This window comes from Candoia aspera, chromosome 7, assembly GCF_035149785.1.
Source record: "Candoia aspera isolate rCanAsp1 chromosome 7, rCanAsp1.hap2, whole genome shotgun sequence".
NCBI lineage: Eukaryota > Metazoa > Chordata > Lepidosauria > Squamata > Boidae > Candoia > Candoia aspera.
The window spans coordinates 38,509,211-38,653,389 of record NC_086159.1 but is presented as its reverse complement, the minus strand read 5'-3'; the positions used below and the strand labels follow the sequence as shown (position 1 = coordinate 38,653,389).

Here is a 144,179-nt window from a genome sequence, read left to right as displayed (position 1 = left end):
CAACTCTGGTGAATCCCAGTGTACCTAGATCACAATAGGAATTAATGATTTGGGCTGTTCGTTGCTGCCTGTATCACCCGTCACAACTGAAGAGTAACTTGCCCCCCCTGTAGGGTAAAGCACTGCATGGTAGTCCAGAGATCTAATTTTGGATTCCAGAACTGCACCACCAATTTTCACTATGATATTATTAGGAACCCAATTTTAGTTGCATAAATCTATACGCTCCAATTAATATATATATGTATTGTTTATGGTACTTTAAGCAGAAGAAACTTATAACTTTATGTGCAGTGTGATTGTCAGGTTTCTCTTTGGCTCTGACAGCATGAAAAACATTGTTTCTGCATGTAAAATTGTTTTTGTTAATTGTTTCTGAAGCTGTCTTATGAATGGCTTTAGATTAGTGTGCCAGAGTTCAGCTAATCAAGATAATGAATTTCCTGCATCCTGTGTTTCTTCAAAAAGTGACCAGTACTTGCAAACTTGCTACAAAGTGGCAAAGATCCTTCTCCAAAGTGAAGAAGTTCATCTGACTTCCAGGGACATCTTTTTTTTTTTTTTTACCATTTTATAGTTGCTGAATAATTCTTCCTTTCACAGACATGCTTCCTCTGCCCCTTTAGTTCCACTGCAAAATGCCCTTGGTTCTCAGAAGCTACCACACTTCCGTGGCATAGGCATGTTTAGCATGTCTGCCATTAATAATGTGAGCAAGAACTCAGTCAACAAAGCTAGTCAAAGGTATCCCCAAATATATGGGGACTGTTTTGGTTTTTCTCCCCTAGCAGTCGATGCTTTTTTGCTCTCTGTTTCTTCTCAACTGGGAGAAGTATTCATCCTCATTCCACTGAAGTTTATTTACACTATGAATTCTGTGTAAGTAAGGCTGAATTTAAAAATGACCTGGTGTGCTGTTTCACCTTCTTTGGAGTATCCAAAGTATTGCAAACCATGTGCCTATCTAAACAACAGCTAAAGAATTCAAATGACTCCACCATTTTTGAAGCAGCTCCCACTCACTCCTTCCACTCCATTCTGGTGCACAGTATGCAGTATCTTACTCTCATTAACACTTCCAATTACAAAACTGTAATTGTTTAAGCTGCAATAACTTTAATAAGGCCAGATAAATCCCTTAACCTAGTGAGATTACAGAACCACACTTAACTTCTTTACTGGAAGATGCCAATAAAATAAAATGAACAACCTTGCTATCTGTGGTAATCTCAGGTAGATTTAAAGACCACTGATCTAAATTTATGCATATTTATCCATTTTGTAATCTCACCGCATTATTGACTAATTTTCTTGGAAGATAGGGGTGAGCAGAAATACCAATATTCCTGTCCTATATTGGATCATTGTTAGGAATTTAATCATGTGATAGTTGTAATGGGAAGGTATTATAATTTATGTATAAATCAAAGAACATCTCTGCTTACCTACATAAATTCATTATTAATCATGGAATATATAAATCTGGAATAAATTAAATCTGGAATACATGTATAAATCCATCCATCCATCCACATTCAAATAGTTGAGCTACTGTATTATAATTGACCTGCAATATTCTGGATGACCACTAGATGGTAGCAAAGTGATACAGAAAACCCTTTGCTATCCTTTTGTAGTTATCTAGATTCTTGTGTCCAGATGTGGTAGCTGTCAAATAATTACATAACATTATCATGATCTGATGGAAAGTTAATCTGAGCAGAAACAGACCACAGGTGGGGCAGGGAATGAAGCTACTGTCTCAGCTTACAAGAGTATTTGAATGTTTACCCAAATTTAGAAATATGGAGCAGCAAAAGAACTTTTCTTGATAATGTACTGGCAATCTGAAACATACTGGCAATATGGGGAATATGAGTGTTTTAAAAATATGGAAGAATGACTTTGGAGGAAATAAATATAGAAAATTGAAGTAATATACCATGAAAAGTCCTTTACTAATTTATATCAATGCATATTAAAAAGCTTTTTCTAGAGATATTCCATATGTAGCATAGTATTCCTGTCCAGATCTCAGACATTAGGAAAACAATTTCCTAAATATGATGAAGAGGATGCAGAGTTAGGGGGATCAATAACCACATGTGATAAGAGTTAAATTTTCAGTCTCTTTAAAGAAGCAGAATAAATTATGCATCCACAAATAGTTAGATCCTTTAATTATTGAATCTGTATTTATTTATTCTTCAAATTTATATCACCGCCCATCTCTTCCAAAAAGGGGACTCTGGGTGGTTATCGCTAAATGAATGTGTAAAGTACAAGCCCTTGGTAGAATATTTTATGATTGTAGCTTGCAAAGGAATTGCTAGATTTTGGAAAACCCAATTGGATCAGATACTGATGATTGGTATTTGAGGGCATGGAACACTCTGTTAATGGAAAAAACTGATCTATAGAATTAGAATGAATAACATGTATAATTGCATCACTGACATATGTTTATGGCATTTCTTTTAAAAAGATTAATAATCAGTGTCCCAAGGGAATATGAAAATATAATGCATCTTTTTGTTTTATTCAATTATCGTAAATAGTTATAGGATGTATTTGAAGAGGGTTTTGAAATAATAAGGGTAATTGAATTAAATGATTAAATAGAATGGAGACATTTCTCACCTTACATTCTTGTTTTGGTTTATTATTCTCAGTGTTTGTTATTACTATATACTTTAAAGCTAAAACATTTTTTAAAACATTTTTTAAAAATAAAAGTGGTATCTCACTAAAATGAAAGAATATCTCATAAAATGTATGTGTTAGAAGAGACATTAGAGATCATCTACTTCAATCCCTTGCCCAATGCAACATCATTCAAAACAGTCTGCTCCATAAAGTTCTTGCCATTAGGACATTTTTCCGGATGTTCAACCAAATTAACTTCCTTGTCATTTAAACCTATTCTTTTCTGTCCTATCTTCTGGGAGAATTTTGAACAAGTTTGCTCCATTTGTCTATATGACAGCTCTTCAGGCACTTGGACAGCTGCCATGCCTCCTCACGGTTTCCTCTTTGCCATGCCAAATGTACTCAACATCCCAACCATTCTTCCTAAGTTTTTTCCTCCCAGGCCATTTATCATCATGGTTGCTCTCCTCTAGATATGTTCCTTTTTATCAATGTCCTTCTTAAAATGTGGTACCCAGAACTGGCTGCCATATTCTAAGTGTGGTTGACCAACACAGAAGAGCAGTTTCATCTCTTGATCTTGGTATTATCCTTTAGTTGATGTAGCCTAGCATTGCATTTGCTGTTTTTGCACTATTGTTTCATGTTCACGTTATGATACAGCAATGCACTCAGAACTACTGCCTGTAGTTCTTCCCAAGATGATCTCCTTCAACCCACACTTATGCCTTTGATTTGTTTTTGTTTTTGTTTTTGTTTTGTGTCCACATGTAGGACTTTGCACTGTTGAAATTCATCTGGCTGGTTTCTGCTCCCTCTTTCAACTTGTCAACCTTCTGAATCTTGATGCTGACCTCTAAGGTTGGCTATTAAACCATAAGACTGAAAAACTGTCTGCAAAGTTGATATACATTCCAAGAGGAATACAGAGAGAAAGAGAGAGGATGAGAACAATGTATTATCTATCAATCACTGGCTAACCTTTTTACTGCTAGTTCTCTAAATATGAGTCACTGGAGAGCAGAAGTATGCAAATGTATTGCTCTGATATTCTGTTGGCTTCCTGAAATATTAAGTTGGCTCCTGTGGGAATTAAGGTAACTTTGGTAGACCTTTAGTCCCAGCAATGGAGGTTTTATTGCTGTGGATGCTTCACCAAATGTACTTTACAGGAAATGAGGTAGTTTCAGAAACATGAAAGTATGTTTGCGATAGCTGAGGATGTGCAGATTCACAGGCTACCTCTTTACCTCCCATACACCCTTAGACCAAGCTAGAAATGATAACAGTTTATCAGTTGCTGTAATTAATTGGATAGTATAATAATTATTTTTATTTCACTGGAGATAACATGAAAGGTAGGAAGTTGACCTGGATTGGAAACTAGTACCTCCATTGTAGATTTGTACCAACAGACATACAGTACATACAAGAAGGTTTCTTTGTCTCTGGACTTTAAAGGAGTCTTTTAAAATGGCAAAAAGTTCATTAACAGAAGACTGTTGTAAAGTTAATATGTCTTCCCTGGTAGGTCAGATACATTTTATGTTTTCTTCCTTCATTGAGACTCTAATAGTGATCTTACACTTTAAGTTACCATATTCTGTGGTGTGGCTTGTAAAATTAGGGCACATATGGTTCAGACTACATAGTTAATTACAGAGAAAATATGTGATCTTTACAATGCAGGAGTTATACGAATATTACATTTGTATCCAATCAATTTGTCATTATTCAGACTTTGTTTACTTACGCTGGTGATGGACCACAATAAGTGACTGAACTAAAATTAGTACATCCTCTGTTCATTAGTTAAGCAGTAATCTATGGAGAATTAGTCTGGGCACAGGAAAGAACATGAAACTCTTACCCTGAGAAACAGTAGCTTTAAAAAAAAACTTTGGCAACCTGCTCATATCTTGGATGAGTAGTAGAAACAACTAGCGTTATTGTGGCTTTAGAAGACTACAGAACCTGGAGTGCCTCTGGGATGTAGCAAGTCCTCCTGCTTTTGTGCAGCCTGTTTCATGGACTGTATACATTAGTGCCAGTGAGCTGATGGATGGCTTGCATAGCTATATAAATATTTCTTAACTTTTTGTGCATTAGATTAAACATGATTGGTGGAGAGAGGGCTTTTTGCATTGAGCTGTAATACTTCATAAGAGGGGGAAAAACACCTTCTTGAAGACTAAGTTTAAAATTTCACATAATTGAATCTACTCTATTAGCTCTTGAGAACCATGTTTTTATATCATCACTAGCAATAATGAAATATAAGTTGATTTCTTTGAGCTAGCATCCTAAAATTATCAGTAACAAAGGGAAATTACACTAAATTAAAAAAAAATGCTGGAGGGAGTCCAGTCTAATAGTTTTAAGTGGAAAAAATGCAAAGATACTATTTCTGTAGAATCATGAGAGCACATATTTATTAGCAATGTACTCCCAGGGATTGGTCTGTGGGAAAGGTTGTAACAAATCATCTCCCACCATTGTACTGCCAGGCAGCCAAAAAAGCAAATAAACAAAAGTCTTCCTCTCCTTTTATAGAAAATTTCAGCTCAATCTAAGGGTACTGTTCCTTCAGTCTTCCAAGCACTATGAGGTCTTTATCAGCATGAAAAAGCATTACCTATATATTTCATAGCCTATTGAATATAAAACTTCTGTAATCAAAAATTCTGGTTTTTTAACAGTTGTTTTTCTCTGAGGTTGATGTCTGCATAGGAAAAATATTGTGTCTATTTTAAAGAGACATTAATGTTCTAATAATAATATCAGCTTTAAAATGTACTTATTAGAAATTTAAAACATGCATATATAAATAAATGTAAATCTCATGTAAAATAAATGTAATACATTAATGTTTTAATGTCTATGTACCTGAAATGGTGTTTAAACCATTTTAAATTTATGCAATGCTTTTTCAGAGTGGTCTACTCAGAAGTGAATCATGTTATCAAAAAGCTTTCTTCTGATTTGTAGGAAGGGATGATCTGGATGGAATTGCTGAGAAGGAGAAAGTTATTTATCAGGATTAGCAGTTGTTCCATCAAGAGAGATTCTGGTGGCTTCAGATTGTCTGACACTGGACAAAACTTTCACTTGGAATGCTGGTGGAGGAATATAAGCTTCTATTGAACAATATCTGCTTGTGGGACTGCCCAATATTCCAAGGAATTCACTAATAAATGAGGGGGAGTAACCATGGTTTGAGCACTATCCTGGATGACAGGTAGATCGTTGTCTCTTTGCCCAGTCAGTGACTTCAAAACCCTGGCTCACAAGATCATCTCTCCTTAGCTGCACTCAGGGCAAAATCTGTCTAGATTGGTGGACCTACTCCTTGGATTTCTGGAAAGCACCAAATCTCTGTATTTCCTGTTGTATCAGGCTCTGCCTTATGGCCTGGGCTTCTTTCACTACATGAATAGCAACTTACTTTAACTTATGAAAGGAAATGTGCATGAAAAATATCTTATTCATTTATTTGTTTGGCTTCACTAAAATATACAGTAATAGCTCATCTAACAGCTAACATTCCCTTAAGTTAGTGGTTTCTAACTTGTGAGTCATAGACTAGCAAAGTCTCTTCCAAGTGATTTGTGTGGCAAGGAGGAAATGATGGTGACAATGATGATAACAATATCTCATGCCCTTCATATGTATCATATTTAATGTTACAATATTATTTGCAATGTGATTTTCTTTACTAAAACAACAACAACAACAACAACTCTACAATATAATGGTTTTAAAATAGTGGTAGTTTTGCATGATATCTATATGAATTTATGTGTTTTATACATTTCAGACGATAGGAATCCAAAAATCAATAAAGGCTTTTATCAAACCTAATCAAGAGGGAGTGTAGTTAAAATGGTTGCTTACTTGGGGATCCACAAAAGCTTTCAATAATGATATAGTGGTCTGCATAAAAAGAATGGTTGGAAAGTGCTGCTGTAAACTTAGAGAACAAATAAAATCAAACACAATGGAAATGTCAATAAAACAATCTAAAGGAGATTATAAATGGATAACAGCAACCAATTAAAACAAATGTACACCTGTCAGGAACTGCCCAAACAGGTTCGATATGGATATCCAGCTGGATTCTATGACTGGCCTATGTTTTGAAGTTCTAATGTTAAAAAATGTAATCAAGAGCAGAAGGTATGTAAATGCAACCAGATCCTCTGTCAATAGAATTGGTTTGTTTCTTATTTTATAGTTGGTCTTAGCACTTTTGTTAAATTAATTATTATAGTTTTCCTTATTGATTGTACAAGATAGAATTTCTGTTAGGTTTAATTGTATCTCTTTATTATCTCTGAGATGCCAAGAAGAACCGTATCAGTATTACAGGCATATCAAACAATGCCCTCTTTATTTCTAGAGATAAATAACAAAGCTATGAAAATTATTTAATTTAACAAATTGCTCCTGGTGCCAGTACTTGTTCTGCTTTTTTTTTTTTTTAACTAAGACAAATACATGTTCTAATTGATGGTGATGATTGTACATAAACTTATAATTAATATCTTAGATTACTGCAGTAAATAATTTCAGAATTTCATTATCTCTTTGGTGATAAATTAGATAATTGATTTGTGAATCATTTAAAATTCTTTTAAATTTCATTTATTTGTTATAAAAGTATGTCACGGAAATTTAGATGCAATGTTCAGGGATGCTCAACAACTGATTTTAGCCCACAAAGACAGTTGACCAAAGTTGAATTTTGACTTGATTATCATTTAAATAATTTATAAATAATTTGGTTATATATTTAAAACTTTTGGATTTCTACCTTCTAAGATAAAGGAGAAAATTGTTCACATTTTATTGCATGCAGATGATGTGATCATTCTCAGAACTCCTGAGGACTTTTACATAGTTTTACATACAGAAATTGGCTATCAGTTATCAAAAACTAAAATTATGAATTTTGGCATAAGACCGGAGACATATATTTGGTGAATAGATATATGATATACAGAACAATTAACATGCTTTAATTATTGGGGGGGAGGGTATTCTTCCAGTAACAGAAAGGAATGTGCAATATATTCTGTCCAAAATGTCTGGGGAGCTACAATTGCCATCCTTAAATATTTAAGGAGTAAAAGTGGTAGTTATATCACAGACAACCTAAAGCTATTTCATGTAAAGTGTTCAGACTATGAGATGGCCAGGCAGAATTACTATTAAGATCTTTATTTATAATAACTATTTACAACAGCAAATAGTCCTTGTAATAGATTAGGCAATGCAATTCAATCAAGTCCACTCAGGTAGTAAAGGACAACCGGGCAATGCTGCAGGTTCAGATTGTGACAAAACAGCGAGGCAGAACTCAGATAGTTCTCTTATCAAAGCTGCAAGACTCAATGGAGCTAGAGTGTATGGCAAAGAGGAAGCTTTTGGCACGGGTCTGTGAATGGGCATGCAGGTTGGACTCGCTGGAACACAGAGGCTAGACGAGGCTGGACTGGAGCATCTAGGCAAGGCTTGGATCTGGAGACAAGGCTGGACTGGAATGGAGCGTCTAGGCAAGACTCGGAGCTAGAGACAAGGCTGGACTGGGCTGGAGCATCTAGGCAAGGCACAGATCTGGAGACAAGGCTGGACTTGGTAGGAATGTCATGACAAAACTTAAGACTGGAGGCAGGACCAAATTGCGCTGGAGCGAAGAGGCAAGGCGTGGAACTGGACGAGAGGCTATACTTGGCAGGAACATCAAGGAGAGACTCAACTGGAACGTTGTGTGCAGGAAGCAGGTCCACAACAATGGAAAACACTGGTTCTGGTTCCACGCTGGCTACAGGCAAGGCTTCTGACTGGTGCAAGGACTCTTCTGCAGATGCTGTGAGCTCGAAGGATTGGTTGTCTCCGGCAGCTTGCTTTTGGTGTGTCTGCCTTTTAACATAATCCTTCCTCCACGTTTTCTCCCCTGCAGTCAATCAGGCTGCCCTTTGATTCGCGTGCTTCTCTGCTCATCTTTCTCAAGTGCTGATTGGAGGATTTAAATCTCCCTCCAAAGTTTGTCCAATTGTCTCTGGTTTCTCCCGCTCTGCTGAGTCACTTCTGGTTTTTATTTTTTCAAAACCTTCCTGATAAGGTTCATTTTCCCCTTCTGACTCAAGGTAAGTTTTGTTTTCAGAGTCAGAATCAGGCTCAAACCTCACATAAAGATCCTGGTGCAGATGCTATATGTTATAAGACACAGGTATCTTCAAACCACTACAGTGCATCCACCCTAAATGTTTACAGTTAATGCTCCAAGACCATGATATGTCCCAAATGCAGTCTTCCATGATGAGGCAGACATGGTGAAAATAGAAACTAGAGTATGGATAGCTATGTTTAAATACTGTTGTGGAATGTGCCTATAAAATTGGGAATCCAAGAACATCTCATTGTCCTTATGCAAAACCTGTACACAGATTAGGATGCCAGATCCTGGACGGAACATGGTGAAATGGACTGGCTCCAGGCTCAAGGAGTGATATAAAGTTGTACAGTCTCCCCTTATTCAGGCAACCCATCAGCACTGGGGTTTCAAGCATTCACACAATGACAGCCAGGAAACCAGGATCCTTTAACTGTTTAATGAAGCGAAATGACCAGGACAGAAGTAAAGCTGTGAATGGAGAATTCCCACTAAAACATACATTTAAAACTACATTCCCTTAATTGCTTTCCTTTCCCACACAAGTATGTCACCCCCCCCCCTTCCCATCCAGGTGGTGTTGCTGGTGTATCTCTACTGACTGGCCTTGATGTGAACCACCATAAACCTGTAGCCATAATAATGCAATTCACACTCCATCCCAACACCCCCTCCCATCTGGCGACAGAGAGTCTGACCCATTGATAAGGAAGTGATGGAAGATGCTCTGATAAGGGATTCTGTGAACCTTTTGATTGGAGGAATCTGACACAACCTATATGCAGAATATACAAGATGGATTAGAAGAATATGACTATGGTTTTAAAATTGGAAGAAGAAATATCAATAATATGCACTAGGCTGAAGACACTACTTCGATAGCTTAAAATGCAAATGATCAGTAAGCCCCAATAATGAAAGTCAAGGAGGAAAGTGGGGAAAAAAAAGGATCTAAGATTAAATCTAAAGAAGACCAAACTAATGGCAACAGGTACAGCAACCAGACTTAATTGAAAATGAAGATATTGAAGTGCTAGACAGCGTCTACTTTCAGATCAACTGCAACACCAAAGCAACCAGTAGCCAATAAATACCCCACAGGGTAGTATTTGGTACAATAGCATTGAAGGCCTTGGAAGATACTGGGATGTGTCATGTCTATAAAGATAAGAATTGTTCATTAATGGTTATCCCTGTGGCACCGTATAGAAGCAAAAACAGGATAGAAACAGTATTGATGCTTTTGAATTTTGGTGTTGAAGAAGACTCCTGAATATACCATGGATAGCCAAGAAAAGAAACAAATGGATCATCAAATGAATTCTCACTTGAGATACAAATGGCTAGGCTCAAATTATCATACTTTGGACACACTATGTGAAGACCTCACTCTATGGACAGATCTGAAATGCTGGGAAAAGAAGAAGGAAAGAGAAGAGGATGAAGACCTGAAGGACAAGATTGGGGACATGAAATAAAATCTAGTTGTGTAGTCACTTAGAGTTCACACTGACTTGATGGCACATAATCTATTTATCAATGTTTAAATACTGGTTAAAGCTGTTCTACTCTGTGGGGATAGTGGCCTCCACTCTTCATGACAGTTTTCAGTCAATATGGAATAAGTCATAATTGCTGAAACTAGTAGTCAACTATGGATTGTTCAGCTACTTTATTTGTAAATCTAATGAAATTTATGGAATATATCACTTTGCTGGACTTGGTTTTTGACAGAAGAATCCAAATAACAACTTTATGATCCTGTATAATTTCATTTCCAGCAATTAGCTTTCCATCTCCAGAAATAACCAGTAAAGTCTTTCCCCCTTTATTGTTGTGTCCTTTTTAATTGCTTGGTCACTGGTTCCTCATGACAAAAAGGGTATTTCAGATCTTCTGCCCTTTATTATTTCTTTTGTAACAAGTTGCCATATTTACCCTTGAGAAATCATTTATTATGATACACAACTTTGTTTTTGCAGACTATATTTCAATTCCTCTTTTTTTTTTTTTTTGCACTAGCCTTTACTATCCCACCAAGCATGGATTATTTAAAATATAGAATTCTGAGTGTGAAAGAAATTCTGACAGATACACATAGTTTGCATATTCCCCTATGCTCTAAAGAGCTGACTTGCAGAAGTGGAAAACACTGAATCTACTTAAATGATAAATGAATAAGGGTTTTGTGCAATTTCAGCAGCAAAGGCTATGCAGCTGACATACTTAACTGAATCTCTGTTTTCTTGTGTTGTGTTTCTTTTTTATTTATACTGCTGTCATTTCGTGGTAACTTTAGATAATGATGTGCTAGTTTAGACACATTCTGACATTCACCTATTCTTTAAAGGTCTTTTATCCTAGTGGAAACTATGCGACAGCTTTATTTTTCTTTTTGTGATTCTGGGAATGGTAAATCCTGTCCCCAGAGGAATATATATATATATATATATATATATATATATATATATATATATATATTCTATCTATCTATCTATCTATCTATCTATCTATCTATCTATCTATCTATCTATCTATCTATCTATCTATCTATCTACAGTATCTATCATCCATCTATCATCATCTATCAATCTCCTGCTTGCTGCCTCTGATATTTCTCCCATTGCTGGCTATGATGGTAAGATACTAGCTTGAGGGTTAGTTATGGTGGGAGAGGAAGATACTATAAATTAGTTTGTGCCTGCTTCAGAAATGATTCATTCCTTTAAGAGTCACTCTTAATGAGTCAGCATCTTAAAGAAATGACTTTAAAGCAGTGACTTAAGAAACGAACAGTTCTCTGTATGCTGGACAACTCTGTAAATAAATAAATGAAGTCTACAGATCTATCGAAGAACATAAAGTTGAGTGGATCTTCCTTTCTATTCCTAAGTAAGGGAGATTACTGGCAGAAGAGGAGGTCTGTCCCCTCAAGCCTCCCTTTTATTAGTGTGGAAACATAGGCCTTCACCTTTGCCTTTTTGTCATTGCGGTTTATTTTGGATATTCCCTTTCCTGACATCCTCACAGAAGAGGCAGAAATTGGAGAAGAAAAAGAACAACAATAACAATAACAGAGAGATGAAAAAATGAAAAATGCCCCTCACCAATCTGTCCAGCTAATGCAGGTTTGGGAAACCTCTGATTTGGCTGTTCTGTTTCCTTGGATTTTCTTTTTTCAGTGCCAGTACGATTGTCTTGTAAATTATTAATCCAACTGAAGTAATTGAAGTAATGACATAAAATGTACTTAATTAAGTTGCAAAACTCAAAAAAGAACAAAATAGTGAATTTACAATAAATGGTTTGGAAGTATTGTTTGCAGAATAGCAGTGTGCAAAGACACAACCAACCTAATTTATGCACCTGATCTAGAGCTCTAAAAATGGTCCAACCTAATCTGGTTTCCTGCAGAAATAATTCACTGCAACTTGATAGAGGTTTCTTCCTCTGTAATCTAAAATTGGAGAGAAAATAATAAAAAAAAAAGTTTGTTTTTTCATCAAATTGGAATGAATTTACACACAATCTTTCTGAGGAAATAAAGTATGCCAAATTCTATAGCAACCAATATAGATGATGGGGGTTAAACTACACTTCTTTACTGTGGGATTTCTTTAATTTTTATACATTTGTTACTTTGTGATAACATACAATTAAATTTGCAAAATGGAATTACAGGGCTGTGTGGCTTGAAGAAAGGAAAGAGGTGGGGAAGAGTAGTTTCCTGCAATTGGAGCAGAAGAAGGTGAGATGCGGTTAGAGTCAGAACAGAGGTAAAAATGTGTGTGTGTGTGTGTGCATGTGTGTGTGTGTGTGTGTGTGTGTTGAGCTGAGGAGCTGAGCAAAGTTGAAGCTAGCACTGAAAGATGAGAAGTGAAAAATAATAAATCAGCTGGGTTCCCTGACACCAGACCACTAATGCCCAGGGTGCCTCAACAGGCTCTGAAGACGCTCAGCATCAAGACTTGGCAAGACGTTCAGCAGGAGAGGCAATCAAAGAGGCCGATGTCTGTCAGTAGTGAAGTGGCCCAGGCCCGCTGAAGAGGCTCAGCAACAGACCAACCTGGGGCAACTGTCCTAACAGTCAGGAACCTTGCTGAGACAAGGAATAGGTCTCTAGTGTTTTATTACTGCTACATTAGTCAGAAAATCCTAACAAACTGAAGAAGCGTGGGAAAAACCCAGACAGATAAACCCCAAAAGTTAAGGCGGGTCTGATCTGTGTCTCTTTGAATGGCTGCTTAACTCCTCAGAACTATGCATGCATTTTCCCCCCTGGATAGGAGCCCCCTCCTGCTCGCCATAAGTACTCATGACAACAACCTAGCAAAAAGGCTCTCCAGCAGCAGAGAGTGAGGGTCAGCTACAGGAAGGCTAAGCCTGGTTGGGACTGCTTTCTGGGAGAGGAATCCCTAGAGTAAAACTTGCACCAGGCCCTGTAAACCCTGCCAGCCTCTATATATGGTTGAAAAATTACTATAGGTATTTCCATTTTAGTGAGCCAATTTGGTGTAGTGGTTAAGGCAGAATGGTTGTCTTAATATTTACATGGTACATGTGCAATTTTCTAAATGCTGCTACACATAATAGAATTCTGATGCTTGCATATTTAACTTCAGGTGCAAAAATTTCATCATAATCCTTGCCATATTTTTGCATATAGCCCTTTGCTACTAACCTAACAGGCTTTGTTTTGAAATCCACTCACAGCTAATGGCTTTTTTTGCCCTTTGATAGTTATGTTAGAATGTATGTTTTGATTTTATGCAAAATTAATCCCTCCATTTATGGGTCTCAGCTTCTGGCAATCCCTCTACTTCTTCCCCTGAATTGGGATCAGGCATCTCCCTAGCTGTGGGGATGGAGAATCCCATTCTCTCAGATGGGATTCCTTTATTAGATCTTTGAAATCTTATTAATTCTAATTTGGATCTGGGTCTGACCATGTATCAGCAGTCCCTTCTGAATGTGATGCTGTTTCAGATTCCTCACACTCGTTTTCAATAATCCCTTTTATGAATGAGCCTTGCATCCAGATACCTTTAGGTATGATAGACTAGGTTTACTCCCATTCCTTAAATCTTGGAGTTGTATCTAAACTTTTTGTTGGTAAATGGTTTTACAAATAAGTAGCTCTTTTGGGCTTCCTCCAGAATTCAACCAGTAATCTTGCATCAAAAGATTACTTTCAAGAAGATACCATATCATGCTTAGCAGGCTTTGATTCTTTCTTTCTGCAGCATTATTTTTCTCAGGGCTATAACTTAATTATTTTCACGTTTTCTGTATTTATTGTTCAAAATATTTTTGAACAATAATGGGCTGCATGAGTTCCAGCAAATTAACTTCACTGTGCTTTCCTTTTGACATTAATTTATGGTCCATTATAAAAGTGCAAAGTCCTTCCTTAAGCACAATTTCACAGCCACATTGCGTAACTTTGTATGTGTGTGCATGCGTGCACCTTCAAGTCAGACTTGATGCCTAGGTGATTCCATGGACAAGCCCATGCAGTTTTCTGGCAACTTTTTCAGAAGTGGTTTGCCATTGTCTTCCTTCTTTGTAAGACTGAGAGAAAATGACTGACCTAAAAGTCACCCATTTGACTTCTCTGCTGAAGGCAAGATTAGAATACAGGTTTCCTTGTTTCTAGTCCAATGCCTTAACCACTGGACCAATTTGCATCCAGTTCAGGCACATCATATGTTTCTTAAAATATTATGTGCCTGCTTTCATTATGATTTATCAGACATTTCATTTGAATACTGCCTTTTCCATTTACATCTATCAACCTTCCATTTGCTAAATTAATTTTTCCTTGGCAAGATTTGATATTTTTGTTGCAGACATATTGATGTGATGTATCACTATCCAGCAAAAATCCTTTTTTTCCCTTTCAAAATCAAATACGCATTTTTTTTTGTAATATAAATGTGTTTCTTTGTAGTTCATTGTTTTTGTACTTTCTGTGCAAGTTTGACTTTTATATTAGGACATTGGATCTCATTATCTTCTCTACTGTATTTATTTATTTATTATTCAAATTTAATTACCGCCCATCTCCCCCAAAAGAGGGACTCTGGGCTGTATGCATCTTAGCTTTATAAAGTCTGCATTCCCTTCAATATATCCTCTTTTATTACAATAATGACAGACTACATCTCTCCCTTTTATCTGTTTTAGAGAATTCCCTTCAGTTACATGTTCAAATCATGCCAGAAGACTTCCAGTTTGGAAATCATATTTTCAAGGAAAATTTCATCATGAACTTTGATTCACTCTAATATATATTTATTTTCCAGTAATGATCTTAATAAGAGTTCTTTGATTAAATCATCAGAAAGGTTCACACTATTTTTGGTATCTTCTGAATACAATGGTACTCACTCAGATTTCAGATTTAGTTTTCTGAACATTTACATATTATTGCTCATTCCTGAGCATGCATAAGTCTGTCTTCATTTTCCCAGACCTCCTTTCCTGAAGCACAATTTTGAATCATTTTACAGTTTTTCAAGTTCAACTTCAGAATTATTTTCAAATAGTGCCTCCATTTTCAGGCTTCAGATGCTGCATTCTTTCCTATCTTCAAGCATACAATTTTCACCACCATCTTCAAGAAATCAAATGAAATCAACCTTTATGTAGCTATGAAGGCATGAAAAAGTGCTCTATAATCAGGATGTTTTCAGTCCTAGGCTAAGAGTGATGTCTCAGCTGCATGCTTTACCAAGCACATGGAAATAAATTGGGATGTTTTTCTGACTGGGATGTTTTGGGGTGCTCTGGGGTGATCAATGTTTAGTTCTAGCTCCCTGCTGGGGTCATGGTACATGTGGTAATATATCCAATACATAGTTATGTAAAAACAAATAGAATAGCAACAAACAAGTATTTAAAACAAAAAATTATGACATTGCTAATATGTATAGCCTTTCTTAGTTTGGCAGTCCAAACTATTTGTAGATTATTGTCTAGCCATAGAAGATCAGCAGTCCACCAGTAGAAAACTGGCACAGAATCAAATGTGGTGTTGGGAATATAATGTTAAACCAGAAATTTGGGATTGAATCCCTAGTCAAAGTCATCTTGGGCTAGTCATTTTTAGGGCATTTTAAGATGAGCCACCTTTTATTGTCCCAGATCTTCTGATAGTACCTTAAAATGTAGCTAGGAATCATCCAAAGTGTTTTGACATTTGCAGATCTCAAGATGCTATGTTTAGATATTTGTGTCATGCTCACACAGAACTGACAGCCAGTCAGTAGCTGTACTTTCAATATCTAAGGACTGAGAACTTTCAGCCAATCAGTGCTCAGTTATTGGCCAGACATCCCTGCAGACCACCTGTTGGCACGAAAATGTGAGATTTATGCATTGCAGTATTAACTACTGAGAATTGATTTTCTTATCAGCATATTGCTTGTGAGTATACAAGGATATTCCAGGAAATCTTACCCCGGTAACTGTTCAGTCACAACATCATTTGATCAGCCAGAGGTTTATCATTCTCTGTCATAAGAACTGCCTCTCTGCCTGGAAGAACACTTAACCTAACTTATTTTGAAGAGTTGTTCTGAAATAAAATATTGGCAAGAATTATATATCGTGTCCTGATCCCTGAAGAAGTAAAAGTTAAAAAATGGAATAAACTTCCCTTTCTATACAGAGACATAAACACACAACATTAAAATGTGTGCCTTAAAATAATTATAATCTAATAGTTAAAATTTCTGCAGCATAGTCAAATGAGAAATAAGATTTTAAAAGCTAGCAATAAACATAGACCTTAAACATGAATAAAACAAGAGTATAAAGAAATCAAATTTGAAGTATTAGTAATTTCTATAATAAATATATTTATTAGGAAATTATCTTAATAAATAATTTCTAACATGAAAACTGTTTGGCCAGTTTGGTAACTTAAAATGGTTACAAAGCAAATATTCTGTCTTTCAGTTTCTTTAAATGGGCCAACTTTACAATTACAGTATGTGCAACATGGCACATTTGATTGCAAAGAAAGAGATATTTGTAATAGTGAGGATCTTATTTCATGAGGTCAAGAAAATGCCTCCCTTTGCCAAAAAAGACAGAAAGTTGGCTCTGTGTTTGGGCCTGGCCAGAAGCCCAACCTCTCACATATGTCTGGAAAAAATGTAATATATATTTTGAGATTCAATTTATTTTCTGTGGAATTCATCAGAAAGGTCTTGAAGTCAATAGAGCAATACTTGTTTAGAGAGTCGGGTGTTTACCATGTCCAAGCTGTTGAAGCTGAATTAAAGACGCTAGCCACAAAAAAAGTAAAAAGCAGAGGCAATTTAGAAAGTAGGAAGCAAATGCTCTGCTTCTTCTCAATTCCACTAAATGTTTTGTTGTTGCTCAGTAGGGTAGTCAACTGACCAATATGCTCTTTGCTCTACACTTGAGGCCATTGCCTACAAAGCAAAGGCAAAGCCATTTTTCTTCCAATCTCATCTGTTTATACTCTCAAGGGAGGAGCCCAGTATTATGGAAATAATACCAGGCTTCTCCCCTTGGCTCCAGCTTTAGTCCAACTCTGTTTTCTGTAGATGGATCCAGAAGCTCTTCATCTCCCTCTACATGAAATACACAGCTGTTGGAAAAAGGCAAACTCCATTGTGGCAATTATTAGGAAAGGATTTAAAATAAACATGCTAATATATTTACACCTTCCTAGAAAATCTAGATTGTGATCACATGATTGGAACGTGCGGTGAACAATCAGATACACACCCTAAGTTTTCCTTGAACAAGCACACTGTGAGAGACTATGGAGGGCTGAGAAAGGAATGGAGGGGAGAGAAGACCTAAACAACCAAAAGACAGAAGATGGGTCATAAACAACAACTTAGCCCAAATATCAAGAAACCTGGGAAGCATTTCAAATAATTCAGAGAGATGCAACCTTCATTAACTCACTATAATAAGGGTGCAAAATCCCTCTTATGGTTTCCAAGGTTCTGTATTTACTCCAGACAGCATTTAAAGGTACGTTACTACAAACTGTATAATTGTTGGTTCCTTAATCTTGCTCAGCTCTGTGGGGCTTGACACATCCTGCTCTTTTCACAAGGAAAGATGGCATGAGGAGTCCAAGCGAGATGTTCCTTACTTTTACTTTTTTACTTACTTTTACTTTCTCCAGCAGAACTTCTGTAATGCTTGTCTTTGAATAATATACTATAAAGGAAAAAAAAATGCACATCCCCAAGGGCTTTCTATCTGGAAGCAATCTAGGTCATTTCTTCTCAAAATGGATATTATAGAGCTAGAAAAAGTATAGAATGGAAACTGTGAAATATTCCCCTATATGGAAGAGATATAAGTTCAAGGCTTTTAATTTTAACAAGTGAAAACTTGATGGAGCTATATAAAATTATGCATGGTGTGAAGAAAGGAAACAGAGTTCCCTCCCCCCACCTCCCTATCTCATGATGTTATAATCCAGGGTATCAAATGAATCTAAATAAAGGGAGATTTTGAACAGATGATATGAAGTATTTGGGCTTATAAAGTTGTAGTTACATTCTACAACTTGGATGGCTTTAAAAGAGATTCATGCGAATTCATGGTAGATAAAGTTATTAAACAGTAGTCATAGCTATATGTATTGTCTACAGTGTCAGAAATTAAAATCAGAGGCAGATATTGGGAATATGAGTGGAACTGTATTGCCAAGCTTATATGCTACTTTTGAACAAATGCTGGGTGAACAGAACCTTGGACTGAATAATCCTGATTGAACCAGGCTGTTTTTATGTTCTTACGCATTAATTTACACTAGAGAGTTATTATGTAAATACAAATGAGAGGGCACCTAATCTTAAACACCTTAGAAAAAAAAGCTAGAAATGATAAAATGTAAATTCTCCCAGATTGGTAAAGTCAATAATGACTTTTGTAGATAATACCCATTTTCAATAAATCTTTGTTTCTATATTTTTCCCAATGGACAAAAAATTAATGTCTACAATCAGTTGAAAATAAAAATCTTGAATTAGTAGTTTAATTTTCTGCCAGAAGAACCTAAGGAACTATAAAGTTGCTTCTGTTCATGTATCAGATTTCTCCACTCTGTAAGATCATTTGTGAAATTTATGGGACCTCAGGGACAGTCAACAAGTGACACATTCAACACTGCATTACAGTCTGCATTATGCTGTTGTTACTATTAGCATAAATTCTTTATCATATTAATTATGTGTCAGTGTGTATTACACATAAGTTTCAGTTGCTATACTGTATAATTTAACTTTTCAGGTAAATTTCATCTATCAATGTGTAGATATTTGATGGGTGAACAGGTAGTTTGAAATTTTAAAATTGTCATATATGCTGAGCTGTTGAACCAGTTTTGCCACAATGAAATAAGATTAAAACCTCAAGTTTAAGTTCCTGCAAAAACAGCTCCTGATAACCCGTATGGAAACATTCCATGTTAATGTGTCAACTAGAATTATATACAGTTAACTGAACTAATGTAAACTGAAGTAGCAATATAAAAAATATAGTTAGGAAGGTTTACATCATCTAAAGCCTGGGGCTACAGATAAAAGTGCCTATTTTAATTGAGCTGAAGATTTGCTTGATGGAGAGGGCATGGAAAATTAGATTTCTTTATTTCTGTTATATTTACAGAATGTTATTCACTATTGAATTGGAGCTGCAGGCTTGCAATTTGGATGTAAATTATTATAAGATGCTGCAAAATATTTGGTGTGCTTGCTTCTTTTTCCATCCTGGAAGAGTTGATTCAATTTATACACATTCCAAAGGCCCATATTATGCAAAGCCTGAATCCCCACTGAGCAAAATAAGTAGCCCCACCACACCACAAGGCCTTCTTGCACCATTGGATTCAACCACAATTTGTTCCACTTGTATTCTGCTCTTTACAGGCAACTATTGAATTATCTAACAATGAAAGTCCTTGTGAATTAACAAGTAGATCTAGAGTTTAAAATCCAAAGAGATATATTGTTTCCTTGTATAACAATGTATTTTAAAAAGCATAAAATACATCAATTCCTAATAATCCATGTATTATAAATGTAGTCGTCACAACAGATGATGAGATTATATGAACTCCTTTCAGAATATAACATAGCTATGATAAGATGACAAGATTCAATAATATGCTTTCAGAACATATTATTCCAAGAAAAAGGACAATGAATTTTAAAGACAGATGATCATTCTCGTGTGATGAGTAAAAGTAGATCTTTAATTAAACCTCAACACATAATTTATTTCTTTAGAACAATCATATATATGTAAATAATGTAATTCCAGATTCAAATAACATAAAAAATGGCACTATACATTTAAAGAGGACACATAAAATACAACTACATTTATAAACTTGGTCAATTAAACTTAAAATTACAGTTACATGATTTTATGTTGATATTTACATCAAAATATGTATAATCTCATATCATGACCAAGCCTGCAAATGGTTATTTTTGCCTGACAGGGAGAAGCCTAAATTCTCTGAATTCCAAGGACTTAAATATAATTATTTATGCATATCATTGCTTCTTTCAGAAATACAATTTAATAAAGTTACAAAGAATGTGGGGAAATTAATACATAATTGTAAAACTTCTAATTTCAAATAGGTAAAACAATGAAAAGTGTTTTTTTTAATTTAATGATTATATAGTGTATTATCTGAAGATTTTCATCATACTGAGAAAATAATAGACAAGTTTGGTATATTTGTATTAAATATGGGTCTAAAACAAACTTGGATTGAAATAAGTATCATTAAACTATTCATCATTACAGTACCTGCTTTCCATTCCACATAAGGTATTAGCATCATTATATGAACTTTTATGAACTCCATATAAAATTCATAAAAAGGAGTTGATCTGAAGTACAGATTTTTTTAAAAAAAACAGTATCCTTTGTTTGGAGGAATATATTATCTCCATATTGCAAAATTTGAAAAAAAAATTGCCATAAGCTACCTGAAGAGAAAGGGTTATTCCTAGTAATACAGCAATGAAAGAACTTCTGCAGATGGCACTGTTTTGCTCAATGATACCAAGCAGCTAATGGAAGGCTTCACCTAACCAAGCACCAGTCTTGACACATTATGCAAAGCACGGCAGAGACACTTCTCCATTTATTTATTTATTATCCATATTTCTATACCACCTAGCTTCCAAGATTTTTTTCTGTGCAAGAATATTATGTTAATTGGCTTGTAGAAAAATGTATCTGGATCTTTAAACATTTTGATTTGACTATGATACAGTATTATTTATATGCAGAATCATATCTTTATATTCAATATTAAACTATCCAGAAGATATCCAGAGGAATCCCTGTACATAGAAAAATATACCATGATTGTTTACAGAATTATTGATCAGTATCTCCACTCCACTGTTAAGTATGCACTAAGGGAAGAAACAAACCCAGTTGCTACCCAGTTTCAGAATATCACTGAATACTTAAAATATATAACAAGAGAATTGCATTATGTGTTCTTCACTGTGTGCTTTTATACATTAGAATTCTCTTCTTTTGGAAGATTTTTTTCTCTCTCTCTCTGTGCTGGTGTGAATGCCTCCTTAAAAAGTATTAGCATCAAGCCTAGCAATTTTCATTGCTGAAGATTTAACGGGAGAATTCCATGTTTCCAGTAGCTACAACATTCTGCCCATCATGAACTAAAAACAGTTTCTTGATCTAAAACATTACAATTTTCACTCTCTACGTATTAAAGTACTCTCTAGATATTTCATCTTTCTGACATTTAACTGAGAAGAACCAAAACACCTTTCAGGCAGAACTTGCCCATGACATTTTAACTCAAAATGATTATTCAGATTCAGTTCTGTAAATGGAGTTTATTTATATTCAGAATGAAGCACTGATGGTTATGCATGCACGATAATGTCAGTAGGATTACACTTGGAATTTTTTGTTGGTTCTGTAGTCCCTCTTGCCTATACATTTGTCTTACTCTGTTTTAAGAGTAAAGGGAATGTTGTATTGTTATAAACTTTTCAGTACAAATCAAGTTTTGCTTAAAATGTATTATAAATTCCAACTCTCAATATAACCTATAAAGCCATGTTGATAAAATAAGGGTGTGTTCTTTGCTTTTTCCAGAAAAGTTTTAAACACAGTCTTTAGATATTGCACCTATCTTTCAGAACAATTACTGGAATGTGAAATGTTCATATTTATCATAGGTTTAGTGATTTACTAGGGTATCCAAATAGTTTTCCCTTGTCAGGACCTGTTCAGGAACATTGTTCAAGAAAATATTTCTATACCTTTATGTAACAGAGAGATTTCAAATTCTGATGGTAAAAATATCATGGGTGACCACAATCTTAAGGCGTAGTCTCACTGAACTTGTCATTTCATGTAAGGCTTGGTGACCCTGAATGCTATCTAGTCAAATGCAGAGATCTCTGTATGCACTTCCAGCATTATCTCCTTCAATAACAGCATTAACTCTGCTAGCAGCAGACTGTCAGTGTAAATAAAAAAACAGATTTGTTAACTTCGTTCTTTTTTTTGCAGAAAATAGGAAGAAATAAATTTAGAATAACCTTCAAATGTGTCAAAATTTTATCAGCACTAATTTCTTACAAAAGATACTCCAGGTAGCAAGATATATTTCTAATACAGCTGGAGGCTGAGCTTGAAATGAGGGAATGGCAAAATATATTCAAATACTGGCTAAAAATTAATTTCCAGCCCCAGGATTTGCCCCATCTTATTTTGTTTGACAAATTTCAATCTACCTGGAAGCAACAAATTGGAGATAGAATTCTGAAATTGCGCTTTGCACCAGTGACCTACTGCTGTCACTGGGACAAGAACATACCATGGTACTCATAGACAAAGTACTACTGACATAGAATTGCAAACCGAATACAATAAAATATAATCTGGTATAAAATTGTTTCAGAGAAAGATCTGTGGTAAATTAATTAGGGGCTGATTCTTTTGGCTGTACTGTATAGAGTAGAGCACTTCATAAAACACTCAGGTATTTCATTGTTTTTACCCTATTTTATTATATAGTAGTTTTCTCTTTTTTATTCACTCTTTTATCTCTATATATTATTTTCTTGTATTTAATCTAATTGTTCCGATATGTATGTTGGGTCTGTGACCTGTAATCAAATAATTGAAGGTATCAACACATAAGGGTAAGGATCCAGTGGATCTCCAATTCCTCACGTTCTGTTTTAGGCCTTTCAAGTTTGGGGACTCTGATGTAGGCGCCAATGGAGGGAAGGAGTGGGTGTCTTATATTAGGTTTCTCACTCCTATCCTTAGAGCGAAAAGTCCAACATTTCTGTGGCTTTTGGGACATTCTGCCTGATATTATGAGAATGCTGTTTAATAGACCAGCTTTGTGACTTGGTTTACAAATCTTTTGTTCTATCTTCCTAATAGAGCATATTGGTATAGGTCATATGGATTTGTTTCAACATTAGCCAAAATTAGGAATCCTGGTTTGTGTTATTTTAGTCAATCCTAAATATGTTATATAGCTTTCTAAGAGACTGTGACAGATATGAAAATAAATAAATCTGTGAAAATGTGTAAGTTTAAATAAAGCATTTATTAAGCACATTTTTTTATCAATGCACCATAAAGGAAAATTTAACAATAGTTTAATTAAACTTACAATAGTTTAAACTTATTATTGGATTAGTAGTTTGGCATGTAGAGCAATCCAACTATTTCACAGAAAATAAAATTCTTCAAATCAATTTTCAGGAAAAAATAACTTAACATTATATACAGGCTTCAATATTTTTAGTGTTCTGTTAAAGCTCATGACTGACTGGTAATTTTTAACCTGGGAATTGGTGTCCACAGCTTTGTTACAATTATCAAAAGGCTGAGAAATATTTAGACAAATAATCCTTTCTATTAGAGCTGAATTACTAATAATGGATGGAGAATTTTAAATGATGAAGTGTGCGCTGCTTTTAAAATTCATTTCAAAATATTCAAGGACATATAGTAAAAGTTACAGTAAACTTTCTATCTCTGAGATGACCTGATTTCTGTTAGTATCAAGAATAGTGTGTTTCTAAGTACTTTAATTCAGTTTCATGATAGTTCTCTATTCCAGATAACATTTTTATATTTTGCCCCCCTCCCCTTCTTGTACTGTAACATAAATGGTAATCTTCCTTACAACCATCAATGTGCCATACTATAATAACTGCATTTAGATCACTTCTACTGAACAGACATTATCAACATTGTCAAACTATTTTGAAAGTGTATAAAATCTTTGACACAAAATTAAATTCCAAATTCCAAATGGATATCTTGAAAGTTATCTGATTTTAAATGACACTTTCCCTCACTATTAACCCAGTTCCACTGATAAAAGAAAACTAGCACATTAGTCCATTGCATAAACTTATTTGCAAGAATTATATACATTTCTGAAGTTTCCTATTTTTGTCCATTTCCACATATTTCTTCTATTCATAGTCTCCATTTGTATACCCAATACAAACTTCCTTATATCTTGGATCACATAAATCTTGTTATTGTATTTGCTAAAATCCACTACAAATCCAAGGTGCAAAGAGACCCTTTGATCTGCATTAAAAAGTGGTAATCCTTTTCTCTGTAGACTCTTTTCTCTGGTGATGTTGAATTCCACGTTGGTTTCACAGTAGTACAGTTTTGTCCACAGCTCTATATTGTGAATATGGAGTCACGGGCAACAGCAACAGATGCAGACTCAGTCTGTCACTCCAAAAGGAATACAAATATGCTTAAAGCTGCTTCATTTATGAAGCAAACTTAGAACTGTTAGCTGCCTGGAGAAAGGGAAGGGGGAAAACATGCTTAATGTCTCAATAGCTTTCAGAAGCTATTTCACTGACAAATGTTCAATTTCTCATGTTAGCAGAAGATACATTCACAGTCATAGAGCTGCAAAGGGCTGCCTAGATCATGAAGGGATCCAAAATAAAGCATTCTCTAACAGATAGCTCTCCATTCCTTCCTTGAAAAAGTCCCACAAAGTGAGCCTTCAGTTTTACTGAGTACTTGATTCAAAGCACAGTGTGATTTCATTCTCCTTTATTCACACCACACTTTCCATTTGTTTTATATTTAAAGCAGCTATCAATATATTTTAAAACATATAAATATAAAAAAAATATAAAAATAAGGCAATTAGTATTACAAACAAACAAACAAACAGTGACATTCCAAAGGCTTGGTTAAAAAGATTATCTTTAGAGTGGGGCTAAGCATCACTCCTAAGGGCAGGGGTGTTCACAGGGTATGGTTAAAAAACCAAGATGGTGGTCATGGCAGTGTGATCAAAGCTCTGCCCATACTCTATGGATACCCCTGCCTAACAGTACAGTCTATAGACCTAGAGTGTTGCAGGAGAAGGACCAATCCTACATGCCTGATATATGCCTCTCAGTGTGAAATGGCGGCCAGTGCAGATCTTTCAGCATGGACATCATATCTTCCCTACCTTGTACAACAATGAGCAACATATCAGTTCCATTTTCTATCATTTGAACATCCTACCAATTTACTATGGAATGTATGGTGAATGGTGTGGTGACGTAGTGTTGCCACCTGAGGGAAGAAAAATAGCATGAGATATGTTGGAAGAGAAAGAAGAGAAAAGATGAAGAACAGGAGAGAGAAGAATGAGAGAATGAAATTTATGGAAGATTGGTGTTTGTGAAACAGGCAGAGTGGAATTGAGGATAGAAATACAATCAACAGTGATAGTACTGATGGTGGATTCTCTTTCTGTTTGTGTGTGCATGTGCACATTATATGCATTTAATCAACCAAAACTTGACTGTAGTCTTATATCTGTATGTATAGACAATTTGTTTAAACCTTTCTGCATTTTAAGTGTAAGCTGAATCTATATTAAAACTTAGAAGCTCAGTTCATATGTCAAGGATAAAATGGTCATAGTATGTTTCTTGTATCAATAGTAAATTGGTCTCTTTTTAAGTTTTTCTGTTGGTAAAAAATTAGAAATGTGTATGTATGTGTTTATGTGAGTGTGTGTACAGTATATATGCATACATACATATACACATACATATATAGTTTTGTTAAATTTTATTAATTATTTTATAATGGTTTTTGGTCTTAATATATGTGTGTGTGTATGTGTATGTATGTATGTATATGTATGTGTATATATATGTGTGTGTGTGTGTATGTATATGTATGTATATGTATGTATGTATGTGTGTTTAGGTATGTATATGTATGTATGTGTGTGTGTGTGTATGTATGTATGTATGTGTATATGTATATGTATGTGTGTGTGTGTGTGTGTGTGTGTGTGTGTATATATATATATATATATATATATATATATAGGCTTATATCATTAAAAAGTTTACTCTCACAGAAAACCTGTTTTAATATAAGATGTTTGCCTGCCTGCCTCCTTCCATCTCTTGTTTTAAACTTTTCTACCAGATAGATCTAATGGTTTTACAATCCTGGACTAAATGAATGGTATGATAAAAACTAGGCCTTTCACAGGAGGTCACCCAATACCTCGGAATAGGCTGTGTAGCACTTTGGATTCAAAAGCAGATCAGTGCTCTAGAATGTGCATGGGCACTTTTCTGCAACTCTTTCTCTAAAGATACCATGATATTGTCATGATATTCCATGGCTGTCTCAGAAAAAAAGACACACACACAAGGTTTTAGGGAGTTGAGGACAAGTTCTCATTTGCTCTGAAGCACCTTTTTCTCTTTTGAATCCAAAGTATTGCACAGCCTTATTTCAGACCACGCAACAGCATCCATCTTGCAAAATGGTAGCTTGCTTTTCCTCCCTTGCCACGTGTATCAGCAATCAAGAGCTTACTTCGGTACCCCATGGGCAGGTCTTAAAACAAGCCAAAGGAAGTGGGATTACGTCACTCTGAGTGCTAAAGGAATTCGTTTTGCATCATAGCTGAGCTACGCAGAGGCCAATGGTGGGGAAACCTGCCAGCACAAGATGAAATTCCAGTCTTTAAAAGGCACAAGCTGTGCCTGTGCCATAGCACAAAGGCTCCGATGTCTCATGTAGTAAGCCACCATTTCTAGACTTGAATGCTTATTTAAAAGAGAGCAAGAAGGAAGCTTATTTAGTAGACTATGGCTCTATTGTTAAGGAAGCAGCCATGTCAATGGTGTACAGGTTTATATGAGAAACCATCTGAAAGAATTACCACAATGTTGAGTGAACTAGTCATTTGAAACCCCTGGTGATAAACTCAAATGTTCTGTTAAAATACTTGCCTAGACATGAAGCAGTAACAGTGTATATATAAAAAAGAAACAGCTACACTTGTAGAAGCGATTTGTCTTTGTGCTGCAACATACTGAAAAAGAAAGAAAAACAAAGTACTTTTTTATACTTTTGTGACAAATCAGTTTTGAAATATAAAAATAATTCCAGATGGAGAACAGCACATATTTGTTGAGAGCGTTCCACAATTTTCAAATATGTTGTATGGAAATGAGTTTTTAGAATATAGCAATATATATTGCAGGGACCAACGAATCCATTAGACTTAAAGAGAACAAAACTATTAACAACACACATTCTAAACTCTCCATTTTGCAATTTTAACATGCTTGCATACTAAGTATGTCCCACTCTGTAGCCATTCTCTAGCAAGCCTGTGTAGCAATTGCTGTGTAGCAATTTTACAAAAAAGTAACATAGGCCATGAGGTACATATCTCAAGAGTCATAGAATCTTTCAAGACCAAAATTTCAAAAACATATATTTGAAATTGAGGAAATAGTGTCGAAACATACAATGAACTCAAAATTAAATCAAAATACCTTATCTCATTATCATCTTGGCAGATATTAGATTGTGTAGTCTGGTCAATTTCTATTATATGCCTGCAGGTCCTTTTCTATAGAAAGTAGCAAAACATGCCTTAAGTTATTGTAGAAAAAAATACAATATAATCAATTGCATTTTTTTAGCAATGTAAATATTGAAAGCACGTTTATGTTGTCACTCAGCTGAAAGAGGAAGAAAAGAATAAAAATAAAGTCAAATCTCCTTTGAGTTCATCTCATCTCTGGGAGATAACATGTCCCTGTTCATGCAGTTTTCTTCCATACAGTATGGAAATGGTTTGCCAGTGCCTTTTGTACATATGTGTGTGTATAAATTTTCTTTCAGCCCACCTTTTTCTTACTATTTATTGATAGCAGAAAGATGTAAAGGGAAAATAGCTCTTGTGCATCTTTGCACTGTTATTGTTTGGTTGTTGCAGAAGGTTCACATTATACCATTCATTGTTATACTATTCTCAGTAACTGCAGGACAGCACAATCCCTCAAAGTTCAAATCACAATATTTTGTTCCTGGGAAAAGTAATATTACTCTTAGCTAATTCACACTGTTAAGACTATGAACGTTCTACAAACATTCACGGAATCACAATGTGTGAGTTGGGCAGCCATATAAATTAATTAATTAAAACAAACCGTATTCAGCGGTCTCCTACTGGATAATACCCACTACATGGTTCTGGCCTGGCAATCATAAAAGCTCTGTGAATTTTGCAGCATTTTAAAAATATGTATCATTGCCAGCCTCTGAAAGCACACTGCTGTTGCCAATCCCAAACTGACATTCAATCCTACATCAATACTCTTTCCTCCCCACCAGGGAATCTAATCCACACTGGAGAACTGTCCTCTGACAACAAGTCATCTGCCTCTAGACAGGTTGGGGAGAGGAAGGGAATGGAGAGTGAAATGACCCAGCTTTCCAGATGCATAGAAGGCTAAAAGAAATCTTGCCACAAACCCTATCTTGAAAAGGTTTATTGATATTTTTGCTTAACAGGAAATCGAGGTTTTAAAGAAGGGTAGCTGAGCCATTGTTAATCCCAGCTCCTGCTCACCTAGCAGTTCGAAAACATGCAAATGTGAGTAGATCAATAGGTACCGCTTCGGCGGGAAGGTAACGGCGTTCCGAGTCATCATGCTGGCCACATGACCCGGAAGTGACTATGACAACGCCGGCTCCAAGGCTTAGAAACGGAGATGAGCACCGCCCCCTAGAGTCGGATTCGACTGGACTTTACGTCAAGGGAAACCTTTACCTTTACCTAGCTGAGCCATATAATTTTAGCCCTAGTACTTCTGTCAAGGGGATATATGAAGCTTCAATTCAGTACCGTCTTTAAGCAATCATATTTGATATTTCTCACCTTCCAGCATATGGCTCCCAAAATAAAGCCAAACAAAAGAGCCACCAATGATGGAAGTGCTATGCTCATTGCTTGTATGCCTGAGTTTCCAAGGAAGCCCAGTTCTGCTTCTGGAATGAAAAGCATTTTGGATTAGTGAAGACAGATTAAAACAAAAGAAAATCTCCAGGGTAACATTGTTAAGCTCATGAGTCATGTATTTGGCAACACTTTTCTAGTCTATACATTGTAAAGGATACCTGTTAAGTGGTTTGTTGTTTCATTAGGAAGTATTTGGCTGCCTGAAATTCACAGCTTTATTTGCACTTCACTCGGGAAAGGCAAACATTCTGGCAACTTTATAATCCCATGTAACCATCTGCAAAGGAACACTTACCAAGTTATCTTCTCTTTCTCTCTTGGCTGGATTTTCAGTTAAAGATCTCTCCTCCCCATTTAAACCAGACCACATAATTTATCAGAAAAATATGCTCAGAAGCTCTTAGATATGAATTCTCAAGAGGCAGAACTGAACTGAAAAATGCTAAGGATTCCCCCTCCAGTCAATGAAGAACAGAGCAGTGTTGGCAAGAGCAGTCCTGTTGGCCACTAAAGTAATGGTTTGGGCACTTTTCCACATCTGAACATCTGAGAGGCAAGCCATACTGAGACTTAGCCTACAGTAGTGGCTAAAAGAAGCAGGAGCTAGCAGCTTGCTGTCTATTTGAAACCCATCATCCCAACCATGATCAGCACAGGATTGTACAGCAGTGACCTTAGGAGAGCAGTGAATAGCTTTCTTGTTCTGCCTCTGGCAGTCTTTTTAATCTGGGATCTTGGTGTGAATGAATCAGTTCTTATATCTGTGTATGGTAGCCTCTTGTAGTTTTGTCTAATTCTAGTGTAGGACAGCCATCATATGCATATGTATGCACAATAGCAAAATAATGCCTGGTAAGAGAGAGTGAAAGACAGACATGATGGGTTCCAATGAGTGTGAGATATACAGACAGTATCTTTGTGTGGTTCCCTGCAGGTGATTGTATTTAAATTACCTAATTATTTGCTCCTATCTTTGCAAAGAGCAGCTGATGGCTTTAGGTTTCTATAGCTCATATAGCAACAAATTCCAAAGTTATGAGAACAGAACTGAAGACTGAGTTTCACTCTCTTTGCCATTAGAAATATCTGGGAAAAGAAAACAAGAAATCACTGGCTATCTTTATTGGTCCTTCTCAGTACTCTCTAGCTATAAAAAGAAACTGGTATGTTGCTATTTCCTGCAGTGTAGTATACCTGAGTTCATTAAATGGTTGGATTTTCCCTCTGACTATCACCTCTTGTGTATTGTTCTTGGACAAGAACTCTAAATCTAGCAAGCATTAACATCTTGTTAACATTTAATCCTAACATTATCACTGTAACTATAGTACAGTATACAGGATGGATGTGCTATCAGTTTTTGTTGAATGGGGATATGTTTTCTAAAGGCTTAATTCTTTAATAATATTCTCTCTCCCTCTCTTTACACACATAAACACATATATGAAATGCATTCTGACATTTAGTCTATAATTAGCCTCTGCCGTTTGAATAATTCTCTTTGCACTTTAGTCCATGCTATATATGATGCCTCAATACTGTATTCAAAGGCTACTATTTAATCACCAAAAATTGACACACATATTCACTATTGGGGCACTCTTGACTGGAAGAAGAGTACCGAGGGTACAGTACATAGGACAAAAAGGCAAAATGGGTAGGGCTACATCACTCATATGGATGGGGCTTGGATTCAGGGTTGTTTTTATGTTTGAGGGGTAGTTTTTAGTTTTTCCCAGTCCAACAAATTTTGTTGCAAGTCTTTATTTTTCATGTGTTCTATAGGACCAATTCTGAGGCTCTTTAAATAAACAAACAAACCTCACACACCTAGCATGCTGTCATGTTCACCGTTTCAATGTGCTTGGTACATCGTAACGTTTCGCATGTCATTTGCTTGATACGTGTTTGATCTCGGGAGGGAGGAAGATTCCTCTTCGGGGAGTTGTTATCTGTTGGCTTCTGGGTTGGAATGTGTTTGGGTTATCTCATGTGTTCAAGGTTGCTTTCCCAGGATGTGTGGAAAACGGTTACCAGCACCTGGGAGGGGGGTGGTTGCTATGGCCGGGAGAGGGGAGGGATTACGTTTGGAGCCGAGGGTTTTTAATTTGTATTTGGCGTGCTTTTAGTCATTCTCAGCTTTCTCTGTATCTGCCATAATTTCCCTAATAAATCAGATTTCATTTAAGTAACCTCTTGTGAGTCTGAGTGTTTGGGGTAGGCAAACATTACATAAAGCTGAGAATCCAAAACTTCAAATCCCGCTGGCCCCTATCCAGGAGAAGACAGGTTCTTTCGATCCTGTGAGGGAGAGTGCTGGCAATGACCGATCCAAATGTGCTACTCATGGAGAGTGATGGGTCGAGCGAGGGAGAGCCCGACTCTACCATGATGCGACCCGACAGAGCCCCCCTGGGAGAACTCTCAGTGATTCAGGAGGAGGTGAGTTCGGGGTCTGAAGGCGAAGCTGCAGGCATGAAGACCGCGCCAGAGACCACGGTCACGACCCCGGGTGAACCGGTCACCTGGGACGACAGTCGTGGGGACTTCTCGGAGGCGAGGGGCTCGTCCTGGAGGCAGAGATACCCGCTGTCCCCAACGGTGGTACAGGTGCCGCTGAGGGGGGACTCCCCCACCCCAGACCGAATTCGGGTGCTAGAGTCAAAGATGGATTCCCTGGAGCTCATTCTGCAGAAAATGAGCATGGACCTGAGTTCGCTGAAAGAGGTGCGGGAGGGGTCAAGCCAGCGGCATTCGACCCCTTCTTCCCAGACACAGTCTCCGGAACAGAGAAGGGGAGCTCGCTTGAGAGAGGGGGACCGGGCTCCCAGGGTGGAACTAGTGTCGCCGCTCGTCCCTGAGCGGAGGCAGCCGGGAGCTGTCAAAGCAGCTGAACCGCCAGTGGGGGGGCGCGGCCCGCCGGGCGGAGGACTGAGGGACTTCTCTGTCAAGTTCGATGGAGACCCGACAAAACTCTCGTTCTTTCTGATGAATGCCAAGGCGTACATGGAAGAGTGGGGGTCGCTCTTTCGCTTGGAAAAAGCAAAAATCATCACCATTGCCACCAAGCTTAAGGGGAGGGCAGCGGACTGGTATGTACAGATGTGCCAGTCGGAAGCCCCTGAACTGGAGAAATTTGACAAATTCCTCTGGGCCCTACAGCACCATTTCGAAGATCCACTAGCTAAGGAGCGGGCAAAGCGTGCCTTGAAAGAACTCAAGCAGGGATCGAGAACCGTGGCTGATTACGTGCTGGAGTTTAAAGCGCTAGCAGGGAAGGTGGAAGACTGGTCGCAGGCAACTGTAATAGAGTTGTTCAAGGATGGTTTAAACACCGAAGTGCTGCGCTGGTCGCTGGGTCGAGATGATCCTGACAGCTTGTACGGGTGGATCCAGCTTGCTGGAAAGGCTGAGCATGCCCACGAGGTGTTCGCGCAGAGGCGGGCGACGAAGTTGGGGCGGGATGGAAAACCCACCCGCCCTTCGGGCTCCTTTGGAAGATCCGGACGTTCGTGGGAAGAGGAGAAGGAGTGCCGCTACGCGAAGGGGCAGTGCCTGCGCTGCGGCAAAGAGGGGCACCACGCGGCGGCATGCCCGAGGGTGAAGGTCAAGGACCAGCAGGGAAAGTCGACTGTGAAGTCCCCCTCTCTGCCGAGGAAAATGAAAGCAGCAGTGGCTGACAGCGAGCTGGAAAGCGTGCCGTTCTACGGGGAGGGTGTACCGGAATTGCTGCAGCCGGCGGGAAACGCCAGCCACCTGCTCTAAAGGGCGCCGCAGGGCAGGTGGTAGAGGAGGGGCGTGAGCCTGTGTCGGTGAGTGGCAACTATCGCATTCTCACTGTGAAAGTAAAGTTGGGATCCCGCTCAAAGACGATAGAAGTGTGGGCGATGATTGATTCGGGGTGCTCACGGTGCTTAATGCATCCCGACGTGGTGGCTGCCTTGGAGTTGCCCACCTTTCCGTTGCAACGACCCATAGCTTTCACCCAATTGGACGGATCCATGGCAGGGGGCAAACCGGTCACGCATTTCACCGGTTTGGTAGCCTTGCAAATGGGTAGCCACCGGGAAGGGTTGTCATTTGTAGTAGCTCCGGTGGGGGGTCCTTTGGTGGTTTTGGGTGTCCCATGGTTGGTCCAGCAAAATCCTCAGATAAATTGGGTCTATCGAACTGTAACCTTTAGGGACAGATTTTATCAAACACCAGAGGGGAGTGAAACCCCAGAGGAGGTGATGGGGGTAGCGGCAGCTGCGACTCCGCAGTACCCAACCCCTCCTCTTGAGGGTCTACCAGAGGAATACCAGGCATTTGCTGATGTGTTTGGGGAGAAAGAAGCAGATCAACTTCCCCCCCCATCGGAAAACTGACTGTGCTATTGAGCTGGTGCCTAACACCCAATTGCCTAAGCCAAAGATTTACTCAATGACTCAGAAGGAACTAACTTTGTTACGGGAGTTTGTGGACAAAAACTTGGCAAGAGGGTTCATTGAACCAGCTAGTTCGCCAGTGGGGGCACCGGTTCTCTTCCGCCCGAAGAAAGATGGGACATTAAGACTCTGTACCAATTTCCGTGGGCTCAATGCAGTCTCAATATCAAATAAATATCCTTTACCCTTGATAAAAGATATGTTATCACACTTGGCTAAGGGGAAAATCTTCTCGAAACTGGATTTAAGGGAAGCCTATTACCGTGTGAGGATCTGGGAGGGGGATGAATGGAAAACGGCATTCAATTGCCTGTTGGGAGCTTTTCAATATAAGGTTTTGCCGTTTGGTTTGGCTGGGGCACCTGGGGTGTTTATGCAAATGATCAATGAAGTATTACATGAACATCTGTTTAAAGGGGTATTGGTCTACTTGGATGATGTATTGATTTATACTGAAACTCTGGAAGAACATGTACAATTGGTTAAGCAGGTGCTTTGCAAGCTAAGGAAAGCTGAGTTGTATGCCAAACTGTCCAAATGTGCATTCCATCAAACACAAATTGATTATCTGGGGTACAGGATCTCAGATAAAGGCATAGAGATGGATCCTGCTAAAATCCAGGCCATCCTGGAATGGGAGAGACCCCGCATCCGCCGGCAACTTCAAAGTTTCCTGGGGTTCAGCAATTACTACCAGTTGTTCATAAAGGGGTTCGCAGAAATAACTTTGCCCCTGACAGATTTGCTTCAGACAAAAGGGGTGGGAGAAACTCGCCGGGTAAAAAACCCAGGCCCGCTGCTTAGATGGACTCCGGCTTGTCAGGCGGCGTTCGATAAGCTGAAGGAGTCTTTTACACAGGAGCCTATTTTACAACACCCTGACCCCTCCAAGCCTTTTGTTGTTCAAGTGGATACCTCTGATTATTCTATTGGAGCCCTGTTGTTGCAAGCAGATGGGGCGGGTTGTTTAAAGCCATGTGCCTACCTGTCGCGCAAATTCTCTGAGACAGAGAGACATTGGCATGTGTGGGAAAAGGAGGCTTTTGCAGTCAAAGCGGCTTTGGACTCTTTGCACCACTTGCTGGAAGGGGCGAATCATCCCTTTGAGGTGTGGACTGACCATAAGAACTTGGAAGCCCTTAGTACCCCCCGCAAGCTGAGCCCAAAACAAGTTCGCTGGGCTCAGTTCTTTAACCGGTTCAACTTCAAACTGAAGTTTATCCCAGGGAAAAAGAACTTCATAGCAGACGCACTGTCCAGGCAACCCCAGGACTCCAGCTCAGTGTCAGAGGTGGTCAGTATGCTGTGGACACAGCCACAGCTGGGAATGCCGGCTGTGACCCACAGTCAAGCCCGTGCGCAGCAGCCTGCCGGCAGTGATTCTGCCCCACAGGGCACCTTGTCCATTTCATCTCAATTGCAACAAAAGTTTCTAGAGGAGCTAAAAACTGACACTTGGTTGCTAGCAAATAGAGACAGTGTTACTTTTGACCGGGGATTTGCTTGGAACTCCAATTGTCTCTATGTCCCTGACGGTTTGCGAAAGGAGGTGTTACTCCGTTCGCACGATAAGGTTGCTGGGCATTTTGGCTTTGTGAAAACTTTGCATCTGGTTCGCAGACAGTTTTGGTGGCCTGCGTTGCGCAAGGATGTAAAGGATTATGTTGCATCCTGTTCTGTTTGCGCTATGTCTAAACGCAAGGTGGGGAAGCCTCAAGGCTTGTTGCAACCAGTGGCCAGCCCCGCTTGCCCCTGGGAGGAGGTTTCCATGGATTTCATAGTGGAGTTACCTCCCAGCCAACGAAAAACTGTTATTTGGGTAGTAAAAGACTATTTCTCCAAGCAAGCTCACTTCATCCCATGCGTCTCCATTCCTTCGGCACGACAGTTAGCCCGCCTATTCCTTCTACACGTGTACAGGTTACATGGATGTCCCTCCCACTTAATCTCTGACAGGGGCACACAGTTCACCTCTCAGTTTTGGCGGGCATTTTTAAAACTTTTGGGCACTAAACAGGCATTGTCCACGGCGTGGCATCCTGAGACTGACGGGGCCACAGAGGTGCTAAATTCAACACTAGAGCAATTATTTGCGTGCTTTCGTGAATTACCAACAAGACGACTGGGTTGACCTCCTTCCCTTTGCTGAGGTTGCCTACAACAACGCCGTTCATTAAAGCACCGGTCAAACCCCTTTTTGCACCGTTCACGGCAGGGATTTTGTCCCGATCCCTGACTTGCCGCAGCGTCCTGTCCCGCCTGCTTCACCATCCGAATGGGCAACGCAGCTGGCGGACTCTTGGCCGGTCATCCAGTAGGCACTAGCGGACGCATAGTCTGCTTACAAACAGCATGCTGATAAGAAGCGTGCCCCTCACCCTTCGTTTCAAGTGGGTGACATGGTGTACCTGTCTACCAAGTTCATCAAATCCTCTCAACCATCGAAAAAATTAGCTCCTAAATTTGTGGGTCCATTTCCTATTGTGGCACAAATTAACCCAGTGACTTTTAAACTCGATTTGCTGCATAATCTAAAACGCTTACACCCTGTCTTTCATTGCAGTTTGCTCAAACCCCTTACTCGCTCTGACCGCTGGCATGATCAACCTCTGCCGCCTCCTCCCATCATGATTGACGGGCAACAACATTTTGAAGTAAAAGAAATTCTTGACTCTCGCCAGCTTCGCAATACACTGCAGTACCTAGTTCACTGGAAACATTTCTCCCACCCGGAATGGGTGGCCGCTCACGATGTGGCTTCCCCTATTCTTGTTCGTCGCTTCCATAATGCTTATCCCTCCAAACCGGGTCCTTGGCTATTTTTTTTGGGGGGGGGCAGTATGTCATGTTCACCGTTTCAATGTGCTTGGTACATCGTAACGTTTCGCATGTCATTTGCTTGATACGTGTTTGATCTCGGGAGGGAGGAAGATTCCTCTTCGGGGAGTTGTTATCTGTTGGCTGCTGGGTTGGAATGTGTTTGGGTTATCTGATGTGTTCAAGGTTGCTTTCCCAGGATGTGTGGAAAACGGTTACCAGCACCTGGGAGGGGGGCGGTTGCTATGGCCAGGAGAGGGGAGGGATTACGTTTGGAGCCGAGGGTTTTTAGTTTGTATTTGGCGCGCTTTTAGTCATTCTCAGCTTTCTCTGTATCTGCCATAATTTCCCTAATAAATCAGATTTCATTTAAGTAACCTCTTGTGAGTCTGAGCGTTTGGGGTAGGCAAACATTACACACGCAGTCTGTTTACTCCTGTGCCTCTTCTCAAAGCTGGAGAAGTATGGGCCAGATCCACACTTTGCAGTCTCCCATATGAATCCTTCAACTCACAACTCAGCACCATATCTCTGTGTAAGCACAAGAGTAAGCATATCTCTGTGATATGCCCTACTGCAATAGCCATGTTTATAGATGACCTTGTGGAGATGTTAGTTTATACAACTGGTACCTTCACTAAATAGCTACAGAATACATTGCCGCTTTCAGACTTGTGTGTGCCTGCAGGGATTATATAAATTCTGCTGACTGTTCAAGTTGGCTTTCTTTAATGTTGGACTTGTGTTATGTCTTCTAGCTCTAGTTAGTTTGCTACAGATGCACAGTTAAAATCTCAATCTCGCTGAAATTAAATTACAGCCAGTATAAAACTAGATAAGCAGCCACTAAAAATGCTAAAAGGATACTGCCCTTTTCAATTCATGTTGTACACTTATTCATTAGAAATAATTTCTGCTAGTTTTAAGATTTTATTGTTCACTTACTTCAACTACAAAAATTCTGCCTACTCCAGTTCAAGCCAAATATCTAGCTTCACTGCAAATATAGTTTGACAATTCATAGTTTATAAACCTAAGTTTCTAAATCTTGTTTTTATGCAAATTTCTAGCAAACATTGTTTGAACTTTGCTTAGACCTTTCAGGCATGCCAACTCCAACAGGAAATTTTAGTCAAGCAGAACAGATACTTCATGCCTGTGTAATTCAGAGGTGATTATTTTACACCCAGAAAGCCAACCATAGAAGATAATCTTAAAACAAAAACATTTGATCATAGTAGTCATTTTCCCAGCCCAACAAATTTTGTTGCAAGTCTTTCTTTTTCATGTGTTCTATAGGACCAATTTCGAGGCTCTTTAAATAAACAAACAAACCTCACACACCTAGCATGCAGTCTGTTTACTCCTGAGCCTCTTCTCAAAGCTGGAGAAGTATGGGCCAGATACATTTGAGAACAATGGCTTATACCAAGTCAGATATGATCCATCTACCCAGCATTGTCCACAATTACCAACAAAGGCTTTCCAAAATTGCAAACAGTTGTTCCAGTTGTTCCATGTCTTTTATGGAGATCAAATTGGAACCTTTTAAGCCTATGCTCTGGCACTGACCAAATACATCCTCTCTATTTTAATTATGGGTGCCAGATCTTGGCTGTGAAATCACATGGCTGTACCCAGTTTAAAGGACAAAACTGGGTTGATAAAGAGTCAAAGGGGTGTTATAACTGTGGTAAACCTGGATATTTAACCAGGGACTGTAAGACATGATCTCTACAAAGTTCCAGCTCAGTTGCTTTGCAAGAACCTCTAAGAAAGGAATTGAAGGTTCCAGCAAGAGTAAATGGGTGAAGAATAATTGGTCTTATAGATACAGGCATTAGGCAGGCCTTAGTGTGTCCTTATTTAGTAAAGGGAGCCCCTATGGTGGGTAAAGAAAGGCTGAGAAGGGTGTAGGGGAAAACCCCAAAAGTGCCATAGTGAAAGCCCATATACAAGTAAAGAGAATTAAAAAGACACTCTTGGTAGGGAGTATAACAAAACTCCCCTTTCATCTTCTCATTGGGACTGATTTTCCTAGGTATTGGGAGATTATTAAAGAATCAGAAGATAAGATACAGGAGGTAGTGGAATCACTACGAAAGCCCAAGCTAAGAGACAGGCAGAGATAGTAGATGAAGAGGAAAAACTACTTCCTTCACATCCTGATTTAATAGGAAGCCATGGACATCCTCGAAAAGAAAGGAAACTGTGTAAGGCAGATAAGCATAGAGGTCAACCAATAGGGAATTTATCTTTTCCTTGGGAAATAAATATTATCCCAATACAAAAAGAGGACCCTACATTGAAGGGCTGTTGGAAAAGAACTGAGGAGAAATGAAATGATTGGGAGAAACAACCCATATTTGTAGAAAGAAATGGAATATTATATTGGGTTCGAACACATCCATCAACTTAAACTTGAACCAATAGTGGTGCCTCAAAAGTACTGTACAGAGAGCAAATTCTCTAAGTAGCTCATGAGAATCCCTAGTCAGGACATTTAGGCAGGGATAGGACATTATATAGGATCCTATTGAGATTCTGTTGGCCAGGCATAGCCAAAGATAGCAATTATCACTGTAAATCATATCCAGAGTGTGAACTAATCTGGCAAAAAAGGCCACAGGATACAGCACCATTACTGAGAAGTCCTGTAGTACTGGATTCACTATCCAGCAGACGGCAGGAAAACCAAACATCTTTGCAGATTTTCTATCCCATCAGGGACAAGACACAGGAACAAATAAAGGAACAGCTAGTAAAGATGGTGTGACAAAAATGCCAAGAAAAGTTCTTGTCATTTAAAAGAAGGGAGGTATGTGGAAGAGTAAACTCACCACCTGGAGTGACTAGGCATTCTTTCTCTCCTGGGATCCAGAGTTTTGGTGCTACCTGGGAAGGAGGGTTAAGACAGCCCCAGCCTCCCCTTCATTGGAGAGTTTGTTTTATAAAAAGGGAACTCAAAGCAAACATATGTGTGGGTGTGTCAAGAAAGGAGTTAAGCTAGGAAGACTGCAGAGACTTAGGAAAGAGAAAGCTCCAACCCAAAGGCAGGCACCTCAGCAATGGCAAGAAATAACTTCAATTCTTGGAGCTGCAAGACCGCTGAGGCAGAGCTGAGAGATGGGGAAGGACAAGAGCCCGATCCAAGTCTGCAAGCCTGCAAACCAAACCAAGCCCACTGTGTGCAGCAGCCCAGGAGCAGAGCTCCACAAACCAGCTCCAGAAACAGAGGAGTGAGTGAATTCTGGGGTGGGAGAGAGAAAAGCCCACCTTTCCTTGCATAACTCTGCAATTTCTTTGCAACATTTGTTGTTCTCCATCAAACTTCTCTACTCAGGGATGTACCAGATGCTTTGGGACAACTGAACGGCTGTTCTACATATTTTAATAATGCTAGATTGTTCATTTTGCAATGTTTTCCCTCAGTTATCAGGAATATAGGCATATCATTTCTTTGATTATCCTGATTTCCTTGTTTATCCTCTGACCTTTAAAAAAATCAGGCATTATGGTGGTTCTTAAATTCTTTGAAAAGTGATTTTAGCAGTTAGTATAACACATTTTTTAAAGATCTCTTTAGAACAGGATTATCTGGATCTACTAACCTTCTCATTTTTGTCAATTCTCAAGATTCATCTTGTGGGCTATTAAACAGGGGTTTGTCAAACTTTCATCTCTGTAAAGGAATCCACACATGCACACACAGACACACAAAATCATGTAGCTTTTCTTCTTTTATATTTGCTGTGCCCTTCTTTCACTTCATTGTTTTCTAGGAATCTAGTGTTCTTCCTGTCTGGTTTGTGAACTCTGATATATTTAGAGAAAATCATATTCTGTACACCTGTCCCCTAAGAAATTACTTGGCATTACAAAATAGAGTCTTTTGGACTAGCAGATTAGGGGCTGACGATATGGCAATGCAAGAAACAGGGATTCCTTGTCCATTTTATATCATGATATTTATAGTCCAGTCAATGTTGAAATTGTGAAGAAGCTTCTTCTGCTTCCTGTCTAGTGGGCCTCCATAACTGCATTTTGTAAAAAAGATACATAGGATTGAACACTACATTTGTTCTTAATCTATAGAAAAAAAGCACAGTTCTTAATATTTCTGCCATAGCTTCATCAAGCTTCAACTTAACTCTTTCCAGGGAGAAGGAGAAGAAAAGAAGACTGAATAAAGTTGTTGCTACAAATGTCACTCAGGGATATGTTATGACATAATCAAAAAAGTGTATGTATATTGTTTCAATTATCTATTTTCTATCAATGTCCTAGAATTCTAACAGCCATTAATCTTTTACCAAAATTTAACTCCAACCAAAACAAAACCATGTGCTTCTTCTCCAAGCTTTATCCTTCATGCTGAGAAGTGATATTAATGTTGAGTGCTATTAGACGTGTTTGCCACTTATTTCTTTTCTCTGCTGGCAAAGAAGTTTGTTTAACCAATGGATAGTGATGATGCAGAACTAGTTTGCACAATATGGCTGTTTTGCTTCCCCAATTAACATGACAATATTGAAAGCAATTGTTTACACTTACTGTTGCTGTTATTGCCACTGCTCTCATTCCTAAGGGAACTGGCCGCAACAGGATGTAATAAAAATGGCTCTGTGACACTGGTGCTTGAATCTGAGACAAAAAGAATATGTCCATTTTTTATATTTTAGGCACACAGGAAGTTGCCTAATACAGAATCAAACCCTTGGGCCATCTAGGTCAGGATTCCTAGCAGGATTCTTTCCCAGCCTGATCTGGATATGCTGAGAATTAAATGTGGGAATCTCCCATTGCAATAAAGCTGGGTCCATGGGGGGTGGGGCGGACTACTTATTTTGGCTTCATTATAACATTTAGACAATTCATAAAAAACGGGTTTATATGATCAAAAGTAAATAGCTATAACTGGAAAAGAACAGTTAAATTTAATTCCCCATATTCTGAAAATATATCCCTCTACAAAATCCCGAATGCTTGCTTTATGTTTCTAAGGCATGTTGTTATGAAGTTGTGCTAAGGCATATTTTAGATATCAGAGAGCTAAGTTTAAGAAGCTAACACTGTGTCACCATCATTTTTGTCCTTGCTGCCTGCCTTTTAGATGGAAAGCCTGAAGGAAAGTCTGCTCTTTCAAAGACTATATGCAAACTCTTCAGGAAACTTCTCAATTGAAGACCAGGATAAAAGTGGCATAAAGAGGTAAATTTGGCTGTTTTAATGATTTTTAAGATTCAACAGGAGCCATGAGTTCCTGAATGTGGATTAAAGTTCTAGAGCAGTGTTTCTCAACCTTGGCAACTTTAAGATGTGTCGACTTCAAGTTCCAGAATTCCCTAGCCAGCTATGCTATGCTGGCTGGGGAATTCTGGGAGTTGAAGTCCACACATCTTAAAGTTGCCAAGGTTGAGAAACACTGTTCTAGAGCATAGTGGGGAAACAGTGTAGAAGGAGTTCCATCCCTTGTCCCCACTTTAATCCTAATCTCGATTAACCCAGTTATTTGCCCTGGCCGAAAGCAAAGTAGCGATCACCCTAAGAGTAATGTATGAGGACTGTAAGTGGGTAGAGGGCAAGAGGGCCTCTATCCTTTACCCCTGAAATGGGTAAAGGATAGAGGTGGCCACACAGTCCATGTTATTCTATATGTGTGCTCAACATGCTTTTGGCTCTCCCCAATCTCCTTGTATTGAAGCAGGAAGTCTGAAGTACATATCTCTATGCAGTTTAGGATCCTGGTAAAGCAGGGTACAGGTTCATGTACTCAAAGTGCTATTTATTACTTTCATTTATTACTGATATTTCTAGGTTGCTTTATTTCAAACAGGATATAGTTGTGTTATATTTACCCTGTATAAGGCAAGCTCATGCTGAACTAGCACCAACCCAATAAAGGTGTTAGGTGATTTGTGGCATTTGTGGATATTTCCATATATAAAAGAACATTTACCATTTGCAGAGGGTTCTGTTGTTGAGGGAAGAATGCAGTCACTTTGTTCTGGTCTTTCTGAAAAGTTTTTGTAGGCTTCAATAGTGCTGTAAAAGTGCTTAAAGAACTCTTCTGGAACGAATTTACCTTCTTCATATAGATGGTCATAGTGATGACTATAATTCTGGGAAAGAGGACAGAATCCCTTTTTTAAGAAAGTACGGCCACCTAGTCTATCACACTGCAGTGTAAATGTCTCTCATTTGGAAGGGTAGGTTATAGGGCAGGAATTCCTTCCTAGGTGACTACATTGGTAACAAGTGGCACAGACACACAGGTGGAAACTGTACATGACAAGTTTATATTAAACTGAAAGCTTTTTTCTTGGATCACTAATACTAAACCCAGAATTGGTTTAGTTTACTTTGCAAGTTGAAGCAGTTAAGTTTAAAATTGGCTCCAGACAATACAGTTTATGTCACAGTATCATCTTTTATGCTTCAGAGCAGAAATGTATAATTGGGGAGGTGGTGGTTGCATGTGCCTTGAAGACTTCTTATTCCCAAACCTCTGCTATTAAGAATCCATTACCATGAAAACAATATTGTTGCTTCCACAGATTATTAGCAGGGCAAAACTATGCTTGTCTATTCAGAGGTTACATTGGGAATAAGCCCTACTGAATTTGACAGGGCTTCGATGCCTGTATATATAAATATTATAAAGAAATAAAGAGATTAAGTATACATATAAAATATTGTATATATGTTAAATAGATGTATTTATTTAAATAAAGAGATAGAAGAAATTAAGTTTCATGCAAGATAAGAATTATTTATATATCATTTTTATGTTCCACTACAATCATACACAAACTCAAGGCAGGGTATAAATGTGATAAAATGTGATAAATAAATATATAAAGAATTGAAGGAATTATATGAATATATATAATTAAATGGGACGCGGTGGCGCTGCGGGTTAAACCGCTGAGCTGCCGATCGGAAGGTCAGCGGTTCGAAACCGCACGGCGGGGTGAGCTCCCGTTGCTCGTCCCAGCTCCTGCTCCCCTAGCAGTTCGAAAACATGCAAATGTGAGTAGATCAATAGGTACCGCTTCGGCGGGAAGGTAACGGCGTTCCGAGTCGTCATGCTGACCACATGACCCGGAAGTGTCTATGACAACGCCGGCTCTAAGGCTTAGAAACGGAGATGAGCACCGCCCCCTAGAGTCGGACACGACTGGACTTTATGTCGAGGGAAACCTTTGCCTTTACTATATAATTAAATATATAAAGAACTGAAGGAATTACTCATAAAGTCATGATTTAGTGAAAAATTAAGAATGCTTGGTTTATTATAGTAGCAAGATAACTTCTGCAAAATACATTCTGTTACAGTCACCCATTCTTTATACATTAATATCACAGAATATTATTTATCAATATAGAAGAAAGTTCAGACTTAGATTATTACCTTGTAGGTGGTAGAAGGTAAACATGCCATCACATCATTGATGATCCTTCTTAGTTTATTGATGATTGAATAATTGCTCAAGACATTTGACATATCTGGAAATTCTTTAAATTTATTGAGAAGATTATTCAGACTGTTTAACAATTCAGGGACCATCAAATGCAACCAACAGTGGTAATGCTGTCAGAGATGATAACAAAGGGAAAAAAGATATATTTTGTGCATGCTTCAATTATATAGAATTGTAAAAGTAGAGCAATACATTTTTTAAAAAATTAATTAATTAATTAATTAATTAATTTCCTGCCTGCCTGCCTGCCTGCCTGCAGCATTTATAAACAATCCCGACCCAATCGACTTTGGGCAGAATTAGTTTATACTTTGTTAAACTAATATTCATCTACCATCAATGTGCATGGATCTGCGACTGTCAGCAGATTTCTGCTAGTTCTGCTTCATTCTCATGTCCAGCAATTTTTTAAAAAATCACTGCTAGCATTTCACCTCTTTATTCCTTCATATGATATAATCTATATATGATCTTGTTTGTCATGAGTACTGATGGCGAGCAGGAGGGGGCCTCTATCCAGGGGGGGAAACAATTGCATAGTACTGAGGAATTAAGCAGCCATTCAAAGAGACACAGATCAGACCCGCCTTAGCTTTTGGGGTTTCTCTGTCTGGGTTTTCCCACGCTTCTTCAGTTTGTTAGGATTCTGTCTTATGTAGCAGTAATAAACACTAGAGACCTACTCCTCGTCTCAGCGTGATTCCTGACTGTTAGGACATTGTTCATCCTAACACAATATGTGTGTCCCTGTGTGCCTTTGAGTCTTGACTCCCGGTGATTACATGGACAAGTCCATGCAGTTTTCCTAGCAGCACTTTCAAAGTACAAGGTCAGTATGTTTGCTGTACTGTATTTATCCTATATTTTAAAATGAGATATATTTCATGTTGCACGTCAGGAATACAATTTAAATGTCAAAAACATTATGCGTTAACAATGTATCTTCATTTATGTATAGATTTGGTTCATCTGAAACATATTTTACTAACACAGAGAGTGTTCATACATCACACTAAGTCATAATGAGGCTTGTCTGATTTTGACTTATACTATTGTATGAATCCTTGTAGTACCAGAAACCATTAATATTGCAGACAGACTTCAATTTTCATTTATGAACATCAAACTCAGTTTAAAAGTTAAGAGTTTATATTACTGAGCAACTGCTGAGATCTCTACCCCATTAAGGCTTTCCTGCCTAGTTGTTCAATGAAGTGTTGTATCCCTACACATCCTTTTTAACAAAATCTTGCTGAATAATTCCCCAAAAGTTGGGACTGGTGGTGCTTCTGAGCATCACGGAAATGCCCACAGAACACTGCAACTATGGCAAATAAAGCCAAATGTATCCACAAGATGTTTCTGAGGAGTCACTTAAGAAAAGGTAACTATCTTTCTCTCACAGAGTTATTACTTTCCCTGCACGCAAGCAGATTTAATTAGGCTTTTAATTAGCAGCAAAGAAACAACCTTAAAACATTGCAGTTATGTTTCTGTTTTTTGGCCAGGAAAAATTAGAGGCTTGGCAGGAAACCATTTATAATATTATGCACTTTACAATTTAATTAGATGAACAAAACTGAATTCATGATTAATACTGTGGGTATGTCAGCAGCCACACACCTCCATTTTGGGAACACTGGGAGCAGAAGAAATGCAGGCATAAAAATATTAGTATGCTCCTGCTGAATTAAATCATAGATCCACCTGTTTCAACAGCTGGTTTATCCCAGTGATCAACCAGTTACCTTGGGAAAGTTAATCATTTTATATAACTGAAAATTTAGACAGGTTGAGTCATAGGCTGCTTCACTCACAACTGATTAATACATATATACAAATAATCAAAAATTGTATTGTTCCTTTGTACATTAATGAACATTTATGTCAAGTTATGGGAAACAAACCAGTTAAAATGCAGCATGCTGAATTTTATGAGAATTTCAGTGGAAAAGTTTAATTTACCAACAGGAATCTGTCTCTGGCTGGATTGTAATTTTGTAAGAAAGACCTTTGGAAAAATCTTTGGATTAAAAAGATCACAATCTGTTTGTATATCCAAACACTGAAAAGCAATAACAACTGATGCTGCATATATTTATATTATGAAATAATTCAAATAGCTTTACATACCAGTGTGTCCATCTTCCGGACATATTTAAGAGCTATCATATAATCATCTGGAAGATTTCCAACCTACAGTCAACAAAGGACATGAAAAATTATTTAGCTATTTAAGGAAAAAATTAAAATTAAGAAGACATTACAGCTAAATATAGAAGGAAATCCAATCACACCTGTGGGAGCTTATCATGTCTACCTCTCATTCCAGTTGCAGTAATGTTCGTGAGCATTTCCAGATCTATATCTATATCTATATCTTAATGCTGGCATTTATTTATGAATTATGTACTGCCCAATTGGTTCAGTTCAAATTTATTTTTAACCTTTTTTTAGTTCCTTCTTGGAGGACTGCCTTTTGGGTGTTTTTGACTCTGTTTTAATCATTTGCTACTGTGAATGATGAAAGCACCAGGTTGCCTACCTCTGGCTTATTAAATGGCAGGATGTCACTTGTATGTGAAATATCAAACTGAAGTTTGTTCTGTTTTGTTCCCTTTACTATGAAAGACAAAGAGATACATGATCTAAGTCTCACGATGGCTTGTTTTTCTGTTTTATCTGAATTCTGAAGTGGGCCAGGATGTTCTTGGGGTAAGAACATATATTTCACCACAGCCTTTCTTGAAAGACAACTATCTTCTGTGTGACAACTCTTCTTATATTGGAAGACTGTTATCATAATTTGCCTGGGTAATATTTTCTGTAGTCTAAACATACCCAGATCCTATAAGCATTCCTCACAGGGCCTGGTTTCCATACTCCTCAGCAACTTGATAGTCATCCTCTAAATTCTCTCTAATGGGTCCCTGTTCTTTCTGAATTGTGGTGGACACAATATTCCAAGTGGGATCTGAGAAGGTGAGCATAAAGTGTGGTAATTACTCCCTGTGATCTGGATTCTATTTTCTGTTAATGCTCCCAAGATAGCATTTATCTTTTTACCAGCTGCATTATACTACTGGCTCATGTCTAATTTGTGGCCATCAAGCATACCAGATCCCTTTCACATGTACTACTGCCAAGCCAGGTCTCCCCCATCCTATACTTGTGCCTTACATTCTTCCAATACAGATACAAAACTTTACACGTTTCGTTGTGAAATTCCATCCTATTCATTTCAGCTTTCTGTTCAAGCCTGTACAGAACTTTTTGAATCTTCTCCCTTTCATCTAAAGTCTGTGAGTCATCTGCAAATGTTATAACTGTCCCCTCAACTCCCTCATTCAAGTCACTGATAAAAATATTGAACAGCATAAGGCCCAGGACGGAGGCCTATGGCATTCTACTTAATACTTCCTTTCAAAATGAAGTGGGTCTGTTGATGAACACTCTTTGGATATGGTCATTTAGCCAACTATGAATCCATCTAACAGAGGTATAATCTAGCTCATATTTTACCATTTTATGAAGGGGAATATCACAAGGCTTTGCTGAAGTCCAGGTACACTATATCTGTAGTACGTCCCTACTCTGTCAAAGAGATAAGGCTGGTCTGGCAGAATTTCTTTGCAACAAACCTAGTCCAGCTCCTGTTAATTGTAGCATTCCTATCTAAGTGCTCACAAACATGTTTCTTGATAATCTGCTTAGTGGGTTTCTTGCAGTCTGGACATTAAAACAAGCTCATTTTATTGAGAATTGCACAGAGAGTTGAAAGATTATCAAGTAACATTGACCACATACTCTAGGCAATGACTAAGCCATAATGCAGTAACTGATTTTTGCCTGATTATGTTATGTAAATACAGTGAATCTGGTTTATTTATGTGTTTTTAGATATTTATCCTGCCTTTCTTTCAGGAGCTCAAGACAGCATGCATAACACTCTCTCCAACCACAAACTTGGGAGGTAGGTTGGGCTGAAAAAGAATGAATGGCCCGAAGTCCCTCAGTCAACTTCTGTGGCTGTAGGTAGACTTGAACCTGGGTTTTCCCAGTCACACTTCAGCTACTGCACTGCACTGGCTCTTCATGTTTTATGACTTAGTATATTTGGGAACCTAGCCACTGTGGGGTTTTTTTTCAAAAATTCAAACAAATCATGCTTTAGTACAATGTTGAAACCCAGTAACTAAAACATAAGTTATAACTTCTGTATATAGTTCTAAAACTTACAACACTCCTACCCTAGTAGTCAGTTTCCCTAGAGGAAGAATGGGCAACATTTTATTTTTATATCCGGTCTGGGGGTTGCAGGTGATGTGGACCCAGTGATGTCATGACATCACCAGAGTAGGTGGGATCAAACATTCCACCTTATTATTTTTTTTAGAACTAGGGGAAAGGCTTAATAGGGGTTTTGCCCTTAAATTTATTTTATTTACTTTATACTGGGCCTTTCAGAAATGGATTTGGTTTTCTTTTTTAAGTGGTACAGTTCTACCTTTTATATAACCCACCATAACTCTGTAAAATGGAAAAAAATGGGTTGGAAAATTATGGTTCTGTCCATTCTGGTGTGGCTTTCTAGGCCAGCAGGGTTTGGGGTCGGGGGGGGGGAGGGCTACATGAATCTTGCAGGCAGTGGGTTGCTTATCCGTGTTCTAGAATGAGGGACACCTGCCATTTTTTTCAGGCACCAAAACCTTTTCAAAGTAGATGCTAGAGAAGCGTTTTGCTTCTTGGGTACTGTCCAAGAGTTTTCAGAAAGATTGAGATAATTTAAAATGTACTTTAGGATCAGTCAATGCTAATAATATTCCTATTAACAAGTGAGCAGTAGCTAGAGTTCACCTAGTACATAATGGAAGTAACGTATCTTCCAATTGAAATTTATTATAATTTGTTTTTAAAAAATCTAATAAGCACAAGAGAAGAGCTAGTATTTGGCAAGATAAAGTCATGTGCATCTCACAAGCCTGTCAAACAAGTGATATTCAAACCAAAGACAAACACAGGAAAATTATTTTGAAGTACACATTTCCTAGGACTGTGAAATTTTTACAAGATTTGTCAATTTCTACTGATATGAAAAGTACCAATATTCTTAACCATTTTTGAATGGTGATTTCATATTCCATTTTAATCAATTTTAGAAATAGATATATTTAGAGTCATTTATCATAAGCACATCCAGAATCTGCATTTGACTTTAATACAAATCAAATATTAGGTTATATCCAGTCTTAGTTGAACATATTATAAGTAAATTCAAGTGAATCAGTGATTATGTAAGTTACCAGTTTAGGTTCTAAACTAGGTCTGCTCTGTACAATGCTAGCTTTTAGGTCAACCCTCTCCCAAGAGGAAGAGGGAGAGAGAAACTTCATATTAAAATAAAAAGGCATCTTGCATTGGTTTTTAATTCCTACATAATTCTGTATTATCAACCTTTTTGACTCAAGGACAAACTGTATGATACATACTGTATATAACAAACATTTTATAGATGTTTTTCATTTTTTTTTTACACTAAACATATGATGACTTGATTCAGATTTCACACCTTTACATTCTGAAACCAACTTCCCAAATAGGCCCTGGTCTCATCTACTTTTGCCTTGCAGCCTCAACAATATCATACAAATCAGGAAATCTTGCACTAAATGCAATTTCCTATTTTCCCAAATGAGAAAACTATGGTTCTCTGCTCTGGAAGAAGCCAGGATTTTGAGGCAACTTCAAAACCATCGTTTTAATTCAGAAGATACTCCTTTCCTCTCTCATGTAAAGTGGGGGAAGGGAGGCAAAGGGGTGGTTGTGTGGCCAAAAGAATCATTCATATTCTTCTGAATGTGAGCACTTTGGATTCCTTACCCAGGTCCAATATTAGCCACACTTTAAGCAAAAGAAAAGTTCCTGTTTTCTATATTCAATATGTGCAGAGTAATTTGATGCTTCACAATGTCAGCAACCATATATTTCTTTAAGGAAGGTCAGTGCAAAATTAAATCTGTTCCAGATCGAGAAGCACAACAAGAATTGACATGCATTATATATACAACCTACTTTACTGGATTAAAGCCTGTCAAGCTCTTTTCATGCACAGCTTAAAAAACTTAAGTAGCCAAGATTATAAATGCAAGGAGTATGAACATTTTAATAACTTTTTAAGGGGCGAGGGAGAAAGAGAGAGAGAAACTGGCATTACATAGTGTGAGCCTTGCAACAAATGTAGATTTTTGAAAAGATATGCTGTCTTATTCAGAGAAAATTGCATGAAATTAGAATTACTTATGTAAATACTGATTTAACTATAGCAGTATATTTGCTGTGACATCCAGTTCTATTTCATAGCAAATTCGAAGTCATCATGCATAGTATTTAATGACAAATTATAGAAATATAATGTTTGAATTTCCTACTCCTACTTTTATAGTCCCATACCCTCTTTCTAATCCTCCAATCTTCTCATCCTTGCAATGTTTCATTAGGTTTTAAAATATCTTTCTGCCCTACTTCTACTGACAGCATTGCATGCTCTGCTTTGAACTGGTTCTTATTATTCTGAGAATAATAGCAAAATATATTATGCTTCCTTGTGTCCTCCAATGCCATAACATGCCTGCCCAATTTTTAGTTTAGATGATGACAGGGCTCTTAGAAGAGCCTTATACATGTAATTTGCCATTCCTTGTAACAAGAAACAGTTGATAGCTAAATAAGTATTATCCACATACCATGCTGTAAAATGCAATAGGAACTTTTTAAAAATTCCAATCAATTAATTTATTTTCACTTGGTGGATCTTCACACTCATATCACACTTGCAAAGGGACTGTTCCTGCCATAGGAAAATTGGGATTTATGCTGTCTGGTGGGAAAGACAGCATGCTAGTGTAATGATTGCCTATTCAAAATCACTATCAGACTCACACAAGGCTTTCATGAATATCTGATTTAATAATGAATAGTATGCAGGATCACAAGCAAAGCTGAGAATAGTAAAAAGTGTGGGATTTCTCCCAATAAAACCCCAAGCAACTCCCAGTCCCTCCCCCCAAAGTCAGTACAATTCCATGCCCACAGGTGCCCCTAACAGTTCCTGCCGGTCTGCGGGAAAAGTCCTTGACAAGGCGAGATAACCCAAACATGCATTCCTCATTCTTCACTCCTCACATCGCAGCCTGGTACAAGGAACAGGAGCAGCCCCCTCCCATACAAGAACTCGTGTCAGCTCCATGGCATGGGAACCCATTACGATGCTTTCCAGGAACATTGCAACAGGAACCATGACAGCTAGGAGTTCTTGAAACCTGGATTTTTGGACTGCTTGGAAACTGAAGAGATGAGGCAAGCATGAGTATGTAATTCAAGGAAGGATCAAGTCACAGCCTAAGACTAATTAATCTGCTTTGGCTTGTTGGGTCTTGACTGCTGCAGGCACGAAACTTCTGTAGAAAGGTTTCACATCTTTGGGTGCCATTTTCTGACAAGGGGCTGTCAGCATGCCAAGAAGAAAAGGAAGTAATCTGTTGTGCTTGCACAGTGAATGACCTGAGTCAAGTACAGCTTATAAAACATATGAAATTGCATCAATGTTCCATTCAGTCTGTATTGCCTATTTTGAATGACGGTGGCTTTCCTTCATATGCTGTTTAAGATTCTCAATGCATGCTGAAAGTCATGTTCAATAAAATTATTCCATTCATCTATCTTTTCTTACAGCAACAACTCCCAAGCTACCATTTAGAAGAAAATTGTAATGACAGCAATATATTCTCCATCCCCATCTGTATGATATGCTATAAAGGCCTCCTTGGATGAAGTGCCTCCTTCCTAGGGCTGAGAAAGAATGACTGGCCAAAAGTCACCTAACTGGCTTTGTGCCTAAGGTGGGACTAGAACTCATGGTCTTCCCATTTCTAGCCTGATGCCTTAACCACTGCACCACACTGGCTCTCATCTAAGAATAATGGGCAAAAAGAAGAAGTTCAAGGAACTACAATAAGCAAGAGTCTTATAAATCCTGCATATGAAGAAAAAGCAAACCAAAGAGTAGTTTGGGCCAAAGCCTCAATGGTAGAAGAGCTACATCCTACCAGATAACACTGGAAGACAAACTTTTAAATTCTAGTGGAAGACTGAGATATCTCTTACTCTAAATGTGGGATACACCTGTAAGAACTAAATATATTTCTTTTGTTAGATTATTTCCTGCCTACTTCTGTGAATGGTAGACAGGCCTTGTGCAAGTGGAAATATGTCTGAAATGGTATTTATGCATATTTCTTTTTAGTGCAGAAATCTATTTACTCCAAGGAATTTTTCTTTTACATAAATATCTTGCAATGAAGATACATGAAATTGAAGTAGGTGAAAGCATGGGACATTCCAGAACTCTGTGGCTTTTACAGTTTCTATTCTTTCCTTATGGAACCTGAAACAACATTTCCTTACTATTCTCCCAGATTGGAAATTGTTTGTTTGTTCCTCAGTGATTGAAGACAGTGAGTGGTATATGAGAATATGGACTTTCCTAAACCTAAATAATCTTTCCAAAATTGCTAAGTTTATAAAACTAATATATATTGCAACTATATTACATATAATTTTACCTGGGAGTATAACCTCCCAGGCTTAGTATGTGCTGCAAATAGCCTCTAAGTGACATTCCCATTTTCTGTCTCTTGATTGGATGATTTAATTTAGGTAGGCACACACATATATATTTACACCCCCCCCCAATGATAAAAAAGTACAGAATAGAAAATGTTCCCTACATTTTAGAGTTGAAGAGAATTTAGTAGTATATCTCATATTATATTATATTATATTATATTATATTATATTATATTATATTATATTATATTTATATTATAAATATAAATATATTGTATTTATATTTATAATATACATATATTTAGTAATATATCTACCACAGACTTAAGAATAAAGTTAAGAGTAAGAGAATTCACAGGCAGGCAAAACAAGTGTCTTTGGGAAACACTACCACTATTTTAGATGGTTTGTCTTAAAATCAGCCTCGTGGAGTAAAATAAATGCTAATTGAAAATTCCCATATATTCAGTAATCATTTGCAGGACCTTCTCTCCAATTGTGTAAGTCAAAAAGAGCTTTCATGTTTCTGCAAAGCATCTCTCCTTTCATCTCACACTGCGTAGCATTTAGTGATAAATTTGGAAAGAAGGCACTTACCAGTACTGCAATTTCACTTACATCATCTGTCACCGGATTCCCACAGGGACTTTGGGCTTTAACAAGAGGATGAAGTAGGAGCAATTGAAGATAAAAGCAAGTGATAATCCAAGTCTGTGAAAAGCGAGAGAGAGTCTGCTTGGTGACTATAGTAAAGACAAATTACATAGTAACAACACATAAATACACTTCAGAGATAATTTCTTTTTTTTTCTTTTGGCTCTTTAAATAAAGCCACTTTCTTAAGTTATAAAACTTCAGACTAGTGTTATAATAACAAGTGGTCTTAGATGATGATTGTTTCAGAAACCAAAGCAAGCTTCCAAAGCAAATGTGGTATCTTTAAAACTTTCATCATGCCCTCAATCCTATTAGCATTGCCATCTCCTCAGAAGAAAAGCAAAAAAATATGTTTCTTACCTTGAAGCAAAAGACTCTTTATTTTACATATATTCTGATAGTGTCTGAACTAGTGGGGGTGATGGGGAAAGACAGTCTTGAAAAAATATCTCTATTTGTTGTGCTATGGTTTAAAGTAAAGGCAAATTCCAAGCAGGGAATTATCAGGAATTGACCATGGTAATACTTCAGTGCCTCCACAGAAGCCTGTGATATGGTTGAAATTGGAATAATGCATACAATTTTGACTGCCTTATCTCAAAAAGCAAACTGCACAATCAGAAGAGAGAAAAAAGTGCAGAAAATGCATCCAAAAATCAGTTGGTGGAAAAAATAGAAATAATAGTAGCTAGTTTATTTTCACTTTTACAAAAATAATTTTTTGTAATGATACTCAATAGAACGCTTGTCAGAATTGTAAAGTGTTTGCAGTGCTTGCATTATGATGATAATAAGAATACATACATAGAAATCTATAACATGTTAATTGGCCACATGCATGGTTACTTTTTATGCTTACATAATTGTCACTCTATGAAGGAAATGGATTATAGACATTTATCTGTAACTCAATATTATACAGGATTATTTATTCAGTTAAGCTAAATGATATGAGCTATACAACAGGTAAGAAAATGTAAGTTTCATACAACACACATTCATCTGTGGTAACTAGATTTTTCCCCATGGAGGATGCTATGGGGCAAAATGAATACCTTAAGCCTTTCTGAGAAGGCTGTAGAAGAAAACCAAGTTCAAAGCACACACACCCAGATTTGAAAAATAAAGCCTGTTCCATTGGTGACCAGTACCAACAGGCACACTCTCTGTGGCCCCAGGCAGAGTAGAAAAAGGCTTAAAACAAATTTAAATATACACAGAAAATTCACTCCAGAGACTCAAATAAATCTTAAGACATCAACAAATCAAAACAAATCTTAAGACATTTCCACAGATTTCATATTTGGGTGTGAAAAGTGAAAGGTCCCCTGTGCAAGCACCGAGTCATGTCTGACCATTTGGGGGAACACCGCTTTTGTGATGTTTTCTTGGTAGACTATAGAGGGGTGGTTTGCCATTGCCTTCCCCAGTTATCACCTTCCCCAGCAAGCTGGGCACTCATTTTACTGACCTCGGAAGGCTGGAAGGCTGAGTCGACCTGAGCCGGCTACCTGAGAATCCAGCTTCTGCTGGGATCGAACTCAGGTTGCAGGGAGAGTTTCGGCTGCAATACTGCCGCCTACCACTCTGCGCCACACGAGGCTCATATATGGATATTTGTGCACAAATGAGATATAGTGTGGGTGTTAAAAGTGTGAGACAGAGAGCTGCTTACAGAATTTAGATCTCTGATAAGAATTCAGGATATGACTTTAGGAGAGCTACCAGGAACTGACTAGCAAAGTTGAATTAAGATAGGAAATGAAAAGTTCTCATCTCTAACATGCCAGAAAAGTGAGAACAGTATATATTTTCACTCACACGGCAGGCTTCTCATTGGCTGTACGCACACGATAGTTTGTTTTAACCATAATGATTATGACTATTGATTCATCAGCCAACTCGATTAAATACATAGTTATACACTACCCACTGGAATAATTACTTATGGAAATAGCTAATGACCACAAACATTAGACAGATGGAGGCATTTGTTTTGTCTAAACTGATCTTTGAAAAACAGTTTTCCATTACTACCTGTCATAAAATGCCTAGAATTGTACTAGACTGGAGACCCAGTTGAAATCTCTGAAGAATAATGTGTACATGCAGTATGTCAAAAGTGGAAATGAGACAGAGGAAAAAAAAGTGTAATCAAAGTTTGTCATGGTATAGTTTTATGTCTATAACTAGATTTTGATACTTGCTAAAATCTTTAGGCAAATGAGTAAGTTTAAAGAAAGAAAACCTGAAAATCAGGATCTACTTCTCATGTTTAGAGTGCCTCATAAAAGTCTCTTGAAATTGTTTCTATGTGGTAAGTGCTCCACAAAGACTTCCACATCATGAGTAATGGCTTGCCATACAGCATACAGACAACCATGTCAGGAGAACTTTAAATTATATACCTAGCGCCTAGCCTAAGAATCTCTCATTGACTAGATGATTTAGGCTTCAGAACCTTTTTCAGATTCAGAAAGAAACACTGATAAACAGTAGCATGTTGGCATATTATGAGCAGCTGGCAGTGTAAATATTAAGTGAGTTCCAGAAGTGCCAAAGGACAAGTACATACCAGTATTCAGGAAGACCTGATTGCTTATGCCTGGCGTACCTAAAACACAAAGCCGTCTTGTAGCTTTTCCTGTCCAGAAATGTCCAGTGACTAGCCTGCTTGGGCATTGCTCAATTTTTTGATGCAGTGGCATGTGTTTGATGTTGCAATGCACACAGAACGGCCTGGGGCCCAAGTCATGATGCTGCTTCAGATTCTTCCTTGCCCACCTGGGTATGCCACCAACTTGGTGGTTTGTTATCTTCTTTTTAAAAGGTTAATCTTCTACCCCCAATTTTCATCAATTATCAAGGAACCATGCACCTGTCATCTGATCATTGGATCTTATGCATGTCCATTCAAATATGAAGACTGAATGAATTCACTGAAGGTTAACATTACCTCAATCTTGATAAACTAAATAGGAGAAATCTTAAATATCACCATAAGTGATATTGAGTAAGTCTCTGTGTGTTCCTTATGAAAAGTCTACTTCCCTCTTTTATTCAACAAGGAATGAGTTGGTGGTGAAGAAAAATATCAATTGTACAGAGTTGTGTAAAATGACATCTTTAACATGAAATCAAAATCATCATCATAAAATGGCATTTACCATAGTAAACAACATATTTTGCTTGTTATGTATCTAACATATTGCAGATATATTGCTTAGTTTGCCAAGTAATTAGGAACTGGCTTTAATATCCAACTGAAGGCTTGTATTGTTTTCTTCTCTTTCTCATAATTGAGTTTTTATGGCCATACTCCATATTTAGATCAAGAGAGATCACAATCTACACAAGTTCAAAGACTACACAAATTCAAAAATCAACTTTCAGATTCAGTTATGTACTTATCTGTCCAGTACAAGAATATACAGTATCAAAATTTGTACAAGACATTCTGTAAATCAATTTCTATCATAGCAAAACAATGAAATTCAATATGTGGCATATATTAATACTCTGAAGTTTATTATCTTTGCTAGAGTTCTATAAATGTTTTCAAGTAATGAAATGGCCAAGTTTCGTAATATTTTATTATACTAATTTTCATTGGGCTGATTCCAGCTGTCCCATGTTGTTCTATGTTGATGCAGCAAGTCCTAGGGTGATACTATAAATTTCAATACCAATAAAAGAATTGTTGAACTGATCTCTCTCTCTCTCTCTCTCTCTCACACACACACACACACACACACTGGATACAACATTTATTTCTACATTCCACAATTACAGTAAAAGTGATATTCTATTAATATTCAAGATGTAAAAGAAGAATTCCAGGAGCAGTGAAATGCTCATGTACGATGCTACCATGACATGATTTAACAGTTTGATAAATGTGTTTTCTTTCTGTATTTTAAACAGAAAATATATGTGTAGGAACAATGCTATAATTTAACTGCTTATATGTTAGACTGATACCCAACTTTTCTCCAGAAAGTTCAAGGCAGCATACATATTTATTGTAATTGTACATGGGAATAACTTTGGGAGGCAGGAGACAGAGCTGCAGACTAGACAACATTCAGACAAGCAGCAGCTGAGTGGGTGTGGCAAACTTTTCAGAAGGAACCTTCCCTAGTTTCTTGGACTGTAAAGGCAAGTGGGGAAAGATGAACTTTCAGACTTGCAAGATTCTGTTAATGTAACTGTACAGTAAAGTTAGAGCTAGTACTTCTGAGTGTGCTTCTTGTCTAGACTACCTCACAAGGCTGACATTTATTTATCATATTTATACCTGGCACAATCAATGGGACTCTTGGCAGTTACAGTCATTAAGAATAAACTAGTCAAACAGAAAAGTTAAAACCATGTACTCTAGAACATAAATGAATTAAGCAGTACAGAACATTCTATTATTTACCATAAGCCCTTGGGAATAACTCCGTTTTCAAAAGTTTCTGAATGGTTAAATCCAAGGCAGCCAACCTGATCTTTACTGGGAAGCTATTTCATACTAGAGGACAGTGTTTCTCAACCTTGGCAACTTTATGATGTGTGGACTTCAACTCCTGAATTCCCCAGCCATCATGGCTGGCTGGGGAATTCTGGGAGTTGAAGTCCACACATCTTAAAGTTGCCAAGGTTGAGAAACCCTGCTGTAGGCACTGCCACTAAAAAAGCAGCACCTGCAGGCCCTCAGCGGTTCACAGTAATGGAGAAGCATCAGAAGTACCTAGCACTTCTTTCTTCAGATTCTGTTTTACCACTGAATTGAGAGACAGCGACTGGCGCAAAGACTACTGAGGAAAATCCTACTGTAGATTTAACACCTTAACACACAATACTGTCTTTTATTCAGCCATAATCAACTATACAATAATTATATAAAAAATTGAGATCAGTTTCCCCTCCAACTGTGACATATCCTCCCATTGATTCAGTGTTTCTCAATCTTGGCAACTTTAAGATGGGTAGACTTCTACTTCCAGAATTCCCCAGCCATACATCTTACAGTTGAGAAACACTGCTTTGATTGATACTAGGATTCCAGCTGAAACTGGTTTTAGCCAATGTTATCTTTGAAACAAAGAAAGAATTGAAAAGCTCTATTGAGGACAGCTTTACATGTATCCTATTGGAGAATTCTACATGAGAAACACCTCTGCACTGCCAGGGATTCTGTGTGCATTGTACAACACATGTACAACTGTATCATGAAGGCCTCTTAATTATTATTATTCACACTCTATAATATCATGCATGCACTTCTAGGAGCACCTTCTTGTGCAGCCAATATATTTTTACTTTAGCCTGACTATGCTACTATTGATTCTAGAACTGGTATTTATATATTTTTAAAATGCTTTTATCTGCAACATGTATGATTTTCCATATATTTTCTCTTTAAAAAAATTATTACTATGCTCACATTGATAACATTTTACATCCAGGACAGCTTTGCAATATTTGCAGAAGCACAAAATTCTAAAGAGAACTGCCTTCTGATCAGCAAATTAAAACCAGAAAGTACAGATCAAGTTGGTTTACTTCAAAATGCAGACAAAATAAAATTACTGATTGAAGTGCCCTTCATAATAATGATCAAATTTGCTCAGGTAATGAATATGACTTTCAGGGTACCTCCAGTGTAAAACAGGTTCACAAAAACACAGACCTGGAGAAGAAGAGGCCAATTTTCTTTTGCAAAATAAGATCATCAAAATCATTCCCAATCTTGACAATTATATTGATGGAACCAAAGTATTATGCCACTAGAGAGCAGATCTACTACATCATTAAGTGCAGATCTTTCATGCAAATGACCTAGGACTATAGATCTAGGACATGCTATATGGAAAGGCAGAATGGTCATCTCTCAGTCTAACTTCACATACAGTGATTGGGATGGTGAGGCTCATAGGTTGAACTAATATGGACAGAATCTGTCTGAACCCCAAGCCATCTCTAATTCTATATATGGAGCTGCCAACAGTATATTTTTAATTGGCAACAATTATTTAAGTTTGCTGCAGAATAACATTCCCTTATGACTTTTATTAGAAAGGCGAGGGATTGAACTGGGGCCATCTGTATGCAAAACATGCATTTTGCTATTGAAGTATAATCTCTTTTCCTACACTTAAAGACTTCATTCTTCAACAGAAGAAGAAGAAGCCTAACCCAGCTGCAATCATTGCTGCAGTTTTAAAAAATCATCCTAGATTACTGTTACTGTGTCTGTGAATCCTCCAGGCAATATGCTGTAGTCTTCAGGCAAATAGCTTCATGGGAATAAGCTTCACAGAACTATCAGGAAGCACTTGCATACCCAAGAAGATGACTCTTGCCCTGGGTGTGACATTAATGAAAAACACCCAATGCGTTGTGGAGCAGGAGAGCAGAGGAAAAAAATCAAAAATAGCTTAATGCAGCCCAGCTCTGTGGCAATCCTGAGTATCCTGGATGTAATTTGGGTGAACTCATGAAAATGGTGTGTTGAAAGAAACAAACATCTCTGAATGGTAACTGATATATCAGAGAAGAAAACACAAGATGTCTTCCATAAATTTAATCCAGTTAGAGTTCTTTGCTTCCACAGTTGCCAGGAAACTATGCCAGATTTTACACTGCTATAGTTTGGAATATGGTTTCAGCAAGGATCTGTGAAATTAAGAAGAATGTGTTGTTTTTACTGTGGTGTTATTCTTCCAATATAAATGTTGGAACAGATTATATAGATGCTGAAGCAGCTTAAACTAGCATCTGTTTCACTATCATTTATTACTCTGGCAATTCTGGTAGGCTATACTGATATCACAGAAAAACAACAGATGTTATCATCACTGTTTTGGTGGAGATATACAGTGTGTGTGTGTGTGTGTGTGTGTGTGTGTGTGTGTGAATTCACACTCTGTCTCCAACATAGTTCATTTCTCACTTGCTCTCTCCTTAAAACTAAGAAAATGCTCCAATGATAAATTATAGTTACAAATTATAGTTACAAATTTTAGTGAAGCAGTTTGGCCTGAGAGCATTGGGTTTAGTACTATGTATCCAAAATTGTTTTTTCCATCAGTAGTTATGGAAATAGCATTTTTTTCCCAGCTGTGAATGCAGAAAAGATCCAAAGTTGTGTATATTTTATTAGGATCCTAGATGTGAGAATCCAGAAGAACCCTAGCATGCACTTAAGAGTTCAAGATGCAGTTTGCCTCAATACCTCTGTTGTAGGAAGAACTCCATTTTCCCAGCTTTGATCTGAAGATCTTAATTGCCACCAGGGAGCTCCTCTAAGGATATCTTCCTTTGTCCCCACTTCTTGCCATTAATACATTAATATTCCTATATCATATTTATTTATTAAGATCTATACTATATATTAAAGTAAGAAAAACAACAGTTTAAATCTCTTTAGCAAAATAATAATAGCTGAAACTAAAATGCAGATTTCATAGCCAAATCCAGGCTCTATTTTTGGACTTGTTTTTCTGTTGCCCCTGTATTTTTTTATGTGGGGGAGAGTATGCTTCACTTTTGTAAATATGTCATTCTTCAGAAAACTCCAGTAGTAAAGAAGAGGTCACTCATATCCAAGGCACAAAACCGAAGGGAAGGGAAGGAAAAGATCATTTTTAGTTTTCATGAGGAAAAGGGAGATCAAAGAAGAGCTTTCATAATGAAAACAAATCAGTCTTTTATCTAGCTCAGTTCAGTCTTCAGTGACTAGCAATGTTGCTCCAAGATTTCAGACAGGAATCTTTCCCAGCCCTCCTTGGAGATGCCAAGGTTAAGATTTGCTACCTTTCACCTGCAAAGCCCATATGGATCAGTGAACTATGATCCTTCTCAATTGCTCCCTTGAGGCATAGATAGATAGATAGATAGAGAGAGAGATAGATAGATAGATAGATACTGTAGATAGATACTCTAGATAGATAGATACAAAAATATATTATTACTAATGATAATAATGTATGACCCTGCACTGAATGTGCATGTATGCCACCCATTGTGTTCTTTACATTGGTTATGAAAGAAAGAATTCTAGAAGATTCAAGATACATTTATTATTTGGAGTCATGCTGGACTCAAAAGTCCATAGATTTCAACCAAACTTTTATCTACTTAATGAGTAATGTTGGCAATTCTTTTGTACAAACAGGAGCCTATGAAAAACTCAGGGAGTAAAGCTATTTTGATTCTTTCTCCTCCCACTGGTAATCTTTTGGTGGCCACAGTGCAAGCTTCTCTGTTCTCTTCTCAGTGCAAGAGACAGGATGGGCAATTAAGTATTCATACCGCTCAGTCCCTACCTGGGGGAAGAGGATTATTATATCCTTGGATTATTTATATTCTCCTATTGTCACTCCTTCTCTCCATGGTTAAACATCATTGGTCTCTGCCCACAAAATAATTCAGATTGCTAGTCCAAGATCTAAGGATGGAGAACTGTGTATAGGTATATGGGCAAAGAGGCAGAAAAAGTAAGAGATATTATCAATAAATACATAAAATAATTTATGTATATATTAGTTATCCATAGACACCTATCATGCCTTTCAATATTCAAATCTCATACATTTCATCACTCTCCTTTTCCCTCTTCTCAGGGTAAAAAAATATATATTTCTGAATTGGACTGTTTATATTCAGCAACATCCTGATACAAGCCATATAATCTCATAAACCCAAATGCTAATTGGCCTGGAAGTAATCTTCAAAGTTTACTGACAAGTCTTAAACAGAAGCATGAGTTGGATGATAACATAAAGATGTAAACATCTTTTTCTGAGATATTTGCAGCTGGAGATGAATTATTACACTAACTGGAAAGCAAAACTTTTTTATCCCCGAAGTATTTACCTAGAAGGGTTGTCCTAGGAATCCCTGAGAATACAATAACAGTGTTTTCTCCTCCTCCTCCTCTTTTTTTCCTTAAGGGATGGGAATAATCTCCCTCCCTCCCTCCCTCTCTCTCTTTATAAGAATTAAAAAGTGTTACATACTCTAGTCTTTTTTTTTACTTTGATGTTACCTATTTTTAAAAAATAGCGATTCAGATTCAATGGGGTCCTGATTATGACAATAGATTTTCCCCTTACATCTGGCAGAATTAATGTATTATTCTATACAGACTGATTTTTTAGTTGTAGAGATGTTCCACTTTCTTAGGATATCAAATATCTTATCACAAAGGTGTAGTTTATTAGCCTAGACATTCATCTATATGTAAAGAACCTGAATTGTGGATTTCGTATGTGCTTTGATAACAATAAAGAATTAAATAAAACATTTTGTCATCTTCTCTCCCTCCTTTATAAAAATGCTACATTTCCTGCTATAAAATGCTATACTTAAAATAACAGGATAAAATGGATGGGAAGTATAAGTCATTTAACATGAAAAGCTACTTGTTACAGGCAGTCCTTGGTTAATTGGGACCGGAATTTCCATTGCTAAGCAATGTGGTTGGAAAGCACAACATCATGTGACTGCATTGCTTGGTGACAGCAGTCCTGGCACTCCCCATTGCCGTCATTAAGTGAGGATTGCGGGTTTTTAAGTGGGTCCTAGGCGGCTTGCAAGCAAGCTGGCTGGCTGGCATATGAGTGGCTTCTGCCAGGTGGGGGAGGGTGTGCAGGTCACAGGCCCACAAGGTACGGCATGCGCATGGCAGGGCTGGGATGTCTGCTGCCAGGTGGGGGAGGGTGTGCGGGTGGCTACTACTGGGTGGGGGAGAGTGAAGCGACTTACTGGAGTGACTTGCAACCTTCCCTGCTGGCTTCCCCATTGACTTCGCTTGTGGGGAGCCAGCAGGGAAGGTCGCAAATGGCAATCACATGACCGCATGATGCTGTAATCATCATAAGTGTGAGCCAGTTGCCAAGCGCCTAGATTGCAATCACATGACCACAGGGGTGCTAGGACAGCTGGAACTCTGAGGACCAGTTGTAACCACCATTCATTCAGTGCTGTTGTAACTTCAAATAGTTGCTGAATGGTGGTCATTAAACAATGACTACCCGTATTTCATGAGAGACATGTCAGCTTCACATATAAAAAATCCTCCAAATGTTCTGTTTTTCTAATAAAAATATCTGCCATCAGCATTATTACCTAACACATGTTATGTCTAAACACACAAGAGAAGATTTGTAAATTAAAAACACTTTTATAGATAGGAGTCAGATAACAAATGAAGAAACTTATGTCACAACATTGCAACACAAACTCTACCTCTTATACGCTTGCATGTGATATCAGGATGCAAATATCAAATGGTCAGGCTTAGGATGTGACATCATGATGCCCATTCTGTCATTTTAGCATCACTGTGGTTAGAAATAGACACAACTTCTTCCTGCTACACAGAAGGAAAAACCAACAGAAGCCTGTCAGTTTCAGCCCTGCTCACTTCATCTGGGAACTGCAAAGCCAATAAAAGCCAGTTTCCCTCTTTAAATGTCAGATAGCACAGCTGAGCCAAAAAACATGTAAGTAAAAGTTCAGTCCAGTGGATTAAAGGATCTGCATATGTTTAGCTTACAGATAAGATGTCTAAGGGGAAGTATGGTAACAGACTGTTACACAGAAGAGGCAGAGGACTTGTTCTCTGCTGCCCCAGAGTACAGAACCAGAACCAATGGGTTAAAACTAAAAGGAAGATGAGGATCAGGATAGACATCAGGAGGAACTTCCTGAATGTATGAGCTGACATCCAGTTGAGCATGATGTGATGACTCCTCCACTAGAGTCCTTCAAACAGAGGTTGGATGGTTACTTGTCGGAGAGGCTGTAGTGGATCCTGCACGGAGCATGGAATTGGACTAGATGACCTCTGTGGTGTTTTCCAGCTCTGTGATGATCCTATGGTATTGCTTTGGAACTGATGCAGAATCTTCAGCTGAAAGTACCCAATTGGCTTAGAGAATATTTCTACACTAGAAATGTCACAGTACTTAGCTTCCCCACACTAATATTACTTTAAATTTTAATAACGATGGCACAACCATTCTGTAGTATAATTTATCACTATCCCACTTGTAGTAGAAATGGCTTGGAGTCTCTGGGCGGCAGATCTCAGACACATATATGGGACTATATGCCAGCAGAAAAACAGTAATACATGAGCAGAATCTTGTCCTAATGGAGAGACTAACAATGCATGCAAAAGAACAAGATTAATATAAATCCTGCACAATCTCAGACTCTGTTTGCAGACTCTTTACCAGCAGAATGTTAGGCTGAGACAAGGAAGTGTAGGGCCTGGATCACCAACCTAGCCCCCATAAGCCTCAACATTCCCAGTGATACTTCCTGTGGAAACCATCAGGCTCCTTGCCCCACCTGATTTTTTTACAGTACATTTAAAAAAAATTATACAAAAAGGAAATTTGAATACTGCAAAACAAACTGCAAGCTTTCAGCACCATTTTTATTTCCAAGGATGTTTTTCCCCAAAAAAAATTTCTTTGGAAAATAAAAATGGTGGGCATTTATAGCGCAGTGCTTTGTTTAGAAGTATAACCACCACTCCTGAAAAAAGTAAGAACAGTAAGGTTGGCACGGAGCTTTCTGGCATATTGGCATTCTGTCACTGCTTCTGTTCCTTGTTGCAACCATTTTGTGAATGGGTAAGCTCCCTTGTGAGAGTGGGTCCAAATGTGTCCACCAACCTAAAATGGTGGGGATGTAAGTCTGATATAAGTCTATGGTGAAACTCCATGGTGAAATGTACTACCTGCCTATATGTCAACAATTTGCTACTGCAGTGTGTATCATTCAATCACATCATAACACATTTCTATACAGCCATAGCAGGATATAAACATTGCTTGGCAAATATATGAATCTATATTTCTTGACTCTCATATTGTTCACACTTTGAGCATACAGGAGGAAACTTTGGAAATGGTGCTATGATGAAAATCATTTGGCACATAAAGGAAGCAGTAGACAAGTCAGAGTGAAACAGACAGGGTGTATTGCCAACACACTGCTCTTCAGACCTACTATACATGCACTAAACTATGTATATATATGCATTATGTACGCCTGACACAGGATTTACACAAATACGAAAACTCTCACTTCCCTAGTCCACAAATAAAATAAAAAGATATCATTTTTCCAGGGTACAACTACTATTTATTCCCTTTCCATTCCATGCATCTCCAATAGTAACTGTCATTCCTATATCAAAATTGTTTTCTTCTTCAGCAGTAAGGAATACTACAGCTTCTAGTAGTGCAAAACTCACCAATGTATGCAAGGATAAGCAGTATCTACTTCCCTCTTACCAGTACAGCACTGACCAACATCCTGCAGATTCCCAGTCTTAAAGACCCAGGTAACAAAATCCCACCATAACTCCTCACAGGCCAGGGAAAGTCATGGACTAAGCCATTATATACTTTCTCTTCCCATAAAAGCAGCCCTCTCTTACATTTAATTACAAACTTTTCCACATGGCACCTTTCAGCAGCTTGTCTCCTGTGCGTAAACTGGCTGGAAAATAAGCCAGTTTAAGAAATCATTTTTCCAGATTTCAACCTGTTTTCCACTCTGGCCACAGTGATGGACTGATATTTTGTCTGAACCACAATTACCATGGCCCTGCTGGGTAGATTCCCCTGCTTATTTACTCCCCCTGGACCACTGTTTTGTTTTCTTTTAAAGGACAGGTGCACATTTTTACTGTTTCGTCAGTGAACTAATATTTAAAAAATAGCTGAAACCCAGCAACCAGCGATCATCCTGCATAATTTTTTATTGTAAACCACCCGGAGTCCCCCGTTGGGGGAGATGGGCGGTGATACAAATTTAAATAAATAAAAATAAATAATAACCAAATCAAGTGGAGATATTTGCCCACAATGAAATAAAGCACTTTTGCTGGCAAAAGCCAGAAAACACTACTTTTTATGCATAGCAGAAAAAGATGGGTAGCAATTGAAGCCAATATTTGTAGCTCAGGGTTGAACTGTGGAGTCCTTGGTGCTCTCTGAGCCTGGTTGTTTTCTTGCAGACGTTTCATTGCCTGACTAGGCAACATCTTCAGTGCGAAGAGGGAGTGGGCCTTGATCTCAATTTATATAACTCCTTTTTTTTCTTCTTGGGCTATTGGGTCTTTTGAAGAGTTTAAAACTCTTCAAAACATATTAAGTAACCAAAAAACCCAATAGCCCAAGAAGACCCAAAAGACCCAATAGCCCAGGAAGAAAAAAAAAGGAGTTATTTACAACATACAGTGCAAAGGCTGTAACAGCAAATATGTAGGACAGACAGGCAGAAGACTAGCAGAGCGCATCCACGAACACCAACTGGCAGTCAGAAAACATGGTGAGAACTCCTTAATCTCACAACACATGGACAGACTCAACCATAGTTTCAACTGGGAAACTGTGAGCATCCTAAACCAAGCCAAATCCAAAAATGCCAGGGAATTCCTGGAAGCCTGGCACTCAGACAAAGCAGCCATCAACAGACACATAGAGGTAAACAACATCTACATACCATTCAAAAGAGACAATAGAAAAGCCGAAAGACCAGAACACCTTCTCACCAGCAATCAACACCCAGATATGCAAAAATCAACACTAGGATTAACACCAGATGAACAATCGAACAGCACAATACACCTTAATCAAGGAACTATTAACTCAGTCAATCAACCAAGCAGCAAACAACAGCCCTATCAAAGAACTCCCAAGGTGAGAACAACACCCCTACCAACACAAGCAGGGCAAGCCACCGTCTATAAATTGAGAGCAAGGCCCACTCCCTCTTCACACTGAAGATGTTGCCTAGTCTGGCAATGAAACATCTGTGTCATGGTTCCTGTTCCAATGTTCCTGTGAACCAGTTCCCATGCCATGCTGGTGCTGACACATGTTACTGTTTGGGAGGGTGCTGCTCTTGTTCTTTCATACCAGGCACTGATGTAGAGACTTTGGAATGTCTATTTGGGTTATCTCGCCTGTTCAAGGACACTTTCCTGAAGACTGGCAGGAACTGTTAGGAACACCTGCAGGCTGCGGGGAGTGGACTCTTTCTGACTCTGGGGGAAGGGATTGGAGCTGTCTAAGCTTTAATTGTTTGAAAGACCCACGCTTTTGTCATTCTCAGCTTTGCTCTTGAACTTGCATACTATCTAGTAATAAATCAGATATCCATAAACTTCTTGTGTGAGTCTGGTTGGAAACTTGGGTAGGCGTTCAGTACAGTCTGCAAGAAAACAACAAGGCTCAGATAGCACCAAGGACTCCAAAGATGGGTAGCTTTCCCAGTAAACTGCATACTGGTAGAGTATGACATCATGTGATCCTCTTCTCAATAAATGGTCAATGAATAAGGAGAGTGTACGCAATCTGGTTCCTGCTTGCTAATTCCACCTGGATTACTTGTACAGTTCTGTGTGGGGATTTTCTTTGAAGTAAGTTTAGAAGTCCAACAACCTAAGAGATGCCTTTATACATGGACTTCACCAGATGGACAACACCAACATCAGATTGACTACATCCTTTGCAGCCAAAGGTGGTGGACATTTATACAGTCGGTAAAAACAAGACCTGGAGCTGACTGTATTTCAGATCATGAACTTCTTATTGCACAATTTAGGATCAGACTAAAGAGATTAGGGAAGACCCACAGATCAGCTAGATATGAGCTCACTAATATTCCTAAGGAATATGCAGTGGAGGTGAAGAATAGATTTAAGGGACTGGACTTAGTAGATAGGGTCCCGGAAGAACTCTGGACAGAATTTCGCAACATTGTTCAGGAGGCGGCAACAAAATACATTCCAAAGACAGAGAAAACCAAGAAGGCAAAATGGCTGTCTGCTGAGACACTAGAAGTAGCCCAAGAAAGAAGGAAAGCAAAAGGCAACAGTGATAGGGGGAGATATGCCCAATTAAATGCAAAATTCCAGAGGTTAGCCAGAAGAGATAAGGAATTATTTTTAAACAAGCAATGCGTGGAAGTGGAAGAAGACAATAGAATAGGAAGGACAAGAGACCTCTTCCAGAAAATTAGAAACATTGGAGGTAAATTCCAGGCCAAAATGGGTATGATGAAAAACAAAGATGGCAAGGACCTAACAGAACAAGAAGAGATCAAGAAAAGATGGCAAGAATATACAGAAGACCTGTATAGGAAGGATAATATCAGGGATAGCTTTGACGGTGTGGTCAGTGAGCTAGAGCCAGACTTCCTGAAGAGTGAGGTTGAATGGGCCTTAAGAAGCATTGCTAATAACAAGGCAGCAGGAGACGACGGCATCCCAGCGGAACTGTTCAAAATCTTGCAAGATGATGCTGTCAAGGTAATGTATGCCATATGCCAGCAAAATTTGGAAAAGACGAGAATGGCCATCAGATTGGAAAAAAGCAACTTATATCCCCATACCAAAAAAGGGAAATACTAAAGAATGTTCAAACTATCGAACAGTGGCACTCATTTCACATGCCAGTAAGGTAATGCTCAGGTTCCTGCAAGGTAGACTTCAGTGATTCATGGAGCGAGAATTGCCCGATGTACAAGCTGGGTTTAGAAAAGGCATAGGAACTAGGGACCAAATTGCCAATATCCGCTGGATAATGGAAAAAGCCAGGGAATTTCAGAAAAACATCTATTTCTGTTTTATTGACTATTCTAAAGCCTTTGACTGTGCGGACCATAACAAACTGTGACAAGTTCTTAGTGGTATGGGGATACCAAGTCATCTTGTATGCATCCTGAAGGATCTGTATAACGACCAAGTAGCAACAGTAAAAACAGACCATGGAACAACAGACTGGTTTAAGATTGGGAAAGGAGTACGGCAGGGCTGTATACTCTCACCCTACCTATTCTACTTGTATGCAGAACACATCATGCAATGTGCTGGGCTTGAGGAATCCAAGGCTGGAGTTAAAATCGCTGGAAGAAACATTAACAATCTCAAATATGCAGATGATACCACTTTGATGGCTGAAAGCGAAGAGGAACTGAGGAGCCTTATGATGAAGGTGAAAGAAGAAAGTGCAAATGCTGGCTTGCAGCTAAACCTCAAAAAAACCAAGATTATGGCAACCAGCTTGATTGATAACTGGCAAATAGAGGGAGAAAATGTAGAAGCAGTGAAAGACTTTGTATTTCTGGGTGCGAAGATTACTGCAGATGCTGACTGCAGTCAGGAAATCAGAAGACGCTTAATCCTTGGGAGAAGAGCAATGACAAAACTTGATAAAATAGTTAAGAGCAGAGACATCACACTGACAACAAAAGTTCGCATAGTTAAAGCAATGGTGTTCCCCGTAGTAACGTATGGCTGCGAGAGCTGGACCATAAGGAAGGCTGAGAGAAGGAAGATCGATGCTTTTGAACTGTGGTGTTGGAGGAAAATTTCGAGAGTGCCTTGGACTGCAAGAAGATCAAACCAGTCCATCCTCCAGGAAATAAAGCCAGACTGCTCACTTGAGGGAATGATATTAAAGGCAAAACTGAAATACTTTGGCCACATAATGAGAAGACAGGACACCCTGGAGAAGATGCTGATGCTAGGGAGAGTGGAAGGCAAAAGGAAGAGGGGCCGACCAAGGGCAAGATGGATAGATGATATTCTAGAGGTGATGGATTCATCCCTGGGGGAGCTGGGGGTGTTGATGACCGACAGGAAGCTCTGGTGTGGGCTGGTCCATGAAGTCACGAAGAGTCGGAAGCGACTAAATAAACAACAAGTTTAGAAGATTCACTTAATGTAGTGTATGTCTGAGCTCACACACTGCATTAAGCATAATATTCTTTATTTGCTTTTGGCTTAGCATGCAGAGTGAACTTAGTCACTAAATTTTTAAAACTCTAATTTATGGTGCAGACTGTAGCACAACTAACCAATTGTGGTCGGGTTTTTCTCCCAGTCTATCAAGAACTGGGAAGTCCCATTAAAACCATTTGGCATTAACCTTTCATATAAAATTAGATGTGTTAAAATGTGGTTTGGAAAAACTGCAGGCCATGAAGGCATGAAAAGGGTATGAAAAGTCCCACTTATTTTTTATATACAATATTCCCATTCTGAATGTTACAATATTACTTTGGATATTTTGCTATGTTCATATGTATGTTTCCTATGCCTTTTAGGACACATATTTAACCTACTATCAAAATATATTATACCCTCTTATTAAAACCAATTATCCAGTTAATAAGTTGTATCTTTCAAAGTTGTATCTTTTATTCTAGAAATAGGTTTTTTTTTTTCTGAATCCTATCTTTCCCTCGTCTTACCACCAGCCTTTTCATATATACTGTATATTACAATCAATGATGCAAGTGTACAGCTTCATTTATGAATCATGTTTGGAATGTTCACAGACAATGTTGGCATTCACATAATTTTGTCCTCAGTATGAAATAATTCCCACAAATGTCTCATGAAAAGCAGCAACTCTTGACTTAATTCACTCTTTCTGCCAGCTGCAGCAGGTCCAGCTACCCTCTCTAGAAAAGCTTCTGATCATCATGGGCTTAGTGAATGTGCAGTCATGGAACACCAATGTTCAGAACAATAATTTCAGAATACTATGAGCATTTTAATATTACTAATTACATCAGTATAAATTGTGTATATCATTAGTAATCATTCGCCATTGAATAACATGGCGAAGAACACAATACGTTCCTGAACATTGCATATCATATGGAAGGATGCATTACATATCGCATGGAAGGATGCCGAAATACTTGCCCAAGACCAAAGAGCAGGAGAACCCTTACTGCCCAATACGCCATGTAGCATGGACCCGGGAGAGAGAGATACATATGAATCTACAGTTGATATGGATATGGATATGGATATATGAAAATGGAGGAAGAGTGAACATACATGGGGAAAACATACTGGAGACTGTTCCTAATGGGCTTTAACCATGCCTTCTTTGGTTTGTGGCCATTTCCACTTGTGGTACATATCAAAATTGGCACATTGGCTTGTCTAGAAGTAATTTGGACCTGGGACAAAACTACTTCCCCATTATGGACAAAAAAAAAATCTCTTGGTAGCCTTCTTGATTACCAAATATAACCTTGATGTTACTGCAAGATGAAATCTTAAATTACTGTATGCAGTATGGTAAGCAACATTTCGTAAACTAAGCACAAACATAACAGAAATGTAATGAGAATGAATGAAACTGATTATCACAATGTGTCATAAGACAATTACTTTTGCAAGTAGTACTCAGAGTAGGCAGAATGCTGTTTGCTGACTATATCACAATTAAGATTTTCTACCTGGTCATCTCATCTCATCTCATCTCATCTCTGCTTCTGAGAAAATAGGAAGACTATCCCTTCTCTTAACATTTCTTTGCATATACTGCTACTATATATAAAGCCACAGAGAACTTTTAAGAATAGTCTCTTATGCCATAAAGTGGACTGTGTCTGGGCAAAAGTACTACCCTCCTTACTCACAGCCATTTTTCTGAAAAAGAGACTTGCAAAAGGCTGGTACTTTCCTTGGCTCCAATGTATAGCTGTACAGAAAAAGTATGTTGCAGTATAAAAGCCTAGAGGAGCCCTACTGAGATATGTTGAACGCACAACCGTAATGGGCATCTCCATTACAGTATATATGCTTTAATAATACAAGGCCTGAGGGTGGGGGGCAAGAGACTATTCCTCTCTGCCCTTCCATTATTCCAGTGTTTCTCAAATTTTCTTAGCTATATGAAATAATTTCACCTTCAGTTGCTTTCTCTATTTGCTCCCTTGGAACATAAAATAAAATAAAACCAAACAATTATGGTTAGAAAAAAATATTCCGTCTGCCAGGTCTTGCTTACCACATTGGGTACCACATTTAATTTAATACCATGATATAAGGAAATGCACTGAAATGAACCTTGTTTATCTTATTGGAGGTTGCCACAGTAGAAAAAGAGAATGATTCCTTATGATAATAAAAATAAAAAAGCAAGTTTATTCATGACTTGGAACATTTTATTAATAAAGGACAGTTTCATAGAAATATCCAGAGACAGTGGATAATATTTTTAGTTTTAGTCTAGCATTCTTCCTCACTCCTGTCAATTATGGAAAGGCCACTGAAATCAAGATATGAGTTTTCCTCAATTAAAGATAGAGGAAATTCAAAAGTGTTCTTTGAAACTAATAAGGTAGGCTATCCCTAGTTACCTCCCATTCCCAAAGTCATCTTCCATATTGCTCACATATTGTTACCCAAATCTTTTAAACCTGATTTTTTAGTTCAAAGTTACATTAGGAACTTCATTTCCATTGGTGAGATCTTTGGATGTAATGTGACCTTTCTCATTAGGAGCTCTAATGACCCCACAAATCTCTCTCCTCCTTACCTCAAATCATTAAACACACATAGAAATAAAAATATAGAAATAAAAGGCTATTCTCTAATGGAACAATAGTATAGGAATGCTGGGACTTCCAGGGGGGGTAGGATGAACTGAAGATGGCTCTGTGAAAGCAAAGCCAATGACCACAGCAAAGACTAAGGAACCAGTGAGTAGACCAGTTCCATGGAACTCTTTGGATAAGGAGAGGATGGGAGATCACCCACATGCACTCTGGATGGCTGCTCCTTGCAAGGGGACCACAGGACAGTGGTTTTCCACAGGTTTGAGTGGCAGGAGATGACAGGATCAGCCATCTTGCTTGCAACTGTGGCAGGGACTTTTAAAGGACGCTAAGTTTGCAAACTTCACTTTCTAACCACTTTCAGAAATTGCCTATTAACTATTCCAAAGCTATTAGAGACCTTTGGAATGACAAGTTTGAAAAGACTTCATCGGGCAAGTTCACCTTCAACTCTGAACAAAAGAAAAAATAAATACAAGCTTAAGAACTTAAAGAATTTGAAATAAACAGTAAAAAGCTAAATACAATTTTGATCTAAGAAAGTTATAAATGGATTAAAGGACCAGATAAATTTGGAATATTGACTTTTACTATAAGATTTTGGAATTAACTATAAAAAATAAACAACTTCTAGTGGGAAACAGAATTATTTTGGTTATCCTGGCAATTGCAAGTTAATAACAAAAGATAAGTGATGATTTCAGAAACTGGACACTAGAGGGGACTAAAGATTTTAAGCAGAAATTTAAAAAATACAAAGTCTGATGTCAGTTAATATTGGGACTTACAGAATGATACAAAACATTATAACATCAGAAATATTAAAGGAGATTTTTGAAGAATGGAGCCAGAGGTTACTAACTACAGTATCAACACTGTCAGTAATGATGTCTGCTTCTATGGATAGACTATGTCTAAAAGATGTTAATGAAGGAATGACAGATATAGAACAAATTTTATCTAATAAAATAGAGGAAGTACAGAATGTGGAACTACAAATGACAAGCTAAGAGAATGATTTGGAAAAGAATGGTTTACTAGATATACAAAAGAAACAGGCAGAAGTTTTTTAAAAATTAAAAGGGAAATACAAATGATAAACCAAGAGAACAACCTGGAAAATATTTTCTTATTGGATCTACAAAAGAGGCTTGTTAAAGCCTTGAAGAAATCTGTGCGAAGGGATAAAGAATATTTGTTGAATTAAAGATTAGGACAGTTAGAAGTAAAAGTAAGGAATATAAAGTTGGTTTATTTGATCAAGGTTAATATAAGACTTTTTTTTTTTTTTGCAATATTCTGGCAACATTTTATGGACTTTTTGATGACATCAGGATTGAAAAGTTGATGTTTTATAGATTTGCTTATAGATAAGGGATGGGATATGGAATGAAGAGATATCTGTTTAACCTTAGAGGGGATGAAGAGTTATTGAATTTATACTTCAGCTGAACCCTGGTAAGATGGAGTGGCTGTAGGTTAAGAACTCTTCCATATCTGGGACTTTGTCATCTTTGGTTCTGGATGGGGTTGCACTGCCCCAGAAAGACCCGGTGCATAATTTGGGGGTCCTCGTGGACTCACGGCTCCTGATCAAAGAGCAGGTAGCAGCCGTGGCCAGAAGGGCCTTTGCACAGCTTCATGTTGTGCACCAGTTATGCCCTTTCCTGGATCAGGAGGCCCTTCGAACAGTCACTCATGCCCTTGTTATCTCCATATAGACCACTGCAATGCGCTGTACATGGGGCTACCCTTGAAGAATATCCGGAAGCTTCAGCTCGTTCAGAATGCGGCTGCGTGGGCTATTTTTGTCGCCCCAATGCGAGCTGCATTGGATACCAGTTTGCATTCAAGGTGTTGGTTATCACCTATAAAGCCCTACATGGCATGGAACTGGGCTACCTAAGGGACCGCCTCTTCCCCGTTTCATCAGCCCGTCCCATTCGATCGTGCAGAGAGAGCATGCTACAGACCCCATCGATAAGAGAATTCCATCTGGCGGGGTCCAGGAGGCGGACCTTCTCTCAGTAGCACCCGCCCTCTGGAACATCTTGCCCCTGGAGGTGAGATTAGCCCCATCGCTCCTAGCCTTCCAAAGTGAGTTGAAGACCTGGCTCTGCCAGCTGGCCTGGGGCGGGGAAGAGAGGAGTCATGCCTGCGGTTGGCTAGTGCCTTGAAGTGCCCCTCCTATACAACAACTGAATGAGACCATAGCCATCTGGATTTTATTATATTTGGTAGCTCTGAGAAATTGTTTTATAATGTGTTTTATATTGAAATTTTATTGTGTATTTATTGTTTTATATTGTAAACCACCCAGAGTTCCTCTGCTCAGAGGATATGGGCGGTGACAAATTTGACAAATAAATAAATAAATAAACAAACAAACATGGGATGAAGAGATATCTGTTTAACCTTATAGGGGATGAAGAGTTATTGAATTTATACTTATTGTGATGAAGGTTGGAAGTCATTTCTTTTCTTTTTCTTTATTATATTCTCTCTTTCTCTTATATTCTCTCTTTTCTTTTTTATTTCTTTCTTTTTGTCTTTTCTTGCACTTTTTATTCTTTATTTCCATTCTCTTTCTCTAAGTTTAGTTTGTATTAGTTTACTATTGCAATTAAAATTCTTAATAAAAATGATATTTTTAAAAACAGGAGTTCTAGATATAAGAAGTAAAATGGATCTTAACTTGGATAATTGGGATTGGGATATCAGACATTACCAAAACAAAAAGAGAGGCTATAGTCACAGAGCTGTGCAAAGGCTGACTTTGCTTGCTGAACACAGGTATGCAAGTAATTCTAGAACAAGGGACAATTTGTTGCATCTTTCTAAAAGTGTCCCAAGGAAGTAAATACTCTAAAATAAAAGGTGTTGTCTTAAAATAATTGACATCTGGCAATTGTCCTTGAAAAGTCAACAAGAATAAGAAAACTATACCAACAATTTTGAGAGACATCTAAAGAGTGAAAACATTTAGCTGACGAAATGCATTTTAATCCATTTTTTTTAAAAACTAACTCTCCAAAATACTTTGCATAGTCTGAAATATCTCTTACTGTGCTTTACTGAGACGGTGCATATAACAGAATAATCAGAGACTCAGTCTCAAGGACAGTCTCAGGGATCTCCCCCAACACAGTGTCTTTTAGAAATATTGGACCAGAAATCCCATTATCCTTAGACGATGTTGGCAACTGGATGTGGCAATGGGAGTTATAATCCAAGATAACCAGAGGGCACTAGGTTGTGAAAAGCATATTTTAAGCAGCCAAATAAGGTTTCCAGATTGCCACATGTGCAAGTAAATTCTGGATTACAACACACACACACACGAACCTTATCTGCATGTTAAAATAAACAGAAACAAAGAGATGCAAAGAGTGAGTGTGCTGTGCTATTATACACGTTTTCTAAATTAAGCACCCTTGCCACTGTTCATCCTCCCACACGTGATTCAACATGTGTAAATTTTTTGCTCAATTGCTGTTCAGCTCATAGTAGATCTGGCATCCAAATCTGAAACAATTTTTAAAAGATTTGCTGTGCAATTATTGCATTAGAAACTAGATCAACAGAATTCATTTTACAAACTCACATATTGGAAAAATTCATGTTTTAATCTAAGTTAATACCATTCTACTTAAAAGTCTGCTACCTAGCCTATACACAGTAAATCCAGTATTTATTTTTTTTGTGTAATACTTCAAAATGCTATTCTGAGTTGCAGTGTTTGGAACAATCCACATTTTTAAAAAAATCACAGAAAGTTTTTTTTTTTTTTTAAAGTTTCAGAAAAACTTGAAGAAAATAAAGTCTTGGAATAGCCTAGCCTGTTCCATGATATGCTGTTTTTCTATCTACTGTACAGTGAGTTAATAAAAATATAAGGGATCATTCCAGAAGGTAATCACAAATGGTAAAATACAGCATTACTGATATTTCACTTGGACATTTGTGTCTGGGATATCTTTAGGTACTATAAGACAAGGCTTAAAAATCCACTTAGAAAGCAACTGAACCTCTTTGTAACTTGGAATGAGGCTTTTTGAAAAACAACGTTACTGAACATGGGTTTCCCCAAGCCTTAAGAATCTGGGGAACTTTGTGCCTTCTACCACCAAAGACAAATACAAAATAGTTCAGTTGTTACTTTTGTTTTTGGAACTTTCTGGTCTTTGTCATTTAAAGTTCTGGTGCTTGTCATTTAAACCATCTGTCTCATGAGACAGGGATTAGGGTGCTGTTTTTTTAATTAACATATTTTAAAGTGTATATCATGGTTTGAACGTCTTTATTAAAGTTCTGCTTTTATTGGTGTTGTGGGCTACTCTTCTGTGTCTGTGTGTAAGTGCCTAACATTCAACAGACAAGACAGCATTGCCAAAACAAATTACAAAGGTTTTCTATAATATGGGAGAAAATATCTTTGATCATTTATAACTTGATTTGTTTTTGGTGCTGCCTGACTCCAAACTGACTCTGGGTGGCAAATTGTGTGAGATTGCATCACTACATGATCAGTATGGAAAAAGAATGAAATGATTGATGACATAGGCAAAATCTGAGCAGATGGCAATGCCTGGCTGAACTGTTTGACTTAGAAGCTAAGCAGTGTAGACTGGAAAGTTGAAAAACATCCCAGGAGTCAACAGTGGCAAACCTCATCTGCATTCTTGCTAAGAAAAGCACATATATTAACTAGAACTTTTTCAGCTGGGTTTTAGGCCTGGGTGTAGTACAAAGATGACACTGATTATGACCTCTGGAACAACTGGGATAGGGTTTGTGAGACTGTCCTGATCCTGCTTGATCTCTTATCAGTCTTCAATTAGATCATTCATGATATCCTTCTGGATCATCTTTCTGGTTTGAAAGTGGGAGGCACTGTAGTGCAGTGGTTCTCCTCCATTCTCTAAGGGTGGTTGGATGGGGAACATCAAGTCTGAAATCCTTTCTTTGAGGGTTTTTCAGGGCTCAGTACTCTCCCCACCATAAAACATGTACATGAGGTTGCTGGGTTAGGACATCCACCAGCATGGCCATTGATCTGTAGATGATATCCAATTGTTTATCTCAACTTCTGGCTGACCGGGTAATGCTATCAATGTTCTGTCTTGGTATCTGGAAGCTTTTAGAATCTGGATGGGGAAGAACAGGGGCTCAACTCTAGCAAGACTGAGTAACTGTGGACCTCCATTTCAAGAGACTTTCCAACTTAATTTTTGATGGGGTTGCACATCCTCAAATGGAGCTGACATGTAATTTGGGCATCGTCCTGGAGAGTCACTCATGCTTTAGTCACCTCAGAGTTGGACTATTACAATTCACTCTATATGGGCTAATCTTGAAGACCATTCAGAAGCTACAACTGTTCAAACTGTAGTGCAAGTGATACACTTTGATGTGTACAGGTTGCCAGCCAGCTGTGGGGTAAAATTCAAGGTGCTGGATGTCATCTATAAAGCCCCTTTAGTTTCAGAGCCTGGTTATGTGTGAGTCTATCTCTTTCCAGTTATGTTTTAAGGGAAACCCTTAAAATGTGGCTTTGTCAGCAGGCTCTGGAGCAAAGCAATTTGTGACCCCACTTTGATTTGGGATTTTATTCCTTAGTTCTTGGGGTGGGGGAGAGAAAGAGAGAGAGAGAGGGAGATTTTTAAATTTATTTTATTGCTTTAATGTGTTATATATTACCTATAGTTATTTGGATAATTGAGACAATTCAACACATAAATAAACAAAATGAATGTGTCCTTGAAATCACCAGGAGTAAAGCTCCACTCAGAGAAGTAACTGTAGGCAAAATATAGTCAATGGAATTAAAGGGAAAGGTTGCAGTTCAGCAGCTGAGCACAAAGTTCTGAAGTTAATGCTTAAAATTCATTCTGAAAATTTGACTCTACAACATTGCCACTCCTTGGGGCTCTCCTTGAGGATACAGGAAGGGGCAGAGGACAAACTAATATCAAGCTGCATTTTGCCTTTATTAACATGTGTAAGATATTTGTTTTAAAATAAACTGACTGAAGTCTAGAATTGCAGTGACAGATAGTGAAGTAGGGTAAGATTGGTGGTTTAAACATGGCAAAACATATGAGCTTTCTGATGCTATAAGCTAATGGCATGGCACTTTGGCAGCTGAAATATTTTACTTAGAATACTAAGAAAAGAAAATGTAGTGTCAGCATTGCCTAACTAATCTATACCCTTATGCACTTTGAAGTTAAAAGTAAATTAAAAGATTCTGGCACAGAAAAGCAAATGGGTTTAATTAAATTTGCTTGCAGTAATTTACAACTTGTGGTTAAAGAAAAGAAGATGAAAAATTTTGCAGCTTCCCCCTCCCCGCTATTTAACAAAGTTTAAGATTATATGTGAACTTATGCAATTTTGAATCTCTGCTTGCATACTTATGAAAATGGCCCAGGACAACCAGAGTACTGTAAAGTCAGTAGTTGTGCTGCCTTACAGATATTTTTTTAAGATTGCAACGTTATTAATGGTTACTCCTAGTTGCTCATGAATGAAAGCTATGGCAATCTAATTGACCTGCCTTGTTTTCTGCTTTCCGGATGACAATCTTATTCCATTAAAAACACACACGAACATTATGAATCGTAGCTTTATACAGCAGAAGTTTTAAATTACAGGTAAGAATATATTTCTGCCTGTAACATTACTTGTAGGGCAAACTAATTAATGTAATTAACATTAATTAGAGTCGCAATACTGATTAATTGGACAATTTAATATCATCATCTTAATATAATAGCCACCACTTCCAAGCAAACACCTCACTATCAAACAACAAATAGCAACAGCCATGAGTAAAAAAGGAGACAGGAAGATTGACCAAGTGTTCAGGTTTCTGGTTCCTATTTATCAGTCCAGATGCAGCCAGCTTGGCTAATCTCAGAAAAGTTAAACTGGGTCAGACCTCGTTTGGATGGGAGACCATCAGAAAATCTTAGTGCTGTAGTCTAGGCTAGAAAGAAACAACACCATGGAAGAAGGCAATGTCATATCACTTCTGGATTGTTGCCAAGAATTTTATTTATTATTCCTATAATACAGTAATTTTGTAGAAGTTGGTTTATTCCTCAAGGATCTGTATGCTCCAGGGAATTAGGCAGGAGAGTGGCAAAGAGACATTAGAGCCATTAGACATTAGAGTAGAACAGCAAGGACATATTAGGTCCAGAGATGTGGCTCTAAGTGAAAGGAGAACACTTTGAGCAAGGCCAGATGAGATCAATAACTTTTTTTCTCTGAAGCTTGGACAGAGGCCAAGCAATTTGGCTCAAAGAAAAATCCCCTTCCTCTCTGAATCTGAGTGTTCCTCAGTGAGAAGGAAGTTGGCTACTACTGACTTTAACACTGAGAATGTAACATACGTCTTTAGATCAAAATAGGCATGCATGAGACTGTGAGTATAAACAGTCCAGAGCATTTAAGGATATTTTAAATGTTATTCCATGATGGTGAACTAGAACCTCACTGTTCAGAGATCTCAGAGTTCCAACTCTTTGGCAACTCAAGGCCTATGCAGCCACCTTACCCCTCTTCATGCAGTTAAAGTGTGGAGGAAAACTAGGAATATCTTAGCTATTTTTATCCTACTATTTCCCATGAACAGACCTACTAGACTGCACACAATGGAGAGCAAACATCTACAGCAGAAGGCAAAGAAGATAGCGGGGTGCGCATGGGAATAAAAGAAAGTACAGAGCTGTGGTAGCTAAAGTCTAACTCTCTGTGCTCCAGATGCTACATGAAGAATAAGCCTGAAGGGAGCTATTGCAATAGGAAAATTACTCACATAACTAGCATTAAAAGGAATATTACACTGCAAGGAAACAGGCAGAAGTAGAGCAAGACATGGCAATGATATTAACAAAGCTGCCATATAATCATTGGTAGTGTATAAGGTTACTGCGGTGGAGAGAGCTGCTATGAACCACTTCGCTATTCTTCAAGGAAAGGGATACAAATGTGATGAATATGCTTAAATGATTGCTGAGATGCACCAAACGCCATGACAGAAATAACGTATTAGCAGACCTTAAAGATCTTCACTTAGTAAAGGAGAAGCAGTACAGAAGGATCCTTGCATTCTGAAGAACCTTCCAAATTCTCAGTAGATGTTTCTTTTAACACAATCCTAGAATTATTTTCATTTCATCCTAGTTTACTTACTGTGCTTCCTTTAAATTCTGTTGAACTCCATTTGATAAATTGGACCATGTGTTTACTATAGCCATCTTAGCTCCATTCCCTATGCTTCAAAATCAAGCCTTCACACCACAAGACATAGCTGTTTTTCACACTATAAAATTCAATTTACAATTCCTAATACATTCTAGATAGTAGTTAAAAAGAAAGATCCAGGGATTTTTAAAGTATAAACAAGATCAGCAGGAGCAATGGAGATACAATTTCAGACATATTAGTATTATCTACGTTGCAAGAAGCAGCTTAGCAGGTTAAACTGTGAGGAAGGATTTTGATAAAAGAAAACAAAGTACAAAATATATTTTATATATATAAATAAAATATATCCTGTACACTGCTTTCTTTCCTGAGATAGATAGATAGATAGATAGAGGTAGATATTTGACAACAATCTGTACCATTAGAAAATAACAGTGAACATACATTTCATTACCAATATTGCAATCAATATGTTAAATGAAACACATGATCAATAAATATTGTGAGTTTAGTCTTTAAAAAATCTGTTTAATTTACAGAAACATTGTTTTATTTTTTATTTATTTATTTATATTTATTTATATTTATGTATTATTTTATATTTATTACATTTTATTTATGTATTAGTTTCTTAATGCTTCTCTTCTAAGTACGATTTTGTCAGAACATTCCAATATGCTTTTAATATGCAGTGTATATTGGCAAAACTATCTTCTCTGTCTGCACATTCATAGTTTATATATTATATACCATCTGTAAACACAAAGACACCTTGTACTGAAGCATACATCTGTGAAAAGGGCAGCAGTTGCTGCTGAAACCAACTGCCCTTGCATACTTCTGTGATTACTGTGTGCGTGCCATTTTGCAATTCTGTGCCATCAAGCCACTTCCAATATATTTAAATTGTTGTCTTCTTCTTTGCCAAATGCAGAAGGTTGTGGGGTGTGGTCACAAATTACTGTAATTGCAAAGCATCCTGAAGTTCACAAATGCATAAAACCTCAAACCTCTATAATTAAAGCCTTCCTGACAATATTCAGGATTGGAAAATGGTCAGAAAAGCTCTGTTTTGCCCATATACCTCCAAGTACAGATTGTGGGCAGTTAAGCAAGAGAATGCCCTGCTGAATATAGCCCTGGAAACAAGACACAGTGTATATAATCACTACTGTGTGGTTATTCAATGGTTCTTCAAAAATCTGTAAGTTATATTTTTCCAACTACCGTATCTCTATTCTCATATCTAATCTGGCAAGGAAGCCAGAGAGAAGGACTCAACCAGTGTATCCCATCTCTTATCTCTATTTCTCATTCATCCATACAAACTCCATCTAGGAAAAAAATGAATATAACCTCTGGAAAAGGATACCTTTCCAATTATGTGAACAGACAACACATTGCACATATACTTATACTGATGTAGACTCAGAAGAACTACTAATGCATACCTAGAGATGGGTATGGCATAGTATTGTTCTTCTGTCTCCTTTGTCTCTCCTTAGCACACCAGATAACCCAAGGTATATACCAATAAGCCTCTCTCACACTTTTTTCCTTGTGTTTTCCCCTCCTATTGTTTTCCACTGCATGGTATCTATTTCACAGTATAATATGAAAATAGTGTCTGCCTAGATTTCCTGAGCATTTGCCAGTGACTTAGTAAAAACTCTTTAAGTGTAAATAAGGCAAACTCTAAAACATTCTGTAAGTAAAAAGCAAAGCCACAGAAACTATTACCAGATCAGTGGAAATACCGACAAACTCTTCAACCCAGTTTAAAAAAGCAAATGACCTATAAATTACATTTCCAAACATTAATATTTCCTGAATAAATACAAATGTTGCAAGTCATAGTGCATTTTTACAGATTACTATCAATGCTATGAATAGCTCAAAATTCATTTTAGTTTCTACACATTTAGATGCTTAGGCAAACCCAGACTACAGATCTCAAACACGTTTTAGAAGCAGACCTGGTGATCTCCATGGATCTATGCCAGAACAAGTACTTGGAGCACAAAGGCCTGTGGATGCTTGTAGTTTTCAAATGAGATATTCAGGGAAGAACTTCCACACATCACCGCCCGCTCTAGCAATTTTTGGATTCATTTTCATTTTTAATTTAAAAATAACAATACATTTACACTTAACAAGCTTTGGGCAATGCAAAGATTTTGCTGTTGTTGTTTTTTTAATAGATTGTCATTAGTTTCATTAAACTAACTAAATAAAGTACATGCTGAGTTCAAGGAAGAAAAGTGTGGGAATAAAACTCCCTGTTAATATAACCTTTATTCCATCTCTCATTAGGTTCCTTTAAATTTACTGATTTGGCATTTCACAAATTGCAGAACACCCACTAGCAGTATGGAGCCTCCCAACAAAACACAACAGAAGAGAGGTGAAGTGAATCGATGTGCTTTCTTTGAAGTGGGTGCCTTTTTAAATCCCAACTTCATTACACATGTTATCCCATGCTGTTCAATGTCTTAGCTGAATAACTACCAAGTTCCCCTACTTGCCTCGTGTGGCGCAGGGTGGTAGGTGGCAGCATTGCAACCGAAACTCTCCCCGCAACCCGAGTTTGATCCCAGTGGAAGCTGGATTCTCAGGTAGCAGGCTCAGGTCGACTCAGCCTTCCAACCTTCCGAGGTCGGTAAAATGAGTGCCCAGCTTGCTGGGGAAGGTGACAACTGGGGAAGGCAATGGCAAACCACCCCGCTCTAGTCTGCCAAGAAAATGTCGTGAAAGCGGTGTCCTCCCAAAGGGTCAGGCATGACTAGGTGCTTGCACAGGGGACCTTTCACTTTTCCCCTCCTTGCACTGTAGAAATATAACTCCATATCTCACGGTTGAACTATGTGCATGCTAGTTAACACAGGAGGTTCAAGTCTAACATTAGTTCTTTCAGTAACCAAAACTGTTAATGTTTGTTTCAAGAACACTGAGACTGATGTGCCCAAGATACCTAACTAACTATTGTCAAAGTTATAAAGGAAACAGTCTTTGGTCTCAGATTTGAAACAAAGCAATGTGTAAGGCAAGTGCCAATTCACAAGGAATCCTTTTCCCCAACCCAATTGTTACAAAAGTCTAGTTAAGACCTGTTTGTCCCAAGGAAACTTCACTTTATACACTGCATAAATACATGCATACACTTTATTACTGTACTGCATGTTATTTTCTAAACTATCTCAGCAACACCAATTAGTAGGTTTGATTGTTGTGTTTGCTGTTGCTAACAAAAGAGGATTATGCTTATAAACCTGTGAATTGACATTTGAATAGGCTTATCAGCCAAGCATATCAATCCTAGAGTTGCATAGGAACACACTTCTTTTTAACAGAATCACCTCATCTACATCTACTTGAGAAAAACCTACTCTGAATGGCTCTTAGTCCAAGCTAAATGGATATAAGACTGTTGCAATGTATGTTTTCAAGAAAGAATACAATTATTCCTCCATAAGTTTCTAGCTTCCCCCAGGATTTCTTGCACCATCTATTTAGTTATTTCCAAAAGCCCTCTTCCAACAGGAAGAATGCTGTACTACTCGGACTGTCCTCCTAGAGAAGCCCTGAAGGTCATTTAACTGCTGGCAATGAATGTACCCATTCAGCAAAAGAAAGCTGTATTCTTTCTGCTTCTAGCTCTTTTCCACTGCTAAGGTCTCCTAAAGTTTGCATGTCTAGCCAGCAGGTCAAATTTCTGAGTCTTTGCCTGGCGATCTCCAAACTTGTTGCAATCAACATGATGCTTCTAAAAAGTACTTCTCCCAATATATTATGTCATATTGCTTTTAAGTGACAGTGACAAAAAAGGTACAAATCCTTTTAATCAGACTTTTTAAAGTTTTAAAATGCATATTACAGTCATTACTACTGTGAAATCCTTCATCGGTTTTAAAACCAGTATCACAATTATATAGATTTGTTTCTTGTATTAGTATTTGTTTACTGCTGCTTATGATCCTTCAAATCCTTTCATCAATAAAATCCTTCAACAGGATTACAGCATCAGAATTACCCTAAACAAGAATGGGTATGATCAAATTCTAAATGGCCAATATAAAAGCCACAAAATTGTATATGTTCATCCATAGTTCACAATTTTGATAAGCTTCTAAGACTGGTAATTATATTAATATAGCATCTTTGGTCACATAAAACCCTAGGCACATAAAAAAAAAATCATATATTTTTTCTTCATTCATCTAATATATAACTTTTATCTCTAACTTCAATCAGATATCCAGTTGAAAATATATTTAGATGCATTAGCATTTTTCTGTCTGGGTCATCTAGTGCATTGTTTATGATTAAACATAAGGATTTAATATATCGTAAGTATGCATGCTACTATAACCATAATTTATGCTACATAAGTATAGATGGACTTGCTTCTGAGTACATACACCAAAAACCCAGAAGAAAAATCCAGATTCCAATATCTAATACCAATTCTAATGTAAAATTCCTGGACCAGAAACAATTCAACTTGTTTTTTTTTCCTCCCCTCCACCCCTACTGCCCTCACCCAGCCTCCAACAGCACCGAGGTCTGAACAATAGAGTAGATTGAAAGGTACAGAACAATGGCTAAGGTAGCTTGATGCAGTGGCCGCGATTACGTCAGAGGCCCAGAGGTCAGCCTGTACAGTCGCAACCTGATCACAACCTACGTGCACACGGTCTGCAGGAAAGCGTCTTTAATTGCAACTCACAGTACATCATAGGAAAAGAACAAGAAGAAATACAATGCACTCCCTACAGGATTAGTTTCCACTTGTCTTAAATGTGAAATGCTACCTTTTTATAAGCCATGAACTTGGTTTCTTGTGTTTTAACTTCTGCAAGTGAATTAAACATTACCTCCCCCCTCCCTTAAATTAGCAGCTAACAGAATACAGAAAGATCAGAGTAATTCATCTGTAACTATCCTTTTTTCTTTCTTAAAAATATTCTTTGCTCAATTACATCTCTGAATTCCGACTGACAGAAAGCTGATGGGTCAGAAGGAGATTCATAAGCCACAGGAAAGAACTCATGAACACACCAAAGACTCCTGCATCCCTTTTCAGGGTAATTGGCTAAGATCTACTATGTCAGCTTTATTAATCTGCTATGCAAAGGCTAACTTTAAAAGTCATCTTTACACAAAGTGGAACTGGAGTGTGAACCACAACAGCTGGCAAACTGAACTCTACTTGCCTTCCTTTTTAAGGAACCCTTTTGCCTTTTTAAGGAACCCTTTCTATCACACAGAGTACAGACTTTGGCATTTTCTCCAGTCAAGCTTGTACTTTTTATTCTGAGCAGTCACTAGCATGCATCTAGCCTAAGCATGCATTTGGATGCGAACTAAGCAGAATTAAGTAGCAACAGCTACTACTATAATTTGTATGAATATGTATTCACCATACCGAACATTTTGAAGCATTTTTTTCCCTCCGGACTCTGATGTGCCGTCTTTCAATCTACCTAAGCTATATCACACCTTAAAATGCCAGACGTAGCAAGATCTCAAACTATGAGAAATAGATGTTAATACTTCTGTACGCCCTACTGACCCCCACAATATAGGGTCTTTGTTTCACAACTTTTCCAATTAAATAAACTGGTTTCATTTTTTCTGTTTGAATGACAATGACATAAATGTTACAGATCCCACTTAGATTTCCTTGCTTGAATCCATTTGTTTTATTGCTTATGTGTGGAAGACCCAAAATGGCCTATGAGCCAAGACAGCAGGAGATAGCAAAGAAAGTGGCTAGGAAAAACGTTGAGATAAAAGGGTGCGGTGGAGAAGGCATTGCTCTGTAACAATGGCAAGAGAATAACACACTGGGAGATAATCTGTCTGTCTATTGCAGGAGAGCCTGGACATACATTATTTTAGGGTCCCATACCCCTTTGGCTCATTCTTGAAGCAATCCCTTGCCAGTTTGAAACAAACTGTAGAGCAGTTCCAATGCCTACTTCTCTCCTACTTGAAATGTGGGCTCTACAGCCACTGTCATCTTGTGGAAAGAAATTACGGCACAAGATGTAGTCTGGAGAAAAAAGGAGTGTGTTAGATCTGGAATGGGTGAAGAAAAAAGCGGGGGGGGCAATGACAGATGAAAGCAGAGAGGAAAGGGTACCCCAGAACATGCACTCTTTGCATGACTATTAAAAGGAAGCAATATTTCTTGCTCCTAGTTCTGGCTGATGTTGGGCACTTTTAGTTTGTCTACTGATCTAATATTTGCATCCTATCTGTAAAGAATTATTTGTTATTTAGTATCCTACCAGGTAGACTCGACCAGGTACTCACAGGGCAGGAAAGAAGGGATTTGACAAACCATCACCAGGCACATCGGAAGCCCCCGTGGCCTTAAGAACGCCTTTGCCCTCTGCCACAGGACAAGCCGTCGCCCCCAGGATGCCCCCTCCGCTACCTGCCTGCCCCCTCCCTAGTCAGAATGAGCCCGTTGGATAGAAGCGTGGGGTTGGGAACAAGGCGGCTTACAAGGCTCCGCCGCGCAAATCCGCGCGCATGAGAACAAAGTTAGCGGCGCCTCTCCCAGCCAAACTTCCACTTGCCTGGACGCTCGACCCCCTCCACCCTTCCCCCGCAGAGCGCACATCCCGCCCGCCTACCCGCACTGTGTAAGTCTATCCCTGCAACACCACCACCACGTCCCCGCAGGGGCACAAAACTTCTCCACTGGATACTCACTTGTGTCTTCTTCATAAGGAAAGAGAGCGCTGCAATCCAGCTCCAACAGCCGTGTGCAAACTCCTTTTAGCTGATCTGTAGTTCCAGCATGTTGCAAAGGCAGCTAGACCACGCATTGAGGCTTGCCCAGCGCCCTCTATGGCTTTGCCATCCCCTCGCCTTCTCTTCGCCCCCAGACACGCGGGCGGCGCTCCGCTGCTCTCTTCGGCATCGGTTCCAAGTCCTTCTGAGGAAAGCAGAGGCGGGAAGAGAAGCTCAAGCCGGCACCCGACCACTTCTTTTATAGCTTTAGGCTGCCTTCCGCAGCGGCAGCAACCGCCAGCTCGTAACAGCCGCCCCGAGAGGACACGCCTTCTGTGTGAGTCCTTGTCAGGGGACGGGGAGAGTGGAGCTGGTGGAGGAGCCCGGGAAAGAGAAGAGCGGAGGCAGACCGAGCGAGGGAAGCTGGACCAGGCAGACAATTACAGTATATAAACGCCTACAGGGAGAGCGAAAGAAAGACAGTCCGGGCCTTTCTCCACTGCCTGGGTTGAACTGCTAGCCACACATCACTGAGTAGGCAGAAAACTATGCCGCATGCAGTTTGCAGTCCCCACCCTCTTCTGCCCCTGTTCCCAGTCACTTGAGTCACCTCACCTTCCTCCAAGAATTTTACACACCTTAAGCAAACTTTGGACACTGTTCAAAGGAAAATGCTAACTTAACACTGGTATAGCCAAGGATAACTTGAGTGTGTCACCTATGAGCTGAAGAAGAATGAAGGATGTGGCAGAGGGAAGGTGTTATCAGGGCATGTTTCTGTCATGGTTGTACGAAAGTGGGGAAAAGCCCACAATGCCACAGGAGGATGTAGCATCCAGCCAATCTTGGAAGCTAAGCAAAGTTACCCCTGGTGTACTTGGATGGGGGTCTCAGGGATATTGGCTGTATTAGGACATCAGAGAACATCCTAGGTGAAAGCAGTGGCAAACCATACATGGAACACTGCCAAGAAAACAGGAGATGGGTCCATGAAGTCATTAGCAGTTGAGCTGGACATGAGGAAGATTTTATTTTATTTTATTATGGAAATAAATGTAGCTAACAGTAGAATGGATTCGGAATTCCAGTGCCACTGTCTGTTGGCTTCTTTCCAAGCACTGCCTTTTTTGTTGTTGCTGCAATGTTCCAACCCTCTTGGAGCAGCACAGTGCTATATTCTTGTTTTACTAATTAAGGATTTGATAGGAGTGTCTCATCGCAAGTGGACTGTATATCCCTCTGAAGACTATGCCAGTGGAATTGCCTGAGAGACATCATGAATGAAGCTGGTCCACCAGGGAACATATGCCCAAAGAGGGCAGAGCCATGGGATCTGAGCCCACATGGGAATACCATTCTTAAAATATGTTTTTTAAAAAATATTCCTACACTGTAGATTTCCTCAGATTCTAGTTATGCCCAAGCAGTACACAGCTTTATACCAAGCCTGACACCCTGGATCTAGAACAAGAAGGGACAATTAAAAATAGGCACTTCTATTTTGATGTTTCACCCATGTCACCATGACAAACCATGGATGAAAATTCAGTGTTATCATGAGATTGATGACTGTGTTATCAGAGCAGTTATCAGCACAGTTCCAAATGGGTGATTCTGATCCTAGGACCTCTCTTTGTTTTCACTGGTGTCAGTGGAGGATCTTTTCCCTATCTTTCTTTTAATTTCTGTATGGAGAGACATTCAGAAATGAAGCACAGTAGGAGATAGGTTTAATCATTTCAAAACCACAAATGATGATTTTTATACAGATAAGATTCATGAATGGTTTCTTTACTATATGAAAATGAACGAGTGTTAGATAAATGTTTTGTCATTCATCAGACATAATTTGATTGTCAGACTTACTGTAATGGCAATTTCACACATTAAGGTAGTTATATTATTATTATTATTATTATTATTATTATTATTATTATTATTTTAATCAGTTCAATTGTGTCCAGTTCTTGGAGGCTGCCTGGACAAGTCCCTGCAGTTTTCCTGGCAATGTTTTTCAGAAGTGGTTTGCCATTGCCTGCTTCCTAGGGCTGAGAGAGAGAGACTGGCCCAAGGTCACCCAGCTGGCTTCGTGCCTAAGGAATATGCAGCAGGACTTTTATCCTTTTAGGACAACAGTTCTTTTCCTTTGTCATTGGTGTGTGAGATGGTGCTTTTATCCATTCCTCAGGATATAGAGAATAGCAGATGTGTGAGGAGGCAGATCACACACAGTGAAGGAGAGGGAGTCCAGCCAAATTAAGCAGTGACCAGGCAAGTTGGTGGGATAAAAAATGCTATGAGCGGGTCAGGAGGAAAACAAGGAGCTTAACTGAAATAGGAAGTGGGCTGTAGGAAGTAAAAATCATAGGAACAAATATCTCAAAATCTAGCCTTCCATTCTTACCAACCAAACGCAACAGCATTGACTAACATAATAGGTCAGTACCTGTTTCATTTCTTCTCTTCTTCTTAGTGTTTTTCCCGCACTATGGCAGGGTCTGCTTGTCAGCATATCTGTCTCCATGTGGCTCGGTCCAAGGCATCTTCAGGGGTGGCGTTCACGCATTCCATGTCCTCCTTAATGCGGTCCATCCACCGTTTCTTGGGTCTACCACGGGGCCACCGCCTGCCAGGGTCCAAGCGCATGGCTGCTTTTGCTACCAAGTCTTCTTTGCTGCATATAACGTGTCCATACCATCTAAGCCTTCCTTCCCGCAGTTTTGCCATGATTGGCGCAACATTTAATTTGTAAAAAAATAATTAAATGCCAGTTTCCAACTCTTATCTAGTCACTCTCCTTTATGAACTGTTTGGCTGCACTTAGTCACTGGTAAGAGAAATATATGTTGCTTATACTCACATTTCCCAAGAACAAGGAGTAAGTACAGCTACTTCTATATTCAGAAATGAACACTTTTTTAGCATACATTCAAAGTGCGTAACTAATTAACATACATATTTCCAGAACATAACTCTCTGGAATAAGCTTTCATGACGTTTCTCTGTATTCTTCCAAGGGCCACTTGATGCTCATGAAGGTTTCCCTTTTTCACTGTTTCACTTTTATTTTCAATTCCATTTACTTTGCTGGAAGCTTCTTGTTTAGTACTCTAAAATAGAACATAAAAACATTTTTACTTACATCTGAATCATATTTTTTTACTTGCACCTGAATCACTCTGCATTTTATCTCCTTTAAATTTGAACTATTCCTTGCTCTCTCTGTTTACAGTCTTTGCATGCTTCTCTGTATACATAATACACAGAATCTTTCTCACATCCTCAATTTTTGCAATAATTATTCTTTTTATGCATTCATTCTTTTTTTCTTCCTCTTCATCACTCCATCAAGCATCCTTTTTTACACTTCCCATAAGTGTAACTCTAGAAAAGAATGTTCTGAGACATTATTTTCACTCTGTTCCACATCCTCTTTCCTTACATTCACTTTTCATTCATTCTGTTGGGAGAATAATCTCACTTCTAATACTTTTCAGGCAGGACTCAAAGGTTCTCTTTCTTCAGACATTCTATTTTCACTGTACTTTCTTTCACTTCTTTCCTTTTTTTTTTCCCATGCCCATTTTTCCCAAAGTCCACTCATGACATTACTCAAAAATGGCATATCCCACATTTAGAACCTCTGATTGCCCTTGTATTGTTCATTAATTCTCACAGTCTTTCATAAATGTAGATTTACATTAATTCCTTTGCTATGTGAGTGCATGAATAGACTTACGCTTAAATATTCATATATTCAAAACTGACATTTTTTTCTGAACAGATACTGACCACTCAACAGTCTCATTCATTCTTCAAACTCTGAATGTCACTATTACTTTTTCTATATTCTCACAGCGTATTCCCATTCATGTCACCTAGCAGAATCATTTTTCCCCTCAAATCACATTAATTCAAAATATTACACATTTTCCACCCGGAAATCATCTCTGGTCCTTCCATTATCACCATTCCCTGGAGTGTAACATGCAACTGTCACCAACCTATGCTTTCTAACTTCATGCAAACCCACAACTATCTAGATGATATCAGTTTATACTTTCTGACATACCTTTCTGAGATTTTGGCTTTTCATCCATAATTAAATCAGTGGCTTTACTTCCCTGCATGTATTTCTCAAGTCCATTCCTCAAAATCAGACTACCTTCGTTCAAACCCGTTACGTGCTTCCCCTTCCTGTTATTTTCACAGACATGCAACATAACTATTTTTTCTCTTATTTCTTTCATTCATTCATGCTGTTTATCATTTATTTCTCTTACATTTCAAGTTGCAATCTTCCTTTTGTCGTGGTCACTAAAATGGGCCTCAACCACCTATTGCATGGCATATTGCCATTGGCCAGTGTATCACAAGTATAACCAGTGCCCAGTTTTACCCCCAGTATGCTTACACTATTCTATGCAAGCTGGATCATTAATCTGGAGATGATATTACAAGGCAAAATGCTGTTGTGTGCATTCCATCAACTAAGAAGTTTCTGCAGTATATTGGCACATAGTCAAGATGCACAGATTTGGAAATAATTTCTGTACTTAAAACACACACACACAAACATGTGTATATGTATATGTATATATACAAACAAATTAGTAGAGGAGATGGTGATCAAATGTCCTTTCTGCCTGCTCTGATACTATTAATGGAGAATTTCAGGGCTGCCATTTTTTTGTCTTTATGTTTAAATATTGAGAAAATTATCCTCTAGGGTTCTCACCATCAGAGAATCTGTAGAGAATGTAAATACCATCCTGTTTAGATTACAGGATCCCAACAAGAACCTATGAGTGGAGCTAGATAGGCTGATATACTCATTCTCAATTTTCCACTTTCGAAACATAGATTTAGAACACTTATTGGGGTTACTGTGTTTGATAATCTGTTTTTTTTTTTTCTGCAATTCAGTTGAGCCATTGACAATACTGGCGACTTAGCATATTCTCAATTCAGTTTCTTAGAATTGACTTAAATCTATGAATCTCTTCAGCAAATCTGACTTACTTCCCACTTTTATTCCCTTTCATAACAGCTGTCTCAGGAGTAAAAATGCTAATGCTAATGCAATGCATGCCTGGGCAGAAGCTAGTGGTCCACTAACTCAGAATAGTCTTTGGTCCTCTCTGCCAATTGTTCAGAAAATGGAGAATCTTTCCTGGCAGAGTGGCTGACACTACTTTTGGAAGGAAATGAGCAGCTAAGCTTCTATTTATTGCAACCAACCAACCTACTCAAGCTCAGCTATGGAATAATCTAATCTGGTATCAACCAAGTTCTGAGACAGAGTAGACTGTCAATACCAGCCCTACTTGGGCCTAGAAAAAACCCTGGTAGAACTTAAGCATAGGGTATGGGACTTAGACTTTCAGGTAGACAGAGCCAAACTTTCCCATCTTTCATACAGACAAATTGCTCTCTCCTCCTGGAGGCTCCCCAATTACTTCTGTATGATTCTGTATGACCTACATAGAAAGGTCTTCTCCTTAGACTGTATATATGCTCTCCCTACTAGGGTGACACCTTCCATATGAAAACTGAATATATATCTGCTCAAACATAGAGGTTGAATCTTTTTCACACATCCTTTTAAAGTGCCCACTGCAGTCGCACTGGTGATCAGAGCTAATTACACCTGCTCTTGAGTCTGATAAACTCCACTCATGGCAAGAAGATGGAAGTATTTTTACTAAGTTATCAATAACCAGGTGTTTCAATGGTGGTAGCAAAATGTTTATTTATAGCCTTAGCTTATAGAAACCATTTTGTGTCTTCAATAAATCGTTAACTTTATAGAGTTTCTTCCTTTTATATGTATGTACTGTTACTTACACATGTATTAATGATGTGCTATATTTTTAAATTCTGTGACTTGGTCTTGGACAATAAAGATAGACAGACAGACAGACAGAGAATACAATGAAAAGAAGGGGGGTTCAAATGAACCTACCCTTGAGTATTGCTGAGTCTTAAAAAAGTTCTACTAGTGTCTTTTTTATAGTCAATATGTTGATCATAAAAGCTGATATGACTCTCTTTATTTGAGATTCTAAATTAAAAAAATAAAAGTTTTCTAATTACTAATAATGGCAGTAAATTTTTGACAATTAATGTAATATTGCAGTTTGGAAGGTAATAAGGAACATGATCACATCTTATGAGAAGGAAGGGTCAACCATTTGCCTGGCAGTGAAAGTCATCTCATCTTAAAGAAACAAAAACAACCAAACAAAAATTGCTGTTGGAAGACAAGCTTCCATTGGCATCAACAGAACCTTCCTTCTTGGAATTAAAATGCTGCTCCAAGGGGCAGGGGCAAATGCTGAGAGGGAGAGTAAGCTTTAAAAACTTCCCTATTTAGCACTACTACTCTCATATTTCTCCCTCCCGTGGCTGCTATTTAAATATTTTATTACTGAAGTAACAAAAATAAAATACTTCAAGGCATGCAAAAAAGTATGTGTGTATGTATGTATCTGGCAGCATTTATAAACTGCCCCAAACTGACTGTATGCAGTGTACAAAAGCGACATGAAAAATCAGAATAACTCAGTTGCTTATATAATAAACCTTCAGGTCAGTCATCATTACAGTGATCCATAGAGGCACTCAATCATCCTAGGGTCCAAAGGCATGTTTGTTTCAGGTGCATTTCTTTGGAGGAAGATGGTGGAAGGCAATCATACCTCTGGGAGGAAGAGTTTCAGATGAGATAAATGGAGTCATTATTTGTCTGGATTCTGACAAATCTTCAAAACAAAAATGCTTTACCTCTGTTTCTGGCATAATAAATAATCCCTTTGCTTTGCCTTCAGTATCACATTGCCTTTCTTGTTTGCTCTTCACCCTTCCTTGCTTTCTCTATATGTGAACATAATAGTTGACCTTTTCATACTGTGTGCATCAAAAATTTAACTACTTCTTCCTGAAGCATCCCCTGGGTTTTATCAGTTTCACAACTGACTTTATCTATTTAATCCATTTAATCTATTTATCTATTCAGAATGTTATTTAAAAAGCACAATTTATTTGTTAGTTTTTCCCATCTCTATTTCAAGGAAGACCAAAAGCAAAAAGAAAAAGCATGTGTGTGTGTGTGTGTTTTCCTAAGAATTTCCTCCTTATAAGTAAGTATTTTGTAATATGCCTAGGAGTTTGTCAAGGTGACTTCACAGAGTCCGTTTCAATCCTAATTGTCAGTTCTTCTTGACATAGATTTACATAGATTTCTGCGTCCCTTGAAGCAGTACCTTTTGAAGGCTGACATAAGGTACTTGGTAGCCATTAATATTTTGGTGATGTATTTGAATGGTCCCTGAAGACACAGGTCAGTGTTACACAACCATGGACTGTAGTTCAGAGAACTCTCAGCCTGTCTTGGAAAGATTGAAATACATGATGGCTGGAATGCATAATCTCCCCTGCACCCCCTCCCCACTAGTATGTGCAACAAAGAAGAATCTGTGCTAAACTGGGTCTGAAAAGGAAGGAGAGAACCTACTTTGCTCTCTGCAGGAAATTCTATGGTCAAAAGGATTTTCTTAGAAATCTAATAAGGAACAGGAATCTGTTGAAGTATTAATGCCATGAACTCTCACCTGAGTTCAGTTTGCATAATCTTTTATTACACAATGCCTTTCACTTCCATGATGACAGCAGATTCCCAGGTAAGCACTGTGTCACCTGAAATTGCTTAGAAGTGGGATAGGTATATGTTATAAAAGGTTCCATCCTGTTTATTTTTAAATAAAACGAATCAGACTTTAAATCAAACTATTTTCTTATCAGTTCTGTGGACAGCATTAATTAAAATACTATTTTTTCCAGTGCATCTGATGAAGTGGATTATGATCCACAAAAGCTTTGGAGAGCAGGTGGAGACATGAGTGGTTGAATCCAGGAAACTGTTAATGCCTCTTTGCTGGCAGCCTTGAAAAAGGCTGTGGTGTGCTCCCTCCTCAGGAAGTCCTCCCTGGATCAGTCTCCTCCCTTCACTTTTCTGAGACTGTTGTTGAGAAAGTGGTAGGAATTTAGTTAGAATACCCTATTGTCAGCTCCATTATGTAGACCATATCAGGAAATAAACTCCACAGGTAGACTAAAATGACTTTATTGAGACTGGCTATAATAACAGAATCTTCCAAGTCTAATTGTGCTATAACTACTCCACTTTCTTATACTCCAGTGAATTAGGGAGGGATCTACCTGAGTCACTTTCAAATGTTATCTGTTTGGATTAGACTTCATAGGTATTGTTTTTGTGATTTGATTAAATTTGTTCTAGCTGCTTTTATTATTTTTATTCTATTCTTACCATGGATGTTTAAAATGTTGATGGTATGTTATGATTTTTTTATTGTTCACTATTGTTGTAAAGTGCCATGAGTCGATGGTTGATTTGGTGACATAACAATGGAGTAAACAGACATACAAAGCAATCTTATGCAACAATAAATTTGTTAGTCCTTTAGGTACTGCAAGACTTTCTGTTGTATTTGCTGGAAAACATTATCTCTCTGGAAATTTTTCCTAATCTGGCATTGATTTCTATCAAAAGAAGCAAGAGATCTTTTCTTGACATTCTTTTAGGCTATATGAGCTCAGAGACTTTCTGTGCTCTTCTGTTATTACCTGTATCATCTAAATGATTAAATTCAGGTGCAACAAGTTAGAAGCATAAAGAGAGCAAGGAATTGTGTCATTCAGTGTCAGGACTTGAATGAATATGAGGCCTGAAGAATGTCCAGAAGGAAGTGCCTGGGGTAGGATTTGCTCAGCCAAACCATGTAATCTTCATCACATTAGACATCATTTTTCTGTATTTCTCTTCTTGACAAATACTTAACTGACGCATGTAGCACATAAGAACAATGAACAGTTAATTCAACTGCATTCTGCACACAGTTTAAATCAGTGTCATTATCCTGTCATTCTTTTCGTTTAATGAAGTACAAAGTTTTGCCAAATCAGGGCTGGAAGAAAGGGTGATACAAAACCTGAATCTTTTCTGTTGAAATTAATGGAACTAAAAGTTGGTTGAAATAGGCTCTTAGAATTACAGATTGTTCCACAGACTCTTAGCATTACCTTGACAGAGCTTACTAGAGTTTAAAGCCCAGGAGCATTGATTTGTTCTTTTTTCTTAAGTTTCATTTGCAATGATAAATACAAAGGTGTTTTTTTTTTTCCATTCATGCTTACAAGGTAAGGGACTACTTTGAATACTGTTTGTATTTTTTCAAGTTATTATTTATTTTACTTCTATATTATTCTAAAGAAGCCCAGAAGAAAAGTCCTGATCTTTAAACTACTAAATTTATAGAGTGCTTTTTAGTACTGAAAATGTGCAACAAATATTATCCTACTACAACAGTCCTACCACAAACTTTGACAGGTATGTCATGGGAAGAGGGAGTACTGTGTACACTATCTTTAACACTTGGGCAGGTTATAAATCTAATCAATAAAAAAATATGAGTCACTCATTAACATAGAAGGGGCCTCAGTCTAAGTGACAAAGTTTTTCTAATACCACTAGTGAATCTGTGACTGAGGTGAAACTTAAAGCACAAATTTTGTGGCATGTATTTCAATTTACTAGTTAAGGGTAAGATACAAATTCAGGTAGGGGCACTGTTCATTCATTCATTTATTCATTCATTCATTTGTTCATTAATTCAATCACTCTTTATCTAACAATTCCAGAGTAGTTCACAAGTATAAAAATGCCAAATTATCAGATTAATAATTTATGAAATAACAAATCAGCAGGAGCCAATATATTAAATTGAACTAAAATCTAGAAGGAGGAGGGGGGAGGAGGAGGAGGGAGATATTTTAAGTAGACACTGGAAGTAGAAACTTCCAACAATACCTTTGTATGGCACAGAACTTTAAAGGCAGGAGTTCCAAAATAAAGCCACCTAGCATCTTGGCACCACATGCAAATCCTTTAGATATTTTAAAGACTGACCTGGTATATTGTGGGAGAAGTCTCCCAAAACTATTTAGACCACTGCTATTTATAAACCAATATGGGGCATATCCACACGTCCAGCTTCCCCCATCCTGAGCATGAACCATCTACCAGTTCTGGAAAACAGGAATGCATGACTTTATCCTCAATCCACTCTAGTTGGAATGGCAGGAAAAGCTGCCTCTGTCTTCCTTTTCTGGCTACCCATCAAAAATAGTGTTTTTGGTCTTGCACTAGCTTAAGCCAGGCTGTTGTGTTTACAAATTGCACCTTAGTTTCTTGTAAGCAAACTCTTCTACTTCAGTTGGCTACTGTGGTGGAAATGCCTTCTCCATTCAAATCCCTCACTGTCCCTCACTGCCAGTTTTGTTTTTGTTTTTTGTTCCACTGTTTCAGCAAATAAATAAACAAACAAACAAACAATTCTATATATGTTTATCTAATACAAATATTTTGCAAGTATATATATTTATTTCTAACACAATTATATAACTATCATGCTTTTTCCTAACCTAGTGTATTTTGTATAAATGAATCCCATATTTCATTGTACTTGTCCATACAAAGTCTATGTCTATAGGCAATCCACTCATAGCTGGCAACTGTAATCAGGTCTTCAATCCATTGAGTGAATGAGGCCATACATTTATCTTTCCAGTGTCGCAATATCAGTCTTTCAGCCATAGTAACAGGCACGGAGAATCCATTTATGTTATCCAGTTTTCAAATTCCATGTACTAGGTATGTAATTAAAGAGAATATTATCCTCTGATAATTTCAGCTTTTGTTACACAGTCACATTTACTGTATATGGTCCACTATTTTCTCCCAAAACTTAGTAAGTATAGGACATTGTAAAAACATATGTTTTAAAGAAGCATTGTCCTTATTACATCTGCAACAGAATGTTGTCTTAGACAGTCCTTTTCTATACAAATGAAATTGAGTCCAATGAATTCTAAATATTATTTTTTGTTGTATATGTTGTAATTTAAGGTCCACTGACACTTTTGCTATAAAAGTTAAGACACTGTCCCATTGTCTAGGCAACATAGAAATCTCTAATTCTTTATTCCACTCATCTCTTGACATCTGCATGTCAAATTGATTTATTGATAACAATAGTAGTTTTTTTTTTAGTTTTAAAGGATTTAACAAGTTGTTCTAATATCTCAGGTGTCTCAGAAGTTGAAAATGCTGCTGGTCCAGACAATGTTGTTAGCAAATGTTGTAGCTGTAAATACAGTTGTTGGGTTAAATTTGGTAGATGATATTTACTGTGTTTCTTATCACAGTGTATGTTAAAAATTCATCTTCATCATCTATCAGTTGGTCCAAAGTCAATATCCCTGCATCCATCCAATTTTTCCATATCACCATCTTTTCCCAATTTTTAATATTGGGTTTACCCATAAAGTCAATTTAGCATGGGAAAAAGGATCAAATCTTTTTTTATTAGACATTACATTCCATAGCTTTCTGACAATTGTTTCCAGAGATACTAGTGTTCTCTTGTATTTAGATCCTAATACTGTCCACCCAACCAAAGGTGTACTCTCTTCCTCTTTCTCTGTATGTGTGTGTGTGTGTGTGATACACACACACATATACACACATACACATGTGTGTGTGTGTGTGTGTATTCCAATGTTGCCCAGATCAGAAAATTAACACCAGTTGTTGGCTTCCAGTATTTAATACTTGACAGTAGGTAAGCTTGATGATATAGCTCCAGATTCGGAAAACCCCAAAATCCTCCCTCATTAATTGGTAGTTGCATTTTCTGTAAAGATATTCTCAGAATTTAAGAACTCCATAAAAATGTTCTAAACAAAGAATTTATTTTCTGAAAATAGTTTCCAGATATTTGAACAGGAATTCCTCTCAGAATATAAATTAATCTGGAAATAATATTCATTCTGAGAGCATTCACCTTTCCCCAAAGGATGAGGTTTAATGACTCCCATCTATACATATCTAAAGAAACCTCTTTATATATTTTATTTGTATTACATATTACTGAGTTATATCTTTTGGTATGCACATACCTAAATATTTAATGGATTTGGTACAAATACAGAATTGATATTCCTTAAATAAATTGGCAACCAAATTTTCACCTACTGTCATCACTTCCAGTTTGGACCAGTCAATAGAATATCCTGCTATTTTAGTAAAGGCTTCCACCGGAATAGTAGTGTGAGGTTTAGAAATAAACAGAATAATATCATCTGCAAATAAAAACAATTTGCATTCAACTGAATTATGTACTACTCCCTGAATTTCCCTTTGTTTTGTTTGTGAAATTTACAAAAATTCTGCCATTTTCCCATTCTTGCTCAAGTGATTAAAAAAAAAAGTGGGTGGATAAAACTGTGGTGTTTTTTTTCATTCTTTTTACAATTTTTACTGGTCCAGGAGGACTATAGAAGCTGGGGAATCCACTAATCAGGGACCAATATAAGCAAGTTCCAGACAACACAACAAATCAACACCATGAACTTTGTCAGCTGGTTCTGAAAAGAGCTGTTGGTTTTTATTTTCAGTATTCATGCTGCTGCTTCTTGCTGGGAAATCCTTGTAAGGTCCAGCAGCCAAAATAAGTACAGTACTTAGCTGTGACAAGTCATGTTGCCTGGGGTGCACCACGAGGAGGCTACTTATACATAACTCATAATTTTATTCATCATTTGTATGGCATGTTTTTAAAACAATTTACTGTCCCAATGTCCTATATTTTATACACTTTTATATATTGTTTTTGTGATTTTTATGCAATAATGCTGCATTCTGCTATGCCACACAAAATAAATAATAAAATCACCAGGAACGGAAGGGCTCGAAATTCAGAAAGGGATTTCATAAACTTTCATAAATGTAAAATTTCATTTCTAGCCAGTTTATTCAGGGGAGACAAGTAACTGAAGGCTACAGTGCAGAAAAGCTCATGGTGTTGTGTTACTCTGGGATTGGGGAGATCTAGGTTCATATTCACCCTCATTTATAGACACTGAGCTAAAATCATTATATATACAATAAATAGATTAGGACTGGAGGGAAGGGTTGAATCAATACCTGAAAAGTTCTGATTATTTTGTATTCAAGTAGAAGGATACTTACCTCACCCTAATCTTGACTAGCTACACTAGTCACCCTACACTAGATCATCTAGAATTAATCATAATTGGAATCAAATTTGAATTTAGGCATGCTAGCTTTGTTCTGTTCCATTATTGTATCTTCTCTTCTGGCTCATGAAAACCTCTGCCCTAGATTGTATAGGAAGGTTATTTTTAGCAGTTCTGGGGGTACTTATTAGAGATGAACCTGTTCTGGAATAGAAATCATACAAACACAGTCTATAGCTAGATCTAGTTTCTATTCTCATGTTGACTTCTAGTCCTCAGTCCAAACAAGCTGACAAAGTGATGCTTCAGGGAGAAAACATAATGTATTTTTAGAAAAGATCGTGCTACTTGACTTAAAATTTGAAATCCTTAAATTTAACAATTTAAAAAAGTATTTTAAAATAAGTTATTCTTAAAAAAACGACTAACAATAACTTATTGTGAATTTATTTATGTGCAATCATAAACCAAAAATCATAGCTAAGATAACAAAGCATCCAACATGTAAAGCATGTTCATAACAGAAACTAAGCATAACTGGATTTTGTTCAGATCCAGCAACTTTTAAAACCCATTGTTACAGCAGAAACCTTAGCCACTTCAAAATACTGATCATCTAGTAAGAAATGCACAGTTGCCTGCTGAGACCAATCTAAATGCTATATGGTTAGAGTGGAATTAGTTCCAACTTTGTCAACAGATTCAATTTCTGTATCTGAACATATTCATAAACGACCTTGGTAGGGACATTACTTAATTTCCCCATCAAGGGCAGAGTGCCAGTGTAAGTGCCCGTCTATGTGAGGGCACAAGAATTTGGTGAAAGTATTTGGGGGTAGTAAGACAATACGTATACACATTGTAATAAAAGTGTGAGGTATTAGCTTTACTCTTTTGCACATCCTCTTTGCATATTAGGATGTAAGGTTCTCTGCCTGAATCACTAAGAATGATGTATGATTTGGATGGGGAACCTATTGCCTGAGACTTTCTTCAGTCCTTAACCTAATTTCACATGGATTGGGGAAAGACCAAACCGAAGAACAGGAAAATAAGGAAGGAGGAAGCCAAAAGATTCTAATTATTAGAAGGAGACAGAAAGGAATATCTGACTTCCCCCATTTTGGGCACATGCCCCAAGCAATCTGAGCAGTACCTAAATTTGTGGCCTTTACAGGGGAAAAAAAAAAGGTTCCTCAGCCTTGATCCAAGTAGGATACTCTGATTTATTTTAAGCATCTAACACATTTCTTTCTCCACTAAGTTTAGAAGTCATTAGAGATTGCAGATGCCATGGACACTCTAAGTGAGCCTCCTTAATCTGGCATGCTCCAAATGCAACTGAAAGTTGAAGGCCTACCACATCTGTAGATCTGTCACTTCTGTTTCAGCATTTTACATATTTTACGGAAGTGTCTATGGACAAACGCCGGTTCTTCGGCTTTGAAACGGAGATGAGCACTGCCCCCTAGAGTAGGACACAAATGTCAAGGGAAACCTTTACCTTTACTATTCTAAGAAGCAATTCATAATTCTTGCAATAACACCACAATAACCTTAGGACTGATCATTTTTCCCTCTATAATTACTGCACTTCAGTTGCTTCTGTCCATTATTTTTCAGGAGAATCTTTGATCACAAATAACGCTTCCATAGCTTGCTTTTTAAAATAAAATTAAAAAAATATATTTGTTTTTGAGTCCAACCATCCTTATGGCTGCAAACTGGTAGGGCAAAAACTGAAAGGAGAATTGTTTACTATTACTCCCCACCTTTAAACAATAACCAAAATATCCCATTTTTCTCTCCTTCAAAAGTCTTGAACAACAGAACCCAGAGAAATGAAATCTGGGAAGAAAGAGATGCCAATAGTTTAGTTGAAAAAGAAATAACTTTGGCATCTTTCTAAAAGAGAGTAACAAAAAAAATGTCTCTTGTACTCTTTGTGCTCCAGACCAAGAAAAAAAATATTCTAAAAGAACTTGAGAAGAGCAGTACAATTCACTTTTATAGTACAAAAATGCATCTTTTTCTCTGTTCTTTTCCTGTCATATAATCCAGAGTAAGAGAACTGGAAAAGAGTCCTCCTTGCTTCAGGCCAACTGCTGTTTGACCCTTTTAGTGGCCACAGAGCATTACATAAGTCTGATGACTATCATAATTAAAGTGTGAGCAGCTTTTTAGCATTGTCAAATGATAGGAATGTAGAGGGCATTGTGTATTTTATGGGCTCATTTTGTTCATTAGTCTCAGATCCAGGTTTTTTGAAAACAGATGTTCTCTGAATCATTATGGGTTCAAACATTTTGCTAAGGTGTAGTATGATTTGTTGTTCCCCATTTAAGTAATATACAACGTAAGTCACTGAATAAACCATTGCTTATTTTAGAGCAGTAAATCATAGTTTCTAATCATTATTTAAGGTGTAATAGATGGAATTTTGGGCTCTGGTGGCATCCATTGTTGTATCAACATCACTCAACACATGGCCCCCAGTGGATCCATAAGGAAATATGCCCTCAACAACAACAACAAAAGACTGTCCAGTTCCACTATAATGTAAGTAAGGTTTACTATTCTCATATTGCAGATGACAGAGCCAGAAAATGACTTACCATAGGATACCCTGTGATTTCATGTCAGAGCTAAGATCTTACCTTTTAAAAAATCGCATTTATTGCTCATGCCTGTACTACTCTGGTATCCCAACTCTTAGCATTATCATTTAAATTCAAAAGTACGTAATACATAAGATCACATAAGACAGTGGTTCCCAGTCTTTTTGGCACCAGGGACTGGTTTTGTGGAAAACAATTTTTCCACGGACTGAGGGGGAGAGGATGGTTTCAGGATGATTCAAGCGTTTCCTCTTTTTCCTGACCTTTTATTCTTTTTTCTTTGCACCATTTGGAGATAGCAGCCAATGGGCTTGCTTTCTCTGACAGGCGGAGCTCAGGCGGTAATGCGAGCGATGGGGAGTGGCTGTAAACACTCAAGCTGTAAATTCGCTCGCACACCCACCGCTCACCTCCTGCTGTGCGGCCTGGTTCCTAACAGGCCACGGACTGGTACCGGTCTGCAGCCCAGGGGTTGCGGACCCCTGACATAAGAGATGTTATCTAGCCAAATCATTTCATATGGAAAAATGCAAGTTGGGTGGATCTCATCAATTTAAATTGGCTTAAAATTGGATTAGAAGATAAATTTAGTAAAGACTGTTTATAGCATACCTCTGAATGCCAGCTGCAAGCATCTTTTTATCTTTCAATACCTTTCACCAAATTCACTATTTTCAGAATAGCTTACCTAAGAGGACCAAAGAAGGATATGCAATAAGAACAAATTAATTACTTTACTAATGACAAATTTTGCAGAACAATACGCTAAAGAAATGCTAATCCAAAGTTCAGACTTTTCTCAACTGGTATACATAATCAGAAAACATTCTCACTAAAATGCCTGTTTTCATTGGAGCTTTCCTCTGAGTAAAAATGTTGCAAGGTAAAGAGATGGTAATAACTAAATTATTTCTTTCCTAAGGTTCATATTAGTTGTATTCACACACATGCATCAAAGCAAGGAACATTTTTCAATAAATGTAAAATATAGTCAGTTCTTATATGTATTCCAAAACAACTCTGAAGAGCTGACTTCAGCTTCTTACACGAACCCTTGTATTTTCAACTGAATACATAGAAGCAGAGTAACTAAGTTCCACAAGTGTAGAAAAAAAAATGAAAAGAGATATAGAACCCAGGATACCAAAAGGCACAAGTGGACACAGCCTTTACAGAAGAGAAGTGCTTAGTCTGTTCACTGGTCTTAGTTACAATGATCTATTCTGACCCTGAGGCAAAGCTGTGCCTGTAGGGACAAAAAAAATCACCCTTATTTACAAAAAGATTGAAAGAGTAATAATTGTGTAGCATAAAGAATGCTGTAAAAGAGACCAGACAGACTTGCTCTGATCCTTTGAAAGTTGGTTATCCTAACCATCAGTTGCTTTTCAGCAAAATATGGTCTTTGTTAAAGGCCACAGTGTGGAGGTTAAAGAGTTCTACTTATATATTGTATAATATATATTATATTTTAACTACCTCACTTTAGTTTATATTTGCACATTAGCAAACAATGATTCTCATTCTGTGTTGTTTTCTTTTAGTCATGATTAATACATGTTGCTCCCTGAAACTTCATATGGGTTCCCTATTCCTTCCTCTAAATCTTTGCATTAGGCATGGATGTCTGCTTTAAAAAAGCACATATAGAGATCTCTAAAAATGTTGTATTACCTGGATGTAGAAGCTCTATCACACAGGCTTCCAACTCTCACAGTAGCCTGGCAGCATAAAGAACTACATATATAAGGTTTCCTGGCTATGTTCACATCTTTCAAAGGCCAGGGAAAGGTCAGGAAAAGTTGTACAACATCAGAGTAAATTTTTCTACCATATCTACATACTGGATCTTCAGAAGCCCTCATCAGGTGTTCATTTATGAATGTGTAAAGGGTTATAAAAACACATGGGACCTACTCTAGTCTCGATGTCTCATGTGCTGGCAATATTCCATTTCAACTGCAGTCTGAAGGGAAATAGGCCATTGTACATAGGTTTTATAGTGCTGCCAAGAGAACTCTGGCCATTTTCATTTCTCATTTCTACAACTGTTGAACCAATGTGGGCAGCAATCAGATTGCAGGAAGTTGGCTGTAAGGAGTTTAGCACAATTAAACTATAACAGGTTTTGCTTGTTTCATATCTTAAAGACTATCTTATTTACCTTCTTGAGAAAGAAAATGTATCTTTTCCAGAAAAAAATAAATATTAATTACTTCTAGATGGTGCTCTTGAATTTTATTATTTTTACTCAGCTATGGTGAAAGAAAATAAAGTGTCACAGCAGGAAACTTGCAATTATTCATACAGTATATTACTATTGCCTGACAATTGCTACTGTGAATCATTAAACACTCACCAACAGTTAGGAGGTATTCAAGAATACCATAATTTTTCATTCTTAATAAAGCCTGATTTGCACTGGCAAAAGCAATATTACATACTTAATTCAAGATCAGTCCAGGACTCAGGAGGGTTATTGTTCTGGTATCCACATTGTCAGAAAAGCTGTATGGATGTGTCCATTGGTCATTGGGAATCAAGCTGGACTTGAGGGAATTTTATCTTACAGAGTAATGAATTGTGAATGGAAAACCAATTTGATTTTTTTTTTTTTTTTTTTGGTATCTCGAAGTCCAGGATGAAATAATTTAGTTATCTTGTTCTTAAATATCATTAGAATCTTGTGTGGTATTTTAAAGGCCAACAAATGTATCATGGTATATTATTTGTTTAGAAACAAAGAAACTGGTTGAGTTTGCCAAAATCTCTTACAGTATAGTTCTCTGGAATTTTGGGAAATCTAGTATGGAAATAGACTGTATTTATCACAAGGGCCACCTTGTTTACTCTAAACAGAAAAGAACAATCCATGCATAAAGCTGCTGCCTGCAATATAGACTTTCTTCTCCCACTGAAACCAAGAGACTTTGGCTGAATCACCTTGAATGGATGCAGACTTGCATTCCAGGGAACATGTGTTTGAACTAATGTTGTTCTTAATTGCCATCCAGTTATTTACAACTAAAAGATGTTATTAATGCAGAAGGAAGTTGTCATTTCATTGAAATAGCCATGAATTAGTAACATTGCAAACTTGGCTCTATTTTTAAAGAATGTATAACTGAAATAGAGTTTTAATGAAAATTTTGTTTAAGGAGAAGGAAGGGAAGGGAAGGGAAGGGAAGGGAAAGGAAGGGAAGGAAATGGAGGGAGGGAGGGAGGGATAAAAGAGAGAAAGGGGTTGGAGGGAAAGAGAAAGAGAAAAAGAGGGAGAAAGAGAGAGAGATCCATCCTGTGAAAAAAGTGTGAGCAAGTGAGCCATCTTGGAAATTAATTTGGCTAATAATTTTCAAAGGACAACTTGAAAGTTAATGTGTAAACTGACTGAATTTTTAGGTAACAAATTTTAAACAAAAATGTCCTAACTAAATTTTTAAGTACTAAACTGGTATGCTACATAGGTTCATTTGATGTCTGTTCTCTATTTAAAGGGTATTCCAGTCCAACTTCTGTTTAAAGATATATAAAAGGAAAATTCAAGCCCTGACATGCCTAAGTGAAATCTGGACATCTAACTGAACAGGCACACTATTCATCTGCCACATGTCCATTATGGGTTTGACCTCTCTACTCCCCAACAACACCAAGTAGAACCACCTATTCAGGTAGAGTGGAAGCAGTATAGTGCTTTTGGTCCCAGTCCTCACAGTCAGCTCAAAAAGATGCCAGTGGCATTGAATATTGCTGTGTAATCAGGAAGGAGACAGTTTCAAGGTGGTGTTGGTATGATTTACAGTAGTAGTGGCTTCTCATTAGGAAAATGTATGACGTTTTTTATGGTGCCTGAAACAGTAGCACAAATCTGTGTCTATAAATTCCGGTTTGCTAAAGAGCCATAGATATGTGCAGGTACAGATGATAAGGAAAAGCCCTGGGCTGACAGTGAACAATAACCCAGATGTAATCTTCCTTCTTTGGACTACTACACATGCCTCAGGGCTTATTATTGCTATCTTTCACTTTAAGCAGGACTGATTTCATACATTAGTATGCCATCAAATCACCCTCTTCCTGAATTAGCTTCTACAGAGTAGCAGTGGGCTTTCATTGTTAAAAATCAGAAAACAAATGGTAGGAATGAATGGGGAATTTTCTCAGTGAAGGAAAGGAAAAGTAGAGTCCGTCAAGGATGTGTGATCTGGGACTGGTTCTTTTTAATTAGTTCATAAATGATATTGACTTAGGGTAAACAGGGGCTGGCAAGTTTGCAAGTGATAACAAACTGCTAAGGGTGGTACAAACCAAATGTGTTTGTAAAGTTTTAAACTGGGTGAATGGTCAATCAAATGGCAATTATGGTTCAATTTAAGTAAGTATAAAATGTTACAAATTGAGGCAAAAAAGATCTAATTTCACTTAGGCTCTGACAGTTTCTAAGCTGTCTCAAACTAATCAGGAAAAAAAAGGGGAAATCATAGTGGTTAACTCAATGAAGATATGCACTCTCAGTGTACAGCACTGGTGAAAAAGACATTCTGAAGCTGCCAACCTGCTAATTTCCTTATATAAAGCTATGATATTTGGAACACTGTGTGCAGTTCTGGTTATTGCACTTGACAAAGGATACAATCAAGCTGAAAAAAGTGCAGGAGAGGTCAACCAAAATGATCAGAGGGCTCAAACACCTTCCTTATGAAAAAAAGGCTAGTAAGAGGCAACTAACTGAGACATGATCAAGGCACCTAAAATCATGCATGACATGGAGAATGGAGAAGACAAAAATAAGGTAGAAGAAAACACTAGGATCAGGATTGTCCAGTCAGCTGATTGGAGGGTAACATAAAATACTTCTTTGTATAGTGCATAATTAATCTTTGGAATCCATTGCCACAACACGTATTTCTAATGAATTTTAATGGCTTTAAAAGGGAATTAGATAAATTAATGGAAAATGGTATTTGTTTTTAAGAGTCAGTATCACCTTTGGGTCAGAAGCCTTCAAATATAGTCTTCAAATACCAGCTGCAGGGGAATCATGGTGGCATCTGGTTAAGCCTCCATCTTCTGCTAGTGAGAACCCCAGAGGCATCTGGTCGGCCACCCTGAGAAACAAAATCTTGAGTTAAGATGGGTGATGGACTAGTTCAGCAATGCCATTCTTATATAAAATAGTGGTGAATGTTCCAGTTACAATGCACTGTCCCTTGGCTTACCTGCTGTTCCTGCCAAAAGAGGTTTTGCTGCCAATGCTAGTTTCCCTTTTTCACTTTCCAATAGCTCTGAGCAAGTAGAAATAATTGGCTGAACTGGACTACTATCCTGATTAAACGCACCAATTTCCATCTCAAAAGTAACAGTAGATTAATAATATTACTATGAAAAAGTAGCCTGATTCACAAATATTCCCTAAGCCATACATCATAAACATTGCTGAGTGCCGGGCAAAGATAGTAGAACTAGAGAACCATGTTCAAGGCCACATTCAACCCTGGAACCATATTTGGTGATGTTGGGCCACTCATAATTCTCAGCCAAGGGATGTTCTTGTTGGAGCAGGAAATACTATACATGCCTGTCGGGGGGGGAAGGGGGGGGGGGAGGGGGGGGGGGGGAGGGGGGGGGGGGAAATGCAATACATTTGAGTATCCAATCACCAATTAAATGTTTATATCTGTTTTTAGTCTTTATCATTATCATTTGACATCTTTGCTTACTGGTTTATTGTACACCACCCAGAGCTGAATTGTTTGATTTGGACAGCCATATCAATGCTTTAAATAAAATAAATAAATAAATGAAAGTAATTACTATATTATTTTCAGATGCTGGAACAGAGTCAGGGTTTAAACTAACAAATACATCCTGTTAATTTAAAACCAAAGAAATGGCATTATGGTTCACCAGAACGTTGCAACCAATAGCTTCATTATTCTCATTATCTGGTATTACTCAGCCATGATTCTTAAATGTTTTTTTTTAGAATTTTTATCCAGACTTCATTATTTGTATAAGTAACTCAAGGTTGCAAACAAACCTAATTCTCCTTCCTCCTCCTCTTTTCCCCACAACAACCACCCTGTGAGGTGAGTTGGGCTGAGAGAGAGTGACTGGCCTGCAGTCACCCAGCTGGCTTTTATGCCTAAGGCGGGATTAGAGCTCACTGTCTCCTGCTTTCTAGCCTGGTGCTGTAACCACTACATCAAACTGGCTAATAAACATATTAGTTTGATTAATTTAAATAAGTCAAAAGAAAATATATCTAGTTCAAATTTATTTATTGATTTACTTATTTATTTATAAATATCAATAGCTGCCCATCTCACAACAGTAACTCTAGGCAGTGAATACTCAGGATAAATATCTAGATTATACGACACTGATATTTCTGGCATGTATATATGTAAGTTTCAGCATTTTTTTCCTCTTCTGATAGCATAAAAGGAATATTTTCCACAAAGCTAGTCATTTTCTCATTTGACTTACGTGCTGTTAAAATCTGCAACATAGGCTTTTAATCTCATTGGTCAATTAATTAGAAATGTTGGCCCAAAGATCTACACAGAGATGGGACAATTTGGGGAATTGTGCTAGATAAGTAAGCCAACAGCATTTTTTTTCTTCTCTGGATTCAGTAAAACCAGACTCCACATTTTTCTAAAATGTCTTTCAGACTCACATCCAAAAAGCCATTTGATGATAGGTATGACAAGCCTTATTAGAACTGATTAGCAAATGTATTAAATAGCACAATTTATGCTGATCCATAAGGGACGCGGTGGCGCTGCGGGTTAAACCGCTGAGCTGTCGATCGGAAGGTCGGCGGTTCGAAACCGCGCGGCGGGGTGAGCTCCCGTTGCTCGTCCCAGCTTCTGCACACCAAGCAGTTCGAAAACTGCAAATGTGAGTAGATTAATTGGTACCGCTTCGGCGGGAAGGTAACGGCGTTCCGTGAGTCATGCTGGCCACATGACCCGGAAGTGTCTATGACAACGCCGGCTCCAAGGCTTTGAAACGGAGATGAGCACCGCCCCCTAGAGTCGGACACGACTGGACTTTACGTCAAGGGAAACCTTTACCTTTACCTTTATGCTGATCCAAGCATATAAGCAATAAGCAATAAGACCCAACATCAAAATATGTTTAGCTTAATGAAAAGAAGACTGAGGGGAGACATGATAGCAGTCTTCCAATACTTGAAGGGCTGCCATAGGGAAGGGGACGTCAACTTAACATCCATAGCACCTGAGGGTAGAACAAGAAGCAGTGGGTGGAAGCTTGTCAGAGAGAGATCCAACCTGGAAACAAAGAAGAATTTCCTGACAGTGAGAACTATTAAGCAGTTGAACAGGTTGCCTCCCAGAGTTGTGGGTGGTCCATCACTGGAGGTTTTCAAGAAAAGACTGGACAACCATTTTTCAGGGATGGTATGAGGATTCCTGCCTTGGGCAGAGGGTTGGACTAGAAGTCCTCCAAGGTCCCTTCCAACCCTATGATTCTATGATAACTAGACAAACTAGTGAATGGGACAAATTGAGAGAAAAAGAGGATCAAATGAAAATTGGAGAAGAAATGCATTACCACCAGTATGAATGAAAAAATAATACAGTATACACCAGTGTGTATCATGCTATATTCACGTAATGTTTCATACCCCTTTAGCAGGCTCACTCAGCAGTTGAACTGGATGTCAATTTGCAATTCTTTGCATCCAAGAAAAGCAGAGGGGGGGGGGGAAACAAAACCAAAAACATAAACAGCCAAAGATGTCCTGCTGAGCAGCTGCAATGCAGACAGAACAAAGGAATTGTTTGAATCAAAGTATACCTTTTCAGGAAGGAAATAAAGAACTAATTTCAGCTAACATGATTAGCAAAGTTAAGAACTTTAATTTATTATGAATCACATGGCAATTTGATAATAGCAAAACTTGATCAGAATTCTCCACAAATCCAAAAAGTAGAATCAACATTTAAAAACAGGAGGTGCTTGGCCAAAAAACAAAACAAAACACCTGTTAGGAGGTAAGCCAGAGAGCCCCTCTCTTTCTGAATGTAATGCTGAAACCATGAATGGGGATGTCCAGTTTTGTTGTTGTTGCTGCTGCTGCTGTTGTTGTTTACTTGTTGCTGCTGTTAAAAAGAACCATGTGGGAGTGAAAAGCATATTTGTTGGTTACATGAGAGCAAACCTTATGATAAAGGTTTAATTATTTACATTACTCTGTTGGAAGCAGACGTTTTTCCCTACTGTGAGCCTTCAAGGTTTTGTACCACATTGGACTTTTATCTTACCACAGACAATGGAACAAAAATAGAATGGCTAATTTTATGAAAAAGGAGAGGACTGTAGTCAGGGAGTTGGTAATGCAAGGAACTAATGCTATCTTACGCATGCATGTGGGACTAGGTTTTTCTCTTTTTCTTGACTGATTGATTGTGCCATCAAGTCACTGTTGACTCTTAGTGACTAGATAGATAGACAGACAGACAGACAGACAGACAGACAGACAGATGATAGATATAGATGGATAGATCTCTTTTTCTACTAGCCATTATCCCTTTTTAAATTGGGAGACCATTTGGATGCAAAAAGACTTTAAAAAAACCCAAATCCATAACTGGGCAATATCTTTATATCCCAAAAGGGAGTAAAAAATGAAGTTGTACAGAACTTTTCATCAGGAAGTGTTATACCATTCTTCAGAATTCAGGAATTTTGTCTCAGTATGTATCTGGCTATGTTATTTAGAAAAGACGTAGTGATTAATCCCTAGCATCTATATAGAAGACAATCCTAGTGGGTTCAATGGAACTTCAGGTAAATTGTGTTTTACAACCTAAGCAACTTTAAGATATGTGGACTTCAACTTCCAGAATTCCCCAGCACCCAGTACTAGACCTATACTCTGCTTTCCTTGTATTTGTGTAAAAGTGATAATTATAAATAATAGAAAAGGAAGCTGGGGGACACTAGTGTTTCTCAGTTAGAACTCCATATAAATTATTTAAATATATTAAAACTTATTTACCTGCTCATGAGGATGGATATTTTGACTTTTGTGGTTGCTGCTATATTTTTTACAACACTAGATATAATTATGGGATTTTATCAGATCTGACTAGAAAAATTGCTTGTTTCTGTAATGTTTTAATACCATCTCCTTGGAGATACTGAACTGCACTGGAGTACAATAAATATCCCTCAGTGGAATTTGCAGTGCATCTTTTCAGGTTGGGTACAAGTTTATATTCCTAATATTTGTTTTTGTTTTTAAATTTTTAAAAGATTGGAGAAAGATGAGAAACACTCTGAAAGGATCAGAGCAGCAGGTCCCTCACTAAATAATCAAAAATGCAGATTTACAGCACAAGAAATTGTTTGGCTGAAAATATATGCAGATAAATGCTGACAAAAATCAAGCTGTCTGAATTTACAGTTACAATGAAAAATAATAATAATAAGGAATTACAAAAGCTAATGGTTTATGTGGGAAACTGTATGTCCACTGTGGCAGTACACACAGCAATCTGTGAAGGAAAATACCTTTTAAAAATGAGCAAAAGGCATAGGATGCATATTGGGAGGAAAAGTTTATAAAGGTGAAAAAATTAATCAAATCATCTCCAGTATTACAACTTCAATTATTTAAATGTCAGTGTTATACAATTATCAATACAATGATAAATTCCCTCAAAAGCAGAGTGTCCTTTGCCTTAAAGAAAGGGAGCGATATTTTTAGAAAAATATATTTCTGGAGACTAAAGAAGATCTGCTGTTTATTCTGTAAGTAAAAAATTAAATAACAGGCTATAGCTACAGGAACATTTGATAATTATTTCCAGTTTTCCTAAAGGCTGGTAAAGATGAAGCTCTATACTTCTTCTCCTCCTCTTCCTCCTCTCCCTCTTCCTCCTTTTTAGATGCCACTTGACTCCAACTTGAGGCCACAGCACTATAACAACATGCCATTCAGTAGGGCTCTCAGCATGTTGTCCTTCATTATTCTTCATAATTGCCACCTGTTCAGTTCCATATCTTGATTTGTGTGGAAATTTGTGTGTCTTCAGTAATTAGAAATGTGATTCCTGTTTTGATGCATTTCACAATCCTTGGGGAGAAACAGAAATATTTCTAATACTAATTTTATTTTGTGGGAGGAGATTAAGTGGCATAAATAAAAGAGCAAAGGCATTGATGCGTTCTACCCCAAGATTATCTTCTTAATCAACAAGGAGGATGAATATATATACACAAGTATGCACACACATACATGCACATGCACACACACATACACAAATTTGTACAAAGGTTTCATGTGCTAATTTTTGTGCCTTTATGCACATTAAAAATAATTGATTGATGATGTGCCATCAAGTTGGTGTTGACCCTTAGTGACCACACAGATGGATGTTTTCCAGGAGAATCTGTCTACAACCTTGTATTTTAGGTCTTCCAATGGTGCTAAAAATAATTACTATAATTTAAATGAAAAGTATAGTCCAATGGAAGAGAAGATATATCATTCAGGGTTCAACTGTCCTTGGTTCTCTAAGCTGGTTGTTCATCTGCAGACATTTCATTACTCAACTAGGTAACATCATCAGTTCAAAAGTATAGCCAGATGAACTCCTCCTCCTCCTCCTCCTCCTTTCACTTTTAAACAGGACTTGTACTGGATGACCCTTCCTAGGTAAGATTAGAACATATGAAGACTCTAGATAAAGGTTACAGATAATAGTATTAGGCACAATAAGTTACAAAAGTTGGAAGAGAGAGTGAGATAAAACCTCAGTTGATCTGGGTATGGCATTTGTAGCCTACTGATGTTGCCCAGTCAAAAGGTTTGAAGGCTTAGCCTCTAGTTATCTTCCTTTCCATCAAAAGCTGCTGGCTAAATTGCCTAATCTGTTTTCTTTCTTCTTTTTGTGTGTTCACGTTTTGTGTCTCTCTCTGTGAATCTGAAAAATGTTACAGCATGTTATTGTACCTCTTGTATAATGCACATTTTAAATTCAATCAAGCTAGCACATTCCAGGCTCAAGTTAAGTGTAAGTGACCTAGGAAAAGCTGACTCAACATTTACTGAAACATGTTGTAAGCATAAGAACATTAGAAGAGCAGTGCTGGATTTGAAAGGCCAGTAGAGCTGAGAATTCTGCTTGCATAGTATCAGTTAAGCACCTTTGAAAGACCTTTAAGCAGACCAAGAGCACACAGCAAAATGTTTGTTCTCATATATATTTATATGAATGCAATTTTTTACAATATACAATGTAGTCACATTAAATGTTTTTGGACTGGATGTCTTTTCTGGGAATATGAACAATCATAGAATGTGTTGGAAGATACCCTGAGGTCATTTAGTTCATCTCTCAGTTCAATGGAATATCTACAGTGCAGGATACAATTACAATTTAATAACAATTTAATATTTGCTTAGATATCTGCAGCAAGAGAGAACTTTTCTAAAACAATTTGTTCAACAGTTCATATCACTAGGAAGTTTCTAGTAATATTTAGGGGAGTCTGCTTCCATATCATTTCTACTTATTGTTTTTCATATTGCTCTCTGTAGAAACATTTCAATCATTCCTTTTAGGTTTTCATTCCAGAACATTCACCACCCTGGTCTTTCTCTTTTGTGGTGCCTAGATTTGGACATGGAGTTTGCTTAGTTTATTGGTTCTGTACATCTCTATCTATCTATCTATCTATCTATCTATCTATCTATCTATCTATCTATCTATCTATCTCATCTATCTATCATCTATCATCTTCCGTTCTGTTGGTGGCACATTTCATTTGATTGGATTATTAATAGCATTGGTTTCACAAGGGGATCAACTTTCACCAGGATTAGAACTCCCTTCAACTGCAGGTTAATGGACTGAGCCAGCCATGGGAACATCAGACAACCTACAGTCTGAAATAATTGCATGCTTTAGCTATTAAAGTACTGTCCATTTTTACATTTCCAACTGATATGCAATATAGTATTCATTTCTGCTATTGTCTTGACTAGAGAATAAATATGTACATTTTATAATGCACAATTGTATTATAAGGACACACTCTTGGATTTAAATATATCATTATGCTCTGTGAGACTTGCTTCATTTTTTTAAAAGAAATATTATAAAATATTTGTAGATATAGTTGAACATAAACCCTGCAATTTTATTTTTTTATGAGCACTTACATTAATCTCAATGAACAGATTTAATCTTATAAGAAAGCAAGTTCAGTGTTACTGAGTGCTTATTTTTCACTAAAATATTTAATAAAAGAAATCTAAAGATCATCAATAAATGCTAAATTCTTATTCAATTTTAGTCCCATTCTGGAAATGAAAATACTTTCCTTCAAATTAAATGTCCATTTGCTCTGTACAGAATGTCAGGTGAACCTACTTTATATAACATACTGTATGTATGAAATTAGCAAATAACTGTTAAATTGCAAATTATTAAAGAGACTGAAGAAGTACAGTAACTGCTCTAAAGATCAAAAGAAATTTTCTTGAGACTGTGTTGCTGATTTTTCAGAATTATATGTCTATACATATAGAGGTATATATAGAGGTATATATACCTCTAAACTAGGAAGAATAATCAGTAATCAATATACAAAATTGCCTTTTTTGCAGGCTATTTTTTTAGCAACTCTGCTAGCTAACTGAAGCAGACAAATAATCCTGCCTTCTTGCATAAAACTGGGTTTGATTTATTATTATTTTTTAATCCATTCAATTGTGTCCAATTCTTGGAGACTGCCTGGACAAGTCCCTCTGGTTTTCTTGGCAAGGTTTTTCAGAAGTGGTTTGCCATTGCCTCCTTCCTAGGGCTGAGAGAAAGTGATTGGCCCAAAGTCACCCAGCCGGCTTTGTGCCTAAGGTGGGACTAGAACTCACTGTCTCCCAGTTTCTAGCCTGGTGCCTTAACCACTGTAACGAACTGGCTCTTTCTTTGATTTATAATAACTGTCAAAATGAACATAGGGTGAAAAACAATTTTTTATCTAGTATGGAAAAAGTTAAGAATATACAGCATTATATATGTCAAACATATATGAAGTTTCCGAAACCTGAAATACTACAATCCTCAGTTGTCTCAAAATGAATGGAAGATGCTTTGACTTTAAAGCAGAACATTTCATAATGCACAGTTAAAAGACATGCTTGATGTTTGCTGACCTTCTACATATCTAAGATAAGATAAAGATAACAAAGTGAGGTCACTGCTCACTATAATTCACATGGCCATCCACTTTCAAGAAAGGTAAACTATGAACGTGGAAGGGAGTCAATCTGTAAGCCATTTGATACCATTTAAACTAGGAATAAGCTTGTGAGCAATTGATATGCTACTACCAGAATAGTTTGTAAATATTTGTCTATATTTAATAATGAAAAAGATGTGGTACTATTCAAATATTATTCCCAACCATCTTTGACAATGTATGCTGTTGTTGGCTTACTGACCATTTTCCCTAAGATTAAAAGTTGATATTATGTATGAAATCTAATCAATTCTTGAAGTTACTGGTCGTTATTGCAAATTTCTATAAAACTAAGTACAGTACATCTTTCCTTGAATTTAGTAGTGTGGGACAGTGAAGAGTCTTGAGGAACTCTAAATACTGTATAGGTTCATCTAGTCATATCACTAGTCATAATCAATCTAGTCATAATCAAATATTTGGGGAAATGTTAATATAGCAAAGAAATTGATATATTAACAACATTTTCCCTAATATTCATCTTCATCTGTACGAACACCCTTCTGGTTAGTAATAGAGTATATGCTTGTTTAAAATATGTGTGTTTTTTGTTAAAATCACAGATTACATTTCTATTCATGTGTATGCATATTCCAGTTATTTTTGTTCTTTATTTTCCATTTTTAATTTTAGATATTTTCCATTTTTCTTTTGAAGTTTTGTTTACTTCAGCTAAAACATATTTTTTTTTTAAAAAAATGTTACTTTTCTTCATGCTCATAGAGATTCCAAATCACATGGAGTTTTAGTGTGGTTATCAAGCCAGACAAAGCCAGACACATCTTCTTTCCGCTCAAAATAGGACAGCTGGAATTGGAACCAGCCTGTCCACAAGAACAGCTACCCATACTTGCCTTTGAATGCACAGGTAGTAAACACGGGCCCTCCCAGACACTGTTAAATGCCAATTCCCATCACTCTTAATAGGCTTGCCAGTGAAGATGATGGGACTGGAATCCAACCACATCTAGAGGATTGCATTGTTTGCTACAGTTTGGCTGAAAACTTGCTTTAGTCCTCCAAATTATATGAGAAATACGTATTTTGATAGCTAATTTTCTATGATTTTCTTACAGAAGTTTATTTGTGCTTGGCCTTGAAAAGTTGTGAAGTACCGGGGAATCAGCATATCTACTGCATAATAGCACAGGTAATTATAAACCTTAGGTATCCACTAAAGATTCAGGGCTCCATTTCTTGCCCTAAATATTTATTGGAATGTTGATGTTGACAATTTAGTAAAATTTGTTTGTATTCTTGTGTGGGAATAATTTAATAATTTAAACCAGGTCATTACCTGTCCTCCTGGCACTTATTTCTGATGAGCCATTGATGATAATCTTAAAGAAATAAAGACAGTGCATAGATTTTTTTTTTTCCCCTTCTAAATGTCAAAACTCACATATAGCCTCTGGAGTCTTAACCAATATTTTCTTTTAATTTTCATCTCTGTGTGCACCTAGGGATATAATTCACACATTTCTGAGGAACAGACTGGGTAGTACTTTTTGTTTTACTAATTAGCGGCTTGGTAGGGGGCATCTGAGAATAAGCAATGTGGCACCCAATCAGAGGGCAGGAAGATCTCTCTTATCCTAATGAAAATGACCTCCCCTACCCCCTGCTGCTGCTAATTAGGAAAACAAAAACGGTGGGAGATCCTAATTTCAGTTACACCTTGTGAAAATGGATGGAAAGAAGGGTTTCTCAACTCCTTTTGCTATCGCTGGCTATCTTTTTTTTCCTTCCTTCCTTTCTTTTAGCATGCTGTTGCCAGCACTTTCATGCAGTATAATTACTGTCTGTACAGGGAGTGGGCAAAGGGACCAGAATTTGTGAAGAACACCATGCATATGTATGTCAGTCTGTTTCTTGTGCGTTGCATAGAAGTATGTACAGGGGAGAAAATATAGGCCTGTTTGCTTGTGGATATGAATGCACAAGACTGAACTGGGAAGACCCAGATTCAAGTTCTCACCTGATCACGAAGCTTAGTGATTTGGGGCCAATCACTCGCTCTCAGTACAGCCTCCTTTATGGGGTTGATGTGAAGAGAAAATGAGAAGAGGCCTCCATCTTGAGCTCTCATAAATGCAAGCATAAACATACAGTATATCTTCTATGCAGCACATTAGGTGACAGCACTCTGTTTTAGAAGGTTCAAACAGGTTAACTTTCCCTCCCCCTACTGCCTTCTTCCCAGCCCAGTCTCTATCAACTGAAATATTTGCTTCACTTTGCCCAATGATAGTGCCAACTATCACTATAATAATGTGATAATGTGGAAAAATGACCTACAGATCTACAAACGTTCTTGCTTGTTTTGTACACAACCTTCCTGTTTTGTCCCACATGCCTGATACGTAAAATCTGAGCCAGCACTAAAGGTATATGAACATTGTCGTGCCCACCATTACTTGAGAATGTGTATCATTTTGATAGAGCATGTGTTCTACACATTTTGAGTTTCAGGAATTATTTTCACAGCTGGTAATGTCAAAGCTACAAATTGCATATGTTCTTAATGATCTAAGAACATATTTCCTCTGTAAAGTCTCATTTTTATTTTTTGGGGATATAGAACTGCAAAAGGGAGATAAAATTTCAAATCAAATCTAGAATCATTTTAAATGATCATTATACTACTTTTACAAAAACCAGCTATGATTTTAAGTAATTTTAAAATTACTTAAAATAATTTTATGCAGTTTTAGATTTCCAGCATGATTTTTTTTTTTAAATGGGGGAACCAGAGTAAAGTCTTCCATTAACTAGACTCTATCAATCACTTTTGTGAAAACCAGAATTAAAGTTGCAGCAAAGTTTGCCTGGATAAAGAAATACCTTCCCCATGTTCATACATAGTTTCTCTATAATGAATCAAATTGCTACCTGCCCTTTTGATATGTAAATGTACACCATTGAAAAGAAAAAGTGTTACGTTCCAAGTACAAATGCAGAAAATATAAATACAAATACTGGTTCAGGTATTATCAATTAGTGTTTCCTGATTTATTTTCCAGCCTATCCACATTTGAAAATACAATTGTAATGAGTTCTTTTTGGATGCCCAATATTGTTTTACTGCAATGACATATATTGTACAATATAATTCTAAGTCTATGGCAAATAACTTTAAATTTTGATAGGTGTACCACAGGAGAATTTCCCCACTCTATCCTAATGCTATGTTCTTCTAAACTGTGATTCTTCCTGTGGGGAAAAAAAATCCATTCCGCAAGCTTCATTTTGTTCAGACTTCTTGTAGATTTACATGCTTCTTTCTATAAATCCTAATCCAGTCTCCACTAGTCTGGAGTTGGAATTACAGTTCCCAGTAGGGTCAGCAGCATAGAATCCTGGGATTCATGGACTCAATACATTATCTAGAGAACATTCCATTGGAGAAGGTAGTTATATACCATTGTGATATCATATTTTAAAAAAAAAACTTTGCAAAGTCCTATCAAACAGCATACATTCATTTATAGCCAATTGACTACCAAATTTCAGATTTTGGCTGGGTAGCTGTTCAGAATAGTTTGAATATGCCCTGGAAAAATGATGGTGTTCTGTGATTATAAATGTGCCTGTCTAAGGAATGATCTCAGTTCCTTCTTCACAGCAGGAAGGAAATAAGGCAATGACAAACTTTCTTTAGGTCTCCAGATAAAAAGTGGATGAGGAAGTCACCACCATCAGGCTGAAAACTAAAGTGGAACCTCTTCCTTTTCTTATTCCAACTCTGGAAAAAAACTGTGTTGATTGAAAAAAAAAGGAAAGCATGTGTTGTTTTTTTTAAAGAAAACCTCTGCAGTAGCTACCATAATCTGAATAAATCAAGGATCAAACCCATGGAGTTATACCTTGGTTTGTCAGTATAGATTATGTTCTTGAAAGCATGCCAGTAAAAAGAGAAGCTGCCTTCCATCCAGCTAAAATGAGTAAGGATCTGAAAGTAGTGGAACAAGAATGAAGAATGAAGAATACAACAGTGAAATATAATCATCACTGATTTTATGTGAATCAGGACCAGAATAACAGTTATAGGATAGTCTGAATAAGCACTGGATGCCTCAAGTTGCCAGGTAACTAGCCAGAAAAAAGATCCCGGAGTTATAATAAAGATGTTAATTTAGTGCCTCACAGCTCCAAAAAAAATCAAATTCAATGCTAGGAATAATTAATAAAGGGATTGATGGCAACTGCTGCAAGAGTATTCTACACTTCCTGTTAAAAAGTACATATAGTTCCTTCTGCAGAGGAATGGCTAATTAAGTTGTAGGAGTACAGCTTGATGTCTAAAATAACTTTGCATTTCAAAAGTAAATCTGATACAGAATTTAACTCAATTTGGAAACCATTATTGGTTTATAATTCCATATATGGGGTCATATGACATCTAAAATTTGGGTTTCTCTTAACATAGTATCTTAGTATTCTAACTTTAATTGATCTGTTAAATGAGGATAGATCTTCACCTGCTTAGACAGCAATTACTATAACTCCTAAATTCATTTTATGATTTATATTGGGGTGATTATTGCTACTGCTATTTATATATTACATAGATTTTAACGATGATCTGAATGTTTTTTTTAAATGATACAATATATTCAGTTATGTAAAACCAATATACTGAATTTTTAACCTAATTCTATGATACTTGTAAATACCTTGTTTATGTTTTCTTTTAAAATCTTTTTACTTGTTTGTCTTTTTTTCTTTACTTTTTCCCTTTCTCAAAAATGTGTAATGAAATAATTTAAAAAAATAGAAAAGAATAAAAAATACAACTGCCAACGGTGTCATGCTGTTGTAAAAATCTATGGTAATCTACATCTGAAATATTGTTATCAATTGAAAATTGAAATAATACAGCTGGAAAAAGTGCAGAAGAGGGCAACCAAAGTGGTTAGGGAGATAGAACAGCTTCCTTACAACAAAATATTAAAATATTTGGAATTTTTTTACCTTGGGAAAAAGGCAAGTAACAAGGGACATGATCAAGATGCCTGAAATCATGCATGGCACAGAGAAAGTGCACAGATACAAGTTTTCCTCCCTTTTTTAAAACACTAAGAAGAGGGATCATTCAAGAAATTGATTGGAAGAAAACTTAAACCAAATAAAAGAAAATACTTTTCTCACACAGCAAATAATTCAACTGTGGAATTTTTTACCACAGGTCACTCTGATGGCTACTAACTTGGATGACTTTCAAAGGAGATTCATGTAGGACTAGACCAGGGTTTCTCAGCCTTGGCAGCTTGAAGAAGTGTGGACTTCAACTCCCAGAATTCCCCAGCCAGACTTGAAGTCCACACATCTTCAAGCTGCCATGGTTGAGAAACAATGGACTAGACTATCAGTACTTATTGGTCTTGAGAACTCAGTGCTATCTTTGGATTAGTGCAGCAGATCTCCAAATGTCAGTTTCAGGAAAACAATAGTTAAGAAGCAGAGCTATTTTTAAGTTCCTATGAAGCTGTACTTATATTTCTTTATCTTTAAGAGTTCCTGAGAAATGAAAATTACATCAGGTGTGCACCCTTTAACCTTACTGTACTGAAGAAAAATCTGGTGGAATTTTCCCTGCTACCTCAATACAGGACACTATTGAAGGCTGCAATGAACAAACAATGCAACTATTGAATGCTATGACTGTAAATCTAGATTTTATGATGTGGCATACAGAGGACTAGAGAAGACTTAATAGTCAAGTAGCAAGGAGGGTTTTCTACTGAATGAATGCCTGAATGGTCATGAATGCCTTGTGCATTTTTGTTGATTTTGTTACTGCATATCAATAACATGGAAGGAATCCCAATGTGAAACTAGTTTGAAATCTCCTAAATTGGTAAAAGTAATTTGTAATATCTATCAGCATGAGGAAATTATAAATACAATTTCTCTGATGTTATGTCAAAGTAAAGATAGTTTAGCTAAGGCTGGTATTCATACACACACACACACACTTATTTCCTGGCTGTCTGATAACTAAAGGAGTATAAGAAGACCATGCCTCGCTAATTCAAAAGACCATTCTTTGCCATTTTTCAATGGAAAATATTCCTGGCTGTCCAGAAAAATCTACCATATTTATGTTGACAGCCAAGAATATCATCCAATGAATGTCATCTAATATAACCAAATTACTTCTCTTAAATTCCAAGAGTATACAAGAACAGAATGGCTATGTTCATGGATCATTCTAAGCTGCCATATGGTGGGTTCAGTTCTGGCTTAGCATGTGGTATGAACCCGTCCATAATAATTAGCAAAGCCAGGTATCCAGACATTAAATATAATTTTGCCAAAGTCCCATTGATACTAATGGGATAAATGAAACCAAGTATTTGATTCCTTAAGTATTTTGAATTTAAAAGTTTGAGCACTGCGAAGCCAGTATGAAAATTTAGGGCAAGCTACCTTTTTACCATCAGGGACGCAGTGGTGCTATGGGTTAAACTGCTGAGCTGTTGAGCTTGCCGATCAGAAGGTTGGCGGTTTGAATCTGTGTGATGGGGTGAGCTCCCCTTGCTAGTCCCATCTCCTGCCAGCCTAGCATTTCGAAATCATGCAAATGTGAATAGATTAATAGGTACTGCTTCAGCGGGCAGGTAACAGCGTTCCGTTTAGTCATGCTGGCCACATGACCACGGAAGTGTCTACGGACAAACGCCGGCTCTTTGGCTTTGAAATGGAGATGAGCACCACCCCCTAGAGTCGGACACGAGTGGACTTAATGTCAAGGGAAACCTTTACCTTTATTTTTACCTCACCCTTTTACCAGATTTAATTACTGTTTAGATAATGGCTTAAGCAGTGAGGCAGAATTGCAGTAGACCTTCCTCATCTTTACTATATGAAATTTTAAAAAAAAATCAATACAGAGAAATTATACACATGAGTTGTTAAACTACGGAAGTCACTGCATCCATTAGGTACCAGTACCATTATTCAGAGGGCAATCAATAACAAGTTTACTATTTGAAGAAAAATATTTATCCAAGTAAACAATGTTTCACAGGAGATTCTGGGACAATACAATATCTTGACAGGGATAACTGCAGCCTTGGTGTTGAACAGCTATGTAACAAAATGCAAATGCATTACAAAGAAAAAGTAATCTGCCTTCCATGTGTGCTATGTTCCTTTTTAAGATCTGCTGTTTGATCTCCCATACATCAAGAGGACCAGCATTCAGAAATGTATGCAAGAATCTATATTACTTTCAGGAAATAGAATAAGGCATAATATCCACTTTCCTTGAAGAAATTGTTTGTCAGGCAAAATACCCCTAACAGGGGAAAATCTTTTAAAATGCTATTGAAAAGCATAAGCTATCAAACACATCTTGTTATAACATTGGAGATGATTTACAAATAACAGCTCTGAAAGAAAACATTAGAATTTCTTGGCCCTAGCCTTAAACTTAAATTTATTATTAGGCAGATTTATGAATTGTCCCTTACTAGTAGTAAGTAGGCAATATACAATTTAGATAAAAGAACAGTAATAAACTCAGTAAAACATAATACATTTAAAATACCAACTAAAAACAAAAGTAAAGCCTTTCCTTAGGATGAATAAGTGAATATTAAAAGACATTAAAAGGTACATAAGACCATGTAATCTTTGCTGGAGCATCTATGAGGGGAAGTTCACAATACATTACGAACACGTTGCTTAGCACATATGCAGGAAAGGGAGAATCAAGTGCCAATATGACTGCTGGGTGCCAGGATGTTGACACTGCAGGCATCCAAACAATCTGTGACCCACTCAGAAACTGGCTGCATATTCCATTTTGGCCTGTAGTTGCCACATAGACTGGCCAGCTTTGATTCCTGAGCATGCTGAGGGTCTCTTAGGTGAAGCCACAGGTGATTGTAGGCCACATACCACTCTCTCTGGTACCCTTTTCTTCTGCTTTTATTGCCCTATTAAGTGTTCATTAGCCCTGCTTTTCTCATCTGTCTCAAACACAAAAGACTTCTGTTCAGAAAGAGGTAGTAATGCACTGCAGGGAGAGAAGAGGACAACTTTTTTTTTCGGTGCAGTAAAACTCTAAATCCTCCTGGTTCGTTTAGTTGTTCTCTGAATCCCATTCTTGGGTCTGACCCACTTAGAGCTTCCTCATGAAAAACGATCAAATTAATAAGCAAAATAAAATCAAATAAATCTGGAAATATGCTGACAGAAGATGATAATAGGAAGCAGTGAGTAGGAGAAAAATATACTTAACCCTGGTATTTTAGTCAAGAACTCCCTGCCTGATGTTTTGAGCTTCCTTAAAGTGGCACAGAGACTCTTCTTTCTTTTCCTGCTAATCATTTTCCTTGTTCTCTTGTGTCCAGATGTCTTCTTGCTTCCTGCAATAGCTTTCTGTACCAAAATCTCCAACTCAAGAACTTTTAAATCACTTTCCTTATATTGCTAAAGGGTTTTTTCTTGGGGGGGGGGGGTGGAATTCAATTTTTCTCTGTGCAGCAAACTCTCCTAATCCTCACAAAACAATCTAAATCAACCCCTAATCTTTTCTTTGTATCCTTCTGTAAACAACTTTTGAACAAATTATATATTTAAACCTACTTTCAAAAATCATTTCTGCTTCAAGCAAGACATATTTTTGTTAGTTTTTCCAACTCTTTGTTGAGTTTGTTCATTGTTTTGTCTTTCTTACATGCCAAGAACTGTACTGTGTTCCAAATACAATTTTATTAGGAACATGAATATCATTTCCTTCTTTTCGAACTGCATGCTTTCCTAGCTGAAGCATAAACTTGTGAAAAGATCTTCACTTTTCAGTCTGTCATATTTACAAGTTGCTGTTTTAAAATTAGTTCGAGATTAAATATATGCATTTCAAATTATTTTTCTGTACAAAACCTAAAAAACATTCATTTCCCCCAAGACAAACATATAATCCAATTTTGCACACAGATTTTGTCAGAATTGTCATTATTGAGATTCTCTTGTTAAAATCTTCCATTTCCTTCTTTTTGCATGTGCAATAATGTACAGAAATTAGAAAGGGATAGAGGGAGCTAAATGTTTACTATGCAGTTGAGGACCTGGGGAATAAAAACTCTGCTGACAGGGATTGTGTGAAGGAGACAGGAGTGTGGTGACTTTTCCCAGTGACAGTCTGCTGGGAGAAGAACAAAAGAACCTGCAAGGTGATTCTAGATCATGGGTGGGGGAAGGGCTGCCCAGTGAAGCTCCAGATCTCCCAGAAAGCCACCATCCATCGGATTACAGTTCTCAGTAAAACAGGAAGGCCTCTCTGCACCAAATGGACCCTGACATCCCCCACACAGACAAAAAAGGGAGAACAAATCTTTCCTTCTGAGGAACTATCAGTTATGGAAACTGAGAACAGCGCAAAATAATCTGAAGAGCAGAAGAACTGTTCATATAACACTTATGCCTGCAGCCACATGCTTTGTCCAACTACAAGCAACATTACATGCAAGCTGACCCTTGAGTTGCATATCTGAAAAAAAAAAATGAATCCAGACTTTCATGCTAGTCCTCCACAGTAGCAAGTGACAAATTTGTCACCCTGCTGCTGAAGAATGTATTTGGCCATATTTGTAATCAGACTTGAAACACTTTCATAACTCCTTTCTCCCACTGTTACACTTTCGTCTTTATTCAAAAGCATTTTTATGTACAAGATATACTATATGTAGCTTGGAAAAGATTGCAAGTATAGTCTGTACTTTCAGAAAATAGTGCATTTCTTTTGTTGTTTATTTATTCGTTCAGTCGCTTCCAACTCTTTGTGACTTCATGGACTTGCCCACGCCAGAGCTTCCTGTCAGTAGTCAACACCCCCAGCTCCCCCAGGGATGAGTTCGTCACCTCTAGAATGTCATCCATCCATCTTGCCCTTGGTCAGCCCCTCTTCCTTTTGCCTTCCACTCTCCCTAGCATCAGCATCTTCTCCAGGATGTCCTGTCTTCTCATTATGTGGCCAAAGTATTTCAGTTTTGCCTTGAATATCATTCCCTCAAGTGAGCAGTCTGGCTTTATTTCCTGGAGGATGGACTGGTTTGATCTTCTTGCAGTCCAAGGCACTCTCAGAATTTTCCTCCAACACCACAGCCCCAAAGCATCTATCTTCCTTCTCCCAGCCTTCCTTATGGTCCAGCTCTCGCAGCCATATGTTACTACGGGGAATACCATTGCTTTAACTATGCGGACCTTTGTTGTCAGTATGTGTCCTAACAGCCAGGAACCATGCTGAGACAAGGAATAGGTCTCTAGTGTTTTATTACTGCTACATAACAGAGAATCCTAACAAACTGAAGAAGCATGGGAAAACCCAGACATATAAACCCCAAAGACTAAGGCGGGCCCGATCTGTGTCTCTTTGAATGGCCACCTATTTCCTCAGTACTACGCATGCGCTTTACAACCTGGATGGGAGCCCCCTGCTTGCCATCCTCACTCATGACAGTATGATGTCTCTGCTCTTAACTATTTTATCGAGATTTCTCATTGCTCTTCTCCCAAGGATTAAGCGTCTTCTGATTTCCTGACTGCAGTCAGCATCTGCAGTAATCTTCACACCTAGAAATACAAAGTCTTCCACTGCTTCTACATTTTCTCCCTCTATTTGCCAGTTATCAATCAAGCTGGTTGCCATAATCTTGGTTTTTTTGAGGTTTAGCTGCAAGCCAGCTTTTGCACTTTCTTCTTTCACCTTCATCATAAGGCTCCTCAGTTCCTCTTCACTTTCAGCCATCAAAGTGGTATCATCTGCATATCTGAGATTGTTAATGTTTCTTCCAGCGATTTTAACTCCAGCCTTGGATTCCTCAAGCCCAGCACGTCGCATGATGTGTTCTGCATACAAGTTGAATAGCTAGGGTGAGAGTATACAGCCCTTCTGTACTCCTTTCCCAATCTTAAACCAGTCTGTTGTTCCATGGTCTGTTCTTACTGTTGCTACTTGGTTGTGATACAGATTCTTCAGGAGGCATACAAGATGACTTGGTATCCCCATACCACTAAGAACTTGCCACAATTTGTTATGGTCCACACAGTCAAAGGCTTTAGAATAGTCAATAAAACAGAAATAGATGTTTTTCTGAAAACATCCCTGGCTTTTTCCGTTATCCAGCGGATATTGGCAATTTGGTCCCTAGTTCCTCTGCCTTTTCTAAACCCAGCTTGTACATCTGGCAATTCTCACTCCATGAATCGCTGAAGTCTACCTTGCAGGAACCTGAGCATTACCTTACTGGCATGTGAAATGAGTGCCACTGTTCGATAGTTTGAACATTCTTTAGTATTTCCCTTTTTTGGTATGGGGATATAAGTTGATTTTTTCCAATCTGATGGCCATTCTTGTGTTTTCCAACTTTGCTGGCATATAGCATGCATTACCTTGACAGCATCACCTTGCAAGATTTTGAACAGTTCTGCTGGGATGCCGTTGTCTCCTGCTGCCTTGTTATTAGCAATGCTTCTTAAGGCCCATTCAACCTCACTCTTCAGGATGTCTGGCTCTAGCTCACTGACCACACTGTCAAAGCTATCCCTGATATTGTTATCCTTCCTATACAGGTCTTCTGTATATTCTTGCCACCTTTTCTTGATCTCTTCTTCTTCTGTCAGGTCCTTGCCATATTTGTTTTTGATCATACTCATTTTTGCCTGGAATTTTCCTCCGATGTTTCTAATTTTCTGGAAGAGGTCTGTTGTCCTTCCTATTCTATTGTCTTCTTCCACTTCCGCGCATTGCTTGTTTAAAAATAATTCCTTATCTCTTCTGGCTAACCTCTGTAATTTTGCATTTAATTGGGCATATCTCCCCCTATCACTGTTGCCTTTTGCTTTCCTTCTTTCTTGGGCTACTTCTAGTGTCTCAGCAGACAGCCATTTTGCCTTCTTGGTTTTCTCTTTCTTTGGGATGTATTTTGTTGCTGCCTCCTGAACAATGTTGCGAACTTCTGTCCAGAGTTCTTCCGGGACCCTGTCTACTGAGTCCAGTCCCTTAAATCGATTCTTCACCTCCACTGCATATTCCTTAGGAATATCAGTGAGCTCATATCTAGCTGATCTGTGGGTCTTCCCTAATCTCTTTAGTCTGATCCTAAATTGTGCATGAAGAAGTTCATGATCTGAACTACAGTCAGCTCCAGGTCTTCTTTTTACCGACTGTATAGATGTCCACCACCTTTGGCTGCAAAGGATGTAGTCAATCTGATTTCGGTGTTGTCCATCTGGTGAAGTCCATGTATAAAGCCGTCTCTTAGGTTGTTGGAAGAGAGTGTTTGTTATGCAGAGTGAATTGTCTTGGCAAAATTCTATCAGCCTATGTCCTGCTTCGTATTGTTCTCCCAGGCCATGCTTACCTGTAATTCCAGGTGTCATTTGACTGCCCAACTTAGCATTCCAGTCTCCTGTGATGAAAATAACATCTCTTTTAGGCGTGTTGTCCAGTAGGTGCTGCAGATCCTCATAGAGCTGCTCTACTTCAGCTTCTTCAGCATCTGTGGTTGGGGCGTATATTTGGATCACTGTGATGTTAGATGGCTTGCCCTGAATTCGAATTGAGATCATTCTATTGTTTTTTGGATTGTATCCAAGCACTGCTTTAGCCACTTTACTATTAATTATGAAGGCTACTCCATTTCTTCTGTGGTCCTCTTGTCCACAGTAGTAGATCTGGTGGTCATTTGATGTGAAGTGGCCCATTCCAGTCCATTTCAGTTCACTGATGCCCAAAATGTCTATCTTTAATCTTGACATCTCACCAATAACCACATCCAATATGCTCTGGCTCATAGATCTTACATTCCTGGTTCCAATGGTGTGTTGATCCTTAGAACATCGAATTCGCCGTTCACCGCCAGCACCGTCGGCCGCTAGCCGTCCTTTCGGCTTTGAGTAGCTGCATCATCACATCTGGGGCTAGTTGAACTCATCCTCTGTTTCTCCCCAGTAGCATTTTGACTGTCTTCCGACCTGGGGGTCACATCTTCCGATGGTATACCGACATATCTCTGGTTGTACTGATCCATTTAGTTTTCACGGCAAGAATACTGGGGTGGGTTGCCATTACCTTCCCCAGGGATCGCATTTAGTCTGACCTCTCTGTCATGACCTTCCCGTCTTGGGTGGCCCTTCACGGTTTAGCTCATGGCATCATTGAGGTGCTCAAGCTCCAGCACCACGACAAGGTAACAATGATTTGCTGAACAGTGCATATCTACTCCTCATTTTCCTTTGCTTTTCCATTCAGGGGCCACATTAACCATGTCAGCTAATTCTAAATGGTGTTCTTCAGTGCGATTTAATTAACGGCATTGTTTCAGCAGTAGCATTGTTTCCAGATAGCATATGGTTTATATTTCTATAGAAGGGATTATGAAATAAAGGAACTTGAATCAAGCTTGGAAAAAAGATCAAACAGCCCCAGGCTTAAGACACAGTAGTTTCATCAGTTAGTTTGGCCAGCAGATTTTTTTTTTTTTACACTTAAAATGCTGATATTTAGAACTGTTGTTGATAAACTGTTAGGCGTGTGAGAAGCCTGGCAAGCTATGAAAAGCTGTTTTACATTCTAACTACAAACACATTGTATCTGGTTAGGCTCTTTAGGCAATATATTTCTCATTTGGATATCACAAAAGCCAACTGTTTTGTTGACATGCAGCAGGCCTCTAATGAAGGCACTTAATAAAAGCTGTCTAGTACGGAGAGAAGTGCTCCTTCAAGACTCCAGATGCGTGGCAAACCATTTGGAGTTTTAAAGGTAAGTGTCAACATCTCAAATTGGACCAAAATAGATATGAGTAATTAAAGCAGAAAGGATGCTGGTGCTATAGATGGCTATACTAACAAAAAAACTACATTAGAGCTGTGCCAAAAATCTGTTCAGAATTTTTTTTCCCCCAATCATTCTTATTCAGTCCAGAGGAATATAAATTGTTTTCATTTTGTTTTTTTTCAAAGGAGACAATTTCAGTGAAAGTCTATTGGGCAGGCAGGAAGTGTAGGGTACTGCTTTAGTTCAGAAGTATGTGTGAAATTGAACTGTCTTTCATCTTATAATCATCTCTCCAGTGGTTTGCAGTCTCTTTTTCCAGCCTGTCTTTAAAACAACACAATCAGCCTGTTCAGATGTTAACCTTGACCTTGAGCTCTTCAGTGGGTATTTTAATGAAAAGGTTTTAAATTATATACCCTTAACCATAACCAAAACCTGTCTCAAAAGATCTTTTCTCACTCATACTTAAAAATGTCAGTCTCTTTCTACTGCCTGGACTTCTCTCAATCCTTTCTCCACAGTCTGTGGTGGAAAACTCCACAGTAAGTTCACCTGGAATTATTTTTTTTCCCTCTAGCATATACTATTTTGAATACGTAAGATTAGTTTTATTTTATTTTATTTGTATTTTGTCTCTTAGATGGGAAGAGATCAAAGCTGTTACTGAGAGGCAGGCCAAAGGAGGAAAAGGGTAAGGATTTTATGTGATGTTATATTTATTTGCAGAAAACTGGGAGATGTATATAAACAGAAATAGAAAAAAAATGTGTCAAATTTATCTATCTATCTATCTATCTATCTATCTATCTATCTATCTACCTACCTACCTACCTACCTACCTACCTACCTATCACCCTGAGGTTCCATTTTGTTCAATTTCCATAGGACCGGGCCTTAGAAATGGCACATGGGAGATCCTTCACGTACAGTGATTATGATAGCTGGCAGGAGACTCCAGGCATAAATCCTTTCTTCAGCCGTGCTACCAGACGTGGACAAGATTCCCCGTGAAATGCTCCTGCCCCAGTCTCTGCTTTATTTGCCCAGTTTCTCTGTCTCCCAGTCAGCTTTCTTCTGATACATCTTCTATCTCCCTCCCCTCCCCCACCATCTCTTAATAAAAGATATACGGTGATTTCCTGAGATCTGCAAATTAATGATAGAGGTGTTTTTATTGCAGGCTATATTTCCCTGGGGAAGAAAAAGGAGCTGCATGTTAGTGGAGATTAAACCAGCAGGGAGTAGGGCAAGGAACAGTAGGTGAGACCAGAAGCCACCGTAGGTGGGACAACACTTCTGATTTCTTCCTGACAGCCTTTTTTGTTTTCTGACATACAATTTCTTTTCTTTCTGGCACTCTCTTCTTTCTATGCATCTGTTTCTATTTCTGTCTCTGACCTCATGCAGTGCACTAGGGGAGATGACTCTTGCCATAGGGCCCTGGCTCAGGCATGACAGGTTGCCTGTTCCTTTCTTAGGGCACAATTCTGTATTTTTCTTTGTATTGTTCCAGGAGTTCACAAACTGCCTATTTTTCAAACTCTCTGACTTCATTCACTCCCCACCCCCGAAAATAGACTCTTAGCAGTTTACTTTTTAAAAAAATGTTAATTATTTTAGGAATATAGTGAAGTGGTAATTTGTTCTTCTTTCTGAGTATAAATAGTGACCTTGCAAAAGCTATTGAATGCAGATTTATGCTTATTTTATGGTATAATACCTAACCTATAATGCCTATGGTATGATACCAAATATTTTTACTGAAAATAGCAGCTCAAATCTTTAAGAGAGACTCTTGAAACCATTGTTTTAATTGTACTGCGTTCTTTCTTTCTCCTGGGTTTCATTCATGTGGCTGCTGACTCTATTTGGGCTTCATTCTTCAGAAAATGCCCCCACATCTCCTTTGTTTACCCACACAATTGTCCCTACCACCACTATGCTGCTGTCTCTCCTGGCCTCACACCAGAAGGCCACTTGTTTGCCCCAGCTCCTCATATACTTTCAGGCCTTCACTGCTCCCTTACTTCCTTTCCCCTTTCTTTCTTCATCTTTTCCACTCTTCTATTTGGGGTGCCTCAGGGCTCTGGTCTCTCATCTCTCCTCTTTAACATCTATGTGAGGCTGCTAGGTAAGATCATTTGATGGCATGAGGTGTGGTATAATCAGTATGTGGATGATACTCATTTATCTCTATCACATGCTGCACAATTGATGCCATTCACGTGCTTACCCAATGGCTGGAGGCTGAAAGGGCCTGTATGGGAAGGAACCAACTCAACCTTGGCATGACAAAGTAGCCTTGTGTTTTTGCCACACAACGCCCCCACCCATGAGTTGCCATTGCTGACTCTTGGGGGAGAAGCACTCTCCCAGACAGAGTTGGTGCACAGTTTAGGGATTCTTCTGACTCGTGGCTCCTGCTCAGGAAACAGGTGGCAACCGTGGCTAGAGGAGCCTTTGCACAGGTTTAGCTTAAGCTTTCCCTTTCCTGGAATGGGAGGACTTGGCCACTGTCACTCCTGCCTTAGTCTTCTCTCAGCTGGATTACTATAATGTGCTGTACATGAGGCTGCCCTCGAAGTTACAACTTGTCCAGCATGCAGCAATGTGTAGAGTTTGGGGCACCACTGCTGCATGAGCTACACTGCTTTCTGAGTGCAGTTCAAGGTGCTGGTTATCACCTTTAAAGCCCTAAATGGCATGGGACCAGGTTGTTTGTGGGACCACCTCTCTCTGAGAGTATCTGCCCATCCCACCAGATCAGATAGGGTGAGTGTACTCCAGGTCCTTTTCATTAAATGTTGCCATCTGGTGGGACCTTGGAGATGCACCTTTTCCATGGCTGCCCCTATCCTTTGGGAAAGTCTCCCTCCTGTGCTTTGGAAAGCCCCTTCTGGAGGGCTGTGAAGACCTGGCTTTTTACCCAGGCATTGTTCTAGGATGAAAGCAAATGTAAATAGAGAGTTGGTGGGATGGTGTGGTGCTATGGTTGGAATATGTGGTATTGTTCTGGGGCTCTGTTGGCTGTATTTATTCTGCTTTTATGAAACGTCATTCTGAGCTGCCTAGGATTATCATGGATAAGATGGTAGCCATTAAGTCGTCTAAATAAATAAATAATAGCAAGGAACTGAGAATTTCAAAATCTAAATGGTTTGAAACATAGTCTACATTATCATGGACGTCTTGGACCCACATGCATCCCCAAAGACCTTCTGTGCAGACTCCATTCTCCTCAATTATTGATGATTTGCAAGTAAATTGAAATAAACATAGTGATTTTAAGACTGTATAATGTGGGAGAGGATGACTGGGAAAGGAAAATCAGTTGATGGGGGGAAAGTAAATGGGCAACTACAGATTATCAATTCTGGTTAGCTTCCATAGTACAGTAAACATATTTTAAAAATGAAAATAAGAACAAAAGCCACAATAACAACAACAATACAAAAGCTAAACAGTAGCATGAAATGCATATGACAATATACATATTATGAACTCCCTCCTACATTGTAGTAAGGTGGGTGCTTGCATCACTTCATATGGCAATTCACCGTGTAATATGGGACCATCCACAGAAAAAGCTGTGGATATCAAACTTATTAGTGATGATATTTAACCCTCAGTCTAAAAAAGACCTGTGCATTTGTGAGCTATATAGAAGTAAAATTGTTCTACAGGCTTTTGGAGAAGGTGATATATTTCTCAAATACTGGCTTCCATTTTGGACAACACAAGTTTTTTCACTTGTGTTGTCCAAAATGGAAGCCAATATTCATCATGTTTATGCAATTCCCTCCATGAATAGAATTGAAAATAATATTCCAATTATTTGTCTCCTCTGGGACCTGTGCCAGGAAACTACTTGGTGGATCAGGCAGACTATAATCATAAAAAATATTTGCAGTGTGCAAACTGGATTTTTCCTTTAGGCTCTGACCTAGAGGCTGATAGAATCATAGACTCATTTCAAAGGATTATTTTTTGCCATCTGTAAAGACTTTCTTCTTTTAATTAGAATATATATGTCTATCTTGGAAAAACAATTAAGAATACCTCCTACACATGACCACTGCCAACACCTTTTTTGCTATATTTGATTACCAGATTGCTTACCAGAGAAATTGGTATGAGTTTTCTACATTCATGCATAACGTGTTACAAAAGATAGGATAGATAATAAATCTTTCTGCATTACTTAGTTGGGAGAGGGAAGAACAACTTTATTTAAATGAAATGTTTGCCTGAAGTAAATAATTTTCTTATACTTTTTAGCTTATGAAAATGATAAAAATATTATCTTCTTCACAGGTATGTGAAGATATATCCATAGGTTAATGTAAACCTGACTTAGCAACATCAAGAAGGTAGGCACCCCAATGAAGGGATGACTCTCTTTGCAATGAAGACTTTATTAATTTCAAATCTATGTGACTTGCTTCATTAAAAAGGTAATTAATAAGTCCATCTCATTATCTTTAGAAAAGCAATTGAAGAAAAACTAGACAATATAATGCTCAAAAACTTGCTAAGGACTTTCTGCAGAAAGTAGAAAACATTAGGATCTAAACTAAAAGTAGCCAACCTCCAACCCTCAGATATTGCTGGATGTTCATACCCAGAAGGGCCAGTAGTAAGAGAGTAGTAAATGCATTGTAGCTTAATGTTTGGAGGGCTGCAAACTTCTACCTGTCTCTCTTACAAGCAGGGTTAATAGTCTGTTTCTAGTTCCTTGAACTGTATAATTTATAACTGCACAAAGTCCCTCTGGTAGGAGGAGATGGGCGGTGACAAATTTGATAAATAAAAATAAAATAAAATAAACTGATTTCAACTGCATGTGAAACTTCATTTTCTGATTTAATGTGTACATTTGGTTAATCCACTGAGTTAAATTTGGTCCTGATGAGTCACAAAGGCAACTTCTTATCCTAATGAATTGAAAGGTGAAAGGTCCCCTGTGCAAGCACCGAGTCACGTCTGACCCTTGGGAGGGACGCCGCTTTTGTGACGTTTTCTTGGCAGACTAGAGCGGGGTGGTTTGCCATTGCCTTCCCCAGTCTTCACCTTCCCCAGCAAGCTGTGTACTCATTTTACCAACCTTGGAAGGATGGAAGGATGAGTCGGCCTGAGCCGGGTACCCAAGAATCCAGCTTCCACTGGGATTGAACTCAGGTCATGGGGAGAGTTTTCAGTTGCAATACTAGCACTAGACTAATCATGGCAGTGCAATATTAAGTATTTTTCCTAAATAGTTCATCTCAACAGAATTCCAGGTGGTGTCATGTTCACATTCTAATGTCTGGTTAACATTGTAACGTTTCACATGTCATTCTCTGTTCCGTATCCCTTCACCCGGGGTTTTTCCATTCTGTTGCCCTCCCTTGTTTTGAGGGCTTGGAATGCATGTTTGGGTTTGCGCTCCTGTTCAAGGTTACTTTCCCAGGCGCATCTAACGGCATTCAGCACCTGGGAGGGGGAGCGTCCTGACGGGCGATCGGGCGGGACCTGCCCACAAGCAAGGCTTTTAAGTTTGTATTTGGCGCGCTTTTGCTCATTCTCAGCTTTCTCTGTATTTGCATACTATTCCTTTAATAAATCAGTTATCTTTAAGCCCGAGCTTGTGAGACTGAGTATTTGGGTTTAGGCAATCATTACATAAAGCTGAGAATCATTTTTTACATTTTCCGCTGGCCCCATCCAATCCTTGGATAAGAGGGAACGCTAGCGATGACAGAACCTCAACTTCGCGTAAGTGAGGGAGGCGAAGAAGAGCGGGAGGTGGTCAAAAGCCGGCCAGCGCTAACCTCGAGAGCGCAAAGAGCAGCACGTCGGGAGTTGCGAGATACCCAATTGGACGAGCTGTTGACATCCATACAGGAGAGTCTCAGGAGTGAACAGAGATCTGTTATGGAAAGAACCACGGGGAGGGGGTCTCCCCAATTGGCCTGGGAGCACGAAGTCCCTCTGTCACCGAAGGTGGTGATAACCAACCAACCCCCGGAGGAGCCGGTCACTCCGGCCCGTATGAGGGCATTGGAAGATAAAATGGATTTAATAGTAACGATCCTCAAGGATCTACCCAGAGAGGATCAGCCCAGAGAGGCAGAGCCCACCCCGGAGGATTGGGAGGAAGAGCCGTCACAGTACCCCAGGCACAGCACCCTGTCGACCCGGGGGAGAAGTAAGACTCGATCAGCCCATCAAAGGGGAGAGCGAGAGGCAAGACCTCCTAGGGATCGACCACTTGTGGGGGCTCGGCGTACGCTGTCATTCGCGGCACCGCCACAGCCAGCTGAGCCGGCAAGAACCTTCCCACCATTTGGAGTGAAGTTTGATGGGGATCCCGCAACGCTCTCCTTCTTTATTACGAATGCCAAGCATTATATGGAAGATTGGGGTCGGAACTTTCGGTCTGAACACGGCAAGGTCAATTTCATTGCCAACAAGCTGAGAGGAAGGGCAGCGGATTGGTATGTGCAACTATGCCAAGCTGAGGCAACTGAGTTAGAGGACTTCGATGAATTTTTGTGGGCACTTAAAGAGCATTTCGAAGACCCCCTAGCTCAAGAAACGGCTAAAAATGACCTGCGGAAACTTTACCAAGGGTCCCTCTCAGTTGCCAAATATGCGTTGGAGTTTAAAGCCTTGGCAGGAAAAGTGGAAGACTGGTCTGAGCCAACAATCATCGAATTGTTCAAGCAGGGGCTTGAACCCGAAATCCTTCGATGGGCTCTGGGCAGAGATGATCCCAAAACGCTATATGGGTGGATTCAGTTGGCGGGAAGCGCAGAAAATGCCCTACGAACCTATGCCCATACCAAAGAGCTTAGACAAACACGTCTCGCTAGAGGAGCGCGCGCATCGGGACTTGCCAGCCGCCCCAAACCGAAAACCTGGGAAGAAGAGAGGGAGCAACGGTTCTCCAAGGGTCAGTGCCTCCGATGTGGGAAAGAAGGACATCGAGCCACTTCGTGCCCAAGACGCCGTCCAGAGGAACGACAGACGAAACCCGCGATAAAGACGCCTGCTCCTGCTCCACCGCGAAAACTGAAGGCAGCCCTCGCGGAACTGGACCCCCCCGACCTACCCTTCGGAGAAGAGGAGGAAGAGTTGCAATTCGAGCAGCCGGCGGGAAAAGCCTACCACCTGCCCTGAAGGGCGCCCTAGGGCAGGTGGAAGAAACCGGGCGTAACCATGATTCGGTGAGTGGAAACTTTCCCACACTGACTGTTAAACTTAAGCTGGGCTCACGAACCAAAACGGTGGAAGTGTGGGCCATGCTAGACTCGGGTTGCTCCCGTTCTCTAATGCACCCTGATGTCGTAGCGGCTCTAGAACTGCCCACGTTCCCTTTGCCAAGACCCATGATTTTCACCCAGTTGGATGGAACTATGGCGGGAGGGAAAGCAGTTAATCTTTCCACGGGACTGGTCGCCTTGCAGATGGGCTCCCATCAGGAAAAGCTGCCATTTGTGGTAGCTCCAGTGGGGGGTCCTCTGGTAATCTTGGGGATGCCTTGGTTTGTGCAACAAAACCCTTTTATCAACTGGCTGCATAGAACTGTGACGTTTGCGGATGGATTTTACAAAGTACCCGAAAAGGACCTATTGGAGGACATGGAGGGTGGAGGGGTAGCGTATACCACTGTACAAACGCTTCAACCTCTTGAGGGGCTACCCAATCAGTACCAAGATTTTGCTGAAGTATTTGGGGAAAAGGAAGCAGATCGCTTGCCACCCCACCGAAAAACGGACTGCGCCATTGAGTTTTTACCAAATGTAAAATTGCCTCACCCAAAAATATACCCCATGTCTCCCAAAGAGCTTACCACGCTAAGGGAGTTCATTGACAAAAATCTGGCTAGGGGTTTCATTGAGCCTGCTAATTCCCCGGTAGGAGCTCCTGTCCTATTCAGGCCAAAAAAGGATGGGTCATTAAGGCTTTGTACCGATTTCCGCGGGCTCAATGCGGTCTCAATATTAAATAAATATCCTTTGCCCCTGATCAAAGATATGTTATCACATCTGGCCAGAGGTAAAATTTTCTCAAAACTGGATTTGAGAGAAGCTTACTTTCGCATTCGCATAAGAGAGGGGGATGAGTGGAAAACAGCGTTCAACTGTCCCCTTGGGGCTTTCCAATATAAAGTTTTACCATTCGGTTTATCTGGGGCACCCGGGGTTTTTATGCAGTTAATCAATGAGGTCTTGCATGACCACCTATTTAAGGGGGTACTAGTATATTTGGATGATGTATTGATTTATACTGAAACCATGTCAGAACATATCCACTTGGTGCGTCAGGTACTGGCTAAATTGGAAAAAGCAGAGTTGTACGCAAAACTGTCAAAATGTGCGTTTCATCAATCGCAAATTGATTACCTAGGCTACCGAATTTCAGCTCAGGGCATTGAAATGGACCCTGCAAAAGTAGAAGCTATTGTAGCATGGGAGCCTCCCCGTACCAGGAGACAATTACAAAGTTTCCTTGGATTCTCTAATTTCTATCGGGCATTCGCCCAAAATTTTGCAGAAATCGCCCTCCCCCTTACTGAACTGTTAAAAACTAAAGGACAGGGGGATACGCGACGTTCGAAGAACCCAGGCGCGCTCCTTAAATGGACTCCAGCCTGTCAGCAAGCGTTCCAAACGCTCAAACAACTTTTTACCACCGAACCAATTTTACAGCATCCAAACCCCTCTCAACCCTTCGTTGTACAAGTCGATGCTTCGGATTTTTCCATAGGCGCAATTTTGTTACAATCTGACCAATCTGGCGCTTTAAAACCCTGTGCCTACCTCTCTCGCAAATTCACTGAAACAGAGAGACGTTGGCACGTTTGGGAAAAGGAGGCTTTTGCTGTGAAAACGGCTTTAGAGACGTGGCGACACCTATTGGAAGGTACTTCCAACCCTTTTGAAGTCTGGACTGACCATAAAAACCTGGAAGCTCTAAGCACCAGCCGAAAACTCAGTCCCAAACAGCTGCGCTGGGCTGAGTTCTTCAGCCGCTTTGACTTCACTCTTAAATTTATACCAGGCAAGAAAAACTTTTTGGCTGATGCACTCTCGCGCAGACCCCAAGATGATGGCCCAGGGCCAACGGTCCAAGGCACCGTCTGGACCGACAAACAATTAAGTCTGGCAGCAGTGACTCGCAGCCAGACTCGAGCACAATCGACTCCGCCTCCAGCCGCTCCGCCTTCCAGCAGCTCACCTCCCTTGTCAATTCCCTCCGATTTGCAACAACAGTTGCTCTCCCACCTTAAAACGGATACTTGGTTGCAAGCCAACCGACACATGTTAACTTTCACCGATGATCTTGCCTGGCGCAACGATCGTCTCTATGTACCCGCAGCTATGCGGAAAACCATACTACAACGCTGCCACGATGACAAGCTAGCTGGGCATTTCGGCTACGTGAAAACTTTGCACCTCGTTCGCCGGCAATTCTGGTGGCCAACTTTACTCAAAGACTTAAAAGAATATGTCACTGCGTGCCCGGTATGTGCGGCGATAAAGCGCAAACCGGGCAAACCCCAGGGTCTCCTTCAACCCGTAGCCACTCCGTCGGTCCCTTGGCAGGATATCTCCATGGATTTTATCGTTGATCTACCCCCTAGTCAACGCAAAACTGTCATTTGGGTCGTCAAAGACTTTTTCTCCAAACAAGCCCACTTTATCCCCTGCGCTTCTATCCCTACCGCGCAACAGCTGGCACGCCTCTTCCTCATCCACGTGTACCGTCTCCACGGTATCCCCGCCCGTTTGGTGAGTGACAGAGGCACACAATTTACGTCACAATTTTGGCGCGCATTTTTGAAACTTCTGGGTACGAAACAATCACTTTCTACTGCTTGGCATCCAGAAACGGACGGATCTACAGAGGCTGTTAATTCTACCTTAGAGCAATACCTCAGAGCTTTTGTTAACTACCAGCAAGACAACTGGGTCGATCTACTCCCATTTGCTGAGGTCGCTTACAACAATTCCATTCATCAAACCACCGGTCAAGTTCCCTTTAAAACAGTTTTTGGACGCGAATTTGTTCCCATTCCTGAACTTCCTCATCCTCAACCGCTCCCAGCCACCCTCGCTGGCTGGGCGGACTCTCTCAAGGACTCATGGTCTAATATTCTACTTGCCCTCCAACATGCCCAAGCTGCCTATAAACGCCATGCTGATGCAAAGCGTTCCCCAGAACCATCCTTTGCAGTCGGGGATAAAGTCTACTTATCAACTAAGTTTATCAAGTCCCCACAACCCTCTAAGAAACTTGGTCCTAAATTTGTCGGTCCTTTTTCAATTGTTGCTCAGCTCAACCCTGTTACGTTTAAACTCGATTTACCTCACAACCTTAAACGTTTACATCCTGTTTTCCATTGCAGCTTACTCAAACCCTGCCTATCATCGGACCGTTGGCATCCACAACCCACTCCTCCACCTCCCCTCATGATCGACAACCAGCAACACTTCGAGGTGGCATCTATTCTCGATTCCAGACGCCACCGCTCTACTCTACAATACCTCGTCCGCTGGAAACATTTCCCTCATCCTGAATGGGTTGCTGCCCCAGACGTGCATTCTCCTCGTCTCGTAGCCCAATTTCACTCTGCCTATCCTGACAAACCGGCTCCCTAATTTCTTTTGGGGGGGCAATATGTCATGTTCACATTCTAATGTCTGGTTAACATTGTAACGTTTCACATGTCATTCTCTGTTCCGTATCCCTTCACCCGGGGTTTTTCCATTCTGTTGCCCTCCCTTGTTTTGAGGGCTTGGAATGCATGTTTGGGTTTGCGCTCCTGTTCAAGGTTACTTTCCCAGGCGCATCTAACGGCATTCAGCACCTGGGAGGGGGAGCGTCCTGACGGGCGATCGGGCGGGACCTGCCCACAAGCAAGGCTTTTAAGTTTGTATTTGGCGCGCTTTTGCTCATTCTCAGCTTTCTCTGTATTTGCATACTATTCCTTTAATAAATCAGTTATCTTTAAGCCCGAGCTTGTGAGACTGAGTATTTGGGTTTAGGCAATCATTACAGGTGGCTGATAAAAAAATAGCATTACTAAAACATAGACACAGAATATAAAAACAGTAATAGGAAGCACAAAGCAGTAATAACAATAATTTAAAATCATGAATCGCAACAGTTGGTTACATAATAGAATGGTTACACAACTGAAAGTTCCCCTAAATGGGAGGGGAGGTTTGGGGGGGGAGGTTGTCTTCCTCAATTATAAAAAGACTGTTAGAGAGAAAGTGAGCTTATATTCTCAGTAGCGTGTTTTGGTGGTCAACCATTAGAATATAGAGTTCACTATGTTCTTAAACTTTTTTATTGTGTTTTTAAATTCCGAATGTTCGTTTGAACAGAAAAGCAGGGTGTAAACCCAATGTACTGTATAAACAAACCTATGTCAGAAATACAATGATAGACTCAAACATGATTGTAGCAGCATCCAAAAATGTCTCCACAGGAATGAACCAGTAGAGTATGGGCTTAAGGTGTTAGACTGGGACCAGGAACCAACTCTCTGTTTGATTAAGGGACTCACTGGTGGACTTTGGCCCAGTCCATATCTCTTAACATAGCATCTCATAGCTCACAGATATGTTATGAGGGCAAAATAATCTCACCTTGAGCTGACAGAAGAAATACAGGATAGGAATATGTATGAATAAATAAACAAAATATTAAATAATTATATTGTTTCTAAATTTGCCTTCCAAAGTCCTTGGGTGATTAAGAGATTCCCAATTTGTAGGGAAGAATGGATCATAAAAAACAAGGCAAGTATTTATTAAATAAAATTAGCATTGGGATGAGTTCTGCGACCCCTCCTCCACTTCCTCATTATCATCATGGTGCATTGGTCCACCGCTTGTCACAGTTGCATGATAGGTAGCAACATAAGTTGTTGCCCTCTCCCTGCTAAGTGCTGCCTGTCTTCCATGCAGGTGAGAAAAAAAACATCAAGAAGACAAAGATGGCCAAAAGGGGCCTTAATGCATCGATGAAACATCTGGTTTTCCTGCAGAAGTCTCAGGGCACAGTTGTCCACACCTCTGTTTCAAAGGGCCTCAGAGTGCACAATGAGCTTTGAAATGCTGCAGCTGACCTCTCTTCTCAGTATGCTCAACCCAGATATATTACAGTTCCCAGAATTCCCACCAGCCACCAGCCATACTGTATGGATCCTGATAGTAGTTCTCCAGCTTTCAAACAGAAGTTTTCAACTTTTATCTGGAAGTGCTAGGAATTGAATCTGACAAATTCTATATATAAAGCATGTGCACTGTTACTGAACGGTGATTCTTCCTCTCATGCCTCAATAATTTGCTTCTTTATTTAAATTCATAGGGAGAATTCATTGGCATTTGTCCACAACTGAAACTCAGGACTAAGTTTTGCAGACTACATTCTTCATGCCTTATATGAATATGTGAAGAGATTGGTGGGCCAGATATTTGCCCTGCCCCATCCCATGTGGTCTATAGCCATACTCTGTACCTGTCAAGATTTAACTTAATTAATGGACATGATGTAAATAGGATTTCCAGAATCTGTTTCAATTTGCTGAACTAGATGTTTTTAAAAAAAATTCTCCTCTTCTTGTTCCTTCCTAAGAACTTTGGCACAGGGAAATTGGCCATCAAAGTTCATATTTTTATTACTTGTTCATTAAGAAATCTTAGATCATGTTAGACTAAAATATTTGAAGTGTTTAATCTTGTAACTTTAAGGGCAGAGGTGGGAGAGGTAGAAACCAATGGTTCTCAGAACACAGATGGGCATTATGCAAACACAAACCATTGAACTCCAATGGCATCAAGCATTCTGCCAAGTAACCATTAATTAATTAAAGCCATGTTTATAACCTGAAAGTCTAAGAATCTTTTCCATCTTTCCACTAGCAGTGGGAAGTCTGTTGAACATAGCTTCATTCTTATCTGTAATAAAGATTCTAATGTAGCCAGGTCAAACTGAGGAATAGAACTAAGCTGTTGAATGTCAAGAGATTTGTCATTTATTGCCAAGTACATCTTGGAAACCCTGATGATCACTTGGTATTAAGCCCAGGATTATTCAATCTAATCCATATATATGAAATTTGAAAAGTTCATACATGACCCATACTATTTTTTAAAAAAAATATGGAACTCAGTAAACAAAGCTGAGAGCTGGTTTGGTCTAGTGGTTAAGGAATCAGGCTAGAAACCAGGAGACCATGATTTTTAATCCTGCCTTAGGCACAAAGCCTTCTGGGTGATCTTGGGCCAGTCCCTCTCTCTCAGCCCTAGGAAGGAGGCAATGGCAACCACTTCTGAAAATCCTTGCCAAGAAAACTGCAGGGACTTGTCCAGTCAGTCTCTGAGAATTGGACATGATTGAGTGGATTAAAAAAAAATGCTACCCAAAGTGCAAACAAGCAAGAGAGAAAGAAACATGTTAGTTCAATAAGTAAAATTGTTTTGACCATGTGTGAATAAAACGGTGAATATGATTTTTAGTAAGTTGTACATCTTAATAAAAAAAAAATACACTTGCAGTAGTGTATAACGATATTACACCTGCAGCTTGTGCATAATGAGGTTCCTCCCAAGATCCAGACAGCCACCACCCTGCTGATGTTTCAAAGTCCCTGAAGACCTGGCTCTTCACCCAGGCCTTTGAGCCCTCCCTTTCTTGATTTGTCCATTTTTTGTCACCTTTCCCATCTCCACTCTTCATTTTTGTCTACCACTGTAATTTTTTTCTTGTTTTCAACAATTGTTATTGGTAACTACATAGGGTCAATGGGAGTTGGGTGGCATATAAATTTAATAATAACA

At 38.4% G+C, this 144,179-nt stretch overlaps 1 protein-coding gene across 1 annotated transcript; it reads right to left on the bottom strand.

Annotated features, from left to right (window-relative positions):
- Positions 1-23,437: 23,437 nt before the first annotated feature.
- On the bottom strand, positions 23,438-87,785 carry KITLG (KIT ligand). The gene is made up of 10 exons (XM_063308320.1): positions 87,511-87,785; positions 53,128-53,241; positions 46,039-46,101; positions 43,836-44,015; positions 42,381-42,543; positions 40,976-41,065; positions 29,097-29,206; positions 27,706-27,782; positions 27,150-27,236; positions 23,438-24,677 (listed from the first exon to the last, which is right to left on the bottom strand). Exons 1-9 carry the CDS (start codon positions 87,523-87,525, stop codon positions 27,197-27,199), a joined length of 852 nt encoding a protein of 283 aa, XP_063164390.1. The 5' UTR covers positions 87,526-87,785; the 3' UTR covers positions 23,438-24,677; positions 27,150-27,196.
- Between the last annotated feature and the right edge of the window lie 56,394 nt (positions 87,786-144,179).

Coding starts and splice junctions, on each gene's coding strand:
- KITLG (XM_063308320.1), bottom strand. Junction 46,102..53,127: donor TAAGTGAAATTGCAGTACTG/GTAAGTGCCTTC, acceptor TGTTGACTGTAG/GTTGGAAATCTTCCAGATGA. Junction 27,237..27,705: donor CAAGATGATAATGAGATAAG/GTATTTTGATTT, acceptor TTTCTTTTTCAG/TATGTTGCAGCACAAAGACA.